Source organism: Hypanus sabinus, unplaced genomic scaffold (genome assembly GCF_030144855.1).
Source record: "Hypanus sabinus isolate sHypSab1 unplaced genomic scaffold, sHypSab1.hap1 scaffold_860, whole genome shotgun sequence".
In the NCBI taxonomy this organism is placed as follows: domain Eukaryota; kingdom Metazoa; phylum Chordata; class Chondrichthyes; order Myliobatiformes; family Dasyatidae; genus Hypanus; species Hypanus sabinus.
The window spans coordinates 50,660-194,838 of record NW_026781712.1 but is presented as its reverse complement, the minus strand read 5'-3'; the positions used below and the strand labels follow the sequence as shown (position 1 = coordinate 194,838).

General features: G+C 44.4%; 4 protein-coding genes and 2 long non-coding RNA genes across 13 annotated transcripts; 3 read left to right on the top strand and 3 right to left on the bottom strand.

Annotated features, from left to right (window-relative positions):
* Positions 1–1,695: 1,695 nt before the first annotated feature.
* Positions 1,696–11,950, top strand: LOC132390321 (zinc finger protein 585A-like). Of its 2 annotated transcripts, none has more exons than XM_059962926.1 (3): positions 1,696–1,850; positions 3,243–3,394; positions 9,234–11,950. In XM_059962926.1, the coding sequence occupies exon 3, from the start codon at positions 9,633–9,635 to the stop codon at positions 11,592–11,594; it is 1,962 nt and encodes a 653-aa protein (XP_059818909.1). In that variant the 5' UTR covers positions 1,696–1,850; positions 3,243–3,394; positions 9,234–9,632; the 3' UTR covers positions 11,595–11,950. The 2 variants fall into 2 exon arrangements, with proteins under 2 accessions (XP_059818909.1, XP_059818910.1); XM_059962927.1 differs by lacking the exon at positions 1,696–1,850 and adding an exon at positions 2,114–2,224.
* Positions 11,951–18,278: 6,328 nt separating this feature from the next.
* Positions 18,279–25,808, bottom strand: LOC132390319 (uncharacterized). Its single transcript, XR_009510863.1, has 3 exons — positions 25,413–25,808; positions 23,315–23,477; positions 18,279–20,107 (listed from the first exon to the last, which is right to left on the bottom strand). It is a non-coding gene; the product is annotated as an uncharacterized LOC132390319 (long non-coding RNA).
* Positions 25,809–34,729: 8,921 nt separating this feature from the next.
* On the bottom strand, positions 34,730–38,705 carry LOC132390324 (NACHT, LRR and PYD domains-containing protein 3-like). Of its 2 annotated transcripts, XM_059962931.1 has the most exons (5): positions 38,481–38,705; positions 36,556–36,642; positions 36,226–36,396; positions 35,905–36,072; positions 34,730–35,740 (listed from the first exon to the last, which is right to left on the bottom strand). In XM_059962931.1, the coding sequence occupies exons 1-5, from the start codon at positions 38,627–38,629 to the stop codon at positions 35,653–35,655; spliced, it is 663 nt and encodes a 220-aa protein (XP_059818914.1). In that variant the 5' UTR covers positions 38,630–38,705; the 3' UTR covers positions 34,730–35,652. The 2 variants fall into 2 exon arrangements, 1 of the variants encoding a protein (XP_059818914.1); XR_009510867.1 differs by lacking the exons at positions 34,730–35,740; positions 35,905–36,072; positions 38,481–38,705 and having other exon boundaries at positions 36,333–36,396; positions 36,556–38,470.
* Positions 38,706–39,543: 838 nt separating this feature from the next.
* Positions 39,544–91,692, bottom strand: LOC132390323 (zinc finger protein 229-like). Of its 4 annotated transcripts, XR_009510865.1 has the most exons (8): positions 91,437–91,675; positions 89,885–90,034; positions 56,175–56,343; positions 49,295–49,387; positions 47,560–47,714; positions 46,098–46,259; positions 45,934–45,999; positions 39,544–41,433 (listed from the first exon to the last, which is right to left on the bottom strand). XR_009510865.1 is itself a non-coding variant. In XM_059962930.1 (4 exons), exon 4 carries the CDS (start codon positions 74,180–74,182, stop codon positions 72,974–72,976), a length of 1,209 nt encoding a protein of 402 aa, XP_059818913.1. In that variant the 5' UTR covers positions 74,183–74,589; positions 75,807–75,921; positions 89,885–90,034; positions 91,437–91,692; the 3' UTR covers positions 69,994–72,973. The 4 variants fall into 4 exon arrangements, 2 of the variants coding, with proteins under 2 accessions (XP_059818913.1, XP_059818911.1); XR_009510866.1 differs by lacking the exons at positions 39,544–41,433; positions 45,934–45,999; positions 46,098–46,259; ... (1 more) ...; positions 49,295–49,387; positions 56,175–56,343 and adding exons at positions 65,343–65,464; positions 75,807–75,921 and having other exon boundaries at positions 91,437–91,663; XM_059962930.1 differs by lacking the exons at positions 39,544–41,433; positions 45,934–45,999; positions 46,098–46,259; ... (1 more) ...; positions 49,295–49,387; positions 56,175–56,343 and adding exons at positions 69,994–74,589; positions 75,807–75,921 and having other exon boundaries at positions 91,437–91,692.
* A 7,139-nt stretch (positions 91,693–98,831) lies between these two features.
* On the top strand, positions 98,832–110,049 carry LOC132390325 (zinc finger protein 585A-like). Its single transcript, XM_059962932.1, has 2 exons — positions 98,832–98,858; positions 103,752–110,049. Exon 2 carries the CDS (start codon positions 104,108–104,110, stop codon positions 105,899–105,901), a length of 1,794 nt encoding a protein of 597 aa, XP_059818915.1. The 5' UTR covers positions 98,832–98,858; positions 103,752–104,107; the 3' UTR covers positions 105,902–110,049.
* Positions 110,050–113,545: 3,496 nt separating this feature from the next.
* Positions 113,546–129,081, top strand: LOC132390326 (uncharacterized). Of its 3 annotated transcripts, none has more exons than XR_009510869.1 (4): positions 113,546–113,682; positions 116,556–116,961; positions 124,325–124,566; positions 128,540–129,081. It is a non-coding gene; the product is annotated as an uncharacterized LOC132390326 (long non-coding RNA). The 3 variants fall into 3 exon arrangements; XR_009510870.1 differs by lacking the exon at positions 113,546–113,682 and having other exon boundaries at positions 116,395–116,961; positions 128,540–128,703; positions 128,803–129,081; XR_009510868.1 differs by lacking the exon at positions 113,546–113,682 and having other exon boundaries at positions 116,395–116,961.
* The last annotated feature ends 15,098 nt before the right edge of the window (positions 129,082–144,179 follow it).

Here is a 144,179-nt window from a genome sequence, read left to right as displayed (position 1 = left end):
GTAATCTGAATGTACTTGCCTGTGATGCTGCCACAAGTCAGTGTTTCTCTGTACCTGTACCTTCCCGTACTTGTGCACTTGGCAATGAATTCAACAGGACCTGAGAAATCTCAGTGAGATTTGATTAGTGATGATCATCTTGGCAGCTCGGTAGGTCGAATGTATGCGACAGTACACTGTTAAATGCAAAACCCTGAACAGTGTTGATGATCAGAGGGATCTTAGACTCCCTGAAAGAAACTGCACAGATTGATCGGGTGGTTAAGAAGGCAAAAGACATGGTTGACTTTATTAGTTGAAACATTGAGTTCAAAAGTCGGGAAGTTGTGTTGCGGCTGTTACAAGCCTGCGGTCGTACTGTGACTGTTTCTTTAAGAGCGCCGGCGTGAGGAGGCTTATAACCACAGACAGGAAGCCATCCTTGAGCCGGGTGGTTCGCGCTTTAAGGCTTTTGTATCTCATCCCCGATGGGGGAGCGTGTTTGCAGCGAGAATGCCCAGGTTGTGAGGGTCTTTGAGTACATGGCCTGCTTTTCCTGTGACGTCAGTCACAGGCTGACAGCGCTGACTGTGGACTGAACCATAAGAGAGAGAGAGAGCGAACTGCAGACAGGCAGTCGGCCAGTCTAAAGAGAGAGAGAGACTGGAAAAGCTGATCGCTTCAGTTAGTCGCAGCTGAGGTTTGGAACTCTCCTATGCCCGCAAGAGTGGGTTGATCATCGGTACACGGAACCACAACGAAAGTGTGTGGCTGTCACTTCGTATAATCCATAGGAGTGGATTGTGGAATATCTTGTGTTAACCCTTGCCTGGGTGTGTTGTGTGGTAACCCCTGGAAGACGGTATTCCTGTGACAGGTCACTTTCGCTGATAACTCGTCTGTGGACGGATTCAGCGGATAAGAACTTCGACGACGGTTATTTTGTAGTAACGGCCTTTTCTCTACGTTTCACCCTGGATTACAAATCTCTCTCTCCCATCATTTATTCCGTGTATTACTGAACTTTCCTACTTTACCATCTCAAGACTCTAAGCTTTGTTCCCTCAGGCTCGATAGTCAGGGTGTTATATTTACACATATATACACTTAACACTGTTAACTTTCCTTTATTTCGTTAAGTTACTGTATTATAAGTCGATACTACTAAAGACAATGGCTTTAACATCAAAACCAGACTCCAGTGTGAACTCTATTGCTGCTGGTTCGTTTCTAAAACGTTACAGTTCGTAACACAGTTTTATTGAACTAGATAGGCCACATCTGGAGTGTTTCATACAGTTCTGGTCGCCCCCATTCTCGGAAGGATGTCGGGGCTTTGGACAGGGCGCAGAAGAGGTTTACCAGGACACTGCCTGGATTAGAGGGCATGAGCTATAACGAGAGGCTGGACAAACTTGTGTTGTTTTCTCCAGAGCGGAGCAGGCTGGGGTGAGACTGGATGGACGTTTATAAGATTACGAGTGGATTAGATAGAGTGGACAGACGATATATTTTTCATGGGGGTTGAAATGTCTAATACACTTAAGGTGAGAGGAGATGTGAGCGGCAAGTTTGCTTCTTTCCACAGTCGCTGGAGTCTCTGCCTGCGGGAGGGGGGGGGGGGGTCCCCTTCAATACCGACACGTGATCCCGTTTGTCCCGCCCATTTAACCGCAGATTGGCATCGTCTGTTTCCGAGGCCCCGCCTCCCGATGATGTAACAATCTCTTCGCGCATGTTCACAGTCTCCGGGTGGACGGTGTTATCCTCTCCGCTCAGAGCTGAAGTTGGTCGGCTGTGTTATCGGGAAAGACTTTCGTCTCTTCCGTCGGGATCACTGTCTGCGGGCCGAAGATATCACTTTCCCATCGGTGAGTATTGAGACCGGTCCCGAGCGGGGAGATCCGATGTTGGCCGTGAGCCCCGAACTGAGGGCCAGGAATTCAATTGTTTCCCAACTATCTGGGCTCGTCAGAAATGTGTCGACTTCACTTAATCTGCATTGAACGATTCAAACCAGGAGCCCAGGCTGTCTGTTTCCGCAGAATTGAAATGGAAGTCCCACCGACAAGTCACGTGAGGCTGTGTGCCGCAGATTCGCCCCGCCCTCCGCTTTGTGACGCCAGATCACGTGGTGTGATTTTGGCCACTGAGTCCCATTAACTTCCCGAACTCGTCTCGCTTCCTGAAGCTTCTCGCGTTTGTCCTGGAGCTTTATGGCTGTCGTGTCTTCTCCCGGACTGGGGTGGGTGAGAAAGGAGAACGTCCCAGGTTGTGGGGATCTTTGATTTCACTGCCTGCTTTTCCGAGGGACTGGGAAGTCTCGGGGGAGAATGGTTCGAGCCTCAGCACGCAGTAGAGCTGAGCCACACATTACTCCTGCAAGTTTGTAGTCCAGCGACGGCGGTCGGTCCAGTATAGACAAGACAGGATCTGTAATACAAACTTCCTGAAATGGTCCTGTTTTAGTCTGGAAATGGAGTGATAGTATAACAGTAAAGGAAGCACAACTTTTCCTTGTAAATTATCCTGGAACCATTTTGTCTGTTATTCCTGGAAATGTGTCCGGTGCAATTGTTGCCAAGGAGGTTCACGTGAATAATCTCAGGAATGATCGGCTTTATGTGTGAGGAGCATTTGATGGTTCTGGACCTGTGCTCGATGGAGTTCAGAGGGACGGTGGGGGTGGTGGAGGGATGTATGGTTAAGTAAACCTACCAAATGCTGAAAAGTCTGGATACAGTGGACATGGAGAGGATGTTTCCATTAGACGGAGAGTCTGTGATCTGACAGCACAGTCTCAGAATAAACTTGCTTCCCTTTAAAACTGAGATGAGAAAACTTTTTTGGCCAAAAGATGTCTGATATTTGGAATTTGTGAATTTGTTTGAGGCTGCCATTTGTGTATATTTGTGACAGATTAATATACTGATGATTACTGAGTAGCTTCAGGGTTACAGGAGGAAGGCAGGAATATGGTGTTGGAATAAAAATCAGCCGTGGTTGAATGGTGGGACAGACCAGATGGATTGAATCACCTGATTCTGTTCCTGGGTCTTATGTCTTACCGTGACTGAATGATGGCTCCTTCTTATCCTGTATCGCCTGTGACACGTGAGGGACAATAAAAGATTGTTCACTGAGATCAGTATATTTGCCTTCAATGTTTAAATTTCAGTGAGTTTTGTTCCTAGTAACATTAAACAGATATGTTTGGTTCTCCTTTGTATTGTTAACATGCTTCATTATCTTACATGTTAAAGTTAGACCTGCAGTGAGAGATTTATTGGAAGAAAAACCACGACTGAACACGAGGGAACAGCAACAAGTGAACCAGCCCGAGGATTGAGAGCACTGATTGGAGAGAAACCAATCTGACTCGGAGATTCCGGTGATTCAGTCAGGAGAAAGTTTGGTGAGTCTCATTCACTCAAACACTGGTCCTTTAGACATTACGTACCTGCACAAAGGAAGGTAGGAAATAGTTGGGAGTGGTACTGAATGTGCCCAAAAGAACCAGTTATGCCAGTTTCAGTCAGACCCAGTTGTGAAGAAGCCCCCACCCCCCGATATTCCCTTTAAACTTTTTGCCCTTCACCCTTAACCCGTGTCCTCTGTTTTTTTCTCTCTCCCCTAGCCTCAGTGGAAAAAGCCTGCTTGCATTCACTCTATCTATACCCATCATAATTTTATATACCTCTATCAAGTCTCCCCTCATTCTTCTACACTCCTAAGAATGAAGTTCTAACCTATTCAACCTTTCTTTGCAACTCAGTTTCTCAAGTCCTGGCAACATCCTTGTAAACCACTACACTCTTTCAACCTTATTAATATCCTTCCTGTAATTCGGTGACCAAAACTGCACACAATACTCCAAATTTGGCCTCATTAATACCTTATACAACCTCACCATAACATTCCAACTCTTATAATCAATGCTTTGATTTATAAAGGCCAATGAACCAAAAGCTCTCTTTACTACCCTATCTACCTGTGATGCCACTTTTAGGGAATTTTGTATCAGTATTCCTAGATCCCTCTGTTCTAGTGCACTCCTCAGTGCCCTGCCATTTATCTTGTATGTTCTACCGTGGTTTTTCCTTCCAAAGTGCAATACCTCACACTTGTCTGTATTAAACTACATCTGCCATTTTTCAGCCCATTTTTGGTCCAGATCCCTCTGCAAGCTTTGAAAACCTTCCTCACTGTCCACGACACCTCCAATCTTCGTATCATCAACAAACTGACTGATCCAATTTACCAAATTATCATCCAGATCATTGATATAGATTACAAATAACCATGGACCCAGCACTGATCCCTGTGGTACACCAGTAGTCACAGGCCTCCACTCAGAGTAGCAATCCTCCACTACCACTCTCTGACTTCTCCCGTTCTCAATTCCCAATCAAATTTACTACCTCACCATGTATACCTAGTGACTGAATCTTCTTAACTAACCTCCCATGCGGGACCTTGTCAAAGGCCTTACTGAAGTCCACTACATCCACTGACTTCCCTTCATCCACTTTCCTTGTAACCTCCTCGAAAATCTCCAATATAATTGTTAAACCTGACCTACCATGCACAAAGCCATGTTGACTCTCCCTAATAAGTCCCTGTCTGTCTAAACAATTGTCAATCCTATCTCTTAGTACTCCTTCCAATAATTTACCCATGACTGACATCAAACTTACCAGCCTATAATTTCCTGGATTACTTTTTGAGCCTTCTTTAAACAACGGAACAACATGAGCTATCCTTCAATCCTCTGGCACCTCACCCGTAGATAACAATATTTAAATATATCTGCCAGGGCCCCTGAAATTTCTACACTAGTCTCCTTCATGGTCCGAGGGAATACCCTGTCAGGTCCTGGAGATTTATCTATTTGCCTCAAGGTAGCAAGCACCTCTTCCTCTTCTATCTGTATAGTTTCCATGACCTCAATACTTGTTTGCCTTATTTCCATTGACTCCATGCCAGTTTCCTTAGTAAATTCAGACACAAAAAAAACATTTAACATCTCCCCAATTTCTTTTGGTTCCATGCATAGTCGACCACTCTGATCTTCAAGAGGACCAATTTTATCCCTTCACTATCCTTTTGCTATTAATATACCTGTGGAAGCTCTTACTATCCTTCAGCTTGAATGCCAACGCTACATCATGTCTTCTTTCAGCCCTCCTGATTTCTTTCTTAAGTATTTTTTTGCACTTTTTATACTCCTCAAGTACCTTATTTGCTCCGTTTCTTACACATGTCATACATCTCTCTCCTCTTTATCAGAGTTCCAATATCCATCGAGAACCAAGGTTCCTTATTCTTATTCACTTTGCCTTTAATCCTGAGACTTTGGTCCCAGGGGGTCCTCATGGGGCGTCTAGAAATGATTTCAGCTGGTGACAACCCTGTTTTCCCCTGTGGGGTAACCCTCATGTGGAATCGGGCTAATGGTCGGACCTTCAACCAAGTGAGTCCAGTCTCCGTTGTTAGTTTGGCCAATTTAATCTTCAGAGTGCCATTGGCTCTTTCCACTCTGCCAGCGGCCCGTGGGTGGTGTACACAGTGGAATTGTTGCTTGATAGCTAGTTTGTTACATATCCATTTGTATACTTTCACCACAAATTGTGGGCCATTGTCAGAGCTCAGCATCTCTGGCAGGCTGTACCTGGGAATTATTCCCCATAATAAGACATTCACAACAGTCACAGCAGTATTAATGGTAGTTGGAATAGCTTCAATCCATCTACTAAGTACATCTATAATATCTAAGCAGTATCTATAGCAATGTACTCTAGGCAATTCAATAAAATCAACTAGTAGACACGAAAAAGATCCACCTGGCAAGTGAGTCGTACCCGGTGTGCAGTGTACAGGTTACCAACCATTCCCTCCTTTCCCAGGTGTGTACAATCATGTTTCTGATCGACCAATATTGGTAAAAACTGTGTAGGAACACAAACCTGTCCCGCTGGGTGATCCAAAAACCTAGGCCGGGGACTTTCTGGCACCTCATATGGGACCACAGTTTGCACTCCTCGTCAGAGGCAACCCCCTGAAAACTATGTACCTCCCTCATGTCCGGCAAACCCGCTCTGCTTTAGTCAAGGAAGGTTGGTTTGACGGGAACCCGAGCAGACTACAACTACTGAGGATTTTGCCACAGTTTTCGCAGTCTAATCTGCTAAAGCATTGTCTTTAGTGACCAGGTTAGACATGCGGGTGTGGTCTGCACATTTAATAATAGCCAAAACTCGAGGAAGCTGCAGAACGGTGAGTAAGTTGTTTACAAAGGTGGCATTACTAATGGGGGCGGCCAGAGGATGTCAGGAATCCCCATGTTCCCAGAGAGCCCCGTAGTCACGTACAATCCCAAATGCATAACGGGAGTCTGTGTGAACGTTCCCACTTTAGTCTGTTGCTGGGATACAGGCACGAGTCAGAGCAAACAGCTCAGCCTTCTGGGCAGAGACAGCTGCTTCAAAAAAGGCCTGCTCAATTACTTCACTGTCCGTCATTATCGCATAGTCAGAATATCGTTTTCCTGCTGCATCCACAAAAGAACTTCCATCCTCAAGAAACGCTGTCTCAGGCTAGAGGGGGTAATGCAGAATGGATGGGAGAGTCTGTCCTTCTTTCACTCTGATCCAGACGGGGGCAGTCGGTGCAGACAACCATGGCCTGAAATTGCCCAGAGCTGTGGTACAACGTCTTGCGTTCGGTCAATATTAAAAGAGTGTCTTCACCTCAGATTCCTTTCAGTATTGAAGTCGGACCGCAGCCAAGTCTTGCCAGTCTCCCTTGGTGATGGAGGCTTGTTTCCTCAGGGTGTGGGCAAGGAACCATCGGCTCCTTGGCTTGAACCCAGGGCAAACCCTGACTGACGCTGGTATGGGGAAACACCAGTCCTGTCTGTCGCCAAAGGAAATCCGAAACTTCAGCCAGTAATACACTGCCCTCTATTCCTTTAACCTCTCCAATTACCGTGACTGGGAACTTCTGTCCCTCAAGGGGTGCATAATATTGGCTTTCCTCAGTGACGCACCCCGTAGGGTCATAGCACAGAGTCACATGAGGGTCAGCCGCTGGCGGAAGGTGTTCAAACTCAGTGGAGTCCAGATTAAGTGCCCACCACTGGGGGGGTTTAGAAACTGGGGAAGCTGTCGGTTGTTCACTAGCCCCAGGGTGACACCCTTGCCTGTGTCTCCACTCCTCCTGTCCTCCACAATCAGCTCCTTTGTTTTTGTGACAGTGAGGGAGAGTTTGTTTTCTTGACACCAGTCAGATGTTGTACAGTCCTCAGATAGAATCAGCAATCAAATGGTTGAGCATGGTGCGATGAATGTGCTGAGCTGTGTATAGCACAATGCAAGAAGCATTGTAGGAAAGGCGGATGAGCTCAGGACAGGGAATTATGATATTGTAGCCATTATTGGGACGTGGTTGCACCCAATAGTCTGAGGCAGTTAGAGGAACAAATTTGGAGAGAGTTCGCAGACCATGCCAAGGAACAAAAGTTATTCAGTAAGTAATTTTAATTTTCCATATTTTGACTGGGACTCCCATACTGTAAAAGGACTAGATGGGGTAGAGTTTCTCAAATGTGCCCTTAATCGGTACGTAGAATTCCTGACGAAGAAGTGTGCTATAAGCTGTTAGGCAATGATCAGGGCTGGTGACAGAAATTAGTGATCATAATGCCATGAGATTCAAAATAAAGATGGAAAAAGAGAGGTCTGGACCATGGGTTGAGATTCTAAATTGGAGAAAGGTCAATTTTGATGGTATCAGAAAGGATCTGACAAGTGTGGATTGGGACAGGCTGTTTTCTGACAAAGGAGTACTTTGTAAGTGGGAGGCCATGAGAAATGAAATTTTCAGGGTATAGAATTTGTACATGCCTTACAAAATGAAAGTTGAAAAGTAACTGGTTCAGGGAAACTTGGCTTTCAGGAGATATTGAGGCCCTGGATATTTTGTTCCTCTATATGCCTCAGACTGTTAGGTGCGACCAAGACTCATTAATGACTGACTCATTAATCATCATTCCACGCCCTGAGCTCATCTGACTTTTTTTAATTGTCTTCTGTTGGTTTCTAGCTTCCCAATAGCTTTTGCTCTTTTCTTTACCCTCTCCTTGGCTTTTATGTTGGCTTTGGCTTCTCATTCCAGCCACAGTTGTGTCCTCCTGCCTTTCCAAAGCTTCCACTTCTTTGGGATGTATCGATCACTCATCTCCCGAATTGCTCCAAGAAATTCCAGCCATTGCTGCTCCATTGTCACTCCTACCTTTTCCCTTCCAAACAAGTTTGGCCAGCTTCTTTGTTATAGAAACGTGGAGCAGTTCAGTACAGAAACAGGCTATTGACTCATCTGGTCAATGCCGAAAAAAAACCATTTAAACTGTCTAATGCATCTACCTGCACCGAGACCATCACCCTCCATACCCCTCCCAACCATGCTCCCATCCAAACTTCCTTTCAATGATGAAACCAAGCTCATATTTGCCACTTGTGTTGGCATCTCATTCCATGCTCACACTACCATTTCAGTAAAGAGCTTTTCCAAATTTTCCTGTTAAATTTTCACCTTCCTCACTTATCCATGCCCTCTAGTTGTCATCCCACCCAACCTCAGAGGAAAAAGCTGCTTGCATTTACCCTATCTGTACCCTCATAATTTGGTATACTTCTGACAAATCCTCAAAGTAACGCATAATTTCATTCTTTATGTTTCGAGCATTTTTTTAGGTGTTTAAGATGATGAGGGGCATTGACCTTGTGGATAGCCGGAGGTTTTTTCCCAGGGCTGAAATGGCTCACATAAGGGGGCACAGTTTAAGGTTATTTGAAATAGATACTGTGGGGATGTCAGGGGTAAGTTTTCTACACAGAGAGTGGAATGCACTGTCAGCTATTTGTGTGAGAATGTTTCAGTTACTTTGTGGCCAGGAACCCATGCAGCTCAGTGGGAACATGGAATAATACCAATGGAGAGAGTCAAACTGAGCCAGGTCACAGACTGGAGATGGCAGAAATGCCCCATTCTTATAGAGACAGGAAGACCATCAAAGAGTTTGATGGTCATTCCAGATACCAGCACTGAGCCCAGTTAGAAGGTGATTTCCTTCTCCAACTTGTGTTGAACTTCACTGTAATAGTGTGATGACAGATCACATCTTGACATCTCAAGTAATCTCATCTGAAAGGTTGTCCTACACCCATTGATGGATTTTGTAAATCTGTTTACAGGTTACAAACGACGAGGAATTTGCGGGAATCTTGAACACAACACACCAGTTTTGTTGTCGCTGTCCAGATACTTACGAAGTGGAACAAGGGATTCACTCGATCATCTTTCCTGCTCAGACTGTGGGAGGGATTCAGTTGATCATCTGTGTGACTGGCATATCCGTCATCCTACACAGGAGGGACCCGATCATCTGCTCAGATGGTGGGAATGGATTCAGTCTGTTATTTCAACTGAAGTTACATCAGCAAGTTCCCACTGGGCAAGACCATTCACCTGTTCTGTGTGTGAGAAGGGATTCAGTCGGTCTTCCCACCTGTGGGCACACCAGTCAGTTCACTGGGCAGGGGCTGATCATTTGCTGAATTTGTGGGGAAGGATTCACTCGGTCATCTGACCTAATGGCTCACCAGCGAGTTCACTCTGAGGAGTGGCCGTTCACCTGTTCAGACTGTGGGAAGGGATTCACTCGGTCATCTAAACTAAAGGTACATCAGCGAGTTCACACTGGGGAGAGGCCTTTCACCTGCTCAGACTGCGGGAAAGGATTCACTCAGTCATGGACCCTAGCTGCACACCAGCGAGTTCACACTGGTGAGAGGCCGTTCAACTGCTCAGACTGTGGGAAGGGATTCACTTACCCATCCCAACTGAGGGAGCATCACCAAGTTCACACTGGGGAGAGGCCGTTCACCTGCTCAGTGTGTGGGAAGGGATTTACTTGGTCATCTCAACTGAAGGAACATCAGAGAGTTCACAGTGGAGAGCGGCCATTCACCTGCTCAGTCTGTGGGAAGGGATTCACTTGCTCATCTAAACTGATGGTACATCAGCGAATTCACACTGGGGAGAGGCCGTACACCTGCTCAGACTGTGGGAAGGGATTCACTCGGTCATCCCACCTACTGGTACACAAGTCAATTCACACTGGGGAGAGGCCGTTCACCTGCTCAGTGTGTGGGAAGGGATTCACTCAGTCATCTAAACTGAAGGAACATCAAAGAGTTCACACTGGAGAGAGGCCATTCATCTGCTCAGAATGTGGGAAGGGATTCACTCGGTCATCCCAGCTACTGGTACACAAGTCAGTTCACACCGGGAAGCAGCCATTCACATGCTTGGAATGTGGGAAGGGATTCACTTGCTCATCTCAACTGAAGGTACATCAGAGAGTTCACACAGGAGAAAGGCCATTCACCTGCTCAGAATGTGGGAAAGGATTCACTTCATCATCTCAACTGAAGGTACATCAGCGATTTCACATCGGGGAGAAGCCATTCACCTGCTCAGACTGTGGGAAGGGATTCACTTCGTCATCTGATCTTAAGGTACATCAGCGCGTTCACACTGGGGAGAGGCCGTTCACCTGCTCAGACTGTGGGAAGGGATTCACTTTATCATCTCAACTGAAGCTACATCAGCGAGTTCACACTGGGGAGAGACCGTTCACCTGCTCAGACTGTGGGAAGGGGTTCATTCAGTCATCCGACCTACTGGTACACAAGTTAGTTCACACTGGAGAGAGGCCGTACTCCTGCTCAGACTGTGGGAAGGGATTCACTCGGTCATCCGACCTGCTGGTACACAAGTCAGTTCACACTGGGAAGAGCCCGTTCACCTGTTCAGACTGTGGGAAGGGATTCACTCGGTCATCTAAACTGAAGGTACATAAGCGAGTTCACACTGGAGAGAGGCCGTACATCTGCTCAGTGTGTGGGAAAGGATTCACTCTGTCATCCAACCTAATGGCTCACCAGAGAGTTCACACTGGTGAGAGGCCGTTCACCTGCTCGGACTGTGGGAAGGGATTCACTTGCTCATCTAATCTGAAGGTACATCAGCGAGTTCACACTGGGGAGCGGCCATTCTCCTGCTCAGACTGTGGGAAGGGATTCTCTTGGTCATCTCAACTGAAGGAACATCAGAGTGTTCACAATGGAGAGAGGGCATTCACTTGCTCAGACTGTGGGAAGGGATTCACTTGCTCATCTAAATTGCAGGTACATCAGCGAGTTCACACTGGAGAGAGGCCATTCATCTGCTCAGACTGTGGGAAGGGGTTTACTCGGTCATCCCACCTACTGGTACACAGGTCAGTTCACACCGGGGAGAGGCCATTCACCTGCTCCGTGTGCGGGAAGGGATTCACTTGGTCATCTCAACTGAAGGAACATCAGAGAGTTCACACCGGGGAGAGGCCGTTCACCTGCTCAGAATGTGGGAAGGGATTCAGTCGGTCATACGACCTTCTGGCACACCAACGAGTTCACACTGGGGAGCGGCCGTTCACCTGCTCAGGCTGTGGGAAGGGATTTACTTGGTCATCTCAACTACAGAGACACCAGCGAATTCACACTGGGTAGAGGCTGATCACCTGCTCAGACGTTGGGAAGAGATTCTCTCAGCCAAATCAACTAAATGTTCATCATTGCGTTCACATTGGGGAGAGGCTGTTCTCCTGCTGTGAAGGTGGGAAGCGATTCACTGAGTCATCTAACCTTATGTAAATATTGCTTCCGCTAGCAACTTAATATAGGGGGTCATAGCACCCCAGCCTAGAAAAGAAATCTCATTTGGGTGGATGCTGCATGATGTGCCCCCTGTTATAAGTCAGTACTGTACCCCAAAATAACAAATGGTGCACAATATGTGATTAAACAATTGAGATTTATAATTCTTACTTTGACTGAGGCAATGATGTACAGTATATCAATAAAGTTTCCTGTAACAATTGACTTCATTATGAAGTATTATCTTGCACCTTCTATCTCACTGAGTTCTCCAATAATCAGTTTTTGTTCGCTAGAACGACAAGAGGTTTAATTGAATGCAGCACCTGGTGGGGTAACAGTTATAAGTTATGATCATAGGGTTTGACAGGAAAGATTCTAGCATTTTGTTCCAAACCGTAACACTTCAGAAACGAACCAGCAGCAATAGACTGCACCTGGAGTCTGGTTTTGATGTTAAAACCACTATCTTTATTAGTATCTTCTTATAATCTAGTAACTTAAGCAAGATAAACCAAAGTTAACAGTGTTATGTATAGCTATAACTCCCAAACTATTGAGCTCGGTGTTGGGGGGGGGGGGGGGGAGGGGGGATGGAGGTGGAGAACTGGGCTTAGAGTTTTGAGATGGTTAAGTATGAATGTTTAGTTCATTCCTGGAATAAGGGATGTGAGAGAGAGATTTGTAATCCAGGGTAAATGCAGAGAGAAGGCAATGATGTTGAATTCCACAGGTTCCACGGTGGTTAAAATGAGTTAACAGTCACCATAGATTTTATCCATCGTCGTTCCAAATCCACATACAAATTATTACCAAAAGTGAATTGTCACGGGGATATCGTCTTCAAGTGAATCGCCACAGCACATACCCAGGCAAGGGTTAACACATAAGTGGTCTCCACAGGACTCCCCAAAACAAAATCCACTCCTGTGGATTATTCGAGGTGACAGGCGCACATTCGAAGTGCACTGGATCGATAATCAAACCACCCTTGTGGGCTCAGGAGAGTTCCAAACAGTGACCCTTGGCCACTAGCTTCCTTGTCTAAATCTTTTTGTTCTCTTTCTTTGCGTCCTTCTGACTGTGAGTGTCTGTGTCCTCGCTAAAAATGAAACAAACTGGAAGTCATGTAAACAAGCTGCAAGTCAGACTGTCCCGCCTCCTTGAGCTCTCTCTCTGTAAAAATCAAAAGTGAGCTGAGAAAGTCAGCGGCTGACGTCATTGTTAGTCCCCACCTCACTCAGGCACTCTCTTAAAGTGACAGTCCACAGCAAATGAAACCGAGGGATTCATAACACTTCCCCTCTCACCAAAATTTTTTTTTTTGATCTCAAAGAGCAAAATTTTTACTGCGAACTACAGTATATAAAACAATACACATACGGTTATCATGTAACACATTGCAGCAGCGTTTACAGATACCAGATTCTGCTTCACTATTAAAACTGTAAGCTTAGCATCTGGAAAGACAATCGGCAATAATATTATCCGTGAATTTTATATGCGTTATCACAATATCATATTCTTGCAAAATCAGATGCTAGTATAACATTCTTCTGTTTTTGTCCTTTACCTTATTCAAAAACACCAAGAAATTATGATCTGTATAAACTACAAGAGGTTTCCTCTCAGGACAAACATCAACATCGAAATGCCGCAAAGCCAAGATGAGTGACAACAACTCTTTCTCTAAGAACCATAGAAGATTACAGCACAGAAACAGGCCTTTTGGCCCTTCTTGGCTGTGCCGAAACATTTTTCTGCCTAGTCCCACTGACCTGCACCTGCGACTTATCCCTCCAAGACCCTCTCATCCATATATCTGTCCAAGTTTTTCTTAAATGTGACTAAGTCATCAATATAGGCATCTGTGTGTTCTAACCCTCGAATTACAGATTCAAACGTTCTCTGGAATGATCCTGGATCACTTTTCATTCCAAACAGCAAAACGTTGTATTCATACAACCCAGAAGGTGTCACAAAAGCAGAAATTTCTCTACCTCTGTCCATCAATGGAACACACAAATACTCTTTCAACAGATCATTCTTTGTAAGAAATTCAGCTTTTCCAACTTTATCGATGCAATCATCCACCCTAGGTGCAGGATAGGCATCGGGTTTGTTGCTGCATTTACCTTCCTATAATCAGTGCAAAATCTAACACTACCATCAGGTCTGGGCACAATAACGGGGGGGGGGGGGGGGGGTGACTCCAATCTGATGCTGAAGGACTAATAATACCATTTTCCAGCATATTTTCAAATTCTTGCTCAGCCAATCTACTTTCATACGATATTGGTGTTGTTTGATAGGTTTAGCTTGACCAATATCTACATCATGTACTAGGATCGTAGTTTCCTTGGGAACATCAGGAAATAAATCTTTAAACTTCAGAATTAATTCCTTCAGCTATTGTTGTTGCTTTGGCTGCAGATGAGCCAACTTGTTATCAATGTTTTCTAGAACAACCGAGTTCATTAGCCTAACTGGGACCACGTTTGGCTTGTGAAAAGTCTCAGACGAGTAAATTGTTTCATTCTCAGGGTTACTAGCTTCATATATTTTGACAACACTCACAGATGGTGCCTGTTTGTCAAAATAAGGCTTTATCATATTTATGTGTACAACCTGTGTTAGTTTACGTCAGTAGGGTGTTTTAATAACATAATTCACAACATTAATTTGAGAGTCTATTTCATACGGTCCATTGAGTTTCACCTGGAGTGGATTCGTCAACATTTGAGATAAAATAACATAAGATAAGATATTCCCCACCTGGTATTTTCTTTCGCAAGCCCGCTTGTCAAACAAGCACTTCATTTTGTTTTGAGAATCTTTAAGTTTGGTCTCACTAGACTACACGCTTGGTGTAGTTTTTTTTTGAACTTCGAAACATAGTCTAACAAGTTAACATGTACATCCTCATCAATCCACTCTTCCTTTAACAAGGTCAAAGGTCCCCTCAGTCTACAACCAAATACAAGTTCAAGTGAACTAAAGCCCAGTGATCCTGTGCTGACGGTCTTCCTGAGAACAAAAGCAAATATATTCCTTCATCCCAGTCTTTCCATTTTCAACACAGTATGTCTTAATCATTGTTTTGAGTGTAGAATGAAAACTTTCTACAGCCCTTGTGATTCCAGATGGTACGCAGATGATGTTATTTGTTCAGTTCCCATTCATAAACTACCTACTGAAATAATCCAGGTGTAAAATTACTTTCTTGATCAGACTGGATTTCTTTAGGCAATCCAGAAAAAGTGAAAAAACAACTTGGTAAGAACTTTCGCTACAGTTTTAGCTTCAATATTTCTGAGAGGTATTGCCTCTGGGAATCTGGATGAAATACACATAATAGTTAGCAGATCCTGATGGCCAGCTTTAGGCTTTGGCAATGGGCCAACACAATCCACTATAACTTTAGAGAAGGGTTCACAGAATGCAGGTATGCAGTGGGTCCACTGTGGTGACCTGGTAGGGTTTACCCACAACTGGACAAGTGTGACAGGTTTGCAAAAGGTCACATCTTTCCTCAAATTAGGCCAGTAAAATTATTTCATAAACCTGTTTACAGTTATTTTCACTCCAAAATGGCCACCTAAGGGCATACTTTGGTCCAAAGTTAAAAATTCAGTACTATAAACTTTAGGAACTACAACGGTGAACAATTGTCCATTCCTCACTCGCTGGTATAGCAGGAGGCCCTCACTTCCTCATTAACACTCCATCCTTGAGATAATACCCTACTGGCACTTTCTTAATCTCATCATCTGAGAGAACTGTTTCTTTTAAAGCTTCATTCTCAAGGTCTCGGTTCTCTTCTGCTATAATCTCCTTCCTAGACAGGGATAAATCTTTCTCATCAGACTTACTACCTGAATCCTATTGTAACAATGAAGGCAGAAAAGTCCCTGACAAGTCATCATAAACTGAATGCCGATTTTGGCTATCATGGGTATCAGAATCATGCAGCACAGAACCGTCTGCGTCGGCAGACTTTTAAGCCATACTTCGAGTTACTGCGCAGGAGGGATAAATGTTAAAATCCATCTGTGGGTCGTCAGTGGTTGGCTTAGTTGTCAACAGCACTGCAGGAACAATTTTACCATCTGCCAGGGCATTCCCTAACAGCAAAGTAACATCTCCCACCAGTAAACTGCAGCACAATCCAATTTTAACAGGTCCCAAAACCGACCCTGACTGTAAAGTTACCTTGTACAATGGTACAGAAACCACACCGCCCCCAATGCCTTTAATAAGATTTACCTCACCATTTTCTGTCTCATCACCAAACTTTAGAATGCTGTCAAATATAAGTGACTGAGAAGCCCCTGTATCTTAAACAATTTTCAGTGGTACCGGGGTTGACCCTTCCTTTAATAATACAATTCCATCTGACATAAAATAATCAAATCTCTTCTTAACTGGCTCAGACCTCTCAAATCCTTAACTAAGACTCAATAGAATGTTCAGAACTCTGTGGGTTCACTGGTGCTTCAACATACTGAACACAGGCATTCGGGACTGCCTCCTTTTCCTTTTTCTTCCCCAGGAGGCAACAATTCGCCATCATATGACCAGCTTTCTTACAATAGTAACAAGTAAGACAGGAATATTTCTCCTTCAACTGCATCCCTTCATCATTACTCTTGTTACTAGTCCCAGCTTTAATTTCGGGTTTACCCTGGAGATCCCTGCTACTCTTTTGGAAACTCTTATTCAAGTTAAACTTAACCTTATGAGTTAAAGCAAACTGATCTGCTAATCTAGCAGACTCCTGCAAAGTGGCAGCATCCCATTCATCTAAATATCTCTTTATGTCATCAGGCACGCACCCTCTAAATTCTTCAATTAAAACCAACTCTTTCAAGCTGTCAAAATCACCATTCATATTTTTATATGTGCACCAGCGTTGACCGCATATAAAAATATGAACGATGATAACACAAATACTTCCCATAAGCACATTCCGTACAAGTCTGATTCACAGACTTCCTTAAATTTCTAAACATTTGCCTGTATGATTCTGAGACCAACTTGTAAGCTGTGCTGTCTTTACGACAGTTATTTAGTTTATAATATTTTCGCTTAGTAATTCATTCAATAGTATTTTCTAGTTAGAATTAGAAGTGTTTAAAGTATATTCATTGCATGTAAAATATATCGGCATGCGATGACGTCACATCCGGTTTCGCCGCGTCTTGTGGGAAAACACCGGTTTGAAATTAGCGCGAGGGTGGGGGCTTTCCACGAGGCTCACCTGAGCACAAGCAGTTTTGCAGGCATGAGAAATCACAGTGAGAGCAACGCTGTAAGTTAATAGATAATCGATATATTGAACTAAGATGTTAATGCCGATCCTGTTAGAGGTAACGTCGGTAGATAATGTTTATGCTTTCGTTAGTTAAAGAGTCGCGGATAGTTTGCATGGAAGTGTATTTAAAGTAGTCAATGGAGCAGGTAAACTCTCCCTGTATACTGCACCTTAGTGTAATGTAGTTATAGTCACCTTTGCAAGTATTTACACTTGAAATGTGATATTAAGGAAGGAACAAATACTGTATCAATCTTGTATTGTTTTATCAACAGTTTTCACCATATGTTAATGTGAAGAGTGAACAGTAAATGGTTAATCTTACTGCGATCTGGTTCTTATTAACTGTGGTTTATCCGGACGTTAAATTCGGCGTTTCGTTACACCCGAAGGAGAACGTTACATAAGCTTTGAGCACAGCCTGTTTCACGATGTCATAATCAGCTGTTTCTTCAACTGTCAAAGCACAATAGGCTTGCTGAGCCTTCCCCTTAATTACACTATGTAAGAGAATAGGCCAACCCTCTTTTGGCCACTTTAAACTTTGAACAACCTTCTCAAAATGCTGAAAGTATTTATCAACCTCTGCTTTGTCAAATGCAGATACCAATTTAACTTCCCCACTGGCCTTAAACTTATCACTAGAGCCTAACGCAAGACCCCTTTGCTGCAATCTCTCTATATTTTCCAGCTGGAACAGCCTCTGCCTTTCTGCTTCCTCCCTGTTTTTCTGCCTCTCTAGCCTCAAACTGCCTCTGCCTTTCCGCAGCCTCCGCATTTAATTTTTCTCACTTGTACTGGAGCACAAGCTCACGAGGTTTACTTCCAGGAAACGCCTCCAACTCCTCCACTTTAAACAAACCCTCAGATACATAATCTTCAGCTATTATCCTCTGCTTCTGTGCCCTCCTCATTGTTGATTTCACCTTAGCAAGTTTTAACCTTTTAGCAGTACTCAACAACTCAATCCTTTTGGCGTCCTCCCATGCCTCAGAGGCTAGCGCTTCCAGACATCTATCAACATCCATTGCTACTGATTTTCCACACACAAATAAATCAAAAGGAATTTCCCCGATGAAATCGATAATTAATGACTACACCCCCAAATCTGTTCATATCCCGGACGCAGGCCCAAATTTTGTTATGAATCGTAATGCTTTAGAAACGAACCAGCAGCAATAGGCTACACCTGGAGTCTATTTTGATGTTAAAACTATCTTTATTAGAATCTACTCGTAAAATAGTAATTTAAACAAGACAAGCAAAAGCTAACAGTGTTATGTGTATATATGTGTGTAAATAAAACTCCCAATCTATTGAGCTCGGGGGAAACAAGCATTGGAGTCTTGCGATGGTAAAGTATGAAAGTTCAGTTCATCCACGGAATAGGTGATGAGAGAGATATTTGAAATCCAGGATAAATGTCAAGGGAAGGCAATTATGTCGAATTCCACAGGTTCCATGCTGGTAAAACAAGACAACATTTGCTGTAGGTTTTATCCGTCGTCGTTCCAAAACCACATACGAATTATCACCGAAAGTGTCTTGTCACAAGGGGTATCGTCTTCAAGTGAATAACCACACCACACCCAAGCAAGGGTTAACACATCAGTGGTCTTCACATGATACCCCAAATCAGATCTACTCCTACGGATCAAAAGAGGTAACAACCTCACATTCGATGTACGATGAATCGATAATTAACCCATCCTTGTGGGCATAGGAAAGTTGCAATCAGTGACCCTTGGTCAGTAGTTCCCTAGTTTTGATCCTTCCATTTTTTCTCCTTCGTCTCTGTCTGACTCTGAGTGTCTGTGTCCTCGGTTAAAACTAAACAAGCTGCACGCGATGTAAACAAGCTGCAAGTCAGACTGATTCTCCTTCTTAATCTCTCTCTCTCTCTTAAAATGACAGTCTACAGCAAACAAAACCGAAGGAATCATAACAATGGCCTCTCCCTACTGTGAACTGACTGGTGTGCCAAGAGGTGGGATGACTGAGTGAATCCCTTCCCACATTCTGAGCAGGTGAACGGCTTCTCCCCAGTGTGAACTCGCAAGTGACTCTGTGAGTGGGATGACTGAGTGAATCTCTTCCCACAGACTGAGCAAGTGAATGGCTTCTCCCCAGTGTGAACTCGCAAGTGACTCTGTAAGTGGGATGACTGAGTGAATCCCTTCCCACAGACTGAGCAAGTGAATGGCTTCTCCCCGTTGTGAACACGCTGATGTATCCGTAGGGTGAAAGATTGAGTGAATCGCTTCCCACATTCTGAACAAGTGAATGGCTTCTCCCCAGTGTGAACTCGCTGATGTCTCTGTAGACTGGATGAATCAGTGTATCTCTTCCGACAGACTGAGCAGGTGAACGGCTTCTCCCCAGTGTGAACTCGATGGTGTCTCTGTAGGTCGGATCACCGAGTGAATCTCTTCCCTCATTCTGAGCAGGAAGGATGACCGAATAAATCCCTCCCCACAGTCTGAGCAGGAAGGATGGTCGATTGAATCCCTCGCTCCACTTCTTAAATATCTGGACAGAGACAGCAAAACTGGCGGGCTGTGTTTGAGATTCCTGGAGACAAATTCCTTCTCGTTTTTAACCTGTAAAATGATTTACAACGTCCATCAATGGCTGTAGGACAACATTTCAGATGAGATTACTTGAGTCGCCAATTTTTGATCTGGCTGTTCCTCACTGTTACAATGAGGTTGAACCCGAGTTGGACAGAGAAATCATCTCCTGACTGGGCAGAGTGCTGGTGTCTGGAATGACCATTAATTCCCTGATGATCTTCCTGTCTTAAATAAGACTGGGGCATTTCTGCCGTCTCCAATCTGTGCCTTGGCTCAGTTTGACTCTCTCCATTGGTATGATTCCCTGTTCCTGCTGAGCTGCATGGGTGACTGGCCCCACAGTAACTGAAACAGTCTCACACAAATAGTCTTTCTTGACGTGCATCTGGGATTTTCTTTTACGTATTATTAACTTAACGTTCCACAATTTTAACGCCATATAAAAAAATCCTTCTGAGGTGAATGGTTGGACTGCACAGCTGTTAAAAGGACACAGTGAATATTAGTGTTACTTCAGGTACTTGTGGAAAATTACAATACAGAGACAGGCCATTTGGGCCATCTGGTTTGTGCTGAACTAATTAAACTGCCCTTTCCCACACCCCTACCATCCAGGTACCTACACGAACCGCTTAAATGTTGAAAACATGCTCGCATGCACCACTTGTGCTGGCTGCTCATCCCACACCCGGATGACTGTCGGTGTGAAGAAGTTTCCCCTCATGTTTCCCTTAACATTTCACCTTTCACCCTTAACCCATGGCCTCTGGTTTTAGTCCCACCCATCTCAGTGGTAAAAGCCAGCTAAGGGGAGTAGGGGCCGACCGTGGATGACAAGAAATGTCAAGGACAGTATAAAAATGAAAGAGAAGATGTATAACATAGCAAAGATAGGAGAGGTGAGAGGATTGGGATACTTTTAAAGTGCAACAGAAGATAACTAAAATGGCAAGAAGGGGAGAAAATACTAAATTCTAAATTCTCCTTCTAAATTCCTTTGTATACATGCCTGGCTTTCCCGGCTCCTGTTTGATTCTTACTGAGAGAGAGAGAGAGAGAGAGAGAGAGAGAGGGGCGGAACTATTTGACTGTGCAGCGTGTTTACACTTGCTCGCAGCTTGTGTTTACATAGCTCACAGTTTGTTTTATTTAAGCAAGGACAGTCACAGTCAGCCAGAGAGAAAGAAAGAAGATGGAAGCTTTGAAACAAATGGCCTAGTGGCCAAGGGTCATTGATTGCACTCTCCTGTGCCCACAAGGTGGGTTGATTATTGATCCAGCGTATACCGAATGCGTGATTGTCATTTGGTTTGATCCAATGGAGTGGATCTGTTGGTTTGGGAGTATCCTGTGAGGACCACTTGTGCTAACCCTTGCCTTGGTGTGGTAATTCACTTGAAGAGGTACCCCTGTGACAAATCACTGTTGGTGTTAATTCGTATAATCCATCTGGGGATTTTGTTGGAGTATCCCGTGGCTACCACTTTTGTTAACCCTTAGCTGGATTCGAGTGTGTTATGTGGTAAACACTTGTGAGAAGGGATATTCTGTGGTAATCACTGTCGGTAATACTTTGTGTGTTGGATCTGGATTGGGAGTACCTTGCGGAATCTACCTGTGTGTTAACCCTTGCTTGGGTGGTAGTTCCTTCTGAAGACAGTACTCCTGTGATAAGCTTCTTTTGGAGATAATTCGTATGTGGATTTAGAACAACGACGGAAAGACCTACAGCGACTGTTATCCTGTTTTGCCACTGTGGAATTTGTGGAATTCAACGTAATTGCCTTCTCTTGACATTCACCTTGGATTAAAAATATCTCTCCCTCGTCATTGATTCCGTGGATGAACTGAACTTTCATACTTTACCATCTCAAGACTTTAAGCTTGGTATTCCCTGAGCTCAGTGGTTTGGGAATTATATTTACACATATGTGTACTCATAACACTTCTAGCTTTTGATTATTTTGCTTATTTTTTTATATTATAAGTAGATACGAATAAAGACAGTGGTTTTAACATCAAAACCACACTCCAGGTGTGGTCTATTGTTGCTGGTTCATTTAAACCGTTACGAAAATGTAACAGATGTCTTCGTGTTTATGTCTTTCTGGGGGGCCCCATGTTAACACCTTTCTGTCTCTCTGTCACACCTATGCCAAACAGGTAGAACCAGGTGCCTGCTGGGTTTGTGTCGAAATTCCACAGCATGGTAAAACTATGATTCCAATGTCAGTAATCCTGCTCAACCAGAGTGAGGAACTCTCAGCCTGGGCTTCCTTAAATAACAGCTGGGGAAGAGAGTGAGAAACTGTGGTCCAGTCAGAGATGACTGTGGCTGTCGGTGTTTTGAGGTATGGTATCTCAGGCCCCCACCAAACTGAGCTTCCTGTACTGGGAAAAATGCATCCTGGCCAGAACCGCAGTTGCCCAGAAGCCGAGAGGAATAACTGAGACTGAGCGATTTTGGATGATCGCTTTTCTCTCCTATGGAGTAGCCAGGAATTCATGAGAGAGAATCAATTTGGCTACAAGCACTTGAGGAGCTGGCCACAATATTGCAGGGGCCCTGACAGAATCATAGGCCCAAGTAACAGAAATATCCACTGAAATGATTGCAATCCGGCAAACAGTTGTACAGAATCGTACGGCTGTAGAGTCTATCCCAGCTGAGAAAGAGGGAACCTGTGCTATTATTGACACAGAATGCTGCACCTGTATCCCTGATGAGTCTACTAACGTTACATCCCTCCCCATGCACAATGCCGAGGAGATTGACAGCATCAAGAAAGTAGGGCAGGATTTTCACGGTTTCACCGAAGGGCCGAAATGGTGAACTTCGAAGGCCTGTTTGGTAATATGTGGGGCATGATATTGCATTATGGCCTAATAGTTGTACATATCATTGTTATAATTACTGTTGTACACTGTTTTTGCCCACTGAGAAGTCAATGCTGCACTTGGTTGCTTTCTCTGTAAAACATTACTGCTTTGTTGATCATGTAATGATCTAAAGGAGGGAATGATAAAGTATGTAAAAGGTTAACACTTCGTTAAACTATAACAGCCTGTTTTTCTGAAAGAAACTGCTGATGATCAACAGATAAACTAAGCCATGCTGCGCCATATTTCTTCTTGAGGGTGGCTGGCTAGGGTTTCAGGATGATTATCTCCTTGTGTGTTTATGCACAGAGATAGGATAGTGTCAGTCTGTTCTGTGTGTGTAAGCCATTATGACTATTTTGTAATTTGTCTTCAGGGGCTGTCATGTAGTAAATATCTTTGGCTCCAGCCTGTCTTGTGTGGGGAGTATCTCAACGGATATATCTGTGGTGTAAGGGGAATTATTGAATTGTTAGTCAGTTAGTGGATTGGGCGGGAACAGTCATCGACTGTACTTGGAATAAAGTATCCCCGGGTACTTGGAATAAAGAGTTTGTACCGTACGGTCTCTGAGAGACTTTATCCTGATTCGACTTCCGCAGAATAGGAGTGGTTTTAAAGGGCTGTACTGCTGGAATCTCATTACCAGACCTGGAGTGATTGCAACTGGGTCTGACAGAGGCATAGCTGGTTCTTCTCCGCACATTCAGTCCCACTCCAACTAAATCCTACCTTCCCTTGTACAAGTGTGTAATGTCTAAAGGACCAGTGTTTGAGTAAATGAGACTCACCAAACTTTCTCCTACCTGAATCAATGAGAACTCCGAGTCAGTTGATTCAGAGTTGTTCTCTCCAGTTTATGCTTTCAGTCCTCGGGCTGGTTCACTTGTTGCTGTTCCCTCGTCTTCAGGCGTGGTTGGCTTCCAGTTAGGTTTTTTTCTTCCAATTAACCTCTCACCACAGGTCTAACTTTAACCAGAGAGACAATAAAGCACATTAACAATAAAAACGAGAACCAAACATTTCTGCTTAATGTTACTAAGAACGAAACTCACTGAAAATTAAAAGTTGAAGTCGATATAATGATCGCAGTAAACAATCTTTTATTGTCCCTCACACATCAGAAAACGATATGGGATAAGGAGGAGCCATCATTCAGTCAGGAACAGAATTAGGTGATTTGATCCATCTGGTCTGCCCCACCATTTAACCATGGCTGATTTACATTCCAACACCATATTCCTGCCTTCCTCCTGTAATCCTGAGCTACTCGCCAATCATGAATATATTAATTTCTGTCATAAATATACCCAAATGGCATCCTCAACCAACCTCTGCGGCAAAACAAATCCACAGATCAGACAAAGTTTGGCCAAAAAATCTTTCTCATACCAGTTTTATAGGGAAACATCTTTATCCTGAGACTGTTCTGTCAGATGATAGACTCACTGTCTAATGGAAACATCCTCTCCATGTCCACTGTATCCAGGCTTTTCAGCATTCGGTAGGTTTACTTAAGCATACATCCCTCCACCACCCCACCATCCCTCTGAATTCCATTGAGCACAGGTCCAGAAACACCAAATGCTCCTCAAACATAAAGCTGATCATTCCGGAGATTATTCTTGTGAACTTCATTAGCAACAACTGTACTGAACACATTTCCAGGAATAACAGACAAATTGATAACTGGATAATGACCAGGGAATAGTTGTGCTTTATTTACTGTTCTACTATCACAGACGACTAATTTTCATTTCCAGGTTAAATCAGTTACATTTCAGGAAATATAGGCCAGGAAATGTAATTGTAACCCCCTGGGTCGACTTAGGCTCGCTCTGCTCGTTCTCGTCTAGGGGTAGCAGCCTTCGGCCCCACCAAACTGGGTAATCAGCTTGTGTGAATGCTGTTTGATGTCCCCGCTTCACGAAAGAACAAACAGGACACCATATGCGATTAAATGATTACAATTTATAAAGATTACTATAACTGATTAATAACCATGCAGTATATATGAAGGAAAAGAAAATAACGAAAAGGCGCCAAAATTAACAAAATCCAAACCACTTTGTGCACAACCTTTGGAGCTCAATTACTGAAGTCGTCTTGCCACCATTCGCTCCCCTCCGAACTCCTCGACTCGCAGCTCAGGACCATCCGAAGTGGTCAACCAAGCACATCTAGCTTCATCTCCTCTCCTCGGGGTACCCCCTGGCCTTGGACCCCTGCTTGGGGTCCGTTCCTCGCCCCGTTTACAGCATCGCGTCCTCTCTATCTCGCCCCCTCGCGCCGACTACCTAAAAGCCCGTCAACAATAGCTTACAGACTCAGAAGAAAGAGCAGCATTAATCCCAATTAGTTTACAAAGGAATACAATTCTCGTTATCAGTAAATTTTAACCCAAACAAGCTTCCAGCAATCTCTCGCAATAAAGAAGCATTCCTACTTTTAACAAAACAAAGAAACCATTTTGATTAACATACGCAGTAACAAAGAAAAAGAAAAAAAAAGCTTTACACTCTCCCCCCAGCAAATAAAAGTCATGTACTCATAACTATTAAATAACTCGCCCACTCTTCCTGCCAACACAAACCCTAGCCCAGGCACAAACAGTGACATTGCTTCCCAAACAGTAAACCTCACGCGCTGTTCCTCAGGCGCTACATAGGCCAACTTCTCTGGGAGTTTCCTAACCCTCTAAGACCTCCGTGTCCACTTATCTAAACCCTTCAGGCTCGGTCACAACTGGGGATATCTCGGGCCCGCTACCAACTCCTCTCTCAACCTCTCACTCATGCCCCCCACTGCACACTGCTAACCCTCCCCGCTACACCTGACTCAGTGGGAGAGGGACCAAAGGTCTCTTACTGAATCGAAGGAAAGTCAGCAAAAGGCAGCATGTACCACACATCCAGCACATAGAATCCTTATTCTTCCTCATTTCTGCGATCGGTAGCTGCTGTTTGATCTTCTCCAAACGGAAACACGTGGCCTGCACTGCTCCTGCAGCCTCTTCAGCCTCCTGCAATCGAGATATCAGTTTCTTCTCTGGCCCCTGCAACTCTCTCCACAGGCTCAGCAGTTCTGACTCACGCATCCCGACCATCTCAATCTGGAACGCAGTTATTCCAACAGCTTCTTCCACCCCGACCTGAAAAGCAGCAATTAAAGGTTGGTCAGCCTCCAGTTCAGTATTCACTGCACTTCTCTCAATTTAATTGATACCGCAGTCTATAAGTTCTTCCTGTTCAAGGATAATCCCTTTATATTCGTATTTTATTGGGCTTTGAAGAGTCAGGGCGATAGTTTTCAAAACGTAGCTTTGAATTGAGCAGAAAATATGTTGAATGTTTTCAATTGTCTGCCACTCGTGAACAAGGGACATTTTGACTAAAACCTGCTTTTAATTGAATTGCATTGACACCGCGTTCTCTGAGAGGCAGATCGTTAGAAACAGCCCGTACACATTGAAAACAAAACCTGACGTTAGAGATATAGCGAGGTTTTCGGAACTGGGATCAAAAGACTATGCATGCCGACAAAGATCAGTCAATACTAAAAAGATTGCCAACGTAGGCGTGTGACGCATTTTGACACACTGCTTTTGCAGTTTTCTTCTGTTCTGCCTGCCTCTCCCTTCCATTCATAATGAAAGCGGGGAGCTGATATACAGGAGCGCACAGAATATGTGAATGACATGAAATGGATTGAAAAATTGTCAGCAGAATTTCTGAAATGTAAGACAAACTTAGCTAATAAATGTTGTGTGAGGGAGAACCCCCTGTTGACAAAATGCACGCATGCTGAGCTCGTTGACTTCATTAACATTGCCTCCAACTTTCACCCAGCCCTCAAATTTACCTGGTCCATTTCCGACACCTCCCGTCCCTTTCATGATCTTTCTGTCTCCATCTCTGGAGACGGCCTATCTACTGATATCTACTATAAGCCTACAGACTCTCACAGCTATCTGGACTATTCCTCTTCCCACCCTGTCTCTTGCAAAAATGCTATCCCTTCTCACAATTCCTCTGTCTCCGCCGCATCTGCTCTCAGGATGAGGCTTTTCATTCCAGGACGATGTCTTCCTTTTTTAAATAAAGGGGCTTCCCTTCGTCCAACATCAACTCTGCTCTCAAACGCATCTCTCCCATTTCCGGCACATCTGCCCTCACCCCATCCACCCGCCATCCCACTCGGGATTGGGTTCCCCCGGTCCTTACCTACCACCCCACAAGCCTCCAGTTCCAACATATAGTTCTCCGTGACTTCCGCCACCTCCAACGGGAAGCCACTACCAAGCACATTCTTCCCTCCCCCCCCACCATTTCCGCTTTTCGCAGGGATCGCTCCCTGCGTGACTCCCTGGTCCACTCGTCGACCCCCCCCCCCGCCTCCATCCCTTCCCACCAATCTCCCTCCTGGCACTTATCCTTGTAAACGGAACAACTGCTACACCTCCCCTTACTCATCCTCCCTCGCCTCCATTTAGGGCCCCAGACAGTCCTTCCAGGTGAGGCGGCCCTTCACTTGTGAGTCGGCTGGTGTGGTCTACTGCGTCCGGTGCTCCCGGTGTGGCCTTTTATATATTGGTGAGACCCGACGCAGACTCGAAGACCGTTTCGTGGAACACCTACGGTCTGTCCGCCAGAGAAGGCAGGATTTCCCAGTGACCACACATTTTAATTCCACGTCCCATTCCCATTCTGATATGCCTGTCCATGGCCTTCTCTACTGTTAAAATGAAGCCACACTCAGATTGGAGGAAAAACAGTCTTATATTCCGTCTGGGTACCCTCCAACCTGATGGCATTAACATTGATTTCTCTAACTTCCGTTAATGCACCTTCTCCCCTTCTTACCCCATCCCAAATTTATTTATTTATTCCAGCCCCTTTTTCTTCTCGCTCTCTGCCCCTCTCACAATCACTCCCTGCTTGTTCTCCATCTCCCTCTGGTGCTCCGCTGCCCCTTTCTTTCTCCCTAGGCCTCGACTCATGATCCTTTCCCTTCTCCAGCTCGGCATCCCTTTTCCCACTCACCTTTCCAGTTCTTAGCTTCACCCCTCCCCCCCTGTCTTCTAGCATTTCGGATTTCCCCCTGCCCCTCCTACTTTCAAATCTTACTATTGCTTCTTTCAGATTGCCCTTACGAAGGGTCTCGGCCTGAAACGTCGACTGTGCTTCTTCCTGTCGATGCTGCGCGGCCTGCTGCGTTCTACCTGCTTATTGTGTGTGTTGCTTGAATTTGCAGCATCGGCAGATTTCCTCGTGTTTACAGAACTCCAAGTGGGGTCTGAACAGGGTCCTATATGGCTGCAATGTTACCTGTCGGCTGCTAAATTCAATACCACGACTGATTAAGGCTAATACATCTTACACCTTCTTAACCACTGAGTCAAACTGTGCAGCTTTGAGCGTCCTATGGACTCGGATCGGACCCCAAGATCCCTGTGATCTTCCACACTGCCAGAAGTCTTACCATTAATACTATATTCTGCCATCATATTTGACCGACCAAAGTGAACCACTTCACATTTATCTGGATTTAATTCCATCTGCCACTTCTCAGCCCAGTTTTGCATCTTATCAATGTCCTGCTATAACCTCTGGCATCCCTCCACACTGTCCACAACAACAACCTTAGTGATATCAGTAAACTTACTAACCCATCCCTCCACTTCCTCATCCAGGTCATTTATAAAAACCACGATGAGTAAGGGTCCCAGAACAGATCCCTGAGGCACACCACTGATGAACGACTTCCATGCAAAATATGACCCGTCTACAACCACACTTTGCCTTTTATGGGCAAGCCAGTTCTTGATCCACAAAGCAATATCCCCCTGGATCCCATGTCTCCTTACTTTCTAGATAAGTCTTGCATGGGGTACCTTATAAAATGCTTTGCTGAAATCCATATACACTACTTCTACTGCTCTTCTTTCATCAATATGTTTAGTCATATCCTCATAAAAATTCAATCAGGCTTCTAAGGCACGACCTGCTTTTGACAAAGCCGTGCTGACTATTCCCGATCATATTATACCTCTCCAAATGCTCAAAAATCCTGTCTCTCAAGATCATCTCCATCAATTTACCAACCACGGAGGTAAGACTCACTGGTCTATAATTTCCAGGTCTATCTTTACTCCCTGTCTTTAATAAAGGAACAACATTCGCAACTCTCCAATCCTCAGGAACCTCTCCCGTCCCCATTGATGATACAAAGATCATCTCCAGAGGCTCAGCAATCTCCTCTCTCGCCTCTTACAGCATCCTGGGGTACTTTCCATCCGGGCCCGGCGACTTATCCAAGTTGATGTTTTCCAAAAGCTCCAGCAAATCCTCTTTCTTAATATCTACATGCTCGAGCTGTTCAGTCTGCTGCAGCTCGTCAGAATGATCACGAAGAGCCTTTTCCATATTGAATACTGAAGTAAAGTATTCATTTAGAACCTCTGCTATCTCCTCCGGTTCCATAAGCACTTCCCCACTGTCACATTTGATAGGTCCTATTCTTTCACGTCTTATCCTCGTGCTCTTCACATACTTGTAGAATGCCTTGGGGTTTTCCTTAATCCTGCCCGCCAAGGCCTTCTCATGACCCCTTCTGGCTCTCCTAATTTCCTTCTTAAGCTGCGTACTGTTAGCCTTATAATCTTCTAGAGCTCTAACATTATCTAACTCTCTGAACCTTTCATGAGCTCTTCTTTTCATCTTGACAAGGTTTATTACATTCTTTGTGCTCCACGGTTCCATAACTTCCCTGTCTCATTGTAACGTTCCTATGCAGAACTTCCCACAAATATTCCCTGAACATTTGCCACATTTCTTCCGTACTTTTCCTTGAGAACATCTGTTTCCAATTTTCCTGCCTGATAGCCTCATAATTCCCCTTAGTCCAATTGAACGCTTTTCTGACTTGTCTGTTCCAATCTCTCTCCAAAGCTATGGTAAAAGAGATAGAATTATGATCACTATCTTCAAAATTCTCTCCCACTGAGAGATCTGACAGTTGACCAGGTTTATTTCCCAAGACCAAATCAAGTACAGCCTCTCCTCTTGTAGGCTTATCTACGTATTTTGTCAAGAAACCTTCCTGAACACACTTAACAAATTCCACCCCATTAAACCCCTCACTCTAGGGAGATGCCAATCAATATTTGGGAAATTAAAATCCGACACCTCAACAACCCTGTTATCAAAACTCCTTTCCAGAATCTGTCTTCCTATCTGCTCCTTGATGTCCCTGTTAACGTTGGGTGGTCTATATAAAAACACCCAGTAGTTATTGATCCCCTTCCTGTTCCTAACTTCCACCCACAGTGACGCCGTAGACAACCCACCCCATGACGTCCTATAATTTCCTGGGCTATCACTACTCCCTTTCTTGAATAATTGAATAACATTCGCAACCCTCCAATCCTCCGAAACCTCTCACATCCTCATTGATGATGCAAAGATCATTGCCAGAGGCTCTGCAATCTCCTCCCTCGCTTCCAACAGTAGCCTGGGGTACATCCCATCATGTTCCGGAGACTTATCCAACTTGATGCTTTCCAAAAGATCCAGCGCATGCTCTTTATTAATATCTACATTCTCAAGCTTTTCAGTCCACTACAAGTCATCCCTACAATCGCCAAGATCTTTTTCCGCCACGAATACTGAAGTGAATGATTCATTAAATACTTCCTCTATTTCCTCCGGTTCCATACGCACTTTTCGATTGTCACACTTGTTTGGTCCTATTCTCTCACGTCTTATCCTCTTGCTCTTCACATACTTGCAGAATGCTTTCGAGTTTTCCTTAATCCTGTCCGCCAAGGCCTTCTCATGGCCCCTTCTAGCTCTCCTGATTTCATTCTTAAGCTCCTTCCTGCCAGTCTTATAATCTTCCAGATTCATATCATTACCTCGTTTTTTGAATCTTTCGTAAGCTCTTCTTTTCTTCTTGACTAGATTTACAGCAGCCTTTGTGCACCACGGATCTTGTACCCTCCCATCCTTTCCATGTCTCATTGGAACGTACCTACTCAGAACCCCACGCAAATATCCCCTGAACATTTTCTACATTTCTTCGGTATGTTTCCCTGAGGACATCTGTTTCCAATTTATGCTTCCAAGTTCCAGCCTGATAGCCTCATAGTTCCCCTTACTCCAATTAAAGGTTTCCCTAAATTGCCTGTTCCTATCCGTCTCGAATGCGATGGTAAAAGAGATAGAATTGTGGTCACTATCTCCAAAATTCTCTCCCACTGAGAGATCTGACAGTTGACCAGGTTTATTTCCCAATAGCAGATCAAGTACAGCCTCCCCTCTTGTCGGCTTATCTACATATTGTGTCAAGAAACCTTCCTGAGCACACCTAATAAACTCTACCCCATCTATATCCTTTGCTGCAGGGAGATACCAATTAATATTTGTGAAATTAAAATCTCCCAACACGACAACTCTGTTATTATTACACCTTTCCAGGATGTGTTTCCCTATCTACTCCTCTATATACCTGTTACTATTGAGCGGCCTGTCAGGACACCCAGTAAAGTTATTGACCCCATCCTGTTCCTAATCGCCACCCACAGAGACTCCGTAGACAATCCCTTCATGACTTCTACCTTTCCTGCAGCCGTGACACTATCTCTGATGAACAGTACCACACCCCCACCTCTTTTGCCTCCCTCCCTGTCCTTCCTGAAGCATGTAAAAACTTGAAATAACTATTCCTGTCCCTGAGCCATCCAAGTCTCTGTAATGGCCACCACATCATATCTCCAAGTACTGATCCACGCTGTGAGCTCATCCGCTTTGTACATAACGCTCCTTGCGTTAAAATATACATCTCAAACCTTCGGTCCCTTCTCTATCACCTACCTATCCTCCCTCACACTCTCTCTCCTATCTTTCTCTATTTGAAAGCCAGACGCCTCTTCCCCAGTTGGGCACCTGAGAACATTTTTATCACATACAAACCTTTGATTTCTGTCTACACAAGCAGTTATCGCAAGAAACTTTATCCTCCTCCACCTCACCATCTGTTCTAACACTCTGGTTCCCCTCCCCCTGCAAATCTAGTTTAAAAACCGCCAGAGCAGCACTAGCTAACCTACCCGTTCAGGTAGGTTATTCCCCTTCCAGTTCAGGTGTAAACCGTCCCGTCGGAACAGGTCCCACCTTCCCTGGAAGGAAGCCCAATTGGCCAGAATCATTAAGCCCTCCCTCCTGCTCCATCTCCTTAGCCACGTATTTAGCTGCATTATCTTCCTATTTCTAGCCTCACTAGCACGTGGCACGGGGAGCAATCCTGAGATTGCAACCCTGGAGGTCCTGTCCTTCAAATTTGTACCTAACTCCCTAAACTCTCTTTGTAGGACCTCCTCCTTCTTCCTATCCACGTCATTGGTCCCTACATGGACAATATCCGGCTGCTCACCCTCCCTCTTGAAAATACTGAGAATTCGATCCGAGATACCGTGGACCCTGACACCAGGGAGGCAACAGACCATCCGAGATTCTCGATCTCTCCCACAGAACCTCTTATCTGTCCCCCTAACTATCGTATCCCCTATCACTACTGCTCTCCTCTTTTCCCTCCTTCCTTTCTGAGCTGAGTGTCTAGTCTCGGTGCCAGAAACGCGGCCACTACAACTTGTCCCTGGTAGGTCGGCACCACCAACAGTATCCTAAAACGGTACACTTATTGTTGATGGGAACGGCCACAGGTGAGATCTGCTCTTCCTGTCTATTCCCCTTCCCTGTCCTGAGTCATCCAGCTACCTGCCTCCTGACTTTTAGAGGTGACTAGCTCTCTGAAACTCTTGTCTATTACTGTCTCTGCCTGGCAAATGATCAGAAGTTCATCCAGGTCCAGCTCCAGTTCCCTAACGTGGTTTGTCAGGAGCTGCAGCTGGATGCACCTTTTACATGTGTAGTCATCAGGGACAATTGAGCTCGCCCTGACTTCCTAAATACTGCAAACGGAGCTCTCGACTGCCCTAACTGCTGCCTCCATTACCTTCTTCTAAGCTAATTAGATTAATTAAAGGACTTTACCCAGCCTTACCTCACTGGGAGCAAGCTCGTCCTCAGTCTCTGTTCAGTCATTCCCTCTGTCACAGTGATATATACAATAGACAATAGACAATAGGTGCAGAAGTAGACCATTCGGCCCCTCGAGTCTGCACCGCCATTCTGAGATCATGGCTGATCATTCACTATTATTCACTATCGCTGTATATACATACAGCGACCAGTATCTCTCCGACTCACTCTCTGAGGAGTATATAAATAAACTGGCCAGTGTCTCTCAGTCCTGCTCTCCCAGGGACATATTTTACACTCAACACGTACAAACAAGCTGGATGAACTCAGCAGGTTGGGCAGCATCCGTTGAAATGAACAGTCAACGTTTCGGGCCGAGACCATTCATCAAGACTGAAGAACAAGGGGGCAGGGGCCCTATAAAGAATGCCGGGGAGGGTGGAAGGTGCCAGGTGAAAAGCCAATCAGAGGAAAGATCAAGAGGTGGGGGAGGGGAAGCAGGAAGGTGATAGGCAGAAGAGGTGAAGAAGGAATGTAAGGGGAAAGCACTATGGGTAGTAGAAGAAGGCAGAATCATGAGAGGTGATAGGCAGCTAGAAGACGAGGCAGAGTGAAAGTGGGATGGGGGAAGGGAGAAGGAGGGCTCTCTGTCTACTCTCTCAGGTTCATATTCACACACTGGCCTGTGTCTCTCACTTTCACTCTCTCAGAGCTATATCTATAAACTGGCCTGTTTCTCTCAGCCCCAATCTCTCAGGGGTACTCAATAGTTTGGCGTATTTTACCCATGAACCACTGTGCCGAATCCATTACTTCTTGTAGGATTTTCGTTTCAATTCCTTTGCTGTTTCCGTAGCAAGCCGTGACGCAGCCAGTCAACACAGTCTCTACTACACACCAGATTTCTGAAAAAGTAGCTAAAGAGATCGCAGAGGCATTATTGGTGTCCTTGGTGAACTGCTTGAATCTGAAATGGTTCCTGTGGATTGGAAATTGCACATGTCACGCCACTTCTTGAGAAAGGAGGGAGGCAACAATAGGAAATTGTAGGCCAATTAGTCTTACTTCATGGTTAGGAAACTGTTGGAGGATGAGATGTCCGGATACATGAAAAATTAGGGCAAAGTCTGCATAGGTTCCTTAATGGGAAACCTGTTGCAAATTTTTGAGAATATAACAATCAGCATCAACAAAGGAGAGTCAGTGGATATGGTTTACTTGTTTTTCCAGAGGGTGTTTGACAAGGTGCTGCACATGAGGCTACTTAATGAGATAAGGGCTAGTTGATTTTCAAGGAAGATGCTACCATGGAGAGTTTACAAAACTCTGGATAGTCTGTAATGAACTCTGGTGGCCCCATCAGCGGAAAGACATTGAGGCTTTGCGGAGGATACAGCCGGCGCTAACCAGGATGCCTCCTGGATTAGAAAGCATGCACTATACTGAGAGTTTTGACAAACTGGGGTTGTCGTTTCAGGAGCGGGAGAGGCTAAGAGTAGATCTGCTGAATTTTATACAATTTATGAGAGACATAGATATACCAGACAGACAGTATTTTCCCTGAGGTTGAAATGTCAAATCACAGAGGACTCATTTTAAAGGTGAGATGGGGGTAATTCCAAAGGATATATGAGGTGCAGGGTTTACTTTTTTTACAGACTGCTGGTGTGTGGGCTATATTGCGTGGGGTGGTGATAGAGGCAGATTCATTGGAAACCTTTAAGAAATGTTAAGATAGGCAAGGTTACGGTGTTGGAAAAGGTTTCGGGGTTTATTTTATTTATACAAAAAGAGGCATATGTCTGGAAGCACTGCGGAGCGTGGTGATTGAGGCAGATACATTCAAGACATTTAAGGGACTATCAGATAGGCAAAGGGATGGCAGAAAAAAACAGGGTTTTAGGCTGTGTTTTGGTTCAGACGTGGACAGAGTTTGGGAGCGCGGGGCGGACGGGAAGAAAGGTCGGTAGCGAGAGCGAGGAAAGAGTGGGGGCGGGAACAATGAAAGTGTGGGGGGCAGGAGCGAGAAAAGCGCGGGATCAGCGTGGGTGCTGTGGGGGTTACGGGATCCAGGGTAACAAACTTTCCTCTCCCTCAGCTGTGCCTCTGCGAGAAGCTCTGGTTCGCTGTGTGTGATAGGGTTCCCGAACAAACTCAAATCAAGTCCAACACAAATCAAGTTACAGCAGTTTATTGATTTCATCATAATAATAGTCATCCATTAGTCTCATGAGACCATGGATTTGCGCCTTGGAAGGTTTCATTTCCAGGGTTTTTTGATGGGAGACCAGCAGTTGCCCAGGCTGCAAGCTGTCCCCTCTCCACGCCACCGATGTTGTCCAAGGGACGAGCACTAGGCCCCGGTGCCACAGAGCAATGTGTTTAGTGCGTTGCTCAAGGACACCAACTCGCTGCCTCAGCTCAGGCTCGAAACAGTGACCTTCAGGTTGCTAGTCCGATGCCTTGTCCACTAGGCCACGCGCCAACACACATGACAAATGTAAATGTAAATTAAACAACGTGTAACCTGCTAACTTGCGGAAATAAATAAGCTATTCCTGATTCACTCAGAGTCACACACCAGTAACAACGAGTAAACAGATTGAATCATCAGTCCCGTTTCTCACTATCACTCTGCTTCAGGAAACCGATGGTTATAAAATCACATTTCAGGACAGTGTCCGAGATCGCTGCAGTTCCAGGGTCGCTACCAAGGTACTTACTCATTTAACATCGTAATTTCGGACAGACTCCTAAATGTATTTTCCTCAGCATAGTGAGCAATAGTGTTCTCTCTCAGGATAATCCCACCCCAGACACCGGTGTCCCAGACTGAGCCCCGCCTCTTCTATCTGTGTATTTCCCCAAGGTCTCACTTAAATGAACTCTCAGACCGGGACATCCAGCAGAAATAGCGCCGCTGGTCACAAAGGGAAATTACATGCCTGCGGAAACACCTCCGACATCACAGAGTGCTTGGTTGGAAACGTGACCCGTTAGAACCATTGGGAATTAAACCCGGAGTGTTGTCATTAAAGGGGATGGTGAGGAATCGACCAAAATGTCCCCATCCCTTGAGCGGGGATGTTCACTCATTCAGATGTTCACAGGTTCACTGTCAGTCCGGGTCTGACTTCCTGCAGAGATCTCAGTTCCATCTCCCCAGTCTCACTGAAGTGATTTCTCCACAGCCTGAAACAGAGGGAAGAATACAGAGGAAATAAACAAATGATACAACAGTGAGTGTAACAGGGGATTGGGGTTAATATTTCAACAACGCTGACGAACAAATATCACCGGTGAACCCGCGGATCCACTGATATTTTATCACACTGAGCATTGACAAGAATACTCACTCAATATAGGCCAGACTTTGGACGGACAGTATCAGGCGACGGAGAGCAGGGACAGATCGGTCCGTTAGCGAGTTTAATCTCAGGTCCAGCTCCGTCAGTGATTGGTTTGTACTGAGAGCCGAGACAAGATCCTCGGCACCAGAATCCGTGAGACCAACTTTCCACAGCCTGGAGATGAGAGAGAGTGAGGGTGAAGGACACAGAGAGACAGGAGACAATACAAATCCCTAGTGTTTATCTGTAACAAAATTATTGATCATATCAATGTAAAAGGTCAGACACGCAGTGACTGTAAACAAACTCTCACAGTCTGGTACTTACCACAGTTTCTGTATTTTACACTCCGGGTTCCTCAGAGCCGCAGACACCAGTTTCACTCCTGAATCTTCCAGTTTATTAACACTCAGGTTCAGCTCTGTAAGTGTACGGTTTGCACTGAGAGTGGAGGCGAGATCCTCGGCACCAGAACCTGTGAGGCCAACATCGTTCAGCCTGGGGTTGAGAGAGAGAGAGAGTGAGAGTGAAGGACACACAGACAGGAGACATCAGAAATTCCAAGTGTTTATCAGTAACACAATTACTTATCAGCTTGATGTTCAATTTCTGACACCCAGTAACTGTAAACACAATCTCCAACAGTCTGGTACTTACCGCAGTTTCTGTATTTTACACTCTGGGTTCCTCAGAGCCGCAGACACCAGTTTCACTCCTGAATCTCCCAGGTCATTACTCCCAAGTCTAAACACAAAGAGAAAACTAATGAACAAATAGATTGAAACCATGGGTATGAGGGAATATCTGTCATTCGGATATTTCTGGAAAAATGAAATGCTTCAGTATATCACTGATTGGGATTCCCACCACTGTCAAATTTCACTACTGAATGTCAGTAATTTACTGTCAATGTGACTGTAATTTCCCATATTCTGTCTCGTTCCCCAACAGTTAGAATAGTGTTCCTGATGTGAGAATGTCGGAAGGGGCAGGGTTGAAGGGTGAGAGATCGTCCCACTGAAAGGAAGAATTGTGGGTGGGAAAATCTCCATGGGAGATGCGCGCAGAGACCCGCAACACAGGAAAAGTGATGGGAAAAATGATCCCCACAGGAGGAAGGGGAACAAGGAACAGGGATCCCCACAGGGCGATGGGGAATGAGGAAAAGTGATTCTGAGAGGAAGAAGGGAGATGGGGAAGAGAGATCCCACAGGATGAAGGGTGTGGGGAAGAGTGATTCCACATAGCAGGAATGGAAATGGGGTAGAAGGACTCCAGAGGAGAAAGCGGAATGCGGAAGAGAGATTCCTTTTGGAGAGATGGGGATGGGCAAGAGAGAACCTCACAGGAGGAAGGGAATGAGCAAGGGAGAACCCGACAGGGGATGGGGAAGTGATCCCGACAGGAGAAATGGAATGAGCAAGGGAGAACCCGACAGAGGAAGGGGGATGGGGAAGTGATCCCCACAGGATGAATGGAATGAGCAAGGGAGAAGCCGACAGAGGAAAGGGGGTGGGGAAGTGATCCCGACAGGAAGAAGGAGTTAGGGAATAAAGATCCCACTGGAGGAACGAGATGGGGAAGACAGATCCAAAAGAACGAATGGCGAGAGGGAATTGAGATCCCACCGGAGGAAGGGGATTCGAGAAGAGTTCCCACAAGGGTAATGGGGGTGGAGATTAGAGATATCACAAGGGGAGGAGGACGGGGAAGAGAGCTGACAACAGGAAAGGGGTGGGGAAGAGAGATCTCATAGGGGGAAGGAGGACTGGGAAGAGAGAACCCACAGCAGGAATGGGGATGTGGAAGAGAGATTCCACAGGCTGTGGGAAGAGAAGCCCCCATGGGGGAAATGGAGTGGGGAAGAGAGACCCGACAGAAGGATGGGGAGAAATGAACACACAGTAGGAATGAGACTTCCGCAGAGAGGTCCAACAGTGGGAATGGAAGTGTGCACAGAGATCCCACAGGAGTATAGTGTTGAGAAAAGATGCTCCTACAAGAGGAGCTGATGCAGACATAGATCCATGGGAGAGGTTGGTCTAAACTGAGGTCCACAATCGGGAGAAAAGATGCCCACATAGTGCCTGGGTACTGGCGATTGAGAAAAGTCACACAGGTGGAGAGATGGAGATAGTCTGTCACAGGGAAGGGCAGAGGAGGCCAATCTCACAGCCGCATTTCTAAAGCTCTCACTGGGAAAGACAGCTTACACTCTCATGTCAATGGGAAAATGGTGGGAAGTTCCTACACACCCGCTTACAGTTTGTGTTGGTCTAGTTGTCATTAACATTGAGAAGGAATAATGTCAATGGACGTGTCACAGGGAGCGAGAAACATGGCCAATCCTGTGATTTACTACAACTAAACGAATGGCTGTTGTTCATGATCTGATGGAGTCTCCAAATCCCATCAGAAAGAACCACAGAACCCTCGTCCCTGTGGAATTACTGACCGGTCCCCTGGTCATTTGTCACAATTTTTCGCAATCTGATTTACTCCGATTTTACCCAATTTCCTTCGCATTGAAACAACACAATGGAACAGTTTCACATTTCAGAGTGAGAGAGAAATCTGGTTACCTCAACTCCTGGCACTTGTGTAGCCCGGATCCCAGCCGCTGTATTCCTTCAAACTGAATACGGCAGTTCCAAAAACAGAGGTGTTTTATTGTATCACAGAGTCCAATGACATGAGACAGGATCCCGCAGTCAATCGGGGACAGTGGCATTTCACTGAATGAAAGTTTTTCCACAGATCCCAGTGTGCCTCGAGCCAGTCCAGTATTCTGAGACTCAAACAGGTAGTGCAATCTGTTCAGGAGGTTCCTTGTATCATCTTCACCAGCAGAGATATTTATCTGGCGTATAACCTCCTCCTTCACCCAGTCAATCACCCGGCAGGTTGTTTGATGAGGAAATGGACCCAGAAACTCCTCCAGGCCCCGAGCTGTCTTTGGGTTGGAGAGTCCAGCAACAAAACGGAGAAATACTTCAAATCGCCCATCTGTGGTATTGTGGGCTCCAGTGAGGAATTTCAAGATATCCCCGGGATGTGGATTCAGGAATTGTGCGACTGCAGCTACAAACTCTTGGATGGTGAGGTGTGGGAATGTGTACACCACATTCCGGGCAGAATCCTCTCTCTCCAAAAGCTCCATCAGGAACCCGGACAGGAACTGGGAAGGCTGCAGATTGTAGTTGATCAAATCCCCATCTGTAAACACAATCTTCTTCTCGGACACTCCTCTGAAGGCCATCTGACCAACCCTGAGTAACATATCACGGGGGTTCTCAATCTCACGGCTGTGGTTTTTCAGGATGTTGTAAATATAGTAGGAGTACAGTTGGGTGATGGTCTTGGGCACTCGCTGCGGGTCCCTGACATTTGGTGTGAAGAAGGGGCCCAGTGCCAGAGCAAGGATCGAGCAGTAGGAGGGGTTGTAGCTCATGCTGTACAGGATCTCGTTCTCCTTCACATGTCTGAAAACAGCTGCTGCCACCGTCTGATCTTCAAAATACCTGAAGAAATATTTCTTCCGTTCCTCACCAGAAAATCCCAGGATTTCAGCCCTGACACTGATCTCAGTCTTTTTCAATAAATGTAACGCAGTGGGGCGGGTGGTCACCAGCACTGAAAACCCTGGGAGCAGCTTGCCCTGGATTAAACTGTACACAATATCAGACACCTTGCACTTGAATTCAGGATCTGTGCATGTGGACCAAGTTTCTGTATCTCTCTGACTGTCAGCAAAATCAATTGCGTCATTGAATTCATCCAAACCATCGAATATAAACAGCAATCCCTCTGGGTTCTTCCAGACCTCTCTCAGGATATTTGCAAAGTAAGGATACTGATCCAGAATGAGTTCTGTCAGGTTTATTCTGTGGTTAATGAAGTTTAAACCCCGGAATTTGAAACTGAAGACAAACTGGAATTGTTGATATATTTTCCCCGTGACCCAGTCATAAACAATCTTTTGTACCATTGTGGTTTTCCCGATCCCTGGGTCTCCAGCAACTGCTGCCGAATTCCCAGATTCAGAGTTACTCCGGGAAAAGCTGCTCTGGAACAGCTGATCAGTCCGGATTTTTTCCAGCTTACCACGGAGATGTTTTTCTCTCCACTCCTCGTGGTCTCTGCCTCTTTCCAGCAGCTCATGTTCCACCAGTCTCCGATCTCGAACAGTAGAAATGACCGTGAGCTCAGTGTATTGATCAACCAGCTGGAAAACCTTCACCTTCTCCGTCATCAGGATCGTGTTCACTCTCAGTGTTTCAGTTTGTGCCCGCAGAGTCTCCTTGTGTTTCTGTTGAACATCTTCCATGTGAACAGACAGTGGACAAACTATTAGATGCCTCAACTCAGAACTCAGTATTTAAGCAGACTGGAGTTAGCCCAAAGCTGTTGCATTAATTGGATTCACCAATGGATGTTCATACAGTACAGTAAATTTAATTAACAGACCCCTGACTGGACAGAGAGGCCTGGTCTAAATAAACACCAGATCATCACATTTCCACATTAATTGTGTTGTGAAGTTGATTATTTCCCTCGTAGTTTACTTACCCCGACTGTCCCGTACTGGACAACCTCTCACTACAGCCAGAGATATCACTGTTCCTCTGGAAGAAACTTTTAATCCCCAGTGCTGATATGGTGCGTGAGGAGATGGAGATAAGGGTAATGGGCATTCTGTCAAAGGAGAATCACAGCTCCCCCTCCCACCATTACTTTATCCAGCGTACAAAGTGTATTTGTTGATCAGCACGTGCACTGTGGGTGGGTGATTGGGGGAGAAAATGTCAAGATTGAGACAGTCAACATTTTGACACAAAACACAAACAATTCACCCCTTCCATCATTACAGACGCTGCTCAGCTCACTGTTCTTTCAGAAAATGGTTTGAGACGGCAGATCTTCAGTCTCGTGTCTCTGAAAGAGTATGTGTTGCAAATACTCAACAGATTCAAGTTTCAAGATACGCAATTGTAAAGGAGAAGGAAATAATTGTTATTCCGAATCTGATGCAGAACAAAAACTCAGATAAAGAACGCAATGAAAAACACAATAAATATAAAAGCGCTCGATACAGGAGTCACTCTGAAATCAGGTGGTTTCTACAGACAATTTTCAAACCGTGCTGGTGGTGGGGTGGGTGTTGTTGGTTGTGGAGGTTTAGCTTAGTCATTGGAGGTGTTGATCAGTCTTACTGCTTGAGGAAAATAACCGATTTTAAGTCTGGTGGTCCTGCTGTGGATGCTACGTAGCTTCCTCCCTCATGAGAGAGGGGCAAACAGCCCACAGGCAGGATAGGTGGGATCCTTCCTGAAGTTCCTGTCCCTTTTCCGGAGCCTTTCTGTATATACGCCCTGATGGAAGGTAGGCTGGGGATGCCGGTGATGCGTTGGGCAATTTTGACTACCCGTTGTAGACCCTTCCAGTCCGCCACTGTTATGCAGCATGTCGACCTGACCTCTGCAGCACAGCTGTACAAGGACGGGAGTGTGGATGTGAGTGCAGGTCAGACAACGTCTGTGGAAAGGGGAGAAAGGGGAGATGCTACTGGTCTGTGATTTTAATACAAGTTTGAAACTTATGCCGATTACAGGCCGGGTGCTGAAGAAGAGAGCAGAGAGCGAGGAATTTCGGTAGCAGGCGGTTCAGGATTTCAGCTGTCACAGGACCTGCATAGATCACAGAACAGCACAGGAATAAGCCCTTCGGCCCACAACGTTGGTGCCAGCATGATGCCACATTAAACCGTGATGTTTAAACATTCTCCTGATTTAGTTAATAGTCTGCACTATTATTCTTTTTTCCAAAATGTATTGTCATACATTTTCCAACACAGCTTTCCATGGGCCACATTTTGCCCATTCTTCCAATTTCTTTAAGTCTTGCTGCAATCGCATTGCTTCCTCAGCACTAACTACCCCTTCACCTATCTTAGTATCATCAACAAATTTTGCCACAAAGCCATCAATTCCATTATCTAAATCATTGACAAACAATATGAAAAGTACCTCCAAATACCTCGAAACCTGAACATTAATAATTGAATTGAATTGACTTTATTTCTTACATCCTTCACATACATGAGGAGTAAAAACCTTTACATTACGTCTCCATCTGAATGTGCAATGTGCAATCATAGTAATTTAAAATAATGCACTGTTTACCAATCACTTAGGTTAGGCTAACTGGCCTACAATTTCACAAACAAGAGGAAATCTGCAGATGCTGGAAATCCAAGCAACGCACACAAAATGCCGGAGGAATTCAGCAGGCCAGGCAGCATCTTTGGAACAGTTGACGTTTCGAGCCGAGACCCTTCAGCAAGACCAGAGAAGAAAAGCTGAGGAGTAGATTTGAAAGGTGGGGGAGGGTGGAGGAGAGAGACAAATACCAGGCGATAGGTGAAGCTTGGAGGGGAAGGGATGAAACAAAGAGCTAGGAAGTTGATTCTTGACAGACAGACGGCCCTGGAAGAAAGAAAAAGGGTGGGGGGGGGGTGTGCACCAGAGGCAGGCGATGACCGGCAAGGAGATAACGTGAGACGTACGAGGGCATGGGGAACGGTGAAGGGGGAGAGGGACCTTTACTGGAAGTTTGAGAAATCAATATTGATGCCATCAGGTTGGAGGCTACTCAAACGGAACATAAGGTGTTGTTCCACAACCTGAGTGTGCCCTTATCCCGACATTGGAGGAAGCCTTGGACTGATGTACCGGAATGGGAATGGAAAGTGGAAATAAAATGGGTGGCCACAGGGAGATCCCGCTTGTTCTGGCGGACAGAGCGTAAATGCTCAGTGAAACGGTCTCTCAATCTACGTCGGGTCTAACCGAAATACAAATGGCCACACTAAGATCATCTACGCTTCCCTCTGGTGCTCTCTCCAGCCCCTTTCTCCTTTCTTCCATGGCCTTCTTTCACTAACCAACTTCCTAGCTCTGCTCACCACTCCCCCTGTAAGTTTCTCATATCGCCTGGATGGGAGATGCCAGAGAGTATTGGTGGATAACTGTTTGTCAGGTTGGAGGCCGGTGACTCGTGGTGTGCCTCAGGGATCTGTACTGGGTCCAATGTTGTTTGTCATATACATTAATGATCTGGATGATGGGGTGGTAAATTGGATTAGAAAGTATGCAGATGATACTAAGATAGGTAGCGTTGTGGAGAATGAAGAAGGTTCTCAAAGCTTGCAGAGAGATTTAGGCCAGTTAGAAGAGTGGGCTGAGCGATGGCAGATGGAGTTTAATGTCGATAAGTCTGAGGTGCTACATTTTGGTAGGACTAATCAAAATAGGACATACATGGTAAATAGTAGGGCGTTGAGGAATGCAGTAGAACAGAGTGATCTAGGTATAATGGTGCATAGTTGAATTGCCTTCCACATGAGAAAAGTATTGATAACTTCAGTATCACATTTTGATAGTATTGAGTCAGATATAGTTGTATCTATGAAAATCAATCGTGACTGATTTGGAAAACAAATGTAACTTAGTACCTTAGATTCTGTGTTCAGACTTCTCCAGCCAAGTTATGAGTTCATAATGTTCTGTATTATGGTTACATGGGGCTTAGAGAAATAGAGGGCTATGGGTAACCATAAATAATTTCTAAAGTAAGGACAGTTCGGATCAGCATTGTGGGCCGAAGGGCCTGTACACTGCTGTAAGTTTTCTATGTATCTATGACTCTGTCAGGCGTGTGGGGCGTCTCCAATCAATGTATTCGGCTGTGATAGGGAGCGTAGGAAAACATTGATTGTGGACATATTTACTTTAGAGAATGTGACAATGGTAGAAATGATATTCTTCAAAAATCAGGAAGTGTATCTGTGTCATAATCAGAAATGGGTGTGGGAATTTCACTGTCATGCCTGTTCCCTCGGAAAGCAACATGAGGAATAGTAACCACATAGCCATATAACAATTATAGTACGGACGCAAGTCGTCTCGGCCCTTCTGGTCTGTGCCGAATGCTTCCTGTCATCTAGTCCCACAGAACTGCATTCAGTCCAAAACCCTCCATTACTTTCCTGTTCATATACCTATCCAATTTTCTTATTTTTAAATGATAATATCGATCCTGCCTCTACCACTTTTACTGGATGCTCATTTCACACAGTTACTACTCTCTGAGTAAAGAAGTTCCCCCTCATGTTACCCCTAAACTTTTGCCTCCTAACTCTCAACTCATGTCCTCTTGTTTGAATCTCCCCAACTCTCAATGGAAAAAGCCTATCCACGTCAACTCTATCCATCCCCCTCATAATTTTAAATACCGCTGTCAAGTACCCCTCAACTTTATATGCTCCAAAGAATAAACACCTAACTCTGTAACTTAGGTTCTGAAACTCAGGTAACATTCTAGTAAATCTCCTCTATACACTCTCTATTTTGTTGACATCTTTCCTATAATTCTGTGACCAGAACTGTACACAATACTCCAAATTTGGCCTTACCAATGCCTTATACAATTTTAACATTACATCCCAACTCCAATACTCAATGCTCTGATTTATAAAGGCCAGCATACCAAAAATTTTCTTCACCACCCTATCCACATTATATTCCTCTTTCAGGGAACTATGCACAATTATACCAAGATCAGTCTGTTCTCCTGCATTCCTCAACGCCCTTCTATTTACCATGTATGCCCTATTTTGATTATTCCTACCAAAATGTAGCGCCTCGCACTTATCAGCATTAAACTCCAACTGCCATCGCTCAGCCCACTCGTCTAACTGGCCTAAATTTTGTCGCAAGCTTTGAAAACCTACTTCATTATCCACAACGCCACCTAACTTAGTATCATCTGCATACTTTCTAATCCAATTTACCACCCCATCATCAAGATCATTAATGTAAATGACAAACAACATTGAACCCAGTACAGATCCCTGAGGCACTCGACGAGTCACAGGCCTCCAACCTGACAAACAGTTATCCACCAATACTCTTCGGCATCTCCCATCCAGCCTCTGTATAATCAATTTTACTACTTCAACATTAATACCAAACGACTGAAACATCCTAACCTTCCACGTGGAACCTTGTCAAAAAGGTCTTACTGAAGTAGAAATAGACAACATCCACTGCTTTACCCTCGTCAACTTTCCTGGTAACCTCTTCGAAACATTTAATAATATTTGTCTAACATGACCTTCCACGCACAGATCCATGTTGACTGTTCCGAATCAGACCCTGTCTATCCAGATTATTATATATACCACCTCTAAGAATACTTTCCATTAATTTACCCACCACTGACTTCAAACTTACAGGCCAATAATTGCTAGGTTTACTCTTAGAAAACTTTTTAAAAATGGAATCACATGAGCAAGATGCCAATCCTCGGGCACCATCCCCAATTCTAATGACATTTGAAATATTTCTGTCAGAGCCCCTACTATTTCTACACTAACTTTACTCAAGGTCCTAGGGAATACCCTGTCAGGATCCAGAGACTTATCCACTTATATATTCTTTAAAAGTGCCAGTACTTCTTCAATCATCATAGCTTCCATAAATACCTTAATTGTATTCCTTACCTTACACTCTTCAATAGCCTTCTCCTTAGTGAATACTGAAGAAAATAACTTGTTCAAAATCTCCCTCATCTCTTTTGGCTCCACACATAGTTGTCCACTCTGATTCTCTAAGGGACCAATTTTATCCCTCACTATCTTTTTGCTGTTAATATAAATGTAGAAACTATTTGGATTTATTTTCACCTTATTTGCCACAGCAACCTCATATCTTCTTTTAGCTTTTCTAATTTCTTTCTTAAGATTCATTTCACATTCTTTATATTCCTCGAGCAGCTCATTTACTCCATGCTGCCTATACTTTTGGATACTTACATGGTTGTAAGGAGAATGGAGGGATATGGACATGGTGTAGGAAGGAGAGATTATAGTTTGGGTTTGTTTGATTTACTTCTTGGCTGTTTTGGCACAATATTATTTGCCTAATGGCCTGTTCCTGTGTTATACTCTTCAATGTTCAATGCACAGTCACTTACCTTTCAGCTCACTGAGAATCTTTAGTAAATGTTGAGCGGGAATTGGTCGATGGGAAGAATCACAACCTGTTTGAATTTAAACAAATTGAGGAAATCATTTTTGTCAAATTGTTACATGTACCGTATTCAATCGAAATTTGAATTAATCGCTGATACTATCTCACCATGTTCCTGTATTTCTTTCAGTATTTTCTCCAACTTTGGGACACCAATCCGCATTTTCACAAAGGTTTCCCACATCACCCTCCGGGCGCGGGAGCCTTTCTCCATCACCAGGCTCAGGAGGAGTCCGCCCGCTCTCCCTTATCAGCGAGATCAGAGATTTTCTGTGAAGAGTAACGGTGAACATATTGGGGACTGACAGATTCACACAGAGAATGAGAAGTAAATGATTTGCTCTTTAACGTGATCACACTGAGCAATCACCCGGACGGGTGCTGATCCTGTCGGGACATGGACTGTACATTCTATGTGCAGAGCACACGGACGGACATTCACCGGGAACCTGGTCCACCAGTCAATGAGATCCCTGTTGGTCTGTGACCCCTTCATTGTTGCTTCAAATCCATAAATAATTCCTCACCGGATTTGACGGTGTAAAACAGAAATAATAAAATAACGATCACAGATGAAGAAAGAAGTCAGGCGGGATTTTATAATACAGTAAGCATTCACAGGGAATTTGCAGAAAAGATGATGTGATTCATCTCCTCAGTCCGCCAGTGTCCAACATGACAGCGGATTACCGGCTGACACCTGATGCCTTCCCTTTGCTTTTTCCAGTGGAGGTTTATTCAGTGATTACACATTACAACATGGCAGTATTCCCCGATTCACACTGTTTTCAGTTACAGATTATTACACCATCATCTCCACCCAGAACAGAACACGCTCGACCTCCTGTGGCATCCACTGATGATGTCCCGGTTCTCACTGTCATTCTGCAGTCACGCTGTGCAGTCTTCACAAACCAAAACTTCCCATCATATTCCTATTCAATATTGCAACCTCAACCACACAACTGTTACGTGCTCAACTCAATCTGAATACTGAGCAGCTACCCACCAGTCCGCGGGGTCTTTTCACCCCTTTCTATCACTGGAAATTGTATGTACAGTATTTATTTCCCAGTTATTCCTTCACCTAATTTAAAATCCAATAAGTCAGAATTCCGACACCCATCGGTGCTTTGATGTGCGAATATTCAAACCCATTCTACTTCCCACTCATCCGACTTTCCTCTCCACTGGACTGATTCTCAGCCGTATTTCCATTTAAACTCCTTTATTGCAACCTCATACAATTGTTCCCTGCTCCCCTCGCTCTGAACATTCAGCCGCCGCCGGTGTATTTACACTTCTTACACTTCTTTCAATCATTGCTTCAGATTCACAGTTTTAAGAAAAAAATATACACACACACACACACACACACACACACACACACACACACACACACACACACACACACACTCACTCACACACACACACACACACACACACACACACACACACACACACATATTTCTGATTTGTCTTGATGCTTTATTATTCGATTAATCAGAGCTCCAACCTGCATCAGTCCTGTGATGTGTGAAAATTCAAACCCATTCTCCCTCCCACTCACCCGATGTTCCTCTCCGCTGAACTGATTCTCGGCCGTTAATGCCAGGCTCACTCCGTGCACCCCTCCTTCCATCGCCTGCTCCACCCTGTCCCGGTAGGAGTCCGTCAACTGCAGCAGCTGGGAATCATCCCAGCTTGCCAGGAGCTCGGTGATCACTGTGAAGGAAAATTAGGAACATGAAAGGCATTACCGACCTCCTATGGGTCAGCAAATTTATCTGGAACCTAAAGATGGGGTTCCAGGTCACCAAGCACAGTACGAAATATATAAGGGGGGGGGGAGGCGGGGATAGAAGGAAGGTACTGGAGGGGGAGATGGAGGAGGAGAGTGAGGGGCAGGTGAGAGAGGGAGGGGTGGGGAGAAGGAATCAGAGAGCGCGTGGGGGAAACAACAAGGAGTAGGGGAAAGTGGAGGTGTGTGGTAGGGTAACGGGGACAGGGAAGGGGAGTGGTAGGGAGGAAAGTGTTTAAGAGAAGGGGGGTCGAGGGAAAAGGGGCAGGAGGGATAGCAGGAATGGGTGGGAGGGGTTGGAAGGGGATGTGGGATGGGGATGGAGGGTGCAGTGTGGAGCGAGGGTATAGCTCCTGCGGCTGAAGGCTGCTCTTTCCTGTCCCCAGGAATATACCGTCTTTATCTGGGACCTGTCCTTGGAAAGAACTCTGCTAATTCCTGAGAATAAAGAATACTCTCCTGGTACTGCCTATCAACACCGCTTTGCTCTGGGTTACTGTCTGCCTGCCTAGTCAACCCCTTCCTCAGCAAATCTCTGGAATATCTCACAAAATACTGGAGATACTCAGCATGTCAGGCAGCATCTGTGGAGGAGAATGAACAGTAATCGTTTCGGGCCAAGGCCCTTCATCAGACTGGAAATGAGGGGACAGAAATTTTAGATATTATAGACAATAGACAATAGGTGCAGAAGTAGACCATTCGGCCCTTCGAGCCTGCACCACCATTTTGAGATCATGGCTATGAGATCAATTTTGAGATCAATTCCTATCAATACCCGGTTCCTGCCTTGTCCCCATATCCCTTGATTCCCCTATCCATAAGATACCTATCTAGCTCCTTCTTGAAAGCATCCAGAGCATTGGCCTCCCCTACCTTCCGAGGCAGTGCATTCCAGACCCCCACAACTCTCTGGGAGAAGAAGGTTTTCCTTAACTCTGTACTAAATGACCTACCCATTATTCTCAAACCATGCCCTCTGGTACGGGACTCTCCCAGCATCTGGAACATATTTCCTGCCTCTATCTTGTCCAATCCCTTAATAATCTTATATGTTTCAATCAGATCCCCTCTCAATCTCCTTAATTCCAGCGTGTCCAATCCCTGTCTCTCTAACCTCTCTGCGTAACACATTACTTTCTATTCCTTATGATCCTGACCCAAAACGTCAAATGTTTATTCCTCTCCATGGATGCTGCCTGACCTGCTGAGTTCCACCAATATTTTGTGTCTTTGTGTTGCCCAAAACTTTCAGCATCTGTAGAATGTCTTGTCTTCTGGAGTAACTCGCTATTTTACTGTGCATCACAATCTGCTCGAGGAGATGGAGCAGACGGTAACTGTACTCCTTCCACGGGTGACTGTGTTTTTCCCAGAGATGTTATCTCTGTCTCTCATCTCTCTGCTCAGTTCTCACAAACACTTTGTGAATTGCCGATGTTGAATTAAAGCCAGATGCAGAATCAGCAGAGTATTTATAAATTAAAATAATTCGCCAACATACCCGTGTCCTTTCCCGATGTTGACGTTACTGGAACTCCTCTCCTGCTCGCACATTGATCCATTTTGTGGACAGGTGTGATCAATTTTTACTGCTCTGTCACAAAAAAAGAAAAATAACAGGAGGGTCAAACATTAATTGAGGTTTAAAGGAAAAGACTGTTTTGTTTCTAAACGGAGGCAAACACTTCCAAACATCTTGGGCCTGTCCACTGAAACCTTGACATGGCCTAGTCCACATGTGCCCATCCACCCACAGTCACACAATGTCCATTTCCACACTCTCCATGGATTGTACACTGGGTCGGGATTCTCCAGGGTATCTACTTCCGATATTGCAGGCAATTCCCTTTTAGGAGCCAATCTTGTGCCCTGGACCGGGAGTGATGTGTCAATGGAATGGGAAGACAGGTTGAGCAGACAGTGCCCATTGTTTTGGTCCTCCTACCACTGGTGGCGCTGCGTTGAGTAATGGACAACTGTTACGCCAGTGTGGGTTGAAACATTTCTGCTGACGATGACACTTCTATTCCTTTCGTCACTGGATTATACAGATTTCTCAGTCACACCTGATTCTCATCGTTTCCTTTCAAGTGAACGTCGCCTGCCATTGACACCTATGGCAATATATGATTTGAGTCTATAGAGAAACACTCTGACATCTTAAACAATGAAATCTCACCCATAGCATTGTCCTACAGCATTATAGTTGGTTGTTGTTTTTTTTTTTCCGGCAGGACATTAAGAACATTATTAGCACTAGATTTCGGTTAAGATTTCTTTGAGCATATCACTTGACTATTATCAGATAGTTAGTTATATGACACCTTGTTAAACCCAATGTCGACATGCCATACATCCAAAACAGCCAGTTGAGAAAAATGGTCAAAATAAGTAAAACCAAATGCTGGAATTATTCAACAAGACAGAGAGTATGTTAATATTTCAGGTGGAAGACCCTGTATCGGAGCTGAGCCTGAGTGTAGGAGCCATGTATCTGTTCTCTATCAGCACTGTATTCTGTGTTATGTATTTATGATGCTTTTTTGTGGTAACGAGTCGCATCAGTGACGGTGTGGTAAATGCAAAGGGAATCAGTTACACATTTGTGCTTTGTTCACTGCAGTACACAGCTGGGGACAGACGGATGCAATATATCTTGTTATTATCTACTCAAATACGATAAACTTACACTTGGGTACAGTTCAGTTTCATGGCCACACGTTTGTATGTTTGCTGATTGCTAATAAAGGACCCAATACATATCACCGACTTTTGTAACAATCAGCATGAGAGCTGAGGGTATGTCATGCAAGTATAACAGATCTGCGGGGGGGGGGGGGGGGGGAGTCGCCGGCAATGGCAAATTAGCTTGGGTAAATCTCACCGCTACATTCTCAACAGATGTTTCGCAACGTGCCGATCATTGAAATATTCTGAGATACCGAGTATTTTGCATCAGTATTCACAGTGAAAAGGATCTTGGGAAGTGTGGGGATGACTAACCGCAGACTGAAACGCACTAGTGTATGGACTATAAGAAAGAGCATGCGCTGGATCTTTTGAGAGGTATTAAGTGAGATAAGTCGCCGGGACTGAACCAGATATACTCCATGCTACTGTAGAAATCGAGTAAGGAGATTGCTGAGCCTCTGAAGATGAGCTTTGCATTGTAGCGATGTGCTACTCACAGAGCTGGGAATAATGACACTCAATCAGTAAGCTGCACTCAGAACTAGTTTATTCAAACTTCGCGGCGATGGCTTTTACTCAGTACTGTTCCCGCCCTCTCCGGGCGGATATGACGTCAGAGATGCATTACAAAAGACTCTTCCCGCGCGTGGGCTATTTGTGAGCTGGTTCGCCTGTGCAGATAGTGGGTCGCTACATAACTCCCCACCCCAGATCCGGCGATACATCCCCCAAATTCTACAGTCAGGACCAGTCTCGGTTTGGGCGGTCTGCCTCTACGCCGCGGTGCCTGAACATTGACCGGCTGCGCCAAGACCACATGGGCTGGTTTGAGCCGGTCCACCGTGAAAACCTTCTCTTTCACCCCAATGTCCAGAACGTATATGGATCCGTTGTGGTGTGGTAAACGCAAAGGGAATCAGTTACATAGTTTTGATTTGTTCCGTGCAGTACACAGCTGGGGACTGACCGATGTCATATATTTTGTTATTATCCTCTTAAATACGCTAAACTTACACTTGGGTACACTTCAGTTTTATCCCTTCAAGATTGTATGTTTGCTGATTGCTAATAACGGATCGAATACATACCACCGACATTTGTAACAACCATCATTGGAGCTGAGGGGACGCCATGCCAATATAACAAATCCGTGGGGTCGCCAGCAACTGCAACTTGGTTTGGTTAAATTTCACCACTACATTCTCAATAGACGTTTCTCAATCTGCTGATCAGTTAAAATATTCTGAGGTACTTAATGATGACTTTGCTTCAGTATTCATAAGTGAAAAGGAGCTTGGAAGTTGTGGGGATGACTTACAGCGGTCTAAAACGCTTGAGTAAATAGACTTTAAGAAAGAGGATGTGCTGGAGCTTTTTAACGTCATTAAGTTCGATAAGTTGCCTGGACTGGATGAGATATACCCCAGGCTACTCGGAAAAACGAGGGAGGAGATTGCTGAGCCTCTGTCGATGATCTTTGCATCATCAATAGGGACGGGAGAAGTACCAGAGGATTGGAAGGTTGCAAATATTGTTCCTTTGTTCAAAAAAGGGAGTAGAGATATCCCAGGAAATTATAGACCAGTGAGCCTTACTTCAGTTGTGGGCAAGTTTTGGAGAAGTTCCTGAGAGGTAGGGTCTGATTAGGGATAGTCAGCATGGCTTTGCCAAGGGCAGGTCATGCCTTAAGAACCTGATCGAATTCTTTGAAGATGTAACAAAACACATTGATGAAGGTAGAGCAGTGGAAGTACTGTATATGGATTTCAGGGTTAGCTAAGGTTCCGCATGGAAAGCTCATACAGAACATAATGAGGTATTGGATCCAAGGAGACCTTGCTTTGTGGATCCAGAACTGGCATTCCCAGAGAAGGCAGATTATAGATGGTTCGTATTCTGCATTGATGATAGTGACTAATAGTGTTCCGTTGGGATCTGTTCTGGGATTTCTTATCTTTGTGATTTTTACAAATGACCTGGATGAGGAAGGTGAAGGATGGGTTAGTAGGTTTGCTGATGACACAAAAGTTGGGAGTGTTGCGGATCATCTGCAGGATTGTCAGATGTTACAGTGCAACATCGCTAGGATACAGAACTGGGTGGAGAAGTGGCAGATGGAGTTCAATACTAATAAGCGTGAAGTGGTTCTTTTTGGTAAATGAAATTCAAAGACAGAATATAACATCAATGGTAAGACTCTTGGCAATGTGGAGGATCAGTGAGATCTTGGGGTCCGTGTCGATAGAATACTCAAAGGTGCTGCACACGTTGACAGTGTTGGTAAGAAAGTATATGGTGTGTTGACATTCATCAACTATGGAATTGAGTTCAATAGCGTGAGGTAATGTTACAGCTATACAAGAACTCGATTAGACTCCGCTTGGGAGTACAGTGTTCAGTTCTGGTTACCCCACTACAGGAGAATATATAGATGTTATAGAGAGAGCGCAGAGGAGATTTACAAGGATGTCATCTGGATTGGGGAGCTTGCCTGATGAGAATAGGTTGAGTGACCTTGGCCTTTTCTCTTTGAAGCGATGGACGATGAGAGGTGACCTGACAGAGGTGTAAAAGATGAAAGGGATTTGTTGCATCTATAGCCGAGGCTTTTTCCGAGGTTTGAAATGGCTAACAAGAGGGAGCATAGTATTAAGGTGCTTGGAAGTAGGTACAAGGGGGACGTCTGGGGTAAGTTTTCCACACAGTGAGCGGTGGGTGCGTGGAATGCACTGGCACCAACGGTGGTAGAGGTGCATCCAATGGGGTCTTTTTAGAGGAGGGCCGACTGTATATAAGACCATGATTAGACTCCACCTGGGAGTACTGTGTTCAGTTCTGGTCACCTCACTACAGGAAACAATATGGATGCTATAGAGAGTGTGCAGAGGAGATTTACAAAGATGTTGTCTGGATTGGGGAGCATTGCTGATGAGAATAGGTTGAGTGAACTTGGCTTTTTCTCCTTGAAGCGATGGACGATGAGAGGTGACCTGACAGAGGTGTAAAAGATGGGTGGCATTGGTTGTATCGATAGCCAGAGGCTTTTCCCCAGGCTTGAAATGACGAACAAGAAGGAGCCTAGAATTAAGGTGTTTGGAAGCAGGTACAAGTGGGACGTCAGGGGTAAGATCCTCACACAGTGAGCGGTGGGTGCGTGGAATGCTCTGGCAGTGATGGTGGTAGAGGCAGATACAATAGAGCATTTTAAGAGACTCATTAAATAGCTACATGGTGCTTATAAAAATAAAGGGCCGCGCAGCAAGTAAATTCTAGTAAATTTCTAGATCAGGTTATATGGCCAGCACAACATTGTGGGCTGAAGGGCCTGTTACGTGCTTTATATTTCTATATTTTATGTTCTTTACACTTGTTCTACCGAGCTGCCAAGGTGATCATCACTAATCAAATCTCACTGAGATTTCTCAGGTCCTGTTGAATTTATTGCAAGTGCACAAGTACGGGAAGGTACAGGTACAGAGAAACACTGACGTTCAGCAGCATCACAGGCAAGTACATTCAGATAACAGATGGAACATATATTATGCAATCCTGTGTCACAAGCAATATGAAAATACAGTCTACCAATAAGGTGAATATCTGTGCTCTCCACCACACGTGTCCCTCATGTCCCTTCCCCAATGTCAATGGGCTCCTTTCCCCATCCTGCTCCTTGATCCACTACCAGGATAAACAACCACTCAGACTCCATTCTATCCAACCCGTCACACCATATTTATCCTCCCTGTTAATTCCCTCTCACTCCTCCTTTGGCCGGGATCCCTCCTTCTCCAGGGAATCAGCATCAACTGACGGGAGGAGAAGATGCTTCAGAAACACTTCCAACTTTCCTCGGAGAGAAATGGAAATAATTCAAAAGGTGGGACAATTTCTTTGAGGTTTGTTCTGCTTTGATTTGGAGTTCAAGACGGGAGCGTCAGAAGTGATCAGCAAGCGTAATGCCCCCTCGTATGGCCCATCTCAGCTATTTGTGTAACCAGTGATTGTCATTGTTTTTCACAAATGGGAAGAGTGTAACTCCTCTATTGACTGTGGGGTGGGGTGTGTGAGTCATTTAATTGTTACCTCAGCCGGTAAATTTCAACCGTCTCAGCGCCAGCGTGACGTAAGGAACTGCACACACAACGTCAGATCCCGGTGTGGGGTACACACGTGACATCAGGCATGTGGGGGCGCAGAGTGACGTCACATGTGGGTGAGAACTTGTTTTCAAAAGCTGTTCAATGGACGTTTTTCATGATTTCGGGGGAACAATGAAGGAAACATAACAGGTGTCATCCAGAGTTTCTCATGTTCGTGCAGCGGTGAGGAAGAGACTGATCCCAGATCTGTGTAAATTGAGCATCGGCTGCAGTGGAAAAAAGCCTGGACCGAGCTGGACGACTGGAGAGTACAGGTTGTCTGGTCTTGCAGTTCTGGGTTTAGTTTTGTGCCCGAGCCGAGAGTATGGGATCAATTAGCTGTGGTTCCCCAAGCTGGGAGGGAGGATGTGGGTGAAGTGGATCTGTTTACGTGTGCGGGTGTGGGGTAAATGGGGAGCAGTTGTGGGGCCATTGGCGGGGTGGAGGGAGGTCGGGGATGTGGGTTATCGGACGTTGACTCACCCAGGAAGATGGGTCCCAGGACAAATTAAATCGTAAACCACGGAGGAGTTGGTCCATTGAATCAGACAGTATCCGTGACCTTTCAGGAAGCAACAATTCTCTTTTCATATTAATTACTTTCTAATCTTCCTGTTAACATTGTGTTTGTCACAAAGCCCCAGAATCTGGTAACAGCAGAATGGCAGGAAGCAGAGGGTGATGGTGAACGGCTGTTCATTGGACTCGAGGCCAGTGTCTCGTGATGCTCCCCACGGTTATACCTATTGTTACTTGTCATCTATATCAATCATTTGGTTGGGAATATACAGGTGTAGGTAGTAAGTTTGAACATGGAATATAGAAATATAGAGCGCATTACAGGCCATTCAGCCCACAATGTTCTGCTGACCTTGTAACCTACTCTAGGAACAGTCTAGAATTACCCAACTGTATAACATTGTTTTTCTGAGCTCCATGTACCTATCTGAGAGTCTTTTAAAAAACACTTTTGCGTCCGCCTCCACCACCGTCGGCAGCAATTCATTCCAGACCCACCATTGTGTGCGGAAAAACTCCCCTGACATCCCCCCTCTACCTGCTTCCAAGCTCCTTAAAACTGTGCCCCCTCATGTCAATCATTTCAGCCCTGGCAAAAAATCTCTGGCTATCCACATGATCAAAACATGTCATCATTTTATACAGCTCTATCAGGTCATCTCTCATTCTCCGTCACTACAAGGAGAAAAGGCCCAGCAAGTTTGCAGCGAGTAAGTTCAAAGAATTACTTTTTTTGAAAGTTATTATGTATAAACTCCCCCCTCTGTTTCCATCTCCCCACTCAGAAGTGCCCAAACGCTACTTCACAGGGTGGAAGACCTTGAAATGAGCAAACACTGAGGGAATGTGAGTGACTTTAAAGAGCTGGGATACTGACAGCACATCACCAGAGCTGGAGTGATTGCATCTGGGTCTGACAGAGGCATAACTGGTACTTCTGGGTACATTCAGTCTCACTCCAACTATTTCCTATCTTCCTTTGTACAGGTATATAATGTCTAAAGGACCAGTATCAGAGTAAATGAGACTCACCAAACTTTCTGCTGACTGAATCAATGGAATCTCTGAGTCAGATGGGTTCTCTCCAGTCGGTGCTCTCAGTCCTCGGGCTGCTTCACTTGTTGCCGTTCCCTCGTCTTCAGTCGTGGTTTGCTTCCCATTGTGGGTTTTTATTCCAATAAACCTCTCACTGCAGGTCTAACTTTAACCAGAGAGATAATGAAGCACGTTAACAATACAAAGGAGAACAAAACATGACTGCTCAATGTTCCTAAAAATAAGACTCACTGAAATTTAAACATTAAGACAAATATAATGATCTGAGTGAACAAATCTGTAATTGTCCCTCACATGTTACAAAACCTGATATGGGACACAAAGGATCCATCATTCAGTCATGGTAGGGCCTAAGACACAGGAACAGAATTAGGTGATTCGATCCATCTGGTCTGCCCACCACTCAACCAGGGCTGATTTTATTCCAACTCCATGTTCCTGCTTTCCTCCTGTAACCCTGCCGCTACTTGGAACTATCACAAATATATTAATATCTGCCATAAATATACCCAAATTCCAGTTTCAGCCAATCTCTGTGGCAACAAATACCACATGTAAAGGGGGTTTCTTCTTTTTCTTTGTTACTGCGTATGTTAATCAAAATGGCTTCTTTGCTTTGTTAAAAGCAGGAATGCTTCTTTGTTGCGAGAGACTGCTGGAAGCTTGTTTGGTTTAAAAGTTACTGATCACAAGAATTGTATTCCTTTGTAAGCCATTTTGATTAACATACGCATTAATAAAGAAAAAGAAGATGCCCCCTTTACACACAGATCAGTCACCCTTTACTTAAGACATTCTCCTTCTCTCAATTTTAAGGGAAAGCATCTTTATTCTGAGACTGGGCTGTCAGTTCCCAGACTCTCCATCTAATGGAAACATCCTCTCCATGTCCACTGTAACCAGGTTCTTTCAGCATTTTGGTAGGTTTCCTCAAACAAGCACCAACACAGCCCCTACTGTCCTTCTGAACTCCATTGAGCACAGACCCAGAACCAGTGACTAACAGACAGGTGACAGTGAGGGGAAGTATGCAAAATGGTTTGAACACTGAACCCCTGGGTCCAATTCTATTGCTGCAAACATTTAATGACCTCCTCTCGATGTGAGGGATGGTATAGGAACTCATTCTCACCTCAGATTAGCAGTCATTGCCTCCAAAGGAACCCCAGAAACAAACAGCAGAGACCAGACCAGAAATACTCGTTTAACACCTCATAAGCCCGAGCAGCTCGAGCCACAGATCCATTTTACCTTGATCAAAATTCGTGATAGGGTCACACGTACCACTGACCTAACCCAGAATCCTCACACTTCGTCCCCACATCGGGGATTTCCCCACAACCAGGGGTTTCCAGCAACCCGAGACTTGTGATTCATTGTGGAAGGAGGAACATTCAGCCCGATCTGCAGAAGTACTGTCCTGGTCAAATCTCAAAAACTGACAATTCCATCTTCCCGGAGTCTACATCCCAGGTTTACAGCCCAAGCACCAATTTCCCAGGACTCCCTTGCGGCCGGTACAATGCTGCAGTGTGTCCGCCATTCAGAGTTCAAAAGCTGACACTCCTGCATCAACCTATGGCAGAATGGGAACCTGATAATCCTTTGACTGGGCCAGATATTGGGCTGGAAAACCTGGGCGTGGGTCACCAGCAGGCAGGAATACGTTTCACATTGTCTCGAGCAGATAAACTGAAAGCATTTTATCATTATCCGATTGTTAAATGAGATCTTGCCCAGCACAATTGGCCGTCGCATTTCCTGTGGGCTAACAGGAATAACAGGCTTTTCAGTTCAAATTGAAATTAAATACTGGAAACTCGGTACATCAGATTGGATCTGTGGAAAGAGAAACTGTGGAAGACTCACTATCACTGCCCGATCTGTTGAACGGTTTCAGCATTTTCTCTTTTTACTTTAAACGATGCACAACTATTGACTGATTACAAGCTGTTTGTGACGGCATGAACAAAGTTGCACAAATTTAATGCCCACATTCATCAGTTTTCTCTTCATTCCAACACAGGGTTAATACAGTCGACACAGTGAATGTTCACAACATCCTCCCCACCCCACTATCAGGCTGTTCCATCTGCTCCCGAGGCCACTAACTCTCAATGAGAGGAAATGACCAGAGAGCGATTAAAATGTGCACCACTCCCTGTAGATCCTGGCTGTTCCCGGTAACAGGAAAATTGCCTCTCCAAACATGACCAAAACAGGAAATATCAGACTCAACTTTAAATACTGGGTGGTTCCGTCTGGCAAAGAATAACACAACGGCCATTTGGTAACTTTGAAACTAAAATTGTAGTGACTGTCTTTATCCTTCCTTATTTTGCATTAAATAAATCCTCTGGCAGTTCAGGTAACAAACACCGATTTCAGAAATAACTCGGTAGAAGAGAGTTTGGCAATATTTATCATCGAGGTGGTGGGATGCAAGCTGGACCGAGGTTGAACAAGATGGGCAGGGATTAAGCAGATGGAACGGGGGGGGGGGGGGAGCAGGGATCAAGGACGATCATTGACGGTCCTCCAGCAATGCACAGACACTGAATTAACAGTACATGCTACTATGTACTAAAATGACAAAGATAGAACAACAGGAACTTTAGCATTTACCCTTCTCCCCGAACCAACTTTTATCAACACACCATAGAAAGTATCCACACGTTCGGAGTGAAGGTCTTACAACCCGGACAGACCCCGATAGGTTTTGTCGAGGAAGCAGGGTGAGATCGCGAGTTCGGGAAAGTTAACGGGACTCACTGACCAGCATCGGTCGGGACCGGACTCAGTACTCACCGCATGGATCTTGTCGGTCTCGCTCCGCAGAGAATCATCCGTTCCACCCCCGGCTCTCCGTCCGAGGCGGCGAGCAAACTCTGCCGAGCAGGATTCCGCAGAAAATAAGCCGCACCGTACCCGCTTGAACAGAGACAAAGTAAAAGATTCACAACCCATCCCGGGGATGTGAGAGTGCGCAGTGTGCTTATTGCGTCATCAGAGAGGGGGCGGGGCCTCGGAGACAAACACGCAGATGCTGCCGATCTGCAGTAAAACATGATCACGTAACGGTGGAGGGTCTCCCACGTGACCGGTGACTGTTCCTCGCCCCTCACACACTGCCCGAAACATCGGCCTCATTTCCTACATTATTTCACATTCACAGATCTCCCATCTCAGACACACGTTTCTGCCCGATCCTCATTTCCTCGATCATGGAATTAATTTCCATCTTCTGCAGCCCCGTGTTGCCCCAATCACTCACCTCCCACCTCGTCACTATTTTCACCTTCCCACCTCCATCTCACCTGGATCCACCTCTCACTCCTCAGCTCCTGCCCCATCCCCACCCCTCACCTCTTTTCTTTGAATATTCCCCGTCCACTCTCAGTCCAGAGGGAGGGTCTCGGCCAGAAATGTTGACGGTCCATTTCCCTCTACAGATGCTGCCCGACCCACTGAGTTCCTCCGGCAGTTTGTTCTTTGGTCTGTATAACCCGTGTCAGTATGGGGAACGGGTTATGACACCATATCCCAGGTACAATCTCAACAAAGTACAAATAATTGTCACTTTGCCCGAACGATAGGCCCCGCTTGCAGGTCAACAGTCTGCCGGTGTTTCCCCCAGTGTGGTGAATCCCTCTGCTCGACACCACCGTGGGCTCAGACATTTCCACAGATGAGCCCCTCCTGTCCCCACCGGGACAAACATCCTGTCCGCCCCCTCTCTCACCATCTTCATCCTTCCAATAAAATCCCTTCTCTCTCTCCCTCCCCGGGGAACCGGCATCAAACCGACGGGCCGAGTGGTCTTCTCCTAGTTCTCAGCAATACCTGGCCGCAGTTGACGCTTCACAAAAGTCCCAACTTCCATCAGGGGGAAAGAAAATAAATCTAAAAATGGGACATTTACTTTAAGATTTGTTCCGCTCTGATTCAGAGTTTGTGCGAGAGCGGGTGATGGATTTAGAGGGGGTAAAGCCCTCTACACTGCTCCGCTTCCGCTATTGGGTGTAACCACTGATTGATATTCCTGCGCACCAATACGAAGAGCGCAGCGCCTGAGGCATTGGTTTTCAGCGGAGGGGGAGGGGATAGTCACGCGATTGGTAGCTCAGCCGTTAAACCGATAAACCTCGAGCACAGCAGCGCGTGGGTGATGTAAGACACCACGCGCGTGACGGCAGATCCCGGTGCGGGGAGCCCATGTGTGACGTCAGGCTCGTGGGGGTGTGATGTCATCTGTGGCGGAGCGCCGGTATTTAATAGCACCGTAATGGAAGTTTCTTATGATTTCAGTGGGACAACAACATTAATCACGGGTTTCATCACTGACTCCAGTGTTGTGGGATGGAAAGTCCCCTGTTATGTGTCCGGCTCTGCCGTGTTGTTGGTGGAGTGGGCAGCGTGGTGTTTGTCTCGATTCGGGTCACAACACCAGAATTGCCAGCGGGGTCCACACACAGTGTATTAGTCAACAGAAAACCTCTCGTCCCTGCAGTCTTTGTCTCCTGGTAAACTCAACACCCTGACAGTGCGGACCATAGATATCCCCTCCTCTCAGAGTCAGGGGATCATTCATACAGCTGATCGCTGAGAAGAATTATATTTATTGGTCATTAAAGTTCACCCAGATCCGTTTGGACGGATTTGATGTGGAGTTCGGGGTGTCACAGTGAAAGGGCCGGACGGCCCCGTTGTCCAAACATCCTTCCAGGTGAGGCGACACAACACCTGTGAATTTTCCGGGGTCGCCTGTTGTGTCCGCTGCTCCCGATGCGGCCGCCTCTACACTGGTGACACCGGCTCCTCCGCAGTTGTGCCGGGTAGGAATATTTTTTAACGGGTGTCAATATTTTTCTTCCCTTTTGTGCGGGAGTGGTGGGTTTTTTGGGGTTGATAATCAGGATGCCGTCCTTTTTGATACGGGGGGTGGGGAGGGAGTTCCATTTTTTTTCTCTCTGACCGACTTTCATGCTTTCATTGTTTCGTGGTTCTCTGGAGAAGAAAAAACAAAGCACTGGTTATGGAATACTGCTTTGAGAATAAACTAACCGTTGAACCATCCGCTCCGATCGGGACTTCCCAGTGCACAAACATTTTCATTCTGATTTCCATTCCACCGTGTCAGCCCAACTTGTGCCTCAGGCTCCAGGATCACTAACGCAGGAGGGTTCAACTGGAAACGTTGACTGTTGATTCTTTTCGATAGATGTTGCCCGACCTGCTGAGTTCCGCCAGCATTTTGTTTGTGATGCTTTGGATTTCCAGCATCTGCAGACTTTGTCACGTTTGCGATCTACCTCTTCGTTGTCCCTCCCGCCTCCGGCCACTGGGACCTCCGGCCACGGCTGGTGCAGCCCAGAAGCTCCTGCTAAACGCAAGCAGAGTGCCGACCGTAGCTATCATTCTGTCCAGGCGTCCGTGAAGAAGGGTCTGATCTCGGGTTTGTGGAAAACGGGGGCCGGTTGGTGTGGAATCACAACTTTGTGGGCCGAAGGGCCTGTATTGTGCTGTAGGTTTTCCATGTTTCTATGAAAAGTGCCGGGAACGAGCTCTGCCGGACGGCTGGAGGCTCCGGGCTCTCCGGTCCCGCAGCCCCAGTTTTAGGTTTGCGTCCGAGCCCGGGCTGTGGGATCAGTTAGTTATGGTTCCCCGGGCTGGGAGGGGTTTAGGATGAAGGGGATCTGTCTGTGTGTGTGTGGGTAGAGGTTATGAGTGGACTGTAGTCGGGGGAGGGGGAGGTGGGTAGGGTTGCTGTTGTGAGAAAGTGGGATGATCGGACGTTCCGTGACCCGGGTCAAATAAAGTTGTAAACGGGGAGGATCTGCTCCGTTGTATCGGACGCTCGAGTGTCCTTTCAGGAAGCAGCAATTCTCTCTTCAAATTAATCGCTGTCTAATCTTGCTGTTAACATTGTGTTTGTTACAAAGCCCCAGTGTCTGGAAGAGCTGTCACCGTCATGGGCTGTTGGTACAGATTGTGATGGCGGTGGGGTGTCAGTGACCTCTGTATCAGAGAACAACACGGGTTTCTACATCCTCCTGTGAGATATAAATGTCCTCACAGTGGATTCGGATCAGCTGGCAAAGCTGGAGTTTGCAAAGGGAAAAGGAATAGGGAAGGGCTGAGGAGAGAGAGCTTTAATCAGCAAACCATCGTTCAGGGTGGAGGGGTACAGGGGCTGCCTGACAGATCGTTTTACAGTAATTGTATTTTTATATAATCTCACAGACGGTGACTGAGGAAGAAGCTTGTTGATGGAGGATACGGGGGTGAGCAGGTCAGACACGGTATCAGGAGAGTGACGGAGATGTGATTTCCTGTGTCACGGGTATAGACAGCCGTCTCAAATGAGGAGTTTGTGTGGAGATGCAGCTTCCCTGGAGGAGGAGGAAAGAGGACACACCAACAGGTGGAACCAGCTGTGGGAAGACACGGTTTGTCAGGTCAGATGATGAGCTGAATGTACCATAACCTTCAGACTGAATCAGAAAACCATTCTGAGGGTATTTGAATTGTCAGAGGCAGGGGAGATGTGATCACACGTGCAGAGGGCAGGGGCTGTTTTTCCATCATATCGTCAGTGAGATGGTTCAAGTTACAATGTGCAGGGATGAAATCACGATGTTTGGGGCCGGATTTAATCACTGATTCTGCCACAGTGAGAGGGTTAGTTTTGCTGTAAGGCAGCAACAGTAATGGAAGAAGACACAGGAACTTCATCAATTGCCAGTTGTTTAGCAGAAGTGATCAATTTGTATATTACTTTGACAGAAACAGATACTCACAGTGGTGACAAAGGGGTGCAGTCTGGTTTATTTCAGGTTGGAGAGGGGTGTGGAGTTTTGAAATCAATGCCTTGCGGTGTCCCTATCGTTAATTTAGCATGTCCGGAGTGGTGGATCACAGAGCACGGAAACAGGCCTTTGGCCGGCCATACCTGTTCTGACCATCCACTCACTGTCTACACTGGTCCCATGTATCAGCACTTGGTTCACAGCCGACTGTATCTCGGCATTTTAAATGCTCATCCACTTCGTAAATGTCGTGAAGGGACCTGCCTCCACCACCACCTCGGGCAGTGAGTTCCAGATTTCAGCTACCCTCTGAGTGAAAAATCTCCGCCTCAGATCCCGCTAAACCTGCTCATCCTCTGCTTCAATCCATGCCCTCTTATCTGTGAAACCTCTGTCCCAGCATCGTGGCCTATTTGGGCATCAGTGAGGCCTTTGATAAGGTTCACATGGTAAGTTTCTGTGGAAAGTCAGATCACATGGGATCCAGGGAGAGCTGGCTCACTGGATGCACAGTTGTCTTGATGGTAGGAAGCAGAGAGTGATGGTGGGAGGCTGTTTATTGGACTCGAGGCCTGGGCTTAGTGAGGTTCCCCAGGGTTACACCACATTGCGCTCATTATTCATTGATATTTAATGATATTTGCATTTGCACAGTTTGTTGAATTCGATGCTCCACTTGATCTTTCATTGCTCCTGTTACTATTCTATAGATTTGCTAAGCGTTCCTGTAGGAAAAACAATCTCAGGGTTGTACGTGGTGACATATATGCACTCTGATAAATAACATTTACTTTGAACATCAACCATTATTGTCATCTAGATCAATAATTTGGTTAAGAATGTACAGGATATGGAGAGTAGGTTTGCAGCAAGTTCAATTACTTTTTCTGAAATATATTCAGTATAATCTCTCTGCTCTGTTTCACTCTCTGCATTTGACCACCCCCTCCCTTTACTGTCTTCCCTCTCTGCCCCGTCCTCCCTCTCACCCTGACATTGGACATTCGTTCAGGGTGAAAGTGAATTATTTTCGGGGAGTCTGAAGGGGAATTCTTCACTCAGAGGTTGGTGAGAGTGTGGAATGAGCTGCCAGTGGAAGTGGAGGATGTGGGTTTGCTTTAGACACTAAAAGGGAATTTGTGTGAGCACGTGGATGGGAGGTGTATGGAGGCTGTGGTGCAGGTAGATGGAACTGGGCAGTAACAACAAAAACAGGTCGGCATGGACTAGAAGGGCCGAGTGGCCTGTTTCAGTGCTGCTGCTCTCTGTGACTCTAATAATATCTGATTTGTAATTTCCACAGTCAGTACTTTGCTACTTATGACTGAACCCAGACATTTACCCAAACAAGAACCGAAAGACTCTTGGCTGGCTACAGAAAATGTTTACAAGCTGTGATACTTGCCAAAGGGGGTGTCACTCAGTACTGACAATGCAGGGCCCACAAACTTTTGCTTCCGGTCTTTTTCCTTGTTTATTATTTTGAGATTGTAAAAGATGGAACTAAAAGTGTAATCTTGCTTAAAATATTAAAGAAATGAGTCATCTTTAACTTTATGCTTTTTGTAATCAGGTCATCTTTTACTCCCTTAGCTATTCACAGGAATAGAAATTTTGACCGGGGTGCCCAAACTTTTGCATGCCCCTGTATATATCCTGTTCCTCCCAAATTGCTTCCAGAAATTCCAGCCATTGCTGTTCTGTTTTCGTCCCTGCCCATGTTCTTTTAAAATCAATTTTGACCAATTTTTAATCTCATGCCTCTCTAATTCTCTTTATTCCATATCTGACTTTAGCTTCTCCTTCTCTAATGTCGGGGTGAATTTTATCATATTAAGAACACTTACCCCTAAGGGTTCTTTGGACTTAAGTGACCTAATTAATTCCAGTTCATTACAATAATCCAGTATATCTGATCCCCAAGCGGGCTCAACCACGAGCTGCTCTAAAAAAACCCATCTCGTAGGCATTCCAGGAATTCCTCCTCTTGAGACCAATAGCATCCTAATTTTCCTAATCACCTGAATGACAATCCCCCATGACTCTGGTAACATCGCCCGTATGGCACACATTTTCTATTTCCCATTGTAATTTGGGGACCTCATTCTTACTATTGTTTGGAAGTCTCTGCAAAATTCCCATCAGGGTTTTTCTTAACATTTGCTGTTCCTTAATGCTACCCACAGATTCTACACCTTCCAACCCTTTACTACCTCTTTCTAAAGATTTTATTTAATATTTCACCAACAGAGCCACACAACCCCACTACTCGCTTGTTCTTGGCTTGTTCTTTCAAGAAACATAAGTATCTGGGAAACAAGAGGACCTGCAGATGCTAGAAATCTGGAGAACTACACACAAAGTGCTGGAGGAGCTCAGCATGTCAGGCAGCATCTATGGATGGGAATCAACATTTCAGGTCAAGACCCTTCACCGGGACTCTTGATAGCCACGTATCTGGAATATCAACAACCAAAGAAAATAGAAAGTAGTGCGGAATAGGGAAAACCTTTGACAAAATTTAGTCCAAGGCTTTAAAAAAACTACCAAATAGAGCTCAATAATTAACAAATACAATACAGGCAATAAACATTTTCATCAATACCGACATTGAATTTTTTTAAATAAAAATATCATTGTCCCATTTCAATCAGTAAAAATTAGAATGATAAACAAGAACTTAAGAAAGCTTTAGAAAAGACCATTTACACTCAAACCCACTTAGATTAACACTACCTTGGACAGGAGCAGGAAGAGAAATAACACACATGAAATAAAACGAAATCACACAACAGTCAGATTAAACTTCTAGTTATATGTATTTTCATCAAAAATGAACTGGATTCAGCACTCCATGTGTGTATATGCAATCGTGATAAGAAATACAGAGCAGAAAACTTAAATGAGAGGTCAACTCAGAAAAATGAATCATCACTCTGGAAGAAAACATGAACCAGTGGAATGAGCATGACCCCTCCACGGGAGACATCCCAACGATCTGAGCAGACTAGATGGTGACAAGGAAGCACCGAGCACCTGACTGAGAGTTGGAGATCTCTTCCCAGAAACAGAGGAAATACAGGACAAGGTGTTTAAGAAAAAGAAAAAAATCTGAAATACATGCAATACAAGCAAACAAGACCCTAAACGCAGAAAATGCCACGAGAATCCAGACACAATCCAACACATTCCAGGATCCTGCAGTAGTTGAACTCAATCTGATTACTTATGCAGGTAAAATCAAGTGGCAAAAATCATTCACCAAAATCTTGCTTTAAAACACAAACTGATGAATGACCACGGTAACTTCATTAAGGCACAATGACTTCAAGCCTGATTCAGTTAAGGACATAATCTCACAATTTATATGATAATCAATACATTGTTTCAGATAGGATCATCTCAAATAACCATTCAGATATAATATTACAGGATAAACAATCAGTAGGTATAACCATTCTCAACACACACATGTGCCTCGACCAATGGGGCCCCTCACCACAGGCATTTTTCGTCAGTCAGGTAACCAAGTTATTTCGTCTGCCAATTAGCTTCCACATGTTGCTACTCTGTCATCCATTGCCACGCCCCACTGTTGAGTCCTTTTTCCTCATCATACGTTCTTAGTCCATCCATCGCCCAGAGTCCCAAACTCTGCCCTGTGCAGACCCACCTCTGGTTTCTGACCCTGCTCCTTCGAACATCCAACTTATGGGTTCCCATTCCAATTTAAGTCTTTAGAGGACAGTGGCGTTTCCAACAACCCTTTAAAAGCAGGGAAAATGAGTCATAATGTGGAAATGTGTTGTGATTAAGGAGGTTAACGAACAATGTCATTCTTCATCAGCCCAGAGATTAGAACTGCAGTCATCTCGACTTCCTCAGTCTGCAGAGAATTCAAGGGAAACAACAGGGGAGGATTCAGATGGACGGATGTGGAACAGATTCACTGGCCGGGTTCAGCAGGCCTGAGTACACCAGTTGTGTTATAAATTCACTAAGTACCAAACACAGAGTTTTTTTATTAGTTTTTTTATACATTTTCTACATAGCTACAGATAAAAAAAAGCCCGAATCAAAATGAAGAACATTGATACAGTGCAAAAATAAACATACAATAATAATATGATACGAAGAAAGATAATTGAGAAAGCAGCCAAATTGAAGACATGTAAAATTAGTGTCCTCCCCAAGCCCCGCAACAAAAAAAAAAACTCCAGACCAACCACAACACAATATAGAGAATATAAATCAGGACAATCAAACCCCCGAACTGTGAATACACTTAGCAATAGAAGGTATTAATGCCTACTACCAAAAAAAAGGAGCTGAAAGCAAGGGACCGAAAAAAAAACCTTAGTCAAGAGGAAGGTTATGAAAGTACTCAATAAAAGGTCCCCAGACCTTATGGAACTTTAAATCCGAATTAAGGACTGAATAATGATTTTTTTCAAGGTCTAAGCAGGCCATGATATCGTTAAGCCATTGAGCATGTGTGGGCGGGGCAACATCTCTCCATCTAAGGAAGATTAAACGCCTAGCCAGGAGAGAGGCAAAAGATAATATTCGACACTGAGTCAAACTCAGACGTAAATCTGTCTCACCCCCGAAACCAAACAAAGCAATTAAAGGGTTAGGTTCTAGGTGGTGATTCTGAATATACGATAATGTTATGAAGACATCTTTCCAAAATTTCTCCAAGCTAGGACAAAGCCATTACATATGAATGAGAGAGGCCTCACCCCTTTTGCATTTATCACAAAGCGGACTGATGTTACAGTAAAACCGAGATCATTTGGATTTAGACATATGGGCTCTATGAACAATCTTAAACCATAAAAGGCAATGGCGAGCACACAGCGAGGTTGGGTTAACCGATTTGAGAATCGAGTTCCAAGTCTCATCGGATAAAGAGGTATTTAAATCATCCTCCCATGCCATTTTAAGTTTATCCACAAGGGCACGTCGTAGGGCTGCTAATTTATCACGAATAAATGATATTAAAACTTTACCTATTGGATTAATAGAAAGAAATAAGTCCATAACATTTTTCTCAGGCATTTCAGGGAAGTTAGGGATTAAAGGAGTAATAAAGTGTCTAATTTGGAGATATCTAAAAAAAATGAGCATTAGGCAGATTAAACTTAGCAGAGAGCTGTTGAAAAGAGGCAAAGCGATTATCAATAAAAAAGTCTTCAAAATGTCTAATGCCCTTCCTATACCAATCATGGAAGGCTGAGTCATATGCAGTAGGTAAAAAAAAAGGTGATTATGTAAGATAGGGCTAGAAAAGGAAATACCATGGAACCCATAAATTTTCCTAAACTGAGCCCATATACGCAAAGTGTGTCTGACAAGAGGATTAACTATTAATCTGGACAAACTACTAGGGAGTACGGTGCCGAGAAGTGCAGAGATAGATAATTCTTTAGTGGAGCTCAACTCCATTGCCACCTATTTAGGGCACTCGGGTTGGCCATGGAAAAAAGACCAGAAGGTAGCACAACATATATTGGCTGCCCAATAATATAAACAAAAGTTAGGTAAAGCCATGCCACCATCTTCTTTAGATTTTTGGAGATAAACTTTGTTAATTCTAGAGCGCTTATTCTTCCACAGATATGACAAAATAACAGAGTCTAAGGAATCAAATAAGGATTTAGGAATAAAAATTGGGATTGATTGAAATAAATATAAAAGTTTAGGGAGAACATACATTTTAACAACATTAATACGACCTACCAAAGGCATAGATAGAGGTGACCAATGTAACAGACTCTGTTTTATAGTATATGAAAGATTGGCAAAATTTTCACGAAAGAGATCTTTAAACTTCCTTGTGAATATAATCCCAAGATAAGTAAATTGATCGTGGACTACTTTAAAGGGGAGATCACGAAATGTTAATTCTTGTGCTTTTTTATTAATTGGGGAAAGTTCGCTCTTATGTAAATTAAGTTTATATCCAGAGAACTGGCTAAACTGGTCAAGAAGTGAAAACATTGGAGGTAAGGATGTAGACCGATTTGAAAGAAAAAGTAATAAGTCATCAACATAAATAGAAACTTTATGCTCAACACCCCATCTCCAAATCCCGGTCAGTTCAGGACAATTTCGAAAAGCTATCGCCAAAGGTTCTATAGCCAAATCAAAGAGAAAGGGACTTAAAGGGCATCCATCCCTGACGGGTGCCACGTTTGAGGTTAAATAACTGGGATTTCTGAGATTTAGTTAAAACAGAGGCAGTCGGACACAAATACAGCAATTTGATCCAAGAGATAAAACTTTGACCGAAGTCAAATTTTTTCTAAAACTGCAAAATGGTAGTTCCACTCTATACGATCAAATGCTTTCTCCGCATCAAGGGAAATAACACATTCAGGAATCCCAGTTGGAGGTGAATATAAAATGTTAAATAAACGCCGAATGTTAAAAAAAAAGGAAGACGGTTTTTAATAAAACCAGTTTGATCATCAGAAACAATAGAGGGAATAAGTTTCTAATCTATGCCAAAACTTTGGCCAAGATTTTAACATCAACATTAAGCAATGAAATCGGCCTATACGAGGAACACTCTGTTGTGTCTTTACCCTTTCTAAATAAAAGAATAATAGAAGCCTCATTGAAAGAGGGTGGCAATTTGCTGTAGTTAAATGAGTCAGATAATACTGAAAGTAACTGAGGGGAGAGAAGTGAAGAGAATGATTTATAAAATTCTATGGGGAACCCATCAGGTCCTGGAGATTTCCCTGAGGACAATGCAGAAATTGCAGAAGATATTTCTTCTAATGATATAGGTGCATTAAGTTTGGCTTTAAAATCGGATGAAAGTGAAGGAATATTCAGATTATTTAAAAAATGATTGATAGAGATATTGTCATTTAATGATTCAGAGGAATAAAGTCGAGAATAGAATTTTTTAAATGCGTCATTGATTTCTAAGTGATCCGATGTAAGGTCTCCATTCTCCTTCTGAATCTTTGTAATATGTTGCTTGGCTTTGGAATGCCTCAGCTGATTGGCTAGAAATTTACCAGATTTGTCACCATGAATATAAAAACCACTCTTACTTTCAAGAAGTTGGCGTTCGACAGATTGAGTGGACAGAAGATTAAATTTAGTTTGAAGTTCTACACGTTTCTTGTATAGTTCAAGATTCTTAGTTTGCGCATGGAGTTGATTCAACTCTTTAATCTGATTAATGAGGTCTAATCAATCTGCACAGGACTTTCTATTAAGAATTGCTGTATAGGAGATTATTTGACCCCTCAGATACGCTTTCATGGCATCCCAGACAATCTGGGATGACACTTCAGGTGATGTATTGGTGTTAAAATAAAAGGTTATCTGATCTTTGATAAATTTTAGAAAATCATCATCCAATAGTAAAGTCTTATCAAACCGCCAGTGTTTATTCCTCTGAGGAAGGCCAGGAAAATTTAAGGACAGAGTAATTGGGGCATGGTCAGAAATCAGTATACTCTGATAATCACAAGAATAGACAAATGGAATGAGTTGATTGTCGAGTAAGAAGTAGTCAATTCTAGTAAAGGTATGGTGAACATGTGAAAAAAAAGAATAATCTCTCTCAGTAGGATGAAGGAAACACCATATATCAGAGATATCATAATTAGAGAGAAACGATTGAATAGCTGAGGCAGATTTAGTAGGTGGAAGACAGAGTTTAAAATAGAACTGGTTTATTTGTCTCAGATCCAGAATATTAAACTGCAGTTCCATTAAAGGTGAATGTGCAGCAGAAAAAACTCCTCCAATGCCCAGTGACCATGGTGCAGAACTGGGTGTGGTGAGCAGCAGCAATAATTGCAGAGTTCAGCACCGACAGTCACTCCCAAAATTGCATTCAGCAACGGTGATAGACTAATATCCAGCATGCAGCTCATTGAAACTTTCTCCCCAGTTTGAACCCGGTAGTGTGTCACAAGTGTAACACACTGTAAGGATTCAATTGCTGATGTAATGGCCTCTCTGTAATGTTTCACTGCTGAGGTAATGGTTTCTCTGCAGCAGCAATGTATAGGTTACAACTAGAGATGACAGGGTTTTGGAGTGCGAGGCTATCCAATGACAGAAATGTTCTTTCTTGTGAGTCTGGAAAAGAGATTTTCAGGGTCTTTTGCTGGGGAGAGATGAGAAGACGTGAATGGATTGAGTGGGCCCTTTTTCTTTTTTTTTGTTTTCTTTACTGACCCTTTATTCAAAGTAAGAATTATAAATCTTAATAGTGTAATCACATATCATGTACCATTTGTTACTTCAGGTGTCGCAGAGACGCAAACCTATAAAACTACCAGCAACAATTGAACACACTTGGGAGTAGGGTTTTGCAGTGAACAAACACTATTTTAGTGGTAACTACTAATAATAGTGAACTTAAACCAGATAATCCAAGGGTTAGCAATGTTATGCATAGGTGTAAATACAGGTTTCCCCCTGTATCTAAAGCTAGAGCGTTCCTATGAAACCATTTGTAAGCCGAAATGTCATGAAGCGAAGAAGCAATCACCATTAATTTAAATGGGAAAAGATTGTGGATGTTCCCAGGCCCAAAGAATAACCCACCAAATCATACCAAATAGCACATAAAACCTAAAATAACACTAACCTATAGTAAAAGTAGGAATGATAAGTATACACACTATATAAAGTAGAAATATTGTATGTACGGTGTAGTTTCACTGAAAATCCAGAAGATAGTGAACTGAAATTGATTTGGAGAGAAAAAAAAAATCGGCACGTGCACGCATGCATACACAACTGCCGCACAAGGCTTCACGGTCACGGTAGCCTTTCTCGGGGTAAACTCACATATAAAGCAGGCATCATCTTTATCGTAAAAGCGAAAATCCTCTTTGGTTAGAAAAAACAGGTACTAACGTAGGTCTTTCATAACAATGAGCTGTTGTAAAGCAAACGTCCGAAAAACGGGAGCCACCTGTATATAAAATCCAAAACCTAGGTGGTAAACGATATAGTCAATAGACAATAGGAAATAGGTGCAGAAGTAGACCATTCTGCCCCTCGGGTCTTCACCGCCAGTCTTACGATGATGTGGTAGATTCAATTTAGTTCACAAGATTGGAGGGGGAGGGAGGGAGGGAAGGAGAGGGCGAGGGTGAGGGAGATGTAATCCAAGTAAACAGGTGTTGTCGACCTTTTCCAATGCCCATCAAATCTTCCAAGTTAGCCAGACGTGACCAACTCAAGAGCACCTTCTTCACGAGAAAGTCTACCAACCCAGGTAAGGGTTAGACTCTCCGGTAGATCCCACAGGGTCGCTCTTACACGCACTAACAGCCACAGATCGATTCTTCTTTATCAATCCTCAAATCCCACCCTTGTGGGTACAAGAAAGTCCAACCAGCAGAAACGTTCATCACTAGCCTTTGAGCGTCTGCGTGCCCTGCGAGTAAAGCAGTTACGTGTGTTTAAATACCGTTGTGCTGAACACCAGCTGTCCATCACGTAGCTCCGCCCCCTCTCTCTGTAAGAAGTCGCTTGCTTGTTCTGTGTCGGTAAAGGATCATTCTGACCTTGCTTAACCACACAGAACATAAACATTAGCTGGTCATCATAGCAACCCAGCACTTCTGCAGAAATCCAACAGCGTGTCCAACGTCAGTCTCGGTTCTCTTTGCATTTTAAAGAGACAGTCCACAGAAAGTATGAACCCCAGGGACACATTACACAGGGGACACATCGCACAGTATCCACCCAAACGAGATTCTTCAGTTTGGCCAAACTGGACTGGGGGGGGGGGGGGGGGCTATAACCCCCTCTGTTAAGCTGCCAGAAGAACTGAGAGCTACATAAGATTAGATGATGGAGTGAATCGCTTCCTACATTCACAGCCGGTGAATGGCCTCTCCCCAGTGTGAACTCAATGATGCACACTGGTTGATTTGGCTGAGAGAATCTTTTTCCAAAGTCCGAGCAGATCAGTCTCTACCCAGTGTGAAGTCGCTGGTGTGCCTTTAGGATGGATGACTGAGTGAATCCTTTCCCACAGTTTGAGCAGGTGAATGGCCTCTCTCCAGTGTGAACTCGCTGATGTACCTTCAGGTGGGATGACGAAGAGAAACCCTTCCCACAGTCTGAGCAGGTGAACGGCTTCTCTCCAGTGTGAACTCGCTGATGTATCTTCAGATGGGATGACGAAGCGAATCCCTTCCCGCAGTCCGAGCAGGTGATTGGCCACTCTCCGGTGTGAACGCTCTGGTGTGCCTTCAGTTGAGATAACTGAGTAAAACCTTTCCCACAGTCTGAGCAGGTGAACGGCTTCTCTCCAGTGTGAACTCGCTGATGTACCTTCAGTTGAGATGACTGAGTGAATCCCTTCCCACATTTTGAGCAGGTGAATGGCCTCTCTCTGGTGTGAACTCGCTGATGTACCTTCAGTTGAGGTAATTCGGTGAATCCCTTCCCGCAGTCTGAGCAGGTGAACGGCCACTCTCTGGTGTGAACTGACCGGTGTTTCAGTAACTTATATGACGAAGTGAATCCTTTCCCACAGATTGAGCAGGTGAATGGCTTCTCCCCAGTGTGAACTCGCTGCTGGTGTCTCAGTAAGTGAGCTGATGAAGTGAATGCCTTGCCACAGTCCAAGCAGGTGAATGGCTTCTCCCCAGTGTGAACTCGCTGATGTACCTTCAGTAGAGATGATGAAGTGAATCCCTTCCCACAGTCCGAGCAGGTGAACGGCCTTTCCCCAGTGTGAACTCGCTGATGTACCTTCAGTTGAGATGACTGTGCGAATCCCTTCCCACAATCTGAGCAGGTGAACGGCCTCTCTCCAGTGTGAACTGACTGGTGTCTCAGTAGCTTATATGCGGAAGGGAATCCCTTCCTGCAGAGCGAGCAGTTGAATGGCCTGTCCCCAGTGTGAACTGACTGGTGTCTCAGTAACTGAGATGACTGAGTGAATCCTTTCCCACAGTCTGAGCAGGTGAACGGCCGCTCCCGAGTGTGAACTGACTGGTGTCTCAGTAGCTTATATGCGGAAGGGAATCCCTTCCTGCAGAGCGAGCAGTTGAATGGCCTGTCCCCAGTGTGAACTGACTGGTGTCTCAGTAACTGAGATGACTGAGTGAATCCTTTCCCACAGTCTGAGCAGGTGAACGGCCGCTCCCGAGTGTGAACTCGCTGTTGAGCCATTAGGTCAGATGACAGAGTGAATGCTTCCCCACAAATTCTTCAGATGACCAGTCTTTGCCCAATGTGATCTGACTGGTGTGTCCACAGGTGGGAAGACCCACTGAATCCCTGCTCACTCACAGGACAGGTGAATGGCCTTGTCCCAGTGTGAACTTGCTGATGTACCTTCAGTTGAGATGACTGAGTGAATCCATTCCCACCGTCTGAGCAGATGAATGGGCTCCCCCCATGTAAACTAATGGGCATGCCAATTGGTCAGATGATCAAGTGAATCCCTCTCGACAGTCTGAGCAGGAAGGATGATCGGCTGAATCCCTTGCTCCTGTTCTTAAATATCTGGACAGAGACAGCAAAACTGGCGTGTTGTGTTCGAGATTCCCTTAGGCAAATTCCTTGTCATTTTTAACCTGTAAAAAGATTTACAAAATCCATCAATGGGTGTAGGACATTTCTAATGAGATCGCTTGAGTTGTCAAGGTGTGACCTGGCATCACACTGTTACAGTGAAGTTCAACCCAAGTTGGAGACAGAAATCATCTCCTGACGCTTTTCCTGTCTCTATAAGAATGGGGCATTTCTGCCGTCTCCAATCTGTGACCTGGCTCAGTCTGACTCTCTCAATTGGTATTATTCCCTGTTCCTCCTGAGCTGCATGGGTTCCTCCCCCACAGTAACTGAAACAATCTCACACAAGTAGCCTGCAATCCGTTCCATGCACCCACAACTCTGTGTAAATAAAGTTACCCCTGACATCCCCTCCATATCAACTTTCAAGCACCTTGAAACTATACCCCTTCACATTAGCCATTTCAGCCCTGGGGTAAAAACCTCTAGCTATCCACACGATCAGTGTCCCTCATCATCTTATACATCTGAAAAAGGCTCTAAACATAAACAAAGATATTATACATTTCTTTGAGGATTTGTTGGGAATAGACAACATTATGACAGTATAGATAGGGTACAGGTAAGCAGCTTTTTCCACTGAGGATGGGTGTGATGACAACCATAGGTCATGGGTAAGCGGGGAAGTGAAAATTTAATGGGAACATTTGGAAAAGCTCTTTACTGAAATGGTCGTGAGAGCGTGCAGTGAGATGCCAGGACAAGTGGTGAATATGAGCTCGGTTTCACCATTTAAAAGAAGTTTGGATGGGAGCCTGGACAGTAGGGGTATGGAGGGCGATGGTCCCAGTGCAGGTAGTTGCATTAGACAGTTTAAATGTTTGTTTGGCATTGACTGGATTGAGTACCAATGCTGAGTTCCTCTGGCATTTTGTGTGTGTTGCTTGGGATTTCCAGCATCTGCAGATTTCCTCTTCTTTGTGATTGGAGGTAGAACAAAAGTGATTTTCTCAACTGGTGATGTAAAAGATTTTGTGCCCTTCCTCCGAGTTCCTAATCCTTGCATTTAGATAGCTGGAGCTCAGCTCTGTCTGAGAGATCCATCGGTTCCCATTCCCTCATCAGCCGGAAGCTCCCCTGGGACCGTGTACGGATCGTGGGGCTGAGAGAGAGGGAAGAGAGCAGGACTGACCCGGGATTGCGGACTATGATGTCTGGATTTCACAGGAATTATCCTGAAGCCAGTGTTTAAGATAAAATCACGGACAATCGCTCTTACCTACATCCGACATTTTCAATGCCTTCAGTGTGCTGCGTGCATACGTGATACTTGGGGATGTCCTCAGCCTGACGCCTGCGCATTTCATCGACAGCGAAATTTTTAACTCATGGCCCTATGGGTAATCAGAGTGCCATTAAAAATTTGTGCAGGCACCGGTTCAAGGTCCATACCTTATTTTTTTTCGTGTGTATCGAAAAATCTGTAGCTGTTTTAACGCAGAAAGCAGCTCCCATAAGCAATATACTCAATATCAACGCGCATCTAATGCCAAAGTAAAATGCGGTTATAAAACACAGGAGATTCTGCAGTTGCTGGGAATACAGAGATACATACACACAAAATGCTGGAGGAACTCTGCAGTTCAAGCAGCAACTAAGCAGCGGAGTACACAGTCTAGGCGTGCTGAAGAGGCTCGGTCTAAACGTTGTCTTTTCATGCCTCTTCACAATTGCTGCCTGACTGTTGATTTCCACCAGTATTTTGCAGAAATTAACCACCTTTTTTTTTCGATCAACCAGTTTCCAAATGCTTCTAATCTTTCTTGTGTAGCCACATCCTGCTGGTCTGATTCCTCCTCCTCGTAACCTCTAGACCCCATCTCTCTTTGCAGCCCCAAAGCCTGACTCAATCTGGCAAATCTTTGGTTTTTGACTCTGCACCATCGAAGATTCACTCACTTGTCTGCTGTCAGACTTTGGAGGTGCATTGTGTTACGAAACTGCAGGTTCGTTTACTGCGAGTGTCGCTTTAAGTGCCTGAGTGAGAAGGGTCTTTGACGTAAAACACAAAGGAGGAGGGGGAAGGGAGGGGGAGGGAAAGACAGGGAGGGGGAGAGGGGTAGGAGAGGGGGAGGGGATGGGGAGGGGCGAGAATGTCAAAACCACAGTGAGCTCATCATCTTACTCAGACTGGAGAAAATCATTCAGGTGTATAAGATGATGAGAGGCATTGGTCGTGTGGATAGCCAGAGGCTTTTTCCCAGTGCAGAAATGGCTAACACGAGGGGAAATAGGTTTAAGCTGCCTGGAAGTAGTTGCAGAGGAGATATCAGAGCAAAGATTTTTTTAAGCAAAGAGTGGTAGTGGTGTGTGTGTGGAATGCACTGACAGTGGTAGAGGCAGATACAATAGGGTCTTTTAAGAGACTCTCAGAAAGGTACATGGAGCTTAGGAAAATAGATTTCGATGATTCTATGAAATTCAAGGGAAATCTCCTATCCCACAGAGTGGTGACTAGTTGCAACCTGTCATCTCAAGGAGAGTGAGAGGGGAACGGCAGGGGTAGATTTTGATATACGGATGTGGAACAGAAACATGGGCAGGAACCAGATGGGCCGAGTGGCCTTTCCAGTGTACATTGTGAGTGTGGTACAAACAGTAAGTACCTGAGACATGGGATTTGATACAAAACTGTTTTATCTTTCACAGATCCACAGTATTAAACACCAGTCTAGTTTAACACTAACATCAGCAGAACAGACTCCTCCAATGCTCAGTGACCAGGGTTCAGTCCTGGGTGCGATGAGCAGCCGCAAAAACTGCAGAATTAGACAGTAACAGTTCCTCATGAACCTGCAGCTGCCTTCAGTTACTGTGATGGTTAAACTTTTAACACAGAGGTGATTTGAACTTCCTCCCTGATGTAGGAGGGTTCAGACCGAAGATGTAGGGGAGAAGGAAAACAAAAAGGTAATAAAGTTGCGAGCACCATTAGGGATAAACAGAGAGGAAGAGGTGGAGAGATTCTTAAATGCATCTATTTTAATGCTAGGAGCATTGTTAGATAGGTGGATGAGGTTAGAGCATGGATTGAGACATGGAAATATGATGTTGTAGCTATTAGTGAAACATGGTTGCAGGACAGGTGTGATTGGCAACTAAATATTCCTAGATTTCATTGTTTAAGGTGTGATAGAATCGGAGGGGCAAGAGGATGAGGCATTGCATTGCTTGTCCGAGAAAATATTACATTGGTGTTTTGACAGGACAGATTAGAGGGCTCGTCTAGGGAGACTACTTGGGTGGAATTGAGGAATGGGAAAGGTGTAGTAACACTTATAAGGGTGTATTATAGACCACATAATGGGGAGCGAGAATTGGAGGAGCAAATTTGTAAGGAGATAGCAGATATTTGTAGTAAGCACAAGGTTGTGATTGTGGCAGATTTTAATTTTCCACACACAGACTGGAAGTCCATTCTGTAAAAGGGATGGATGGTTTGGAGTTTGTAAAATGTGTGCAGGATAGGTTTTTGCAGCAATACATGGAGGTACCAATTAGAGAAATGGCAGTGTTGGATCTCCTGCTGGGAAAGAGATAGGTCAGGTGACAGAGGTATGTGTTGGGGAGCACTTCGGGTCCAGTGATCACAATACCATTAGTTTCAATATAATTATGGAAAAGGATAGGACTGGACCCAGGGTTGAGATTTTTGATTGGAGAAAGGCTGACTTTGATGAAATGTGAAAAGATTTAGGAGTGGATTGGGACAATTTGTTTATGGGAAGGATACAACAAAGAAATGGAGTTCATTTAAAGGTGAAATTTTGAGGGTACAGGATCTTTATGTTCCTATTAGGTTGAAAGGAAAGGTTAAAAGTTCTAGAGAGCCATGGTTTCAAGAGATATTGGAAACATGGTTCGGAAAAAGAGATCTATAATAAATATAGGCAGCATGGAGCAAATGAGGTGCTCGAGGAATATAAAGAATGTAAAAAGAATCTTAAGAAAGTAATTAGAAAAGCTAAAAGAGGATATGAGGTTGCTTTGGCAAGTAAGGTGAAAATGAATCCAAAGGGTTTCTACAGTTATATTAATAGCAAAACGATAGTGAGGGATAAAATTGGTCCCTTAGAGAATCAGAGTGGACAGCTATGGGGGAGATTTTGAAAAATTATTTTCATTGGTATTCACAAAGGAGAAGGATATTGAATTATGTAAGGTAAGAGAAACAAGTAGGGTAGATACGGAAACTCTGATGATTAAAGAAAAGGAAGTAAGGAGCTTTTAAGGAATATAAAAGTGGACAACCCTCCGGTTCCTGACAGGATATTCTCAAGAACCTTGAAGGAATTTAGTGTAGAAACAGCTGGAGCTCCGTCGGAAATATTTCAAATATCATTAAAAACATGGATGGTGCCGGAAGATTGGCAAATTGCTCATGTTCCATTGTTTAAAAAGGGGTCTCACAGTAAACCTAGCAATGATGGGCCTGTAAGTTTGACGTCAGTGATGGATAAATTATTGGAAAATATTCTTGGATATGGTATATAATTATCTGATTAGACAGGGTTTGATTAGGAACAGTCAACATGGATTTGTGCGTGGAAGATCATGTTTGACAAACCGTATTGAACTTTTTGAAGTGGTTACTAGGAAAGTTGATGAGGGTAAAGCAGTGGATGTTGTCTATATGGACTTCAGTAAGGCCTTTGACAAGATTCCACACGGAAGGACAGTTACAAAGGTTCAATCGTCAGGTATTAATATTGAAGTAGTAAAATGGATTCAACAGTGGCTGGGTGGGAGATGCCAGAGAGTAGTGGTGGATAACTGTTTGTCAGGCTAGAGGCCGGTGACTAGCTGTGTGCCTCAGGGATTAGTACTGGGTCCAATGTTGTTTGTCATATACATTAATGATCTGGATGATGGAGTGGTAAATTGGATTGGAAAGTATGCAGATAATACTAAGATAGGTGGCATTGTGGATAATGAAGTAGGTTTGCAAAGCTTGCAGAGAGATTTAAGCCAGTTAGAAGAGTGGACAGAAAGATCGCAGATGGAGGTTAATGCTGATAAGTGTGAGGTGCTACATTTTGGTAGGTCTAATCAAAATAGGACTTACATGGTAAATGGTAGGGCATTGAAGAATGCAGTAGACAGAGTGATCTATGGGGCATAGATAATAGAATAATGGTGAATAGTCCCTTGAAGGTGGAATCTCATGTGGATAGGGTTGTAAAGAAAGCTTTTGGTATGCTGGCCTTTATAAATCAGAGCACTGAGTATAGGAGTTGGGATGTAATGTTAAAATTATACAAGGCATTGTTCAGGCCAAATATGGAGTATTGTGTGCAGTTCTGTTCACCGAATTATAGGAAAGATGTCAATATAATTGAGAGAGTACGGAGAACATTTTCTAGAATGTTACCTGGGTTTCAACACCTAAGTTATTGGGAAAGGTTGAACAAGTTAGGTCTTTATTCTTTGGAGTGTAGAAGGTTGAGGGGGGACTCGATAAAGGTCTTTAAAATTATGATGGGGATAGATCGAGTTGACGTGGATAGGCTTTTTCCATTGAGAGTAGGGGAGATGCAAACAAAAGGACATGAGTTGAGAGTTAGGGGGAAAAAGTTTAGGGGTAACATGAGCGGGAACTTCTTTACTCAGAGAGTGGTAGCTGTGTGGAGGAGCTTCTAGTAGAAGTGGTAGAAGCAGGTTCGATATTTTTTATGGGGTGAGTGCAGTTCGGTGGGATTAGGTGAGAGTAAGGTTTCAGCACGGACTAGAAGGGCCGAGATGGCCTGTTTCCGTGCTGTAATTGTTATGTGGTTATATAATAACCATCCAGAAATTATACTACAGGATAAACAAGCAGGACTAACTCCCTCAATAGATATAACCATTCCCAACACCCACATCTCCCTCGACCAATGGAGCACCTCACAACAGGTATTGTTTCTGTCATCAGTCAGACAACACAATTATTTTCTGTTAATCAGCTTCGAAATGTTCCTACTCTGTTATGCAGTTCCTCTCCCTGCTGCTGATTCCCTTCTCATGATACATTCTTACCCCAACCATCTTCCAGAGCCCCAAACTCTACCGTGTGCAGACCTGCCTCTGGTTTCTGACCATGATTCTTTGAACATCCAACTGATGGTTTCCGATTCTACTTCCAGTCTTTAAAGAACACAGGTGTTTTCAACAACCCTTTGTTATCAGGAGAAATGACCCATAAGATGGAAATGAGTCGTGATTACGGAGGTTAACTACCAATGTCACTCTTCCTCATCCAGAGATTTGAAGGGCGAAGAACATCTCAGGTAGAACTGCAGTCAGCTCAACTTCTTCAGTCTGCAGGAAATTCAAGGGAAACCTCTTCACCCACAGAGTAGTGACTGTTTGGAACCCATCACCACAGGGAGAGTGAGAGCTGAATAACAGGGGATGATTTAAAAGGACTGTCGTGGAATTGAATCTCAGCAAGGTCCAGGCAGCCTGAGTTGACTCTCTACTGTGCACTACGTGTGTTATAAATTCACTAAGTACCAGAGACAGAGTTTAAAATAGAACTGATTTATTTGTGTCCAGAGTCTCCCCAGTGTGAACTGAGTAGTGTGCTCGCAGGTGGGATGACTGAGTGAATCCTTTCCCACAGTCTGAGCAGGTGAATGGCCTCTCCCCGGTGTGACCTCGCTGATGTGCTTGTAGGTGGGATGACTGAGTGAATCCTTTCCCACAGTCTGAGCAGGTGAACGGCCTCTCCCCAGTGTGAACTCACTGATGTACCTTAAGTTGAGATGATGAAGTGAATCCTTTCCCACAGTCTGAGCAGGTGAATGGCCTCTCACCTGTGTGTACTAACTGATGTCTCAATAGGTGAGATGACTGAGCGAATCCCTTCCCACAGTCTGAGCAGGTGAACGGCCTCTCCAAAGTGTGAACTCGCTGATGTGCTGTCAGAGTTTAGAGGCGCGTTGCAACAACCCAACTGTCTGAGGCACAGTCCTTTGAAATTAGTGAAAATGACCCAAAATGTTCAAAAGAGCAGGGAAAAAGGAGTTAACCACTTCAGTCTGGAGTTCTGAAGAACGTTAAAACCACAATTCTTCAGCATGGAGAGAATCATTCAGGAAATTCGTGGAGGTGTATTTGATGACGACAGGCATTTCACGTGTGGATAGCCAAAGGCTTTTTCTCAGGGCTGGAACGGCTAACACGAGGGGCATAGGTTTAAGTTGCTTGAGCGTTGGTACAGAGGAGATGTCAGAGCTAAGTTTTTTTAAACAAAGTTGTGTCTGTTTGGAATGCACTGCCAGCGACGGTGGTAGAGGCGGATACAATAGTCTTTTAAGGGACTCTTAGATAGGTACATGGAGCTTAGGTAAATAGGTGGCTATGCGGTAGGGTAATTCTTGGCAGTTTCTAGAGTAAGTTACATGGTCGGCACAACATTATGGGCCAACACGTCTATAATGCTCTGTAGATTTCTATAATTCTATGAAATTCAAGGGAAATCTCTTATCACACAGAGGTGACTAGTTGTAACCTGTCATCATAGGGAGGTTGAGAGGGAAATGGCAAGGATAGATTTTGATAAACTGATATGGAACAGAAACATGGACAGGAACCAGATGGACTGAGTGGCCTTACATAGTGAGGGTGATAGAGATAGTAAGTACCTGAGACACGGGATAAATGATACAAAATTGCTTTATCATTCACAGATCCACAATGTAAAACTTCTGACTAGTTTAAGGCTAACATCAGCAGAACAGACTCCTCCAATGCTCAGTGACCAGGGTTCAGTCCTGGGTGCGATGAGCAGCTGCAAGAACTGCAGAATCTGACAGTAACAGTCCCTCATGAACCTGCAGCTGCCTTCAGTCACCGTGATGGTGAAACATTTAACACGGAGCTGATTTGAACTTCCTCCCTGATGTAGGAGCGCTCAGACCGAAGATGTAGGGGAGAAGGAAAAAAAAGAGATAATAAAGTTGCTTGCACCGTTAGGGATAAACAGAGAGGAAGAGGTGGAAAGTTTCTGGAATGCACCTATTTTAATGATAGGAGCATTGTAAGAAAGGTGGATGAGCTTAGAGCATGGATTGATAACTGGAAATATGATGTTGTATCTATTAGTGAAACATGGTTGCAGGAGGGTTGTGATTGGCAACTAAATATCCCTGGATTTCGTTGCTTCAGGTGTGATAGAATCGGAGGGGCAAGAGGCGGAGGTATTGCAATGCTTGTCTGAGAAAATATTACAGCGGTGCTTTGACAGGATAGATTACAGGGCTCAGTTAGGGAGCCTATTTGGGTGGAACTGAGGATTGGGAAAGGTATAGTAACACGTATAGGGGTGTATTATAAACCACCTAATTGGGAGCGAGAATTGGAGGAGCAAATTTGTAAGGAGATAGCAGATATTTGTAGTAAGCACAAGGTTGTGATTGTGGGAGATTCTAATTTTCCACACATAGAAACATACAAAATAGGTGCCTACTTTCTTAAGCACTCTGGGATGCAGACCATCTTGCCCTGGGGATTTATCTGCCTTTAATCCCTTCAATTTACCTAACACCACTTCCCTACTAACATGTATTTCCCTCAGTTCCTCCATCTCACTAGACCCTCTGTCCTCTACTGTTTCCGGAAGATTATTTATGTCCTCCTTAGTGAAGACAGAACTAAAGTAGTTATTGAATTGGTTTGCCATGTCCTTGTTTCCTATGACCAATTCACCTGTTTCTAACTGTAAGGGACCTAAATTTGTCTTAACCAATCTTTTTCTTTTCACTTATCTATAAAAGCTTTTACAGTCAGATTTATGTTCCCTACCAGCTTTCTCTCATAAATTCTTTTTTCCCTTCCCTAATTAATCCCATTGTCCTCCTCTGCTGGACTCTGAATTTCTCCCAGTCCTCAGGTGTGCCACTTTTTCTGGCTAATTTATATGTTTCTTCTTCGGACTTGATACTATCCCTAATTTCCCTTGTCAGTCACGGGTGCACTACCTTCCCTGGTTTATTCTTTTGCCAAACTGGGATGAACACTTATTGCAGTTCATCCACGTAATCTTTAAATGCTTGCCATTGCATATGAATGTTCAGGAACCAACTAGAGAGCAGGTCATTCTACATTGGGTATTGAGCAAAGAGGAAGGGTTAGTTAGCAATCTTGTCGTGTGAGGCCCCTTTGGTAAAAGTGACCTTAATATGGTGGAATGCTTCATTAAGATGGAGAGTGACATAGTTAATCCAGAAACAAAGGTTCTGAACTTAAAGAAGGGTAACTTTGAAGGTATGAGATGTGAATTAGCTAAGATAGACTGGCAAATGATACTTCAAGGGTTGACAGTAGATATGCAATGGGAAGCATTTAGAGATCACATGGATGAACTACAACAATTGTTCATCCCAGTTTGGCAAAAGAATAAACCAGGGAAGGTAGTGCACCCGTGGCTGACAAGAGAAATTAGGGATAGTATCAAGTCCAAAGAAGAATCATATAAATTAGCAAAAAAAAGCGGCACAGCTGAGGACTGGGAGAAATTCAGAGACCAGCAGAGGAGGACGAAGGGCTTAATTATGAAAGGGACAAACATTATGAGAGAAAGCTGGCTGGGAACATAAAAACTGACTCTAAAACCTTTTACAGATATTTGAAAAGAAAAAGATTGGTCAAGACAAATGTAAGGACCTTTACAGTCAGAAACAGGTGAATTGATCATAGGGAACAAAGACATGGCACACCAATTGAATAACTACTTTGGTTCCGTCTTCACTAAGGAGGACATAAATAACCCTCCGGAAATAGTAAGGGACCGAGGGTCTAGTGAGATGAAGGAACTGAGGGTAATACATGTTATTAGGGAAGTGGTGTTAGGTAAATTGAAGGGATTAAAGGCAGATAAATCCCCAGGGCCAGATGGTCTGCATCCCAAAGTAGCCCAAGAAATAGTGGATGCATTAGTGATAATTTTTCAAATCTCCTTAGATTCTGGATTAGTTCCTGAGGATTGGAGGGTGGCTAATGTAACCCCTCTTTTTAAAAAAGGGAGAGAAAAACCGGGGAATTATAGACCGGTTAGCCTGGCATCAGTGGTGGGGAAAATGCTAGAGTCGGTTATCAAAGATGTGATAACAGCACATTTGGAAAAAGGTGAAATCATTGGACAAAGTCAGCATGGATTTGTGAAAGGAAAGTCATGTCTGACGAATCTTATAGAATTTTTTGAAGATATAACTAGTAGTGGATAGGGGAAGAACCAGTGGATGGGGTATATTTAGATTTTCAAAAGGCTTTTGACAAGGTCCCACACAAGAGGTTAGTGTGTAAACTTAAAGCACACGGTATTGGGGGTATGGTATTGATGTGGATAGAGAATTGGCTGGCAGACAGGAAGCAAAGAGTGGGAGTAAACGGGACCTTTTCAGAATGGCAGGCAGTGACTAGTGTGGTACCGCAAGGCTCAGTGCTGGAACCCCAGTTGTTTACAATATATATTAATGATTTAGATGAGGGAATTAAATGCAGCATCTCCAAGTTTGCAGACTACACGAAGCTGAGCGGCAGTGTTAGCTGTGAGGAGGATGCTAACAGGATGCAGGGTGACTTGGATAAGTTAGGTGAGTGGGCAAATTCATGGCAGATGCAATTTAATGTGGATAAATGTGAGGTTATCCATTTTGGTTGCAAGAACAGGAAAACAGATTATTATCTGAACGGTGGCCGATTAGGAAAAGGGGAGGTGCAATGAGACCTGGGTGTCTTTGTACACCAGTCATTGAAGGGAGACATGCAGGTACAGCAGGCGGTGAAAAAGGCGAAATGTATGCTGGCATTCATAGCAAAAGGATTTGAGTACCGGAGCAGGGGGGTTCTACTGCAGTTGTACAAGGCCTTGGTGAGACCACACCTAGAGTATTGTGTGCAGTTTTGGTCCCCTAATCTGAGGAAAGACATTCTTGCCATAGAGGGAGTACAAAGAAGGTTCACCAGATTGATTCCTGGGATGGCAGGACTTTCATATGAAGAAAGACTGGATCGACTAGGCTTATACTCTCTGGAATTTAGAAGATTGATGGAGGATCTTATTCAAACGTATAAAATTCTAAAGGGATTGGACAGGCTAGATGCAGGAAGATTGTTCCCGATGTTGGGGGAGTCCAGAACGAGGGGTCACAGTTTAAGGATAAAGGGGAAGACTTTTAGGACCGAGATGAGGAAAAACTTCTTCACACAGAGAGTGGAGAATCTGTGGAATTCTCTGCCACAGGAAACAGTTGAGGCCGGTTCATTGGCTATATTTAAGAGGGAGTTAGATATGGCCCTTGTGACTAAAGGGATCGGGGTTATGGAGAGAAAGCAGGTACAGGGTTCTGAGTTGGATGATCAGCCATGATCATACTGAATGGCGCTGCAGGCTCGAAGGTCTGAATGGCCTGCTCCTGCACCTATTTTCTATATTTCTATCCACTGTCAACCCTTTAAATATCAATCTTAGCTAATTCACACCTCATATCTTCAAAGTTGCCCTTCTTTAATTTCAGAACATTTGGTTCTGAATTAACTATGCCACTCTCCATCTTACTGAAGAACTCCACCATATTATGGTCACTCTTATCCAAAGGGCCTCGCACGATAAGATTGCTAACTAACCCTTCCTCATTGCTCAATACCCAGTCTAGAATGGCCTGCTCTCTAGCTGGTTCCTTGACATGTTGTTTCAGAAAACCATCCCGCACACATTCCGAGAAATCCTCTTCCTCAGCACCCTTACCAATTTGGTTCACCCAATCTTTATGTAGATTGAAGTCACCCATTATACCTGCTGTTCCTTTTTTGCACGCATTTCTAATTTCCTGTTTAATGCCATTCCCAACTTCACTACTACTGTTCGGTGGCCTGTACACAAATCCCACCAGTGTTTTATGCCCCTTAGTGTTACGCAGCTCTACCCATTTCGATTCCACATCCTCCAGGCTAATGTCTTTCCTTTCTACTGCGTTAATCGCTTCCCTAACCAGCAAGACTACCTCACCTCCTTTTCTTTCCTGTCTATCCCTCCTGAACATTGAATATCCCTGGATGTTGAGCTCCTATCCTTGGTCACCCTTCAGCCACGTATCTGTGATTCCAACTATATCATATTCATCAATAACTATCTGCACATTCAATTCATCCACGAATGCTCCTTGCATTGACACACAAAGCCTTCAGGCTTGTTTTTACACTCTAAGCCCTTATACAATTTTGTTGAAAAGTGGCCCTTTTTGATTTTTGCACTGGATTTGCCTGCCACTTTTACTTTTCACCTTACTACTTTTTGCTTCTACTCTCATTTTACACCCCTCTGTCTCTCTGCACTTGTTCCTATCCCCCTGCCACATTAGTTTAAATCCCCCTGAACAGCAGGAGCAAACTGCTAGTTCTAGGAGGAGGGACAGTGAAGTAACTGAACAGGCCTCTTTTGAAGCAGCTGTCTCCGCCCAGAAGGCTGAGCTGTTTGCTCTGACTCGTGCCTGTATCCCAGCAACAGACTAAAGTGGGAACGTTTACACAGACTCCCGTTATGCATTTGGGATTGTACATGACTACGGGGCTCTCTGGGAACGTGGGGATTCCTGACTTCCTCTGGCCACCCCATTAGTAATGCCACCTTTGTAAAGAACTTACTCACCGTTCTACAGCTACCTCGAGTTTTGTTCTTCTCAGGGGGCTGCCTCTGAGGAGGAGTGAAAACTGTGGTCCCAGATAGGGTGCCAGAAAGACCCCGACCTAGGTTTTTGGATCACCCAGTGGGACGTTTATGTTCCTACACAGTTTTTACCAATATTGGTTGATCATATATATAATTGTACACACCTGGGAAAGCAGGGAATGGTTGGTAACCTGTATCCTGCACATCGGGTACGACACCCTTTACAGATGGATCTTTTTCGTGTCAACAAGTTGATTTTATTGAGTTGCCTAGAGTACATTGCTATAGATACTGCTTAGTTATTATAGATATGTTTAGTAGATGGATTGAAGCTATTCCAACTACCATTAATACAGTTATGACTGTTGTGAAGGTATTATTACGGGATGTAATTCCTAGGTACGGCCTGCCAGACATGGTGAGCTCTGACAATGGCCCACACTTCGTGGTGAAAGCCAACGAAGGAGTATGTAACAAATTAGCTATCAAGCAACAATTCCACTGTGTACACCACCCACGGGCCGCTGGCAGAGTGGAGAGAGCCAATGGCACTCTGAAGAGTAAACTGGCCAGACTAATAGTGGAGACTGGACTCACTTGGTTGAAGGTCCGTCCATTAGCCCGATTCCACATGACGGTTACCCCACAGGGGAAGACAGGGTTCTCAGCAGCTTAAAGCATTTCTGGACGGCCCATGAGGACACCCTGGGAACAAAGTCTCGGGATTAAAGGCAAAGTGGATAAGAATAAGGAACCTTGGCTCTCGAGGGAACTCTGATAAAGAAGAGAGAGATGTATCACATGTGTAAGAAACAGGGAGCAAATAAGGTACTTCAGGAGTATAAAAAGTGCAAAAAAAAACTTAAGGAAGAAATCAGGAGGGCTGAAAGAAGACATGAGGTAGCGTTGGCAGTCAAGATGAAGGATAGTAACAGCTTCCACAGGTATATTAATAGCAAAAGGATAGTTAAGGGGTAAAATTGGTCCGCTTGAAGAACAGAGTGGTCGGCAATGCATGAAAACAAAAGAAATTGGGGAGATGTTAAATGGTTTTTTTGTGTCTGAATTTACTAAGGAAACTGGCGTGGAGTCAATGGAAAAAAAGGCAAATAAGTATTGAGGTCATGGAACCTATACAGATAGAGGAGGAGGAGATGCTTGCTATCTTGAGGCGAGTAGATAAATCTCCAGGACCTGACAGGGTATTCCCTCGGACCCTGAAGGAGACTAATGTTGAAATTGCAGGGGCCCTGGCAGATATATTTAAATGTCGTTATTTATGGGTGAGGTGCCAGAGATTTGGAGGATAGCTCATGTAGTTCCGTTGTTTAAAGCAGGCTCTAAAAGTAATCCAGGAAATCATAGGCTTGAAAGTTTGATGTAGGTCATGGGTAAATTATTGGAAGGAGTACGAAGAGATAGGATCGACAATTATTTAGATAGACAGGGACATATTAGGGAGAGTCAACACAGCTTTGTGCATGGTAGGTCGTGTTTAACAAATATTTTAAAGATTTCCGAGGTGTTTACAAGGAAAGTGGATGAAGGCAAGTCAGTGGATGTTGTCTACATGGACTTCAGTAAGGCCTTTGACAAGGTCCCACATAGGAGGTTAGTTAGGAAGATTCAGCCACTAGGTATACATGGTGAGGTAGTAAATTTGAATGGGAATTGAGAAAGGGAGAAGTCAGAGAGTGGTGGTGGAGGATTGCTACTCTGAGTGGAAGCCTGTGACTACTGGTGTACCACACGGATCAGCGTTGGGTCCATTGTTATTTACCATCTATATCAATGATCTGGATAATAATTTGGTAAATTGGATCAGCAAATTTGTTGATGATACAAAGATTGGAGGTGTAGTGCACAGTGAGGAAGGTTTTCAAAGCTTGCAGAGGGATCTGAACCAGCTGGAAAAATGGCAGATGGAGTTTAATACAGACAAGTGTGAGGTACTGCACTTCGGAAGGTCAAACCAAGGTAGAACATACAAGGTAATGGTAGGGCACTGAGGAGTGCACTAGAACAGAGGGATATCGGAATACTGATACAAAATTCCCTAAAAGTGGCATCACATGTAGATAGGGTAGTAAAGAGAGCTTTTGGTACATTGGCCTTTATAAATCAAAGTACTGAGTATATGAGTTGGAAAGTAATGGTGAGGTTGTATATTGCATTAGTGAGGGGGAATTTGGAGTATTGTGTGCAGTTTTGGTCACCGAATTACAGGAAGAATATTAATAACGTCGAAAGAGTACAGAGAAGGTTCACAAGGATGTTGCCAGGACTTGAGAAACTGAGCTACAGAGAAAGGTTGAATAGGTTAGGACTTTATTCCCTGGAGCGTATGAGAATGAGGGGTGATTTGATAGAGGTGTATAAAATTATGATGGGTATAGATAGAGTGAATGCAAGCAGGCTTTTTCCACTGAGGCTAGGGGAGAAAAAACCCAGATGACATGGGTTAAGGGCGAAAAGTTTAAAGGGAATATTGGGGGGGGGGGGGGGGGCTTCTTCACAACTGGGTCTGACTGGTACTGGCATAACTGGTTCTTCTGGGCACATTCTGTCTCACTCCCAACCATTTTGTACCTTCCTTTGTACAGGTATGTAATGTCTAAAGGACCAGTGTTTGAGTAAATGACACTCACCAACTTTCTCCTGATTGAATCACTGGAATCTCCGAGTCAGATGGGTTCTCTCCAGTTGATGCTCTCAGTCCCCGGGCTGGTTCACTTGATTCTGTTCCCTCGTCTTCAGTCATGCGTTTTCTTCCAATAAACCTATCACTGCAGGTCTAACTGTAACATGAAAGATAATGAAGCACGTTAACAATGAAAAGGAGGACCAAACATATCTGCTTAATGTTACTAGGAACAAAACTCACTGAAATTTAAACATTGAAGGCAAATATAACGATCTCAGTGAACAATCTTTTATTGTCCCTCACATGACACAGACGATATGGGATAAGAAGGAGCCATCATTCAGTCATGGTAAGACACAAGGCACAGGAACAGAATTAGGTGATTCAATCCATCTGGTCTGTCCACCACTCAACCAGGGCTGATTTTTATTCCAACACGATATTCTTGCCTTCCTCCTGTAACCCTGAAGCTACTCAGCAATCAGCAGTATATTAATCTTCACAAATATACCCAAATGGCAGCCTCAAACAAATTCTGCGGCAATAAATTCCACATATCAGACATCTTTTAGCCCAAAAAAAAATCTTAACTCAGTTTTAAAGGGAAGCATCTTTATTCTGAGACTGTGCTCTCAGATCACAGACTCCCTGTCTGATGGAAACATCCTCTCCATGTCCACTGTATCCAGGCTTTTCAGCATTCGGTAGGTTTACTTAACCATACATCCCTCCACCACCCACACCGTCCCTCTGAACTCCATCGAGCACAGGTCCAGAACCATCAAATGCTCCTCATACATAAAGCCGATCATTCCTGAGATTATTCATGTGAACCTCATTAGCAACAACTGCACCGGACACATTTCCAGGAATAACAGACAAAATGGTTCCAGGATAATTTACAAGGAAAAGTTGTGCTTCCTTTACTGTTATACTATCACTCCATTTCCAGACTAAAACAGGACCATTTCAGGAAGTTTGTATTACAGATCCTGTCTTGTCTATACTGGACCGACCGCCGTCGCTGGACTATAAACTTGCAGGAGTAATGTGTGGCTCAGCTCTACTGCGTGGAGCTGAGGCTCGAACCATTCTCCCCCCGAGACTTCCCAGTCTCTCGGTAAAGCAGGCAGTGAAATCAAAGATCCCCACAACCTGGGACGTTCTCCTTTCTCACCCACCCCAGTCCGGGAGAAGACACAACAGCCATAAACCTCCAGGACAAATGTGAGGAGCCTCAGGAAACGGGACGAGTTCGGGGAAGTTAATGGGACTCAGTGGCAAAAATCACACCACGTGATCTGGCATCACAAAGCGGAGGGCGGGGCGAATCTGCGACACACAGCCTCACGTGACCTGTCGGCCGGACTTCCATTTCAATTCTGCAGAAACAGACCGCCTGGGCTCCTGGTTTGGATCGTTCAATGCAGATTAAGTGAAGTCGACACATTTCTGACGAGCCCGGATAGTTGGGAAACAAATGAATTCCTGGCCCTCAGTTCGGGGCTCACGGCCAACATCGGATCTCCCCGCTCGGGATCGGTCTCAATACTCACCGATGGGAAAGTGATATCTTCGGCCCGCAGACAGTGATCCCGACGGAAGAGACGAAAGTCTTTCCCGAACACACAGCCGACACACTTCAGCTCTGAGCGGAGAGGATAACACCGTCCACCCGGAGACTGTGAACATGCGCGAAGAGATTGTTACATCATCGGGAGGCGGGGCCTCGGAAACAGACGCGGAGATGCTGCCCATCTGCGGTTAAATGGGAGGGGCAAATGGGATCACGTGCAGGATTGGTGCCACCCCCCCCCCCCAGGCAGAGACTCTAGCTACTCATTAGTCTGTGGAAAGAAGCAAACTTGCCGCTCACATCTCCTCTCACCCTCTCACATTTCAAACCACAGGAAAAATATATCGTTTGTCCACTCTATCTATTCCTCTCGTAATCTTGTAAACGTCCATCCAGTCTCACCCCAGCCTGCGCCGCTCTGGAGAAAACAACACAAGTTTGTCCAGCCTCTCGTTATAGCTCATGCCCTCTAATCCAGGCAGTGTCCTGGTAAACCTCTTCTGCGCCCTCTCCAAAGCCCCGACATCCTTCCGAGAATGGGGGCGACCAGAACTGTATGAAACACTCCAGATGTGGTCTAACTCGTTCTATAAAACTGTGTTACGAACTGTAACGTTTTAGAAACGAACCAGCAGCAATAGAGTTCACACTGGAGTCTGGGTTTGATGTTAAAATCACTCTCTTTATTAGTATCTATTTATAATATAGTAACAACGAAATAAAGGAAAGTTGCCAGTGTTAAGTGTATATATGTTTAAATATAATTCCCAGACTATCGAGCCTGAGGGAACAAAGCTCAGAGTCTTGAGATGGTAAATTAGTAAAGTTCAGTAATCCACGGAATAAATGACGGGAGAGAGATATTTGTGATCCAGGGTGAAACGTAGAGAAAAGGCGGTTACTTCAAAATAACCGTCGACGAAGTTCTTATCCGTTGAATCCGTCCACATACGAGTTATCAGCGAAAGTGACCTGTCACAGGAATACCGTCTTCCAGGGGTTACCACACAACATGCCCAGGCAAGGGTTAACACAAGATCTTCCAAAATCCACTCCTATGGATTATACGAAGTGACAGCCACACACATTCGTTGTGGTTCCGTGTACCGATGATCAACCCACTCTTGTGGGCATAGGAAAGTTCCAAGCCTCAGCTGCGACTAACTGAAGCGATCAGCTTTCTCTCTCTCTCTCTCTCTCTCCCTCTCTCTCTCTCTCTCTCTCTCTCTCGCTCTCTCTCTCCCCCCCCCCCCTCTCTCTCTCTCTCTCTCTCTCTCTCTCTCTCTCTCTCTCTCTCTCCCTCTCTCCCTCTCTCTCTCTCTCTCTCTCTCTCTCTCTCATGGTTCAGTCCACTGTCAGCCTGTGACTGACGTCATAGTCCCGCCTCCTCACGCCGGCGCTCTTAAAGAAACAGGCACAGTCCGACCTGAGGCTCGTAACAGCCGAAGCGCAACTTCCCGACCTTTGAACTCAATGTTTCAACTAATAATGACAACCATGTCTTTTGACTTCTTAACAACCCGATCAATCTGTGCAGTCTCTTGCGATGAACTTGGAGTTGAAGATCCCACTGATCATCGACATTTTTCAGGGATTTGCATTTAACAGTGTACTGTCTCTCCACATTCGACCTACCGAGCTGCCAAGATGATCATCACTAATCAAATCTCACTGAGATTTCTCAGGTCCTGTTGAATTTATTGCCAATTGCACAAGTACGGGAAGGTACAGGTACAGAGAAACACTGACCTGTGGCATCACAGACAAGTACATTCAGTTAACACACGGAACACAAATCATACTATTCTCTGTCAGTAACAATCTGTAAATATGATTTATGTCATTAGCAATGTATAAAATACTTTGTGTCATGATCAATATTAAAGTGTGAATTTTGTCTCAATAACAGTCTTGGAAATGTTGAATTTGGTCCCTGTCTCCATTCCTCCTGTAATCCACAACCAGCTCCTCTTTTTTTTTGTCACAATAAGGGAGAGGTTGTTTTCTTGACACCACTGTGTCGGGGTGATGACTTCTTCTCTGTAGGCTGCCCCGTTATTATTTGAGTTTAGGACAGTCGGTGTAGTGTAGTCAGCAAATTTAATTCACAGATTGGAGCTGTGGGTGGCGACAGGTCATGAGAATACAGAGAGTAAAGGAGGGGGCAAAGAGGCACCATGTGTGGTAAGTGTGCTGAGGGTCAGAGAGACAGAGGTGAGGGAGCCCACTCTTACCACCTGCCGGCGATCTGACAGGAAGTCCAGGATCCAGCTACACAAGGCAGGGTGAAGGCCGAGGTCTCTGAGCTTCTTGTCGATACTTCACGCCTTCGTATGGCTACTGCTCTGCCCATGACTGCAGAGAACTTCGGAGAGCAGAGAACATCAGGGAAAAAAGCCTCCCCTCCATGGACTCTTCCTAAACTTCCCCTGCCTCGGAAAAGCAGGCCACGTACTCAAAGAACCTCATTACCTGGACATTCTTGCTGCAAACCCGCTCTCCCATCGGGGAAGAGATACAAAGCCTTAAAGCGCGACACGCCCGGCTCAAGGACGGTTTCCTGTCTACAGTTACAAGCCAAATGAATGATAAAATGGACTCGACCTCACAATGTAACTCGACGTGACTCTGCACCATATGTCTAGTGATTGTATTGCCAATTTCATTTTTCATTTTTAGAATCTTTTTTATTGATGCATAATCTTCTACAGCTCTATAATGATGCAAAACGTCAATAGATCAGTATGTACACAGTTAATAAAGCTGAAAAAAACTGATCGTAAAATATAAAAATGGAAAAAATATATATATAGAAAAATAAAGGAAAAAAGTGTCCCATCTAACGCGGAAAAAAACCCAGTAACCAGAAAAAAAGGGGAAAAGTCCATTAGGAATGACCCCTCCGGAGCAAAACGTTTGACCATTACCTAAATTTTTTAAAAAAGAATCATCAACCGTCATTTCACACTTATAAAAAAAATAAAATTGGACGGAAACCATATAGCATAATTCAAATTAAATGTTAATATTTGGCACAAGAACCCCATCTTCTCTCAAAATTGAATCGAGGATCAAAAGTTCTACTTGTATTTCTTCCAAACTAAGACATAACATTCCTTGAGAAAACGATTCAATTAATGTAGGGGAAGAAATATCTTTCCATAATAAAATAGCCCTTCTTGTCAGTAGAGTAACAAATGCAATTACATGTTGATCTGAAGATGAAATACCCTGAATATGATGTGGAGCTATTCCAAATAGAACAGTCAATCTATTAGGTTGTAAATTAATGTTCAGAGCTTTAGAACTTGTAGAAATAAAAGATTTCCAAAACTATTTTAATGAAGAACTTGACCAGAACATACGTGACAAAGTAGCTACTTCAGTTTTACATCTATCTCAGCATTTGTCTATACTAGGAAATATTTTAGATCGTCTCTCCTTTGTTAAATAATAACGGTGAACAGTTTTAAATGGAATTAAACAATGGTTGGCACATTCAGAAGAGGAATTTACATTTTTAAAAACTCGAAGCCAATCTTCATTAACAAAGGTCATATTAAGTTTTCTCTCCCAATCTTGTTTAATCTTTAGTGATAGGTTCTCGTTTGGTAACAAAAATAAATGATACATTCTGCCAATGGAACCTTTCACAAAGGGATTCAATTTCAAAATGGCATCCAACAAATCAGATTCTTGTAAACATGGAATCTTAGGTAAATAATGTTGTAAAAAATGTCAAAACTGTACATATTGAAAAACATGTGTATGAGCGAGAGAAAATTTGTTAATTAACTCTTCAAAGATCATCAATCGGCCATCACAAAATAAATCTGCAAAAGAAAGGATCCCTTTATTTTTCCATAGGAGAAAAATGGGGTCAGTTGTTGAAGGTATAAATGAGAAGTTTCGATGTAAAAAACTAGTCATCTTAAATTGTTTAAAATTTTTTAAAACACGAAACTGAACCCAAATCCGTAGAGATTGTTTAATAACCGGGTAAAAATTTAAATTTGGAATTTTAAAGAGCTGTAAAAGTAATGGAGCTCCTAATATTGAAGTTAAATGAAATTGTTTAACTGCTTTTAATTCCAAATCAACCCACAATTGATTTTAGTTCTTATCAAGACAATATAACCAAAAACAGGATTCTCTAATGTTCACAGCCCAATAATACAGTCTTAAATTAGGAAGTGCAAGTCCACCATCTTTTTCAGATTTTTGTAAATGATACTAATTAATTTATTGTTCCAAATAAAGGAAGAAATAAGTGAGTCAATTTGATCGAATTTTTTTTAGTTAAAAAGATAGGTATATTTTGGAAAACATATAAAAATCTAGGTAAAATCATTTTCACAGCATGAATACGACCGATTAAAGAAAAAGTAAGTGTATTCCATCAGGAAAATTGTTGTTTCCTGGAGACCATTAAAGGAAATGTATTCGCTTTGTAGAGATATTTTTTTTTTTTTTTACAAATTATAATACCTAAATGTATAACGTTATATAAAATACATTGTGTCATGATCAATATTAAAATGTGTATTTTGTGTCAATAACAGACTGGGAAATGTTGAATTTCATCCCTGTCTCCATTCCTCCTGTAATCCACAACCAGCTCCTGTGTTTTTGTCACAGTGAGGGAGAGGTTGTTTTCTTGACACCACTATGTCGGGGTGATGACTTCTCTGTAGGCTGCCTCGTTATTTGGGATTCGGCCGATCAATGCAGTGTAGTCAACAAATTTAAATAGCAGATTGGAACCCGCCACTGCAGATCAAGAAGGAACAATATACGAATTTTGGGTCTTCCTGAGTTGGTCGAAGGCAATCGACCTTCAGAATGTTTTCCAAAGCTGTTCGCTCGTTTGTTTTCTGACGTTTTGGAGACTCCGCCTGGAATAGACCGGGTACACCGAGCCCCGGTGTTTAACTCCTCTTCTCAACAGAAACCTCGACCTGTGACCATTGCTTTTCATGGCTTCCAAACAAAGGTCACCATAATTCGCCAATATCGTCGGTTAGGTATGATGAAGAAGGTAAGATAAGGCTGGTCGAAGATTATTTGCCCGGGGCATTAAGTGAACGTTTTAAGTATGAAAGAAAAGTCATGGCTGCGTTATATAACAGAGACTATAAACCTTCACTAAATTACCCCGCTCGCCTCAGGATCATTTTGAAAAATGAAATGCTGTCTTTCATCCACTGACATTCTTTGTAAACTTTTAACAGTGTAAAGAATTCAAAGGATTTGTCGATAGGAATATCAAACACAACAACACGTTAGCTCCGCTGTATCTATCAGGTCACCAGCGCTTGAGTGCCACCGATCCTTGAATGTGGAGACGGAGATGCTGGAGAAGACAGCGCCCCTCTCGCTGCAAGGAGAGCGCGAGCACGTGTCCATGTCCGTGATCTGATTGGATACATCGCCATGACGTTATAGCAGTGTGACGTCATTCACTGGCTCTCATTTTGGAAGGGATTCAGTGGCACATCGCAGATACACCAACAGCTTCGCTCTGGGAAGCGGCCGTTCACCTGCTCCGTGTGTGCGAAGAGACTCATTCAGTTAACCCACCTTGTGATGCTCCGGTGAGTTCACAATAAATAGAGGCCACATTTCTGTCCGGAGTGAGCAAAGAGTTTTACTCAATCATCCCAGCTGCTGCAACACATCAGGGAGGAAGTTCAAATCAGCTCCGTGTTAAATGTTTAACCATCACGGTGACCGAAGGCAGCTGCAGGTTCACGAGGGACTGTTACTGTCAGATTCTGCAGTTCTTGCGGCTGCTCATCGCAGCCAGGACTGAACCCTGGTCACTGAGCATTGGAGGAGTCCGTTCTGCTGATGTTAGCCTTAAACTAGACTGATGTTTAATATTGTGGATCTGTGAAAGATAAATCAGTTTTATCAAATCCCGTGTGTCAGGTACTTACAGTCTCTACTACACTCACTATGTATACTAGAAAGGGCACTCGGCCCATCTGGTTTCAGCCCATGTTTCTGTTCCGTATCAGTTTATGAAAATCTATCCCTGCCGTTCCCCTCTTGCTCTCCCCGAGATGACAGGTTGCAACTAGTCACCACTCCGTGGGATAGGAAATTCCCCTTGAATTCCATAGAATCACAGAAATCTACAACACATTACAGACCTTTTGGCCCACAATGTTGTGCCGACCACGTAAATTAGTCTCTAAACTGCTTAGAATTACCCTATCGCATAGCCCTCTGTTTTCCTAAGCCCCATGTACCTATCTAAGAGTCTCTTAAAAGATCCTATTTTATCCGACTCTACCACCGTCGCTGGCAGTGCATTCCATACACAATCACCACTGTTGTTTAAAAATCTTAGCTCTGACATCTCTGTACCTACTTCCAAGCAGCTTAAACCTATTCCCCCTCGTGTTAGCCGTTTCAGCCCTGGGAAAAAGCCTCTGACTATCCACACGACCAATGCCTCTCATCATCTTATACACCTGCATGAATTCCCTGCATGATTTTTGCCCGGGCTGAACAAGACGATGAGTTCACTGTGGTTGTGACGTTGTTCAGGGCTCCGGACGAAGTTGGTTAAACTCCTTCTTCCCCGCTCTTTTCAATGTTTTCAGTCATTCTCACTAATTTCAAAGGTCTTCGCTTCGAACTGCTGGGTTGTTACAATGAACATCTGAAGTCTGACAGCAGACTAGCGAGTGAATGGAGCAGAGTCAGAAACCAAGTTGCCAGTCAGGGATTTGGGGCTCCAGAAAGAGATGGGGCCTGGAGTTTACGAGGAGGAGGAAGAAGAGAAACTGAACCTGTAGGATGTGGCTACGAATGAAAGATCAGACACATTTGGAAACTGCTTGATTGAAAAAAAAAACTGGTTAATTTCTGCAAAATACTGGAGGAAATCAACAGATCAGGCAGCAAATGTAGAGAGGAATAAATAGACTACGTTTAGGCCGAGACCCTTCAGCATGCCTAGACTGTGTACTCCTCTGCTTAGTTGCTACCTGAACTGCACAGTTCCGCCAGCATTGTGTGTGTGTGTGTGTGTGTGTGTGTGTGTGTGTTTCTAGCAACTGCGGAATCTCTTGTGTTTTATATCTGCCTCTGTAACAGGGTTATACGAGAGGCATTAGATAAATAGAATGCCTGTTGATATTGAGTATATTGTTTTTGGGAGCCGCTTTCCACGTTAAAACAGCAGCTGAGTTCTCTACACAGAAAAAAAACCCTGAGGTGTGGACATGAAACCGGTGCTAGCAGGAAAGTTTAATGGCACCGCGATTACCCATAAAGCCCTGAGTTTAAAATTTCGCTGTTTCTGAAGCAACGATCAAAAGTGCAGGCATCAAGGTCGATGACGTCACCGAATAGCACGCATGCACAAAGGACCTCCGGAGGATCGGTAAAGGTAAGAATGATTTTTCGGGCTGCTATCTTAAACACCGACTGAGGGACATTTGCTGTGAACTCTGGACATCATAGTCCGCAATCCTGGGACGGTCCTGCTCTCTCCCCTCTCTCTCAGCCCCGCGATCCGTACACGGGCGCCGGGAAGCTTCCGGCCGCTAAGGGTATGGGAACCGATGGATCTCTCAGACAGAGCTGAGCTCCAGCTATCTAAAATGTAAGGATTAGGAACTCGGAGAAAGGGAACAAAAATCTTTTACATCTCCAGTTGAGAAAATCACCTTTGTTCTATCTCCGATCACAAACAAGAGAAAATGTGCAGATGCTGGAAATCCAAGCAACACACACAAAATGCCGGAGGAACTCAGCATTAGGATTTTTTTCAATAGATGCTGCCTGGCCTGCTGAGCTCCTCCAGTATTTTATGTCAGTTGCTTGAGCTACCTCCTCTAGTTCTGCACTTTTCTACCGGTGAGAACATGTTTTGTCCCGTTCTCTCTGGGTACGTAATGATATCAAACACCTTTGTCCTGGGCAACAAGCAGCTTTCACATCACAAATGTGCCAGACTCCAATGAGGCAGACTACTGCCCTTCCCTTCATATTCATTGGCATTGCATTCACTGAGTTCAACACCATCTGTCACTTGGGAGAGGGTTCAGGGGAAATATTTATATACAATACAGAAACTGGCGTTACAGTATTGTGGTGATGCAAAATTTGCTGGAGAATTTGCAAGTGGGGAGTGATATTTGGAAATCTGACCTTTGAAAGTATCATTTAGCAAGCAAATCACATATGGACGGTTTGCAAAAGTTCTAGTCAGAAAATCCTTCATAACCCACAACAGGCCTGTTACATAGTTTGTGTGAGAGTGCAGATGAACTCGATCAAACCCAGAGGAGATCAAAGTTCTTATCGACAGTGATTTGCTAGCTGTTAAAAGAAATACCTCCCTATTTAAAATTCAGTGTGCATGTTGTCAGTGGGTAAATATTGCACAGCACAAGGTGTTTCAGCACACCGGTCATTACAAATTAGACGGTACATTGGTGGGAAGGCGGGGAGACCTCCAGTGCCCCTGATACCCTCACATACAAGATGTGCATACAGCTGCAGCCTGTAACCCTGCATTTTAAGGAGCTGAAGCTGGAAATGGATGAATTCTGGATCATCTAGGAGTTGGAGGGGGTGATAGTTATAACATCAAGAGAGGTGAGTTACACTCAAGGTGCAGGACACATTAAACTGGGTGAGAGTAAGGAAGGGGAATGAGGTTAAATAGCCATCACAGAGTACTCTTGGGGTCATCTCATACAACAACAGGTGGACCACTTTACAAACTGTTGGGGGGACGGGTTACCTGGCAGAGGAAAGTCAAATGTTCGGAAATTAAAACTAGCAGAGATCTAATATCCTAGTGGTAAGGCTTGCTATTGCTAGTGTGTGGAGTGGAGGGTGTTTGGTGAAACTAAATTTGCAGGGGGGAATTGGAGTCAGAATGCCAGAACAGATGGTGAAGCGGGTGAAATGAATTGACTTATACCATTCATATACATGAGGAGTAGAAATCTTCATATTACTTCTTCATCTAAATGTGCAATCTGTAATTTACAATAAATAGTTTATACTTAGGAGAGTCATTATAACAGAAACACAATTGTATCAGCATAAATTAATCAGTCTGTTGCCCTGGTGGAAGAAGCCGTCCAGGAGCCTGTTGGTCCAGCTTTTATGCTGCTGTACCATTTCCTGGAAGGTCGCAGCTGGAACAGTTTGTTGTTGGAGTGACTTGGGTCCACAATGATCCTTTGGGACTTTTTACGCACCTGTCTCTGTAAATGTCCTGAACAATGGGAAGCTCACAACTACAGATATGCCGGGCTGTCCGCATCACTCTCTGCAGAGCCCTACGATTGAGGGAAGTACAGTTCCCATATCAGGCAGTGATGCAGCCAGTCAGAATGCTCTCAATTGTGCCCCTGTAGAAAGTTCTTAGGATTTGGGGCCCCATCCCAAACTTCTTCAACCGTCTGAGGTGAAAGAGGCACACGGCCACGTACCACACAGCCGGTATGTACAGACCACATGAGATCCTTGGTGATGTTTATGCTGAGGAACTTAAAGCTGTTCACTCTCTCAACCCCAGATCCATTGATGTTAAAAGGGGTTAGCCTGTCTCCATTCCTTCTGTAGTCCACAACCAGTTCCCTTGTTTTTGTGACATTGAGGGAGAGGTTGCTTTCTTGACACCAGAAAGATGTTGTTCAGACCTCAGATAGAGTCAGCAGACAAAAGGTTAAGCATGGTATGATGAACGTGCTGAGCTGTATATATCACAATGCAAGAAGCATTGTAGGAAAGCCCGATGAGCTCATGACAGGGAATTTGATATTGTAGCCATTATTGGGACTTGGTTGCTCCCAACACTCTGAGAGATTTAGAAAAAAAAAACTTTGTAGAGATCGCAGACTATGCTTAGAAACAAAGATTGATATAGTAAGCGATTTTAACTTTTTATATATTGAGTGGAATTCCCATACTGTAAAAGGACTAAATGGAGTAGAGTTTGTCAAATGTGCTCTTAATCATGACGTCGTATTCCCGACATAGAGGTGTGCGGTAAGCTGATAGGAAATGATCTTGCATTAGTGACAGAAGTTTGTGTATGGGAACACTTTGTATCTAGCGATCGTAATGACATAAGGTTCCAAGTAAATATGGAAAAAGAGAGGGCTGGACCATGGTTTGAGTTTCTAAATTGGAGAAAAGACAATTTTGATGGTATCAGAAAGATCTAATAAGTGTGGATTGGGACTGGCGGTTTTTCTAGCAAAGGAGTACTTGTAAGTGTGAGTTCTTCAGAAGTGAGGGAGTAGAGTTTGTATGTGCCTGCCAGAATAAAAGTGGTAAGGTAACTGGTACAGTGAAACTTGGGTTTCAAGAGATATTGAGACCTCGGATATTTTGTTCCTCTAAGTGTCTCAGACTGCTGGGCGCTACCAAGACTCATTAATGACTGACTCATTAATCATCATTCCAAGCCCTGAGCTTATCTAACTTTTTGTTTAGTCGTCTTCTGTTGGTTCCTAGAAGCTTCCCAATAGTTTTTTTGTTCTTTTGTTTGTCCTGTCTTTGTCTTTTATGTTGGTTTTGGCTTCTCATTTCAGCCATAGTTGTGTCCTCCTGCCTTTCCAATGCTTCCATTTCTTTGGGATATATCTGTCACTCAGCTCCCAAATTGCTCCCAGAAACTCCAGCCATTGCTGCTACGTTGTCACTCCTAACTTTTCCCTCCCAAACACGTTTGGCCAGCTCCTCTGTTACAGAAACATGGAGAAGTTCAGTACAGAAACAAGCTATTTGACCCATCTGGTCAATGCCAAAAAAAATTTAAGCTGTCTAATGCAACGACCTGCACTGGGAACATCGCCCTCCATACCCCTACCATACAGGTACCTATCAAACTTCCCTTAATTGAGAAATCGAGTTCATATTCACCACTTGTGCTGGCATCTCTTTCCACACTCTCACGACCATTTCAGTAAAGAGCTTTCCCAAATGTTCCTGTTAAATTTTCACCATCCCCACTTACCCATGACCTCTGGTTGTCATCCTACCCAACCTCAGTGGAAAAAGCTGCTTGCATTTACCCGATCTATACCCTCATAATTTTGTAGACTTATAACAAATCCTCAGAGCAATGTCTAATTTCCTTGTTTATGTTTAGAGCCTTTTTTAGGTTTATGAAATGATGAGGGATGTTGATCGTGTGGATAGCCAGATGTTTGTTACATCGGCCTTTATAAATCTAAGTATAGAGTATAACAGTTGGAATGTAATGGTGAAGGGGTATTAGACATTGTTAAGACTGAATTTGGAGTATTCTGTGCAGTTTTGGTCACCTAATTACAGGAAGGATATTAATAAGGTTGAAAGAGTGCAGAGAAGGTTTACAAGGATGTTGCTGGGACTTGAGAAGGTGAGTTACAGAGAAAGATTGAATGGGTTAGGACTTTGTTCCCTGGAATGTAGGAGAATGAGGGGTGATTTGATAGAAGTGTATAAAATTATGATAGGTATAGATAGAGTGAATGCAAGCAGGCTTTTTCCACTGAGGCCAGGGGAGAAAAAAAAACAGAGGTCATGGGTTAAGGGTGAAGGGGGAAAAGTTTAAAGGGAACATTAGGGGGTGCTTCTTCACTCAGAGAGTGGTGGGAGTGTGGAATGAGCTGCCAGATGAAGTAGTGAATGCGGACTCACTTTTGACATTTAAGAAAAACTTGGACAGGTATATGGATGAGATGGGTTTGGAGAGATATGGCCCAGGTGCAGGTCAGTGGGACTAGGCAGAAAAATGGTTCTGCATAGCCATGAAGGGCCAAAAGACCTGTTTCTGTGCTGTAATGTTCCATGGTTCTATAGTTGAAATTTCCCAGGGAAGAAATGGCTAACATGAGGGGGCATCATTTTAAGCTGCATGGAAGTAGATACCAAGGGGATTTTGGGGTAAGATTTTACACAGAGAGTGGTGGGTGCGAGAAATGCACTGCCGGATATTTGTGTGAGAGTGCTTCAGTTACTGTGGGGCCAGCAACCCATGCAACTCAGTTGGAACAGGGAATAATACCAATGGCGAGAGTCAAACTGAGCCAGGTCACCAATTGAAGATGGCAGAAATGCCCCATTCTTATAGAGACAGGAGGAGCATCAGAGAGTTTGATGGTCATTTCAGATACCAGCAATCTGCCCAGTTAGAAGATGATTTCTCTCTCCAACTTGGGATGAACTTTACTGTAACAGTGTGATGTCAGATCACACCTTGACAACTCAAGTGATCTCATATGAAATGTTGTCCTACCCCATTGATGGATTTTGTAAATCTTTTTTACAGGTTAAAAATGTAAAGGAATTTGTCTACGGGAATCTCAAACACAACTCACCAGTTTTGCTGTCTTTGTCCAGATATTTAAGAAGTGCAGCAAGGGTTTCACACGATCATCCTTCCTGCTCAGACGGTGGGGAGGGATTCACTCGATTGTCCTTCCTGCTCAGACTGTATGGAGGGATTCACTCTGTCATCTAACTGACTGGCACACCCATCGTTTTACATGGGAGTTCACCTGCTCAGACAGTGGGAATGGATTCACTCGGTCATTTCAACTGAAGGTACTTCAGCAAGTTCACACTGGGCAGAGGCTGGACATCTGCTGAACTTGTGGGAAAGGATTCACTCGGTCATCTGACCTAATGGCTCACCAGCGAGTTCACACCAGGGAGTGGCCGTTCACCTGCTCAGACTCTGGGAAGGGATTCACTCGGTCATCTGAAGTAATGGCTCACCAGCGAGTTCACACTGGGGAGAGGCCGTTCATCTGCTCAGAATGTGGAAAGGGATTCATTTCGCCATCTAAACTGAAGATACATCAGAGAGTTCACACTGGAGAGAGGCCATTCACCTGCTCAGATTGTGGGAAGGGATTCACTCAGTCATCCTACCTACTGGTACACCAGTCAGTTCACACTGGTGAAAGGGCGTTCACTTGCTCAGAGTGTGGGAAAGGATTTACTCAATCATCCACCCTAATGGCTCACCAGCGAGTTCATAGTGGGGAGCGGCTGTTCACCTGCTCGGACTGTGGGAGGGGGTTCACTCGGTCATATAAACTGAAGGTACATCAGCGAGTTCACACTGGAGAGAGGCCATTCACCTGCTCGGACTGTGGGAAGGGATTCACTCAGTCATCTGTACTGAAGTTACATCAGCGAGTTCACACTGGGGAGCGGCCGTTCACCTGCTCAGACTGTGGGAAGGGATTCACTTGCTCATCTCAACTGAAGGTACATCAGCGAGTTCATACTGGGGAGAGGCCGTTCACCTGTTCAGTCTGTGGGAAGGGATTCACTCGGTCATCTGACCTAATGGCTCACCAGCGAGTTCACACCAGGGAGTGGCCGTTCACCTGCTCAGACTCTGGGAAGGGATTCACTCGGTCATCTGAAGTAATGGCTCACCAGCGAGTTCACACTGGGGAGAGGCCGTTCATCTGCTCAGAATGTGGAAAGGGATTCATTTCGCCATCTAAACTGAAGATACATCAGAGAGTTCACACTGGAGAGAGGCCATTCACCTGCTCAGATTGTGGAAAGGGATTCATTTCGCCATCTAAACTGAAGATACATCAGAGAGTTCACACTGGAGAGAGGCCATTCACCTGCTCGGACTGTGGGAAGGGATTCACTCAGTCATCTGTACTGAAGTTACATCAGCGAGTTCACACTGGGGAGCGGCCGTTCACCTGCTCAGACTGTGGGAAGGGATTCACTTGCTCATCTCAACTGAAGGTACATCAGCGAGTTCATACTGGGGAGAGGCCGTTCACCTGTTCAGTCTGTGGGAAGGGATTCACTTTGTCACCTCACCTACTGAGACACCAGTTAGTTCACACTGGGGAGTGGCCATTCACTTGCTCAGTCTGTGGAAAGGGATTCACTGAATCATCTGTCCTGCAGAGACACCAATCAGTTCACACTGGCAAGTGGCAGTTCACCTGCTCAGACTGTGGGAAGGGATTCAATCGGTCATCTCACCTGCTGTTACACCAGTCAGCCCATACAGGGAAAGGGCCGTTCACCTGCTCAGTCTGTGGGAAGGGTTTCATTTCATCATCTCAACTGAAGATACATCAGCGATTTCACACCGGGGAGAGGCCTTTCTCCTGCACAGACTGTGGGAAGGGATTCACTATGTCATCTCATCTGAAGGTACACCAGCGAGTTCACACTGGGGAGAGGCCATTCACTTGCTCAGACTGTGGGAAGGGATTCACTTCGTCATCTCAACTGAAGGTACATCAGAGAGTTCACACTGGGGAGAGGCCATTCACCTGCTCAGACTGTGGGAAGGGATTCACTTCGTCATCTCAACTGAAGGTACATCAGAGAGTTCACACTGGGGAGAGGCCGTTCACCTGCTCAGACTGTGGGAAGGGATTCACTCGGACATATCAACTACAGAGACACCAGCGAGTTCACACTGGGTAGAGGCCAATTTCATGCTCAGACTTTGGGAAAAAATTCTCTCAGCTAAATCAACCAATGTATATCACTGTTGACACTGGGGATATTCCGTTCACCTGCTGTGAATGTGGGAACCAATTCACTCAGTGAACTAACCTTATGTAGCTCTTGCTTTGGCTAGTAGCTTAATATAACTGGTGATAGACCCCAGCCTGGCTAAACTTAAGAAATATCATTTGGATGGATGCTGTGTGATGTGTCCCCTGCTACAAATCAGAACCCTGAAATAACAGTAAACAATATGTGATTAAACAATTGAGCTTTGTAATTCATACTTTGACCAGAGGGTTAGTAAAGAAAACAAATTTAAGAAAAAGAAAAAGGACCCACTCTCTCCATTTGCATTTTCTCATTTCTCCCTGGCAAAAGACCATGAAAATCTCTCTTCCAGACTCACAAGAAAGAACATTTCTGTCATTGGATAGCCCCATAGTCGTAGCCTAAACATTGCTGCTACTGAGAAACCATTACTTCAGCTGGGAAACTTTACTGAGAGGTCCTTACATTAGCAGTGAAACCTTACAGCATGTAAGACTTGTGACACACTACTGGGTTCACACTGGGGAGAAAGTTTCAATGAGCTGCATGCTGGATATTTGTCCATCACCATTGCTGAATGCAACTTCGAGACTGACTGTCGGTGCTGAACTCTGCAATTATTGCTGCTGCTCACCACACCCAGTTCTGCACCCTGGTCACTGGGCATGGGAGGAGTTTCTTCTGCTGCACATTCACCTTTAATGGGACTGGAGTTTAATATTCTGGATCTGAGACAAATAAATCAATTATATTTTAAACTCTGTCTCTGGTACTTACTGAATTTATAACACACCTAGTGTACAGTAGAGAGTCAACTCAAGCCAGCTGGACGCTGCCAGTGATTCAGTTCCATGACAGTCCTTTTAAATCCTCTCCTGTTGTTCATCTCTCACTCTCCCTGGGTGGTGAGATCCACCACTGGATCCATATTCCAGTGGTGACGGATTCCAAACAGACACAACTCTGTGGTGAAGAGGTTTCCTTTGAGTTTTCTGCAGAGTGAAGAAGTCGAGGAGAAGGAAATCAGAAGTGGGGTGTGGCAATGTCAGAGTTGAAACATTTTGAAGCTGATTGACAGAGAAAATCTTTTGTTTGTCTGACTGATAACACGAACAATACCTGTGTTGAAGTGCTCCACTGTTTGAGGAACTGTGTGTGTTCGGAAATGCTTTATCTATTAAGGGAGTTGTTCCTGCTTGTTTATCTTGTAATATTATATCTGGATCGTTGTTATGGATTGTCCTATCTGAAATAATGTATTGATTAATGTATAATTTTGTCACCATTTCATCTGCTCAGATCGTTGGGATGTCTCCCATGGAGGATCATACTCGTTCAACTGATTAATATTTCCTTCCATAGTGATGATTAATTTTTCTGATTTGGCCTGTCATTTAAGATTTCTGGTCTGTATTTCTTATCACAATTGCATATACACACATGGAGTGCTGAATCCAGTTCATTTTTGATGAAAACATATATACCTAGAAGTTTTATCTGACTGTTCTGTGATATTTTTTTATTTCATGTGTGTTATTTCCCTTCCTCCATCTGTCCAAGGTAGTGTTAATCTAAGTGGGTTTGAGTGTAAATAGTCTTTTCTAAAGCTTTCTTAAGTTATTGTTTATCTTTCTAAATTATACTAATTGAAATGGGACCAAGATATTTTTATAAAAAAAGAAGTCAATGTCAGTATTGATGAAAGTGTGTATTGCCTGTGTTGTATTTGTTAGTTATTGAGCTCTATTTGGTAGTTTTTTTTTTAAAGTCTTGAACTGAATTTTGTCAAAGGTTTTCCCTATTTTGCAGTACTTTCTATTTTTGTTGCTTGTTGATATTCCAGATATGTGGGTATCAAGTGTCCCGGTGAAGGATCTTGGCCCGAAATGTTTATTCCCATCCATAGATGCTGCCTGACATGCTGAGCTTCTCCAGCACTTTGTGTGTAGTTCTCTAGATTTCTTGCAACTGCAGGTCCTCTTGTTTCCCAGATACTTATATGTTTCTTGAAAGAAGAAGCCAAGAACAAGCTGGTAGTGGGGTTGAGTGGCTCTGTTGGTAAAATATTAAATGAAATCATTAGAAAGAAGTGGCGTAGGGTAGGAAGGTGTAAAATCTGTGGGTAGAATTAAGGAACAGCAAATGTAAAAAAGAATCCCTGATGAGAATTGCACAGAGACCCCCAAACAGTAGTAAGTATGTGGTCCTCAAATTACAATGGGAGATAGAAAATGCGTGCCAAGAGGGCAATGTTACAGTAGTCATGGGGGATTGTCATGCAGGTAATTAGGAAAATTAGGATGGTGTTGGTCTCAAGAGGAGGAATTCCTGGAATGCCTACAAGATGCTTTTTTAGAGCAGCTCGTGATTGAGTTCACTTGGGGGTCAGCTATTCTGGATTGGGTGTTGTAATAAACCAGAATTAATTAGGTCACTTAAGTCCAAAGAACCTTTAGGGGTAAGTGATCTTAATCTGATCTAATTCACCCTGACATTAGAGAAGGAGAAGCTAAAGTCAGGTGGAATAAAGAGAATTAGAGGGGCACGAGAAAAAAATTGTTCAAAATTGATCTAAAAAAAACATGGGCCGGGACGAAAACAGATCAGCAATGTCTGGAATTTTTGGAAGGCACAGGATATATACTGTGGCATGCAAAAGTTTGGGCACCCCTGTTCAAAATTTCTTTTACTGTGATTAGATAAGTGAGTAAAAGATGACTTGATTATAAAAGGCATAAAGTTAAAGATGACACTTTTTAAATATATTTTAAGCAAGATTACATTTTTATTTCCATCTTTTACAATTTCAAAATAACAAAAAAGGAAAAGGGCCCGAAGCAAAGGTTTGGGCACCCTGCATGGTCGTTACTGAGTAAAACCCCCTTTGGCAAGTATCACAGCTTGTAAACACTTTTTGTAGCCAACCAACAGTCTTTCAGTTCTTGTTTGAGTAAATTTCTGGGTTCACTCATAAGTAGCAAACTACTGACTGTGGAAATTACAAATGAGAATATTATTCAGGTCACAGAGCAGCAGTACTGAAACAGGCCCTTCTAGTCCATGCTGACCTGTTTTTGTTGTTACTGCCTGGTTCCAGCTACCTGCACCACAGCCTCCATGCACCTCCCATCCACGTCCTCACCCAAATTCCTTTTCAGTGTCTAAATCGAACCCATATCCTCCACTTCCACTGGCAGCTCATTCCACACTCTCACCAAACTCCAAGTGAAGAATTCCCCTTCAGATTCCCCGAAAATAATTTACTTTCACCCTGAACGTATGTCCAATGTCAGGGTGAGAGGGAGGACGGGGCACAGAGGGAAGACAGTAAGGGAAGGTGGTGGTCGAGTGCAGAGAGGGAAACAGACTGGAGAGTTTATACTTAATATCTTTCAGAAAAAGTAATTGTTTGAACTTACTGCAAACCTGCTATCCATACCCTGTACGTTATTGATCTAGATGACAAGTAGCAGTGTTTGACGTTCAAAGTAAATATTGTTATCAGAGCACACATATGTCACCACATACAACCCTGAGATTGTTTTTCCTACAGGAACACTTAGCAAATCTATACAATAGTAAAAGGATCAATGGAAGTTCAACTAGAGCATAGAATTCAACAAACCGTGCAAATGCAAATATATTCAAATATCAATGAATAATGAGAGCAATGTGGGTTAACCCTGGGGAACCTCACTGGGCTCGGGCCTCGAGTCCAATAAACAGCCTCCCACCATCACTCTCTGCTTCCTACCATCAAAACAACTGTGCATCCAGTGAGCCAGCTTTCCCTGGATCCCGTGTGATCTGACTTTCCACAGCAACTTACCATGCTGAACCGTATCAAAGGCCTCCCTGATGCCCATATCAGCCACGATCCTGGGACAGAGGTGTCACCGATCAGAGGGCACAGATTTAAGCAGAGGATGAAGAGGTTTAGAGGGATCTGAGGGGGAGATTTCTCACTCAGAGGGTAGCTGAAATCTGGAACTCACACCCCTCAGGTTTCCTTAAAATATATCACCTCACATCGTTAACATATAACCTGTCGCGGATCAGAACAAAGACTGCGTGGAGAGGGAAGGCGGGTGGGGAAGGGGGATGATGCGGGAGGGTGGCACAGCTGTAAGGGGTAAGGGGAGAGCAACTGCAAAATGGAGACAAGGAGTGTCTAGACTTACTATCTGAATACAAGTAATTGTTTGAACTTACTTGCTGAAAAATGCTAATTATACCCTGTACATTCTCAACGAAATTATTGACATAGATGACAAGCAGCAATGTGTAACCCTGGGGAACACCACTAGACACGGGCCTCGAGTCCAATAAACAGCCTCCCACCATCACTCTCTGCTTCCTACCATCAAGACAACTGTGCATCCAGTGAGCCAGCTCTCCCTGGATCCCATGTGATCTGACTTTCCACAGCAACTTACCATGCTGAACCTATTCAAAGACCTCACTGATGCCCATATCAGCCACGATCCTGGGACAGTAGGGTTACAAGTCAGAGGGCATAGATTTAAACACTGGATGAATAAATTTCGAGGGATCTGAGGAGGAGATTTTTCACTCAGAGGGTGGCTGAAATCTGGAACTCACTGCCCGAGGTGGTGGTGGAGGCAGGTCCCTTCACAACATTTACGAAGAGGATGAGCATTGAAACTGCCGAGATACAGTCGGCTGTGAACCAAGTGCTGATAAATGGGACAAGTGTAGACAGTGAGTGGATGGTCAGAACAGGTATGGCCGGCCAAAGGCCTGTTTCCGTGCTGTGTGATCCACCACTCCGGACATGGTAAATTAACGATGGTGGCACCGCAAGGCATTGATTTCAAAACTCCACACCCCTCTCTAACCTGAAGTAAACCAAACTGCACCCCTTTCTCACCTCTGTGAATATCTGTTTCTGTCAAGGTAGCATAGAGATTGGTCACTTCTGCTAAACCACTGGCAATTGATGAAGTTCCCGTGTCGTCTTCCATTAATGCAGCTGCCTTACATCTCTGTCACTCTATTCCAGCTGCTACCATCCGGGAAGCAGTACCACAGCATAAAAACCAGGACCAACAGGCTCTGGGACAGCTTCTTTCACCAGGCCATCAGACTGATGAACGTACTCTATATTACACTCTGTTTTAATTATTATAAACTATTATAAATTACAATGATTGCACGTTGCACATTTAGATGGAGATAATGTAAAGATTTTTACTCCTCATTAATGTATGAAATAAAGTCAATTCAACTCACTTCCTGATTCCGTGCCTGACCTGCTCGCCTCTGGGTATCCTCCGTCAACAAGCTTCTTCCTCAGTCACCATCTGTGAGGTTACACAAACAAAAAAAAAACATAAAATGATCTATTAGACTGCTCCTGTATCCCTTTACCCCTGAACATGTTCTCCTGTTAAAACTCTCTCCTCAGCCCCTTCCCGATTCCCTTTCACTTTCAGAATCCCGATATGCCAGCATATCCGAATTCACTGTAAGGACATTTATACGTCACAGGAGGATGTAGAAACCCGTGTCCTCTGATGCACAGGTCACTGACACACCCTCCCCCTTCCCAATCTGCACTCGCAGCCCATGATGGAGACAGCTGTCCTAGACTCTGAGACTCTGTAACACACAATCTTGTAACTCATAATCTTGTGAACAGCAATCTTAGACAGTCATTAATATGAAGAGTGAATTGTTGTTTCCTGAAAGGACACGCGAGCTAAGCTGTCTGATCCAGTTCACCAGATCGTCCCTTGTTTACAACTTAATTTGTCTCGGGACCATCCTCCCCGTATCACGGAATGTGCAATCATCCCACTTTCACCCAAAAGAACCCAACCCGCCTACAAACCCACACCCACACTCCACTCATAACCTCTACCCACACACACAGACAGAGCCCATTCTCCCCAAACACCTTGGAGAACCACAAGAAATTGACCCTACAGCCCTGGCTCGGTCGCAAAGTTAAAACCGGGGCTGAGGAGAGCCTGGAGCTCACAGCCACCCGGTAGAGCTCGGGCCAGGCCCTTTCTCACTGCTACCGGCCCCCGATTTACACAAACCCGACATCAGCCTCTGTCTACCGCCGCTCGGACTGTCACAGACCCAGTGTTGCGACGCTTAGTGTCGGCAGCGCGCCTGCGCGTCTCCCTATGGTCCAGACTCTGGCCGAGGGTTCCCACAGCGCCACCACTGGCCAGAGCCGGAGGGACAGCGCAGAGAGCTCGGCCGTTCGGCTCTTTCGCTGGGACACGCCGAACTCCCCATCAACTCCATCCAGCTGGAATGTAATAACCATCAAATATAATTCCTGTCAGCGATTAGCTGTCTGAGTGATTCGATGACTTTTAGAGGAAGGGGTATCTATGGTCCACATTGTCAAGGTGTTAGTTTACCAGCATACAAAGACGCTGCCGGAGGAACTCAGTGGGTCGGGCAGCATCTGTGGAGGGAAATGGGCCGTCAACATTTCGGGCCGAGACCCTCCCTCTGGATTGTGAGTGGACGGGAAATAGTCAGAGAAAAGAGGAGAGGGGTGGGGATGGGGCAAGAGCTGGGGAGTGAGAGGTGGATCCAGGTGAGGGGGAGGTGTGAAGGTGGAAATAGTGACAGGGGTGGGAGGTGAGTGGTTGGAGCAACACGGGATACAGAAGATGGAAATTAATTCCATAGGGGATGAACAAAGAGGTTAGAGAGTATTTGTTATAGAGAGTGCAATAAAGGTTCACCAGACTGATCCCTGGGATGGTGGGGTCATCTTATGAAGAAAGATCAAATGTGATAACCCTTTCATTTAGAGAATCGAGGACTGAAAGGTGAACGCATTAAAATGCACAACATCATTCCCGGTTGAACCAGGGATCCCAGTCTCTGAAAAAGGTCGTGGACTGTCCGAGTCTGAAATGTCTCCACTCCGAGGGCGGTGAATGTTTGTAAATCCCCACAACAGAGGGCGGTGAAGACTCAGTGATCGTCCTCACATAAAACAGAGAACAACAGATGTGTGGAGACCAAAGGGAATCGAGGAAATGAGGATCCGGCAGAAATATGTGGTTGAGAAGGGAGAACAGCCACTATCTTGTTGATGGTTAGAGGGGCTGAATGGCCTTCTGCTGCTGTTTTTCACTTAATGTTTCAGTGTTCCTGATCGGTGATGCCGGAGGAATATAAATAGAAATTAGTGTTTATAGACATAGTCTGATTTAAATGAAACTTGCACATTTCTGGTTTGGGTCTGAATTGTGTTTCGGACCGCGATGTGAGTCGAAACTCTTAACTTTGAGAGCTCTGTGACCTGGGGCTAGAGGGAACGGGACCGGGGAAGATATGGTGGGAAAAATTAAATACGTATCTGGTTTAAGTTTGGAAATAATAAAATAATATGGGAAATGCGACGGTGGGCAGGGCAGTGTGTGAAGGGAGGGTTGCCGTCACCGGATCACGTGGGAGGCCCACCACTCGTCACGTGATCCCGTTTTACCGCAGATCGGAAGCATCTGCGGATTTTTCTGAGGCCCCGCCCACCGCTCGATGACGCAATTAACACATTGCGCATGCTCACATTCCCGGGCTAGTCCGTGCTGTTTTTTTCTTTCTTTGTGAAAGCGGGTCGGCGGTGAGATCGGGATGCGGAGGGGGTTCTCGCCGTCTTGGACGGGGTGCCGAAGACACTGCGGGGCAACACCAAAAATGTTCTTTCGGTGAGTATTGAAGCCGGTCCCGATCGGGGAGTTCTGACGTTGGGTAGTGAGTTAACTTTCCCGAACTCGAAACAAGAGAAAATCTGCAGTTGCTGGAAATGCGAGCAACGCGCACAAAATGCTGGAGGAACTCAGCAGGCCGGGCAGCATCTCGGAGAAGAGTACAGTCGACGTTACCGGCCGAAACCCTTCGGCAGGACTGGAGAATGAAAGGTGGGGGAGGAGAAGGGAGAGAGAAACACAAGGTGATCGGTGAAACCTGAAGGGGGAGGGGATGAACTTTCCCGAACTGGCGGCCTCGCCTCGCTTCCTTCACAGAATCTGCCGGGGTCAGTCCGGGTTGTGAGACCTTCACAACGAACCGTCTGAGATGAGCCGCCGCTCAGCCCCTGTTGTTCTGGTCCTATTAGCAGGATGACGTAAAACATATTTCCATATTGTTACTGACAGAGAAATGTATAATTTGTGTTCCGTGTGTTAACTGAATGTACTTGCCTGTGATGCTGCCGCAGTGTTTCTCTGTTCCTGTACCTTCCCGTACTTGTGCACTTGGCAATAAATTCAACAGGTCCTGCGAAAATTCGGTGAGATTTGATTAGTGATAATCAACTTTGCAGCTCGGTCGGTGGAATGTTAATGCAGACACTGTTAAATGCAAAACCCTGAACAGTGTTAATGATCAGAGGAATCTTGGAGTCCGAGATCATCGCTCCCTGAAAGAAACCGCACAGATTGATCGGGTGGTTAAGAAGGCAAATGGTGTGGTTGTAGCGGTGTGCTACAGGCAGCGCTAAAATAACGACACGGGAGTTGGTAAACTGCAGTCAAAGATAACTTTATTCGAACTCAACAGCCTTGCCTCAACCCGCCCCCCGTGGGCGCGGATGCTCCAAAAGACACGTACTCACAAACCCCCGTAGGCTATCTCCCTTAGCCGGAACGCTGGCTAATTGTGAGCCGGTTCGGGTGTGCCAGGAAATGGGTCGCCACGTGGTTGTATTTATCATTGAGTTCAAAAGTCGGGAAGTTCTGTTGCAGCTTTATAAGATTAATTAGGCCACATCTGGAGTGTTTTATACAGTTGTGGTCGCTATCATTCTCTGAAGGATATCGGGGCTTTGGAGCGGGCGCAGAAGAGGTTTACCAGGACACTGCCTGGAATAGAGGGCCTGAGCTACAACGGGAGGGTTAGGGTTAGGCCACATCTGGAGTGTTTTATACAGTTGTGGTGGCTATCATTCTCTGAAGGATATCGGGGCTTTGGAGAGGGTGCAGAAGAGGTTTACCAGGACACTGCCTGGAATAGAGGGCCTGAACTACAACGGGAGGGTTAGGGTTAGGCCACATCTGGAGTGTTTTATACAGTTGTGGTGGCTATCATTCTCTGAAGGATATCGGGGCTTTGTAGCGAGTGCAGAAGAGGTTTACCAGGACACTGCCTGGAATAGAGGGCCTGAGCTATAACGGGAGGGTTAGGGTTAGGCCACATCTGGAGTGTTTTATACAGTTGTGGTGGCTATCATTCTCTGAAGGATATCGGGGCTTTGGAGCGGGTGCAGAAGAGGTTTACCAGGACACTGCCTGGAATAGAGGGCCTGAACTACAACGGGAGGGTTAGGGTTAGGCCACATCTGGAGTGTTTTATACAGTTGTGGTCGCTATCATTCTCTGAAGGATGTCGGGGCTTTGGAGCGGGTGCAGAAGAGGTTTACCAGGACACTGCCTGGAATAGAGGGCCTGAACTACAACGGGAGGGTTAGGGTTAGGCCACATCTGGAGTGTTTTATACAGTTGTGGTCGCTATCATTCTCTGAAGGATGTCGGGGCTTTGGAGCGGGTGCAGAAGAGGTTTACCAGGACACTGCCTGGAATAGAGGGCCTGAGCTACAACGGGAGGCTGGACAATCTTATGTTGTTTACTCTGGAGCCGTGCCGGCTGGGGTGAGACTGAATAGACGTTTATAAGATTACCAAAGGATTAGAAACAGTGTCTCAGAAAGTTTCTGACTAACCACATGATCAATGCCTCTCATAAACTTATATACCTCTTTCAAGTCACCTCTCATCCTCTGTGACTCCAAGGAGAAAAGGCCGAGTTCACTCAACCTATTCTCATAAGGCATGCTCCCCAATCCAGGCAACATACTTTTAACTCTCTTCTGCACCCTTTCTAAGATTTCCACATTCTTCCTGTAGTGAGGTGACCAGAATTGAGCACAGTGGAGTGTGACCAAGGTCCTATATAGCTGCAACAAAAACTCTCGGCTCCTAAACTCAACACACAATTAATAAAGGTCAATGCACGGTAGACCAAAGAGTCAACCTACATATCAGACTTGAGTGTCCTATGGACTCGGATCCCAATATCCCTCTGATCCTCCACACTGTGAAGAGTCTTCCCATTAATGCGAAATTCTGCCATCATGTTCGACCTAACAAATTGAACAACTTCAAACTTATCCGGGTTGAACTCCATTTGGGACTTCTCAGCCAAGTTTTGCATCCTTTCAGTGTCCCACTGTGACCTCTGACAGCCCCGCACACTATCCACAACACTCCCAACATTTGTGTCATCAGTAAATTTACTAACACATCCCTTCACTTCCTCATCAAGGTCATTTATAAAAATCACGGCGATCAATGGTCCCAGATATAAGTATACTGTAAATTTTTATTATTTTGTTTTTTTTTTCTTCTATATCATGTATTACATTGAAATGCTGTTGCACAGTTAACAGATTTTACACCACATGCTGGTGATAATAAACGATTATGAATCTGAGTGGATAGACAATGCTATTGTCCTGGGGATTGAAATGTCTAATACACTTAAGGTGAGACCAGATGTAAGCGACGTTTGTGTCTTTCCACAGAGTGTTGGGAGCTGGACCCTCTGCCTGGGGTGGGAGACCCCACTAGTTACGTGATCCTGTTTGCCCCTCCGATTTATCCGCAGATGTACAATCTCTTCACGCATGCTCACTGTTTCCGGGTGGGTGGTGTTTTCCTTTCTGCTCAGCCTTCAATGTTTAACGTTCAGTGAGTTTTGTTCATAGTAACAATTAATAGAAATGTTTGGTTCTCCTTTTTATTGTTTATCGGCTTCATTATCTTTGATGTTAAAGTTAGACATGTGATGAGAGATTTATTGGAAGAAAATCCCCAAATGGAAGCAAACCATGACTGAAGACGAGTGAAACAGCCCGAGGATTGAGAACATCAACTGGAGAGAACCCAAATGACTTGGAGATTCCATTGATATAGTCAGGAGAAAGTTTGGTGAGTCTCATTTACTCAAACACTGGTCCTTTAGACATTACATACCTGTACAAAGGAAGGTAGGAAATAGTTGGAGTGAGACTGAATGTGCCCAGAAGAACCAGTTATGCCTCTGTCAGACCCAGTTCCAATCACTCCAGGTCTGGTAATGTGCTTCCAGCAGCCCAGCCCTTTGAAACCACTCCCATTCCCTCACAGTGGTCACTCAGTTCAAGATCTCTCATCCTCTGATGTAGCTTTTGGTCAGTTCTGAGTGGGGAGAGGGAAAGAGAGGGGAGTGTTTATACTGACTGTCTTTCAAAAACAGTAATTGTTTGAACTTGCTGCAAACTCTCTCCCCATACCCTGTACTTTCTCAACTAAATTATTGACATAGATGACAAGGAGCAATGGGTGTAACCCCAGGGAATGTCACTAAGCACGGGACTCGAGTCCAAGAAACAGGCTGTCACCATAACACTCTGCCTCCCACCAATCGTCTGTTTGCAGACTCTGGGGCTCTGTAACAAACTCAATGTTAACAGGAAGATTAGTCAGTGATTAAGATGATGAGGGAATTGTGGCCTCCTGAAAGGACACGTGAGCTGATCTGTCTGATTCATTGGACCAGATCCACCCTCGATGATAACGTAATTTACCTCTTGCCCATCCACCCAGGTCATGTTACTTCTGATCACCCACAGTACCCCAACCACCCTCTGTCCCGCCAGTGGCTCCAAACCCTTCTGACCATTCACCCCACACCGACTCACTGACAGGCCCCCTTCACTCACATCCACCCTCCCAAGCTGGAGGGGAACCACAACAAACTGATCCCGCAATCCCGACTCGGGCGCAAATCTAAAAGACTGGAGAACCCGGTGGCTCCAGCTGTCTGGATCGATCCAAGCCCATTCCCACTGCAACCGGCCCTCGATTTACACAAACCCGAGATTAACTCTTTCCTCACCGCTCTGAACATGAGAAACACCAGCATCACCTGGGGTTGGCATTCCACTGTGATTTGCTGTTGGTCCTCGTATGCTGTGAAACTCCCCACTGTTGGACATGTAGACCAGAACCGTATACGTTAAGACTCCCCACTGTCAGATATCTTGACCAGAACCGTACGTGTTAGAGCTCCCCACTGTCGGATATGTTGACCAGAATCATACACAGTAAATGTCAAGGCATGGAACCATAATCCCACGGTGGATTTGTTCAGTGACATGTGAACATACGTGATTAACGACCCTGCAACTGGGGACTGAATAAATAGTTAGCCTAACAATTCTAATCAGACACACCATCTTCTCACCTTTCTCCCTCATCCCTGTCTACGTACCCCGTTTCCCTCACCACTCCTCCTCACGGTCCCTCTTCATCCTCCTGCCCTCTACTCCAGACCTCCCTTTTTATTCAGTCTCTCCCTCGCCATCTCGCCTCTCCCTCACCCCCTTCCATATCATCGCCCCCTCAATCATTCTTGCTTCCTCCCCACCTCTACGCTCCCCTTCACTCTTCTCTATCTGCCTCAGTGACACTGCTACTTGACCATTCTCTCACTCTCTTTCACCTTCTGCCTTCCCCTCTCCATCTCCCCCTCTCTCATGCACCCTCTCACTTCAATCAAATTTGTCTCTCTCACTCAGTCACCTCCACCACTCTGTAACCTCCATTTCCAGCTCTCATCCTCTCTTCCTCTCTCCCTGCATCCCACCCTCCCCCTCTCTCAAACACTCTCCCTGCCTGCTCCTGTATCCCACATTGTCTTCCCCTCTTTATCACCCTCTAAATCTACCACTCATCCCACATGTTCTCCCTCTTTGCTCCCTGTCAGTCCTCCTCCTCACCCCCACCAACCCCATCACACCCCGTGCTCACCACCTCATCCGATACAGTGGTATGTAAACAGCTGGGCACCACTGGTCAAACATTCTGTTACTGTGAATAATTTAGTGTGTAGAAGGTGAACTGATCTCCAAAAGTCTTAAACACGAAACATTCTTTTCAACACTTTAAGCAAGATTAGTGTATTATTTCTGTTTTGTACAATTTTAGAGTGGAAAAAAAAGGAAAGGAGCACCATGGATAAGTTTGGGCACCCCAAGAGATTTGAGCTCTCAGATAACTTTTACGAAGGTCTCTGACCTGAATTAGCATGTTAGGGCTATGGCTTGTTCACAGTCATCATTAGGACAGGCCAGGTTATGCAAATCACAAAGCTTTATAAATACCCTGTCTCTTCAAACCCTGTTCCAACAATCAGCAGCCATTGCCTCCTCTAAGCAGCTGCCTAGTACTTGAAAAGTTAAAATAAATGATGCTCACATAGCAGGAGAAGGCTATAAGAAGATAGCAAAGCAATTTCAGGTTGCCGTTTCCTCAGTTCACAATGTAATTAAGAAATGGCAGTTAACAGGAACAGAGGAGGGCAAGTTGATGTCTGGAAGACCAAGAAAGCTTTTTGAGAGAACTACTCGTAGGACTGCTAGAAAGGCAAATCAAAACCCCCATTTGACTGTAAAAAAAATTCAGGAAGATTTAGCAGACTCTGGAGTGGTTGTGCACTGTTCTACTGTGCAGCGACACCTGCACAAATATGACCTTCATGGAAGAGTCATCGGAAGAAAACCTTTCCTCCGTTGTCACTACAAAATTCAGCATCAGAGGTTTTTCTCACATTGAGGGAGAGTTTGTTTTCTTGACACCAGACAGATGTTGTTCAGACCTCAGACAAAGTCAGCAATCAAATGCTTGAGCATGGTGCGATAAATGTGTTGAGCTGTGGAAATCATGATCCAAGAAGCATTGTAGGAAAGTCAGATAAGCCCAGGGCATGGAATTACGATATCGTAGGCATTACTGGGAATTGGTTGCACCCAACAGTCTGAGGGATTTAGAGGAACAAATTTGTAGAGAGTTCACAGACTACACCAAAAAAACAAAAGTTGATATAGTAAGTGATTTTAACTTTACATGGGACTCCCATACTGTAAAAGGACTAGATGAGGTAGAGTTTGTCAAATGTGCCTCAAGCAGTACGTAAAACATCCGGCGTAGAAGTGTGCAATAAGCTGTTGGGAAATAATCCAGGGCTGGTGACAGAAATTAGTGTATGGGAACACTTCATGTCTAGTGATCCTAATGCCATGAGATTCCAAGAAAATATGGAAAAACAGAGGCCTGGACTTCTCTTGAGATTTTAAATTGGAGAAAGATCAATTTTATGGTCTTTGCAAGGATTTGACAAGTGTGGATTGGAACAGGCTGTTTTCTGGCAAAGGAGTACTTGGTAAGTGGGGGTTCTTCAGAAGTGAAATTTTGAGTGTGTAGAGTTTGCATGTGCCTGCCAAAATAAAAGGTGAAAGGTAACTGGTGCAGGGAACCTTTGTTTTCAAGAGATATCGAGGCCCTGGATATTTTGTTCATCTAAATTCCTCAGGCTGTTGGGTGCTACCAAGACACATTAATGACTACAATATCATATTTCCACACCCAGAGCTCATCTGACTTTCTTTAGTTGTCTTCTCTTCGTTTCTAAAAGCTTATTTAACCTCTCTTTGGCTTTTATGTTGGTTTTGGATTCTCATTTCAGCCAAGGTTGAGTCCTCCTACCTTTCCAATGCTTCCACTTCTTTGGGATGTGTCTATCACTCAGCTCCCGGGTTGCTCCCAGAGACTCCAGCCATTGCTGCTCCATCATCACTTCTACCAGGTTCCCCTTCCAGTCAAGTTTGGCCAGCTTCTCTGTCACAGAAACATGGAGAAGGTCAGAACAGGAACATGCCCACACTTGGCGAACAGAATGGTGACCTATACAGGAGACAAAATAGATGGGGGAGGTTTTAAATAGTAGTTTTGCATCTGTATTTGCTCAGGAGATGGACACAGAGTCGATAGAAGTGAGTCAAAGCAGCATCAACTTCATGGACCTTGTACACATTACAGAGGTGGAGGTGTTTGCTGTCTTAAGGCAAATTAGCATGGATAAATCCCCAAGGCCTGACAAGTTGTTTCTCAGGACCCTGCGGAAGACAAGTGCAGAAATTTTCGGGGTCCAAGCTCAGATATTTAAATCATCCTTAGTGACAGGTGAGGTACTGGAGGATTGGAGGACAGCCAAGGTTGTTCCGCTGTTCAAGAAAGGCTCTAAGGATAAATGAGAAAACTTTATGTTAGTGAGCTTGACATCAGTAGTGGGAAAAGTATTAGAATATATGTGCAGGAGCTGGATATGTAAGTATTTGGATAGATGTGGACTGATTAAGGATAGACAGCATGGTTTTGTGCATGGTAGGACATGTCTAGCCAATCTTATAGAGTCTCTGGAGGAAGTTTTCAGGAAAGTGGATGAAGGCAAGACAGCTGATTTTTTCTCCATGGGAACTTGACAAAGTCACATATGGGAGGTTGGTCAAGGAGGTTCTGTCACTCAGCATTCAAGATGAGATAGTAAATTGGATGAGGCAATGGTTTTGGGAGATATTTAAGGAAAGGTACGCTGCAACCGGTGTTTCTCCAGTTAACGGACGATTTCCCTCCATGCCTCTCTGGCATCATGGGCAACCGCGTACGAGGCAAGTTACAGCAGTGGTTCCAAAGAAATCAGCAGCCCGTAACCCAGCTCCCCTGGAAAGTGTCCAGGGGAGCTGGCTGGATTCAAACTCAGGTTCATCCTGAAGTCCGGCACGGTTGCCACTGTGCCACCAGCCAGATCCGGACATTTCTTTTCAATATTGTTATTGATTTTCTTACATAAAAGAATACCGAGTAACTTAAGTGTGTGTGTATATATATACACTATATAATAATATATATATAATATAAATATAATATATATAATAATCTATAAAAATGATAAAATGGTACTAAATACAGTATATTAGAAACTGTATATTAGAAAAAATCTAATCCGCTACCAACAAAAAGCTGCTTGGTAAAAAAAAAGAAAAAAAGGAAAAACATCCTTATCATTATAAATAAATAGATGATAATATTAGCCAACATCCGTACGTAACAACAAATCAAATGCTTTGAAAATAATTCAAAAATGGTCCCCATTATGTTTGAAAGTCTTTGATTCAGAAATTGAACACCAAATCTGTTCTAAATTTAAGCATGATGTAACATCACGTAGCCACTGATCAGGTATTTCCAAAATCATATCTTGCCCTCCAACATTACCAAATAAGGCAGTCAAAAGATTAGGCTTAAAATTAACCTTAAAAAGTGCAGAAAAGGTTTGAAATACTTCCTTTCAGTATTTTTGAAGTCTCGGCCATATCCGAAACATATGAATCAATGAAGCTACTCCATAGTTGCATCTGTCAAAATAGGGAGACATATCTGAATAAAAACGAGAGAGCTTATCCTTAGTCATATGGGCCCTATGGACTACTTTAAATTGTAGGAGGGAATGGCAGGCATATAACGATGAAGTATTAACCAATTTAAAAATTTCATTCTAGATGTTGAAGTCTGCAAATCTTGTTCCCAGAGATTTTAATTTTGTCTAAAGGAACATTTCTCATTCTCAACAGCAAGCCACAAATATTGGATATTGAACCATTCTGAAAAGGTTTCAGATTAAAAATTACATCTAATAAATTTTTATCTGGACTTTTTGGAAATGTATGCAATTGAGACTGCAGAAAGTCCCTAATTTGCAGACATTAAAAAAAAAATAGGTTTTTGGTAAGCTCTATTTAGCTGAGAATTGCTCAAGCGAAAAGGCTTCCTCCAACTAACAAATCCTGGAAACAGTTAATACCTAGTCTATCCCATTCTTTAAAAACTACATCAATCAAAGAAGGGTTAAAAATAGTTAGAAAAAATAGGACTTGATAGCAAATGTCTCATTAAAACAAAATATTTTCTAAATTTTATCCAAATCCTCAAAGTATGTTTAACTACCAATCTGTCAGGTAGTTTACTTAAAGATAAAGGAAGTGAAGATCCAAGAAGAGAAATAATAGAGAATTTATGAACAGAATTAGCTTCTATAGAAACCCAAACAGGACAGTCCTCATGGTTAATATAGTATGACCAAAATGTGAGGTTCCATATATTGCCTGCCCAGCAATAAATCATAAAATTTGGTAAAGCTAAACCTCCATTCTTTTTTGCCTTTTGAAAATGAAATTGATTTTGTCTAGAAAGTTGATGTTTCCATATATAGGAAGATAGGGGAGAGTCAAGAGAATCAAAATAGGATTGAGGAATAAAGATGGGTGAGGCCTGAAAATGGTATATAAATTTAGGTAAGATTCATTTTAATAGAATTGATTCAGCCAATCAACGATAATGAAAGTGGCAACCATTTTGAAAGTGTCCTTTTAACGTAACTCAATAGAGTGAAAAAATTCCTTTAAACAGTAGCTTATAAATCTTAGTAATTATTACAGCAAAATTGATTTCTTATAGATTTAAAAGCAAGGTTAGTATGAATGGGTACCAAATTATTCAAAGGAAGAAGTTCACTCTTACGTAAATTTAGATTATATCCTGAAAATTGGCTGAAACAAGAAAGTAAAGAAAGCACAGAAGTTTTGACATTAGAAATATAAAGTAGTACGTCATCGGCATAGAACAAAACTTTGTGACTAATACCTCACCTTAATATCCCAGTGATACCGTGAGATACTCTAAAGGCAATAGCTAAGTGTTCTAAGGCCAGATCAAAGAGCAATGGACTCAAAGGGCAACCTCAAAGGACCAGACTGGATTTATTAAAGATTAATATTCTCATTTCCCTATTCGTCTTTTATTAAATGTCATTTATTCTCCTTCTAAAGAGACATTGGAATGTGTGACATCCTTAGATGCTGAGAAGGCCTTTGATTGGGTTGAATGGAATTATCTATTTAAAACATAAGAAAATTTAATTTTGGGCCTGATTTTATTCAATGGTTTAAATTATTTTTTTTATATCCTTCTGCTCGGGTTTTAACTAATTCTCAGAATTACAAGCCATTTATCTCCAATGTTGAACTAGACAAGGTCAGGAGATATTTACATGGCATTAAGTCTATGGCACTTTAAATTAATAGTACATAAAAGAAAATCCCAGCTGTATGTCAACAAAAGCTACTTGCGTGAGAGTGTTTCAGTTACTGTGGAGCCAGGCACCCATGCAGCTCAAGGGGAATGGGGAATACTACCAATGGAGAGAGTCAAACTGAGCCAAGTAACAGGCTGGAGATGGCAGAAATGCCCCATACTTATAGAGCATCAGAGAGTTTGATGGTCATTCCAGATACCAACACTGTGACCAGTTAGAAGATGATTTCTCTCTCCAGCTTGCGTTGAACCATACTGTAACAGTGTGAGCTCATCTGAAATGTTGTCCTTCACCCACTGATGAATTTTTAAATCTTTACAGGTTAAAAATGACAAGGAATTTGTCTATGGAAATTCAAACATAGCACCCCAGTTTTGCTGTCTCGGTCTAGATATTTAAGAAGTGGAGCAAGGGATTTACTCGATCATCCTTCCTGCTCATACTGTGGAGAGGGATTCACTTGGTCATCTGACTAACTGGCACGCCCATCATTTTACACAGGGGAGAGGCCATTCACCTGCTCAGACAGTGGGAGTGCATTCACTCGGTCATCTCAACTGAAGGTACTTAAGCAAGTTCACACTGGGACAAGGCCATTCACCTGTTCTGTGTGTGAGATGGGTTCAGTCGGTCATCCCACCTGTGGACACACCAGTCAGATCACACTGGGCAAAGGTTGCTCAACTGCTGAATTTGTGGGAAAGTATTCACTCAGTCATCTGATCTAATGGCTCACCAGCAAGTTCACACTGGAGAGAGGCCATTCACCTGCTCAGACTGTGGGAAGGGATTCACCCGGTCATCTCACCTATTGAGACACCAGACAGTTCACACTAGGCAGAGGCCATTTACCTGCTCAGACTGTGGGAAGGGATTCACTCGGTCATCCCATCTGAAGGTACATCAGTTAGTTCACACTGGGGAGAGGCCATTCACCTGCTCAGACTGTGGGAAGGGATTCACTCAGTCATCACACCTATTGAGACACCAGACAGTTCACACTAGGCAGAGGCCATTCACCTGTTCAGACTGTGGGAAGGGATTCACTCGGTCATCCCATCTGAAGGTACATCAGTTAGTTCACACTGGGGAAAGGCCATTCAGCTGCTCAGTCTGTGGGAAGAGGTTCACTCGGTCATCCAACCTGAAGTTACATCAGCGAGTTCACACTGGAGAGAGGCCATTCACCTGCTCAGACTGTGGGAAGGGATTCACTCAGTCATCTAAACTGAAGTTACATCAGTTAGTTCACACTGGGGAGAGGCCATTCACCTGCTCAGAATGTGAGAAGGGATTCATTCGGTCATCTGACCTACTGGTACATCAGCGAGTTCACACTGGGGAGAGGCCATTCACCTGCTCAGAATGTGGGAAGGGATTCACTCGGTCATCTGACCTACTGCAACATCAGCGAGTTCACACTGGGGAGAGGCCATTCACCTGCTCAGAATGTGGGAAGGGATTCACTCGGTCATCTGACCTACTGAGACACCAGTCAGTTCACACTGGGTAGAGGCTGATCACCTACTTAGACTCTGGGAGGAGATTCTCTCGGTCATCTCACCTTTATGTGCATCATTGAGTTCACACTGGGGAGAGGCCGTTCAACTGCTGTGAATGTGGGGAAGGATTCACTCTGTAATCTAACCTTGTGACACACTTCCGGGTTCAGACTGGAGAGAAACTTTCAATAAGCTGCATGCTGCATATTTGTTCATCACCATTGCTAAATGTAATTTCAAGAGTGACTCGTAAATTATTGCTGCTGATCACCACACCCAGTTCTGCACCCTGGTCACTGGGCATGGGAGGAGTTTCTTCTGCTGCACATTCACCTTTAATGGACTGGAGTTTAATATTCTGGATATGAGAGAAATAAGTCAGTTTTATTTAAAACTGTCTCCAGTACTTGGTGAATTTATAACACACCTAGCGTACAGTAGAGAGCCAACTCAGGCTGGCTGGATGGTGCCAGTGACTCTGTTCCAGGACAGTCATTTTCATTTTTTCAACTTTTTTATTGATTTCCAGTAAAAAATATACAAATCAGTGGAAAGGTTTAGCAAACAGAGAATACAATAGACATATAAAGAGCAATAAAGAAAAGTATATATTGTCAAAATCAGATAGGTTTAATGTTATGCAGTTATATATACAGTATAATAAAAAAAAAACACAACTCCTCTTAACAAATCGTTAAAAAAATTGGAAAATTTTATTTATATGCAGGAAAACAACACTAAACTAAATTGGAACAAAAAAAAGAAAAGAGAAGAAAGATTGGGCAGTCCAATTGAGGATAAAATTAGAAGAAAAACAAAGAGAAATGCAACCTTCCAGTCACCTCCAAACTTTCACGGATAAGGAGTTTCCCGAAAGAGAATAAAGAAAAAATAAATTAAATCATATGAAAATATTGAATAAAGGGTGACCAGACTTGCTCAAAATTAAAAGATGTATCAAACGTCCAGCTTCTAATTTTCTCCAAGCTCAGATATGACATAATGAAGGTGAGCCAATAGAAAACAGTAGAGGATTAGATTCTTTCCAATATAACAAGACAGTACTCCTAGTCAGTGAAGTTGAAAAGGCTATCACATGCTGAGCGGAAGCAGATACTCTGCCTATTTCCTCTGGAATAATCCCAAAAATTCCCGTAGGAGAAATTGGGTTGAACATCCACATCTATAACTTTAGACAATATTCTAAACACATCTCTCCAAAAATTATTTAAGCTTATACATGACCAAAACTTATGAGTTAGAGCAGCTACCTCTATGGTATATCTGTCACAAATAGGGCTTATATTAGGAAATATATGCACCAATTTATCTTGGCCCTATGTACTATCTTAAACTGAATAGAGAGTCAATTTAGGCCTGCTGGACCCTGCCAGTGATTCTGTCCCACGAATCCTTTTAAATCCTCCCCTGTTGTTCACCTCGTGTTCCCCCTGTAGGATGGGTTCCAAACAGTCACCACTCTGTGGGTGAAAAGGTTCCCCTTGAATTTTCTCCAGACAGTTGAGCTGGCTGCAGTTCTGTCTGAGATGTTCTTTGCCCCTGAAATCTCTGAGCTGAGGAAGAATGACATTTGGATTTACTCTCCTTATTCATGGCTCATTTCCTCATTATGGGTCATTTTCCGTGCTTCTAAAGGGTTGTTAGAAGACATCACTGTTCTCTAAAGACTGAAAGCAGAATGCGAAAACATTGGTTGGATGTTCAAAGGAGCAGGGTCAGAAACTAGAGGTGAGTCTGCACAGGGCAGAGTTTGGGGCTCTGGACGATGGTCGATGTAAGAACGTATCACAAAGAGAAGGAAATCAGCAGCTGGGTGTGGCAATAAATGACAGAGTAGTAACATTTGGAAGCTGATTGACAGAGAAAATAATTTGTCTGACCAATGACACAAACAATACCTGTGGTGAGGTGCTCCACTTGTCAAGGAACGTGTGTGTTCAGAATTGTTATATCTATTGAGGGATTTGCTTGTTTATCCTGTAATATTATATCCGGATGGTTATTATGGATTGTCCTATCTGTAATAATGTATCGATTATCATATATATATATACTGTGAGATTTTGACTAAGTGGATCAGGCTGGAAATAATTGTACTGTGGCGGCTCATTTCCTAGCGTATGCGAACCGACTCACAATTAGATAGCCTACGGGGGTTTGCGAGCACAGAGCTTTGGAGCCTCTTCGCCCTGGGGGGCCGGTTGACAGAGGCTTAAAAGTGAGGCTGAAGTTTTCGAATAAAGTTTTTTCCTTCGACTGCAGTTACCGACTCCGTGTCGTAATTTTAGCGCTGCGTGTAGCACACCGCTACAATTGGTGACCCCGACGGTCCAAACGATTTTTGGACCAGAAATGACCGACGCCGCCTCTGTTCATGCGGTTTCGTTGAAACTGCCGGGTTTCTGGACACAGCGCCCGGACCTATGGTTCCAGCAAGCCGAAGCCCAATTCCACGTTCGCCGGATCACCTCAGAAGACACCCGCTACTACTACGTGGTGGGCTCCCTCGACCAGGACACAGCTGCCCAGGTCGCGGAGTTCGTACAGTCGCGGCTCATTTCCTAGCGTATGCGAACCGACTCACAATTAGATAGCCTACGGGGGTTTGCGAGCACAGAGCTTTGGAGCCTCTTCGCCATGGGGGGCCGGTTGACAGAGGCTTAAAAGTGAGGCTGAAGTTTTCGAATAAAGTTTTTTCCTTCGACTGCAGTTACCGACTCCGTGTCGTAATTTTAGCGCTGCGTGTAGCACACCGCTACAGTACCTTAATTAGGTTAACATGGTCATTCATCCGTTTGTATTTTAAAGCAAGATTTTGGTGAATGATATTTGCCACTTGATTGCAGCTGCATAATTAATCAGATTGAGTTCAACTGCCGCAGGATCCTGGAATGTGTTGGATTGTGTCTGGTTTCTCTTAGCATTTTCTGCATTGATTGCCTTGTTTGTATTGTATGTATTTTTGATTTTTTTCCCCGCTTTTGTTAACCACCTTGTCCTGTATTTCCGCAAGGAATCCTTCTGTTTCTGGGAAGAGGTCTCCAACTCTCAGTCAGGTGCTCGATATTTCCTTTTCACCATCTCATCTGCTCAGATCATTGGGATGTCTCCCATGGAGGGTCATACTCATTCCACTAGTTCATGTTTTCTTCCACAGTGATGATTCGTTTTTCTGAGGTAGCTTCTCATTTAAGTTTCCTGGTCTGTATTTCTTATCACAATTGCATATACATATATGGAGTGCTGAATCATGTTCAAATTCAATTGTAATCTAAGATGATGGCGCGACGGAGCTTGCAGCGGCCATTCCGGAGCAGATTATCAGTTATTTGTCAAGCGGGGTGCCGTGCGCCATCATAATCGGGTGAAAAACGGACGTGGGAGCACGGAGGAACATCTGGAAATCTCCAGAAGACCACTTTCGTTGCTGCTGCTGCTGTGAGGTCCGGGACTCAGCTGGGAAGAACAGGCACCCAGTCTTCGGAGTCGCGTTGGCGGGGCCGTCTTAATACGCTCGGCAGAGGATGGTGCTCGGAGAAGCTGTGCCGGAGGGGATGGTCGGAGGCTCGCTTCGCCGGACATGGAGTCCGCTGCGGTCAGGTCTCTTTCACTGTGTGCTGTGTCTGCGAGGCTGAGTCGGGCGGCGCCGTGGAAGCCCTTCTGCCGCCTGCGTGGGATGGCGAGTCTGTCGGGACCCTGGGGACTTGTGGAAACTCTGTGGTGGTTTCTGTTGAACTTATAGTCCTTTAACATCTTTGGACTACTTTTACTGTGCCCATGGTCTGTTTTTTTAATGAATTATGCTATTGTTTGCTATTGTTTGCACTGTTGTAACTATGTGGTTTTGTGCAGGTCTTGTAGCTTTAGTTTTTGGTCTTGTTTTGTCTGGTAGCTTTGGAGCTCCTTTCCGGGGAACGTGCTAAGATAGTAACGCGATATTAATACGCAGCAGCCTCTCCAGACTCTGGATTGGGGATTGCCAAACGTTATGTGGATTTTCCGGTGTAGTCTGTTTTGTCCTGTGCTTTTGTGATATCATTCTGGAGGAACGTTGTCTCATTTTTTTAACTGCATTGCATTTGTGGTTTCTAAATGACAAACTGAATCTGAATATAATAACGTGTTTTGATTTACTTTGTTTATTTGTGCGTGGCTCATCGGAGGATGTTGTCCTTTCTTTCATAAGTAGTTGTGTGTTGTGTGTGTTGTTTGTGCTGCTGTTCTTTACAACCCGGCTTGGAGAAACCTTGTCTAGTTTGTCGGAGTGCATGTGTATTATTAAATGACAGTAAACTCGACTGGAGTTAGCTAGGCCACACCAGCCTCCGAGAAAAACATAGACTGACTGCCCAAACCATGTTCAAACAAAAGAAAGGTGAGGAATCTCAGAGTCTATATCCTCACCTAGACAGCCAGTGCCCAGGCAGGAATCAGGTCTGGACAAAGTTTTCCCGTCTTTGTGACTCCTTTCCTTGACGGCACTCCTTCTAACCGTCATTCACGCTCTCCCTCCCTCCGAACATTATTCACGACCATCACCCTCGCTCTGTCTCTCTGGCATCGAACCGCCATCCCTACGGATGAAATTCACTAATATAAGGCTACAGGGCTGTATGTTGCTTAAGCTTTGGGAGATTGTGGATTTCTGCGTTTTCCACGAAATAATATCGTGCCTGTCACTTCTGTTCCTCAGAACCATAATACAGCTGCGCAAATGAGATGAGTTTAAACCGATGAACAATAAGTCATGAAAATAAACATTGTGAACTAACTCCTTTGTTCTGCTAAGATTTCACACACCTCTCTGCTACTAGATATAAAGAGCAGCATTATACTTGTACCTTAAGAGTTCCACGCATGTGGACTCTCCGTGATAGCATGTTAAATAGAAGATTTGCCAACTGAACTTGATTCTTCAACATCTCTGACAATTTGCCTTAGCTAAGCAGGATGCCAACAAAATGGTTTCGGACGATGGAGTAACTGTGGGTGGGAATGGCAACTTCGAGTTAGCTACCCGTTGGGTGATCCGCTTTGAGCCTCCTGGCCCATGACCGGGTAGAAAGGACGGCATCGGCAAGATCAAGTCGGAAGGACCGCAGCATTGTGTGAAGTATTGTGGGAATTAAGGACGTGAGGATCCGGATCCTAGTCCCACCCAAGATGTTTTCCGATTAGTAAACAAATCCAACGAGTATAAATAAGTCTTCAACAGGCGAACGGAACGAAATGTCGTTCACGCTTGTGCTTGCGACTGACCGTCTTTCCTTTGCAGGAGCAGGTAAGTAGATTGAAGGCGGATGGGAAGCAGTGACAGTAATGTTGATCAGGAATGCGGGGGAGAGAGTTTCCTGTAAACATAATGATGAAAACCAGGTAAGTAGATTGAAGGAAGATGGTAAGTAACGATAGTAAAGATTGCTGACAGAAATGCGGGGTGAGTTTTCTCTGTAAAGGTAAAGAAAAACAATGAGTAAGTTGCACCGGCAGATGGAACGAGTAAAGAAATCCCGGGGAGAGCCGCTGGTGCCGCCAGTCTCCACTGCTGATGATGGCTAGTTGGAAAGTGGAAATACTAGACATGTGATTCCTTTTACCAGTGACTTGTGTGGTTGGACACAAGGACGGTGGCTCTATGGGAGTCTTTTGAGATAAAGAAAATTAAATATTTTAAACGAGATACCGTTAGAGGAGACGGAGACACTGCGCGGGATTTAATAACGTGTTTTGATTTATGCAATTTACTTTGTTATTTTGAGCCTGATCAACGGAGTATGTTGTCTTTGTTTTCCTAAGTACCTGTGGGTTGTGTGTGTCCTGGGTCAAACCTTGACTTGAGAAAAGGCTGGTGGTAGCTGAGCGACATCAGTCTCCGAAACCAATAAATAGACCGACTCTGCAGAAGACGTCGGAACAGAAGAACCGGGAGGTGTCTCAAGGCTTATATCCTCACCGAGAGAGTCTGAGAGAGCCCGAGCCCGCCCCAGATTCAGATCTGATCGATGTTTTAATGTTCGCAGAAGCTGTACGACAGAATCAAACACCCTGACCCGTCTGATAATGCCCAGGCAACCGAAGCCGACGAACAGAAGGGGGATAAGGACAAGACAAGGAACTATCCAAGGAAAGATGAGCTTATTTTGAGGGTCGCCTGTCCACTGGCGGAAGTGATTAAAATTCAAATGGGACATGAATATAATTTGCGTATTTAACCCGGAAACGGGAAGCGAATCAGAATAGATCCTGTTACACAATATCCAAAAGAAAATGTTTGCCCCGTCGCGGTAATCCGGCCGTGGGCTATGTCCGAGGTGCAAGCTAAGGGACAAATTTGTAAGATTTATAACCCCTTGCCTGGAAATGTTCAGATGTTATTGAAAGTGGTGTGTGGGACCGACTTGGACGGCAGTACAAGGAAATTTTGAAGTCCCCAGCGGAATAAAGTGAGATACAATAATGATGGAGATAACGTTACTAATGGAAAGTGGTTAAAGGGCACCGTGTAAGGCTGCCATTATGGGGAAGCCATAGTGACTCTGAAGAGGTTGCCAGGTGCAGACAAAAAACATGAGAAAATATGACTGACTGTGCTTCCCGTTTCCTTGACAGCTGGGAATCATCTGCTGGAATAGACTTGCAGGACAACTCTGCATTACCGAGCAGACACTCCAGACATTCTTAAACTGCCGAACGACGCTGATTTTCTACGGGAGTGTATTCCGACATGCCGACCTCTAATGCATTTCCAACGCACCGCCTGGCACACTGAAACATCTCAGCTGAACCATCACCAGAAGCTCCTTTCCGTGTTTCACAGAGCAGAAACTCTTTCTCTAACCGGGCGCATCTATTACGGTCCAGAAGACACAGTGGCAGAACTGTTTATGAGTGAAGAACAGAATGAGCGGTTTAAGTTGCCAAACCGGACTTCTCATGTCACGATTGCCATCAAACTCCCTGCAACTCCTGAACTACTCGAACCCGTGCTTCAGACTTTACAGGGTTAAACCGCACACAGTCTACATCACTGCCTAATACTAACGCTGCTCTACAATTTCATTCCGGATATTTAATCTTCGCCCTTTTCAGCGTTAAAACAAAGTTTGACTGCTTGCTCCCCCTCCTTCGCCCGAGCGTGTCGTACACCTTTTGCTTACGCAGTCACCTCCCTCACAGTGGTCGATACACAAGAACCATGTGGCATTGTATATTCCGCCCCACCACAGGAAGACCAATGCCGTTCCACCCTCTATACAGAAATATAATTTGTCACCGGAGGGGTCACCTCCCTCCCTGTGGTCGATACAGACGAACCATGTGGGATTGTACATTCTGCCCCACCACAGGAAGACCAATGCCGTTCCACCCTCTATACAGAAATATAATTTGTCACCGGAGGGGTCACCTCCCTCCCTGTGGTCGATACAGACGAACCATGTGGGATTGTATATTCCGCCCCACCACAGGAAGACCAATGCCGTTCCATCCTCTATACGGAAATATAGTTTGTCACCGGAGGCAGTGAAAGGTATGAAGCCTGGCATAGAAGCGCTGTTGGATCAGGAAGTGCTGCTCCCAACCTGTACTCCCTGTAATTCCCCTGTTTTACCAATTCCAAACGCAAGTCATGGTAATGAGTGATTTTTTTTACCAGACCTAAGTGCTATTACCAAGATACCTCTTGGTCCCGTCGAGCCCGATGCTGACGTCATCCTCTCCATATTCCTGCCGGATCTGATGTTATTCTGTTATAGACCCTGTTCTGCCTTTTTCTCCATCCCATTACACAAGGACAGTCAGTATTTGATTGCTTTCACTGACAGTGGTGAACTCGGACCAGGGTGCATCATGGGTAAACTGAGAGCCCCCCGGTTTATGCCGCAGCAATCACACGGGATTTAAGCGCCCAGCGGTTGCCAGCGGAAAGTAAAAATTTACAAACTGCCGATTATCACTCTCGGCCCAGTTAATTGCGAAAAAATGAGGTTGCGGCTCTGTTGCCAAGCCTGGCTTGGAAAGAAACAAAAGGCATCCCTCAATAAATGTCAGCCCACTCTACAGGATTTGGGAGACATAGTTTCTCAAGTAATTGAGCAAATTGCCAAAGACCTAATTGCAGCTTTTATTGATGCGCCACCTCCCCGCACCCGAACTGAAATGTTTCCCGTTTTGTGAATGGTCAATTACTGTAGGCATTGGATTCCTGAATATCGAATGATGGAGGCTCCTCGTCGACAAGCCTCATTACCGAGCATGTCTGACGAAATACAGTGGAGTCAGGAAATGAACACAGCCTTTAATGATCTTGACACTGCTTTGTCAACCGTCCCTGCTTTGGGCATATCTGACTATCCAGCTCCTTTCCAATTGTTTGTAAATAAGCACAAAGGGTTTGGAGTGGTAATTTAACACAAATACATCCGTGTCTCAGACAACCCATTGCATATTATTCATTACAATTACCACCAGTTATAAGTGGCATGTCTGTTTGTCTAAAATCTGTCGTTGACCCTGCAGTTGTGGTGGAAAAGTCTAATCCGATTGTATTGGATCACCCTGATGAAGGGTCTGGGCCCGAAACGTCACTGTTTACTCTTTTACTCAGAGGCTGCCTGACCTGCTGAGTTCCTCCAGGATTTTGTATCCGTTACTTTGATTTCCAGCATCTGCAGATTTCCTCTTGTTTGTGATTGGACTCAGACAACAGTCAACAACAGAAGGAGATGTGCTGCATTGACACAACAAAGTTAACCCCGGGTCATTACCATCTCCGGATACAATAGTCTTGTCATTTAATCTTACCAGGCGGTTGTGTTGTAGTCACTAAACCTCTCAAACTGTTTGGGTGTTAAATTGACCAAGACTAGTACGAAGTCCCTTCGGATTCAAACTGATTTCGTGTTCATGGGGTGGACGGAGATGGGACATAATCGTTACGTATCACTGGAACAGTTATGTGTAATAAAGTGTTGAGTTACTAATGACTGGCGCGAGCCGCATAAATCAATCCTGTGCTCGAAAAGTTACCTGTCGGGTCAACTCTTACTTCCATCAAACCCCGGGCGTGTAGAATCACCGGAGTTGTACAAGGCTGATCGGTTGCAGGACAGACATCGGTGCGACGGAACTGGAAATGGAACGGAGTGTGTAATGTTCGGTCAGAGAGCGGTACAATACCATTTAACGTAATTCTGCGATATTTCTCTGTGTGGCTTTCCGCATCAGATAATCAGTGTAAGAGATACAGGGTCCGAACCCTCAGACACGAGGTATTTGACATTTTTAACATGGTGATGAACTATAAGCACAGATGACTGAAATATGAAATATTTAATCTACTGTACCTTACAAGCTGAGCGTTTCCAGTGGTTTATGTCTGAATTCGGATTTCCAGTACCATTCTTTTTCCCAAAAAACGATTACACTTGCTGATGGAGATCAGTTCGTTCAGAAAGAGAAACAGCGGAGAGGTTGATCCACCCTGATTGAAGAAACCTGGAGAAAAGCACAGAGGGCAACATCAGAACGAAGAATGAGATGTCACGGAGAGAATGAAAATAGAACGGGCGGGACCTGACTGGACCGTCCCGGATAGTTCCCGAGTTCAACAGAGCGGCCACCGGGTTGAATTACCCCTGAGGCGCGTCTCACATATTTTTCAGGAGTCTGATGAAGGACAATTTTCATATTTACGGGGTAAACAGCGAGTGAAATGTATCACCACTAAACGCTTGCGCATTTCAGAGCGCTCAGTTGTTACCCATGGTTCTACATATCGGCAAGTGGATATATTATGAAGGAAAATGGCGATTGATTTAATTCCACTGCAGAAACAAGCCGGTCGCTCTACACCCTAACGAATTTGTCACTCTGTGCTGCAGTGTCAGAGTGTGGGTTTCATTCTGCATCTGTCAGTCTCTGATACAGTGTGAGAGTATGGGTTTCATTCTGTATCTGTCAGTCTCTGTTACAGTGTGAGAGTGTGGGTTTCATTCTGTATCTGTCAGTCCCTGTTACAATGTGAGAGTGTGGGTTTCATTCTGTATCTGTCAGTCTCTGTTACAGTGTGAGAGTGTGGGTTTCATTCTGTATCTGTCAGTCTCTGTCTCAGTGTGAGAGTGTGGATTTCATTCTGAATCTGTCAGTCTCTGTCACAGTGTGAGAGTGTGGGTTTCATTCTGTATCTGTCAGTCTCTGTTACAGTGTGAGAGTGTGGGTTTCATTCTGTATCTGTCAGTCTCTGTTACAGTGTGAGAGTGTGGGTTTCATTCTGTATCTGTCAGTCTCTGTTACAGTGTGAGGGTGTGGGTTTCATTCTGAATCTGTCAGTCTCTGCGAACAGTGAGAGAGTGTGGGTTTCATTCTGTATCTGTCAGTCACTGTTACAGTGTGAGAGTGAAATTCATTGTATCTGTCAGTCTCTGTTACAGTGTGGGAGCGTGGGTTTCGTTCTGTATCTGTCAGTCTCTACCATCGTGTAAGTGTGGGGTTCGTTCTGCAACTGTCTGCTCCAGCGTTACTGGTGTTGTCTCAGTCTCGTACCTCTGAATAGGAAATCGAGGGAAGCTCAGGTCTGACTTTTGGAATCATGTAAAGGTACCTTTACAGCTTCGCGATTTGCAGGAACATATGATGTCGATGACAAAGCAATTCCATCAGTATATTGAATCCAGACCGCCCCAGACAAGTTGGGGTGATAGTATATTAACCAACACAAACCCCTTGGAGATACTCAATGTCCTCTGGTAGCTGAGTTCCAGAAAACAGGATGTCCTGGACCGAGATGAGATGATACTCTTAGAATTATGTCTCAGGTAATTGACGGTAACGTGGATGGAGGAGCTGGGCAACCATTTCCAGATTGCCCCCGGAGAATGAGGATTATTTACATCTTTGCACTCGCCCGAGCTAAGGTGGAGTCAATGGAAGAGAGAAACAGATGAGAGAACGTGTTTGTTCCGTGGTCTTCTGGAAATAAAGTGGGGGATGATTGATCTGATGTGAATGGATTTTAACAAGGCGTTCAGGTTGGCCACGGGAGGACCATTCACAACGTCACGGGATTCGGTGTCCCGGGACACAGAAGGCAAAGGATCGTTGTCGATGGAACATTTTCTCCCTGGATGTCGGTGAACTGTGGAGTCCTGCGGAGATCTGTTCTGAGACCTCCGGATTGTTGTGCTTTTATGAATGATTTGAATGAGGAGGTGGAAGGGTGGTTTATTGTATTTTCAGAGATTACGGTGCAATTACGGATAGTATAGAAGGTTGTCACAGATTACCAACAGGACGGTGACAGGACGCAGAACACCGCTGAGCAGTTACAGATGGAGTTCAACCCGGAAACGTAGGGAGTGATTCACTTTTTGAAGGATGGATTTGAAGGAAGAGGTAATACTTTCTGGAGTCAACCAAGTGTCGCACATCAGTACGAGTTCCACAATGGAAACAGAGTGATGAGACTCTCTCCAATAAGCCGATGTCCGCTCATCGGTACGAGAACCACAACAGGCATTGAGTGGTGCACTGCAGAAGCAGAAGGAAGTGTGATTGACAGGTGAGCTTGAACACATCCGCTGTTCTGCACATACTCACAGTGGCGCTCAAAAGGCAATATACCTGACAGTAAATCAGGAGTAAATAAATACAACTTCGTGGCAACTAATAGAACAGCCTGGGAACCTGCGGATAGATCACTGATTTGAATTACTACTTTTATTCAAACTGAGAATGAGAGTTTTGGCAGGTTTGAGAATATCTTTAAAGTTAAATAAACGGCATCGCACGCCACGGGAATGGGAGGTCAAGTCATTCACTGGCAGAGGTCAGGTTCCTGGCAAACGGCCCATGTGTGCGCTGGAAAATATTGTTCTTCAAACTGTCCACAGCCTTTGCTACTTTCCTAAACACAGGTTCGCTTTTTGATCGCACGTCTCTGGAATATCGCTGTGGATCTTTAAAAGTGTTTGGAGGACCATAAGTACCGTGTTATTGTAATATATGTCAGCTGTCATTATCAATTCCACCACTCAAAGAGCATGGAATGACTGCAACGAGCGAAAGTAAAGAATGAGCGGATGTTCCCCTTTAATAAAGAAGTGTTCTCCATTTCAGCCGCCAGAACAAACTCCTTCCCTCAATTTCAGAAGCGAATGTGCACAGTCAAAAATTACAAAGTAAATCGACTTCAAGCTGAATGCCTATTTTAAAGCAAGAATGATATAAAAATATGTTGTTTAAACAGCTGATGACAGGTCTCATGGAAAATAACCCGGAGAAAAGCACATCGTATTTTGGTTTAAAGTAAATAGATTGCAATATCCCTTGAAGAGTCAAATTCATGACAAGGGAACAGTGAGTAAAAATAGTTTAACGTAAGTGTTTGTGCAGTTTGTTGTCACTAATGTCCCTGACGTGATAACCACGCTAATTGCCTCAGTGGAATTGCTAATTGCTCTCCCCTCAATAAAAGTTTGCTAAACCGATCACCAGTCCATCTGAGCAGCTGAAACGCTCTGTACAACTGAACGCTGCTTCTGACGGAATATGGGATATGCGGCGATTTACTACATCGCGGCCATTTTCTATCCCACACTTGTAGTGGTTGGTGTCCCCGGTAAGATGCCGGAGCTGGTTACTTTATGTACGGTGCCGTCGTTACTCCGCTGCGGTATCCGCACTGTTACTGAGCGCAGATGCTACCGTCGGCTGAAACGTGTTTCGGGAATGGAGGATTTTGGAACCTGATTGTTTTATTTTCATTTTCCCTATTTTGGCCGCAGTGATTTTTTTTTGTCAATTACGTTCGTGCCGATATTGACATTGTTTCAGAATTTCACCTCGCTATACTTTCTCAGCTGATGCTGGTATATGTTATTCTAGGTCCGAGTTTCTATCAGTGCAGACACTTCGACCTTATAATAACGTGGCCGCTTATTTAAATGACGTTCCAGTCTATTTACGCCACGTAGGTCTGTTCTTCTGTAAGTCAGTAAATGAGAACTCGTGCTTTATATCTCCTTGATGGCACTTTGACACCGCTACAAATAATCCCGTCTGTTCTTTCACTTCTAATAATGGCAAAGGTGTTGTTTACAGGAGCGATCGACTGCTCACCGGTCCGTGAGTCGTGGAACTCGGATGCCTCGCTCTAAACTGTGGGAAGGTCGCCAATCTACTGACACTCACATCCGTCATTGTCCTCCAGCCGGAGTGCAGCGACGGAGACAGCACACACTGGATTCCCGCTTTCCACTTCCAAACAGACCATACCTGGGGGCATTCAGAGAGTTGCTGCTGACCATATTTTAATTTTGCTTTCCAATTTCTTGAGGGTAATTTAACGGCGATTGTGGGGGGAAAATGCGGACTCTCCAAATGCATCACCCGTTACCTGGTTGGAATGGCAACAGCGGATCTGATGGTGACATCGTGGTTGCTTTAGTGGAAAAGACCAACAATATCTACATTTTTTAAAATTGTATTTCCATTTTCCAATTTATTGCCGTTAATTTAACGGCGAATGTGTTCCTATCTCGGGGAAAATGCGGACTCTCCAAATGCATCACCCGTTACCTGGTTGGAATGGCAACAGCGGATCTGATGGTGGTTATCGTTGTTGCTTTAGTGGAACAAATCAACAATATCTACATTTATTCCAGATCCCTGCTCATCACTCCTGTATGCGCTCTGACACTTGTACTTAGGGTCTTAACAACAGACTGTTCTGTTTGGTTCACGGTTAGTTTTACCTTCGATCGTTTAGTCGCAATATGTTGCCGAAAGCTGCGGGAGCGATACTGCACCGAGAGAACAGCAACAGACGTTATCGTTACCGTGGTTATAGTGAGCTGCGGGAGATGTGTCCCGTTATACCTTGCCCTTGAACCTTACGTCATCATTGACAACACGCCGTGGCGGTGCACCGGCACATATGAATACGTTACTTCCCCCGTGTGGAAAGGGTACACATTACTGGACAGTATTTTAACACCATTGCTACCAATCGGATTAATCCTGGTGTTTAACGGGTTAACCGTAAGACATATCGTTGTGGCAAATAGAATCCGCAGAAAGCTTCGGCACAGCAGCGACAATCAGAAAGATGCCGAGGTGGAAAAACGCAGAAAATCGATGATTTTGTTGTTTTCTATATCAGCTAATTTCATATTATTTTGGATGCCCTATGTGGCCCATTCTCTGAAATGGCAACCAGAGAACTATTTTTACCAGGACAGATATTTGAGTTCCCCGGTATACATCCTACAGCAATTTGCGTTCATGTTGCAAATGCTCAGCGTGTGCACCAATACTTGTATCTATACACTGACACAGAGGAAATTCAGAGAAGAGTTGAGGAATGGAATGAAATATGTGTTTACCTTAAATGGGCATCTGTGTAGATAACGCCCATGTCCAATTACAATTCAGTGGAGTTTTTAAATAAAGCCGTTTTGAAATGAACAGCATTGGCAAATATTACATAAATTCAAACAATCATATGCCTGGTCATCCGGAAATTGCAGAATTGGCGGAAGATTGCTGACCATACAGTTCAGGTAGGTAGCAATACAAACGCTCAATGCTGCTGGCGTGATTGTTGCATTGGTTGAAGTATGTTGCAAACTATCACAGACACTCGACTGTCAGATGGACAAGGACAGCTTCAGGACTTTCCGGGTTTTAGATGTTGAAAATTGGCAGGGTCGGATAACAGAGTGTAAAGGGAGTGCGATGGGAAACCAGGGATAGTATCGGAGTTGCAGAAAGGGAGGACAACGTGGAGCGTTCGTTTGTTGATAGACTGGGAGACGAACACAGAAAACTGAAGGGCACGATCACCGGATATGGAGTATTCTGTACAGCCGTCCCTAGGTTAACAAAAAAATGCAAGGGGAACAGTGAGGAACCCAACGGGAAGCGGAAAATGGACATGTGCAATGTTATTGGAACGGAAAACTAAAGCTTTCCTGATATTCTTTGGCACTTCCCCAGGGTAAAAGGTTTAGGTATGGGATAACGTTTTCGTTGTGTCCAGGAAGGATTTGTGTCAATATATTTCGACAGGAGGACTAGCGAACAGTCCGTACAGCGTCAAATATTAGACAAGGAAACGAGTCAGATGACAGATCTTTCCGCGGGTCAGCATTTCAGAACGATAGCGCAGGACTCCCCGACATTTACCTTGCACAGGGATAGGACCAGGGAGCATGGAATTCGGCGATGTGATAGCGATGTGTGGTGCTACCTGTTAGGAACTTGGGAACGTACGTTGGGAAATGGTGTCCTCAGGTAAATGAGCGACAGATACGTGGAGTTTGCTTAGGGACTAATAACGTGGGGTTCAGTATAAGCTTGTCTCTTTGACGCAGGGCAAGGATGAGAGCATAAAGTAACGCTGGGTGACAAGGAAGTTGGAACAACTCGCCAAGAGGAAGTAAAAGATACTTAAGATTTAGGAAGAAAAGATCGAGTGGGGTTATGGCGAGTCACAAAAAAGCAGGGAAGAATTTAACAATGGACTTCGAAGAGGTAGATAGGGACTTGAGAATGTCATGGGGAGTTGCACTAAGGTGAATGAAGAACAGGAGGATAACTAGAGAGAGTGTAGGCAGCTCAGAGGTGAAAGGAAAATTGTATTCGGAGTCAAGGAGGTAGTGAAGCTCCTTACTGATAATATTGATGAATGTGAGCACGGTGTCAAAAGGCAGATATGCTCGAATATGCCGACGCTCAGAAAGAGGATGTGCTGCAAACTTAGAAAACATTATGATAGACGATTCTCCGGTGCCAGAAGGGATATAGTCCTGGTAACTTTGGAAGGCGAGCGAAGTTATTCCTAAGCTTTTGGACGGAATATTTGTGTCTTCGCTGGCGAAGGAAGGAGAACTCGACGATTGTAGGGTGGAAAATGTTATTCAATTGTGGAAGAAAGATAATATGTTAACACTTTCGAATTATAGACCAGTGAGTATTATGTCAGTAGTGAGAGAAGATTATTGTGGAGGGAATTTATGGGCATTTGGGGAAACGTAGTCCAGATATGGAGGGTCAACGTGGCTTTTTGAGGGGCATGTTGTCCTTTATGTACCAGATTGCATTATTTGTAACAGCGAAAAACGAACAGATGAATCAGAACAGTCGATGTGGATGTATTGATTTTGATAAAGCGTTTGATCCGATTCCCCATAGTAGACTCATTCAGAAAGTCAGGAGACATGGGATCCAGGGAAACCTGGCTGCGTTGATTCAGGATTGGCTTCCTAACAGAAGGCAGATGATGTCGTAGATAGAGTGAATTCTGGCTGCAAGACAGTGGGCAGCCTTGTCCCGCAAGGAGGATAGAAATTTCGGTACACTTTATAACCCTATTTAGACTCAGCCGAGAAATAGGACTGAGGGAAATAACCGATTTAATCTGATGACCCAGCAGCAGCTGGATAATTTATTGAATTAGGGCTGCCGATGTAAGCTAACCGCTGAGCGATTGACTGCACAAGCGCGTTTTCTATACTGTCCTGTAATTTACATATTACAGGGCAGATGCTAATTTATGGAATTAGGACTGATGACGTAAGCAAATCGCTGAGGTCTTGACTGCACCGCCACGTTATCTAAACTGACCTGCCATTTACATATTACGGGACAGATGCTACAATGATTTCAAAACAATATTTTCCAGTGAGACCTGCAACTCAAAATCAGCACTTCAAAGTGTTCAGCAGCAACTTTCGCTGCTCATTTAAAGAGCCATCGTTCCGAAATGCCAATTCCAAATTTCCAGTTCAAGTACACACCATTTTATCCTAATGCCGATTTAACTCTGAATCGTGATTTTATCGTGCTGGGTGTAGAAAAGGTTAAATTTCGATCCCTTTAACCCTGAATCCACATGGCCAGTGTGGAGTCTGTATCTCCATCAGAAATCCATAATAAAAATAGATACATTTCCAACCATCCGTCTGAGCGCGTCCCTTCTCTATCCCCTGCCTATCCTCTCTCTCTCTTAATACCTACAAGCTTTCTTTGTTCGTGAGCCAACCGCCTCTTCCTCCGTCTCTTCAGTTCGGTTCCAACCCCCAGCAGTTCTAAATTAAACTCTCCCCAGTCACCTTAGCAAACAAGAGACTTGACATTCCCTTCTTCTGAGCAGTCCACCTGACGTCAGTGCTTGCAAACGAAGCACTTCCTGGATGGTTGCAGCTGGAATAGATTGCGGTTGGGGTGAATAGGATCATCAATGATCCTTCAAGCACTTTTTACACACATGTCCTTGGAAATGTCTTGAATCATGGCAAGTTCACAGATGCGCTGGGCTGTCTGCACCACACTCTGCAGAGTCCTGCGATTATGGGAAATACAGTTCCCATTCTATGCAGTGATGCAACCAGTCAGGATGCTCTCAATTGTGTCTCTGCAGAATGTTCTTAGCATTTTGGTGCCCAAGCCAAACTTCCTCAATCGTCTGAGGTGAAAGAGGCGCTGTTGTGCATTTTTTCACTTCACAGCTGGTGTGTACAGATCACTTGAGGTCATCGGTGTTGTGGATGCCAAGGAACTTAAAGCTGTTTACCCTCTCAACCCCAGATTTATATATGTCAATAGGGGTTAGCCCGTCTCCATTCCTCCTGTAATCCACAACCAGCTCCTTTGTTTTTGTGACATTGAGGGAGAAGTTGTTCACTTGACACCACTGTGTCGGAGAGATAATTCATTCCCTGTAGGCCACTTCGTTTTTATTTTTGAGATTAGGCCAATGAATGTAGTGTCGTTGGCACATTTGATTGACAGATTGGAGCTGTGGGTGTCGATACAGTAATGGGTATACAGGGAGTAAGGGAGGGGCCTCGCTACTTGGCCCTGAGTGGATCCTGTGTTGAAAGTCAGAGGGGTGGAGGTGAGGGAGCCCACTCTTACAACCTGCTGGCGATCTGAGAGGCAGGGTCAAGGACGAGATCTCTGAGCTTTCTGTCGAGCCTGGAGGGGATTATGATGTTGGAGTCCTAGAATAGCATTCCGACATAAGCACCCTTCTTCTCCAGATGTGTAAGGATGGTGTGTAGAGCAGTGGCTATTGCGCCATCTGCCGATCGGTGGTGTCGGTAGGCAGTGTATAAGGGTTTCAGCACCCTCCTTTCGTAAAAGGGTTACATATACTAATCACACAGGCCCGCGTCAGTCACCCAGTAAACTCAATGCCCCGCTGTTCCCCACAAGCTCGTTTCATTCACCATACCCATCCCATTGCCCCACTCTCTGCACACTGACTCGTGTCCGGGTGCAAATTAATCACTGCACCCTCTCTCGTCCAACAGCTCTTTGTCAATTCCCTAAGTAATTATCTGAGTAATTGAAATTATGAAGATATTAGGCTGGAACATCAAAACATAAATCAGGAATGGATATGTTCTAGGAAATGTCAGTGTGTTTTAGGCTGCACTTACATGGGATTCTGGATAAATTTGCCCCATTCAGACAGGGGAAGGACGGTAGGCTGAAGGAAACATGGCTGACCAGAGATGTGAAACATCTGGTCAAGAGGAAGAAAGAAGCTTCAGGAAGCTGACATCAGGGTTTGAAAGCAAGGATCAGACATGACTCTAGGTTTACAAAGTAGCCGGGGACAAACTGAAGAATGGAATTAGGATCACTAG

Excerpts from the sequence above, each read along its gene's own strand:
- LOC132390323 (XM_059962930.1), bottom strand. The coding sequence starts at position 74,182 with ATGGCTCAACAGCGAGTTCACACTCGGGAGCGGCCGTTCACCTGCTCA.
- LOC132390325 (XM_059962932.1), top strand. The coding sequence starts at position 104,108 with ATGGCTCACCAGCGAGTTCACACCAGGGAGTGGCCGTTCACCTGCTCA.
- LOC132390324 (XM_059962931.1), bottom strand. The coding sequence starts at position 38,629 with ATGCCACTGTCCCCGATTGACTGCGGGATCCTGTCTCATGTCATTGGA. Across the intron at positions 36,073-36,225 it reads TGTAAAATACAGAAACTGTG|GCTGTGGAAAGTTGGTCTCA; the intron begins GTAAGTACCAGA and ends TCTCATCTCCAG. Across the intron at positions 35,741-35,904 it reads CAAAGTCTGGCCTATATTGA|GCTGTGGAGAAATCACTTCA; the intron begins GTGAGTATTCTT and ends CCTCTGTTTCAG.
- LOC132390321 (XM_059962926.1), top strand. The coding sequence starts at position 9,633 with ATGGCTCACCAGCGAGTTCACTCTGAGGAGTGGCCGTTCACCTGTTCA.